The sequence below is a fragment of the Mauremys mutica genome, chromosome 7 (assembly GCF_020497125.1).
Source record: "Mauremys mutica isolate MM-2020 ecotype Southern chromosome 7, ASM2049712v1, whole genome shotgun sequence".
In the NCBI taxonomy this organism is placed as follows: Eukaryota; Metazoa; Chordata; order Testudines; family Geoemydidae; genus Mauremys; species Mauremys mutica.
In genome coordinates, this window is record NC_059078.1 from 59,609,625 (window position 1) to 59,731,520 (window position 121,896).

Below are 121,896 nucleotides of genomic sequence, written 5' to 3' on the forward strand. Positions count from 1 at the left end.
ATCTGAAGTGGGTAGAGTGACTCCAGCGTGCGGTTTATGGGTAGCCCCAGGGCTGTTGCTTGATGCTCAGGTAGCAGAGCAGTTAGGTACACATCCTTTCACCTGCACTTGGTGACATGAGTGTGCCTGGTTCACATGCAGGGACCTTGTTACACTGCCCCACGCCTGTTATCTCAAGACCAGACTAATGTAATGTGCCAAGCAAAGCAAGGGCTGACACTCATCTCAATGGCATTTCTGTCTGTCTGATAGCTCTTGAACGCTGCAGCCAATAGATTCCAGTGTTTCAGGGAATGCTTCCAGGCTTCAATGAGCAGAAGTCTACCGATTTGGGTGAAAACTGGAAAAAAGGAAAGGGCTACACTGGGGACACACAAAGCCCTGGGCATCTGATTGGCAAAGACAACAGCTTCAGCCACCTCTGTAATTCTTCACAGGGCAAAGTACCAGTGGAGGGGGAGCCATTAGCATCTTCCTGCATCACACCCCTAAGCTCAGCTCATCTGATCCTTCCAACACAGATTTCAGATGCTGACACCCTGAAAGAGAAGAAATGAACAAAGAAGGAGAAAGGGGAAAAAAGTAAGAATGGTGGAGGGAAGGGGAATGGGGAGGCCTGGGTGGAAGGGGGCAGTAGGCGTGCACACAGAGACCCTGGCATGGGAGGCAGAAAGGCAAATAATGGTCTGGGGAAATGGGGTAGAGGCAGCACAGAGAGCCCCAGCCATGGTTGGGAAGGGTGAAATGGAGGGTACACAGAACCTCTGGCGGAGGAAGGAATAGGGGACCCTGGATGGTGGGGGAAAGTGCTATGGGGAAAATAGGGGAGGGAGGAGAATGAAGGGGCATACCATACCCCTGGCTTGGGGAGTGATTGAAAAACCATGGTGTGTGGGGGAAGGGGCAATGGGGGATACAAAGAGCCTCTTGCAAGGGGGGGAGGCTTTCAGGGAGTCCCGGAAATAGAGGGGGATGTAAGAAAGGCACACAGGGAGCTGGGAGGTGGTGATGGTGGGAGACCAGAGGAATTCAAGGAGCCCTTGGTGAGTGCCGTACACTCAGCCTATTTCACAAAATGTGAGACTCTGTAGCGTACTGGGGTGTGGCAGGGCGACAACTCACTGGCACGGCACCTCCTGCTATTCGTCCTGGGAATTAGCTCTTCCAGCCCAGAGAGCCCTCTGCAGGCCCATGTCACCTGCCACTGGCCCCCGGGTCCTTCCTCTACGTCAGGGTTCTGCCCCAGCAGTAACCCACAATCTGGGTCTCCCCACCCAGGGGAACCCCAAGCCTCTATCCCCACCTTGCCTCAGTCAGTCACCATCTAGCCCCGCTCCCTGGGGCAGAGTACAGTCTATAAACCACTCACCATCAGCAAGAAGGGTTGGATCAGCTGCCTCTGCCTATCTCTGTGCTGCCCCTTTGCAGCCCCAGTACCCTTTCGAAGGCCTCTAACTAGGCCTGCAGCCTGGGGTTTTGCTAGACTGGAGCTCCCCAGCTCCCTCTGCGCTTCCCCAGAACTGCTCCACTTCAGGTACCCTTCTCAGCTTCCAGGCAGCCAGGCCCTTCTCTCTCAGAAGCTAGAGAGCGACTCCTCCAGCCTCTGGCCCTCAGCCTTCTTATAGGGCCAGCTGTGGCTGCTTTCCCCAATCAGCCTAGCTTTTCCCCACCACAGCCCTCTGCAGGGCCCCTTCAGGACCGGAGCAGGGTGACCACCCCGATACATGGGGCTACACCTTTAAGTCACCCAGAGTCTGAAGCTGGTGTCAAATGCATTAGCCTGATAAATGGGAGAATCTTGATTCTGAGAGCATATTGCACCAGCGCTCCAAGACCGGACTAGCTGTAGTATTTTACTGCCTGGTATCAGGATAAACCCTTTGTTATGAACAGAAGTAGGTACAGAAATGAGGTAGCAAAACTTCCCACTGTTCTGAGTAGCTGCAGCCTGCCCTGCCCGTGGCTGCTCTGTTTCTGGCCCAGCAGGAGACGTGTCACAGGAAAGCAGAGACAGCAGCTAGAGGGCAAAGGGAGTGTGTCACCTGTACACTTCCTGGAGAAATTACTCTACAGCACAGCAGCTGCCTGCACGAGAGCTTCCAGGTGGAATTCAAGGGGCCGGTTTTGGCCTCTAAAGGCTTAGCTGGTCTGAGCCCTGCTTACCCAAGAGTCCTGCCTCCCTCCCTGACCATTCACCTGCAGCTTAGATCAATGGAGGTGCTAAGCCTGAAGTGCCGGTGATATAACTGGGATGGCAGTGCTGACAAGGGCCTTCTCTGTGCAGCTTTTACAGTCCCAAATGAAGAGGCTTCTATCACTTCCCTTGGGAGACAATTCCACTGTCAGTAGAACTCGCTTTTTAGAATTGTTGTATGAGATTCAGCCAAAATGTCTTGGTTTTACTGGGCTGTATCTCTTATCATGGCTCCTAGTTACACCCTGAGCTCTCAGGAGCTGCTCTCCCTCCTTGCTGGTTAAACCCTTCAGTTATTTGCCATGGCTTTCACAGCCCAGTTAGCTGAGTTACAACTATCTAGTGATTTTAATCTCTCCTCCTGTATCAATTCCTCCAGCTACTTCTCTGTTTAGTCTTCTCCCCTCTGAATTGTTGTTGGTTTGGTGATATCTTTCTGGCACTGAACTGTCTCTGCTGGTGGGCAGTGATCTAATTGTGGTCTCACAGAGCCTTCTAGAATTCCCTCTTTGCTAATTCATGAGGTCTCTGTGCACACAGCCCAAAATTACATTGGCTTTATAGCCTCCGCTACCAATTTGTTTCACATAGAAGGTGCTCTGACACTTCAGCGATACGTGGCAGTGCAAAATCCTAAAACAAAGAGATTGCGTAGCCATAGTAATCAAACCTATTATTGATGAGTAGAGCCCAAAACACCATTGTTAATTTCTGCAGGTGGAGAACTGCCTGTTCATGCCAGGCTCACAAAGAATGGGGGCTAGCTACAGCCTGACTCTCCCTGAGCTGCTCTGGTTTTCAGGGATGGGCATTTCCTTCTGGAGGTCACAGAAGGACCTATAAAGAGCTGCTGCAGTAAAATGGGCACCTGTTGCTTCATCGGTCCTGATTCTCCCTTTGAACACGGGATGACAATGTTGTGCTGGGAACTGCAAGTACACCTCAGATGCAGCACAGAGTACATCCCTCCTGGGAATTTCTTCCTGAATCCAAATATGGCGATCAGTTAGACCCTGAGCAGGTGGGCAAGACCCAGCAGCCAGACACATGGGAAAGAATTATCTGTAGTAACTCAAATCCCTCCCCAGCTACTGTCATGTCACTTTCTGTTGGAGATATTTGCTCCTAGCAGTCACAATCAGCTACATGCCATCGTAGGAGCCCCATCATACCATCCCCTCCATAAATTTATCAAGCTCAGTCTCAAAGCCAGTTAGATTTTTTATCCCCATTGCTCCCCTTGGAAGGCTGTTCCAGAACTTCGCTCCTCTGAGTGTTAGAAATCTTTGTCTACTTTCAGCCTAAATTTGTTAATGGCCAGTTTATATGCATTTGTTCCTGTGTCCACATTGGTGCTTAACTTAAGTAAATCCTCTCCCTCCCTGGTATCTATGCCTCTGATGTGTGTATAGAGAGCAATCATATCTCCTCTCAGCCTTCTTTTAGTTAGGCTAAACAAGCTAATCTCTTTGAGTCTCCTGTCATAAACTAGGTTTTCCATTCCTCTGATTCTCCCAGTAGCCCTTCTCTGCACTAGTTCCAGTTTGAATTCATCTTTCTTAAACATGGGAGATCAGAATTGCACACAGTATTCCAGACGAGGTCTCACCCGTGCTTTGTATAATGGTACTAACACTTCCCTCCCTCTACTGGAACTACCGTGCCTGATGCATCCTAGGATTGCTTTTGCTTTTTGCATGGCCACACCACTCTGACGGTTCATAGTCAACCTGTGATCAACCAATACACCCAGGTCTTCCTCCTCCTCTGTCACATCCAACTGACACATCCTTAGTTTATAGCAAAAATTCTTGTTCTTAGTTCCTAAATGCATGACCTTGCACTATTCAATTTCATTCCATTTCTATTACTCCAGTTGTGAAAGTGATCAAAATCTTCTTGTATGATATTCTGGTCCTCCTCTGTATTGGTAATACCTCCCATCTTCATATCATCTGCAAATTTTATTAGCACACTCCCACATTTTGTGCAATGGTCATTAATAAAATGTTAACTAAGATTTTTCCCAAGACCAATCCCTGAGGAACTCCACTAGTATCCTCCCTCCATTCTAGGGTGACCAGATGTCCTGATTTTATAGGGACAGTCCTGATATTCAGGGATTTGTCTTATATAGGGACCTGTTACTCCCCACCCCATCCCGAATTTTCACACTTGCTATCTTGTCGTCCTACTACAGCCTGACATTTCACCTTTCGGTATGACCCATTGTAGTCTCCCTTTTCACCAGTTCCTTATCCACCTTTCATGTCTCATATTAATCCCCATTTTCTCCAATTTAACTAAAAATTTCCCATGTGGAACTGTAGCAAATGCCTTACTGAAATCCAGGTAGATTAGATCTACGGCATTTCCTTTGTAAAAAAATCAATTATCTTCTCAATGAAGGAGATCGGGTTTGCATGGCACCATCTACCTTTGGTAAAACCATGTTGTATTTTATCCCAATTACCATTTACCTCTATTTCCTTAACAACTTTCTCTTTCAAAATTTGTTCCAAGACCTTGTGTACAATTGAGATCAAAGTAACAGGCCTATAGTTTCCCAAATCACTTTTCTTCAAGTTTCTGAAAAATAGGTACTATATTAACAATTGCCCAGTCCTAGGATATGACTTCTGAGTTTACAGAGTCATTAAAAATCCTTGTTATTGGGCTTGCAATTTCATGTGCCAGTGCCTTTAATATTCTTGGATGAAAATTATCTGGGTCCCCTGATTTAGTCCCATTAAGTTGTTTGAGTTTGACTTCCACCTCGGTTGTGGTAATTTCTACTTCCATATCCTCATTCCCATTCGCTACCCTGCCACTACCCCTTAGCTTTTCATTACGCTTATTAAAAACTGAGGCACAATTTAGGACTATGCCTAGAGTATCTTCATTCGCCACCCGATCCTCAGTGCTTAGCGGTCCCGCTCCTTCTTTCCTAATTATTTATATGGATGAAAAAAATGTTTACTATTGGTTTTAATTTTCTTTGCCAGCTACAACACTGATTAGCTTTTGGCAGTTCGCACTTTATCCCTACACTTTCTGACCTCCAAGAGGTAGCGTTCCTTGCTGATCCATCATATCTTTCATTCCTTGCAGGCTTTCTGCTTTCTCTGAATCACCAGTTTGAGATGCTTGTTCATCCAGCTTCGTCTGGAGCCCTTCCCAGCAATTCTTCCCCCCTTGCTTGGGATGCAGACTTCAGATACTTTAAGTAAAAGTTGCAGAAACTAATTCCAAGCTTTCTCCACATTCAAATCCTTGAGTTCTTCAGTACAATCCACCTCCCTAACTAATTCTTTTATGCTTTTAAATATAGCTCTTTTGAAATCAAGGGCCTTAGTTGCAAAGATTTATTTTTGTTTTTCTGCCCATTTAGTTTAAACTGAATTAGCTCATGATCACTTGAACCAAGGTTGTCCCCTACAACCAGTTGTTCCATGAGGTCCTCACTACCATGTCCCGCCCAATAACAAATCTAAAATGGCGCCGTGTCTTGTTGGTTCAATGACTATTTGGTGAAGAAATCTGCACCTCCTGGCTTGGCCCCAGGTCTGGAATATGTATCACAAAACTACATAAATATGTAAATATATAGAAGTGTTGAGGTGAGTTGGAAAATTAACGAGGAGCAACTTTATTAACAGTGCATTTATTTTAAATTGCATGAATGAGCAGGGGAGGGGAAACTCTAGTTCAGCCCAATGCCACAGAAACTCTGCCTATCAAAGTAGGATATTGAGCCAAAAGCATTACATCATCCCAATTTATTCTCATGAGCTCTGACCAGCCAAAGGGCTGGACGCAGTTAGTAACTCCTTGTCAATAAAGAAGTCTTACATCTGCCTAAAGAAGTTTCTATAATTGTCAGCTACACCACAAATGAACTGAAAACATACCCAGCTTCTCTTCACACCTGAGCCTGTCTGAGACCAGTACACAGTTATTCTGCGTGGGTTCTGAGTCAATTTTATGGTTAATTTTTGATACTACATATAATTGTTAAATTGAAGTTACATAAAAAAACTAGTAGTTGATCTTTCTCTCTGAAGACAATGAGTTTATTTCTGTCCCTGTGTTAATGAGTTCAGAATAAAAAACAATCAAACAAATGCACAGGTCTAAGGTATTGAGGTGACTTTTCATTGTCTTTATCGAGGAAGAACACAGAGCTGGAATGATTTTGGTGCATTTGACACAAAACTTGACTCTGGAGTTATATCAATGTCTTTGGGGTCAACAACAGGTTTCAAGGTAAAGTTCTGCAAAATCGTTGTCAGTAACATAAATAGCTCCATCCGAGCCAGACCCTCTCCCACGCAAATCCGCTTCCCTGCAATGAAAAAGGAATTTTGAGTTGATGCTGGAGATCTTTCTTTGCAGCACATTTTAAATACGGTTATTATGGAAGCAAAATCTCAGTATTAAAATTAGATGCACAGAGTAATTCAAGATAAGTGCATGGAGGATAATGGCTGTCTCTCAGAGTTCAGGACACTAAGAAAGTTTGCGGGCATTTAAGAAGCAATTCACAGATCATTTGAAGAACTGAGTTCCTTATATTGCCATTTTAAAGGCAGTTGGGGATGAAGGGTAGGAAGATGTGGGGTTTGATAAACAGATTATCCATTTCCCAAACAAGCTAAACAGTATTCTGGGGGAGTGACATGGTGATGACAGAGTAGCAGGAGAGAAGTAACAGGTAGAGAGGTGTGGGTGTCCTGAATCGCAGGATGGAGGAAGAAGGCTGAAAGGTACTGTTAACAGAGTGGCAGTTGCTTGGAGTCAAGTAGAGAAGTTAAGTAGCCCCTGGATGACATCAAGACGGCTGAGGTATTTAATGCCCATTCTGCTTCAGTCTTCATTGGAAAGGTGAAAGGTGACCAGATACCCAACACAATTAATACTAACAACAAAGGGAAAGAAACACACTCCAAATTAGGGGGAGAACAGGTTAAAGAATATTCAGATCAGTTAGATGTAGTCAAGTCAGCAGGGCCCAATGAACTTAAGGAACTAGGTGAGGCAATCTCAGAACTGTTAGCAATTAACTTCGAGAGCTCATGGAGGATGGGTGAGGTCCCGGAAGACTGGCAATGGAAAAACATAGTACCTAGCTTTAACAAGGGGAACAAAGAGGATCTGAGGAATTGTCAACCAGTCAGCCTGGAAAAATACAGGAACAAATTAAACAATCAATTGGTAAGTACCTAGAAGATAATAGGATTATGAGGAATAGCCAGCATGGATTTGTCAAGAGCAAATCATGCCAAACCATCCTGATTTCCTTTTTTAACAGGGTTACTGGCCTAAAAAACAGAGGGGGAGCAGTAGATGTGATATATTTTGGCTTTTGGCACAGACCCACATGACATTCTCATAAGCAAGCTAGGGAAATGTGGTCTAGATAAATTACTTTAAGGTGGGTTCAGAACTGGTTGAAAAAAAACATACTCAGAGAGTAGCTAGCAGTGGTTTGCTTTCAGACTGTGAGGGTGTATAAAATGGGGTCCCAGAAGGGCCTTTCCTGTGTTTAATACTAGTCAATATTTTGATTAATGACTTGGATAATGGAGTGGAGAGTATGCTTATATTTGCACTATTATAATGCACAACTATAAAATAGGGGATAATTGGCTAAGCAGTAGAACTGCTGAAAACAATCCAGGGAGGTTATAGTAGATCACAAATTCAATACAAGTCAACCAGGTGATGCAGTTGCAAAAAAAAGCTAACAACATTCAGGGCCGGTGCAAGGATATTTTGCGCCCAAGGCAAAACTTCCACCTTGCGCCCTCCGTCCCACTCCATCCCCCTAGAGCACGCTTATTATAAACTTTCAAAAATGAATACAGTGGAGTCACGTCTTACGCGGGGGTTAGGTTCTAAGGTCAGCGCATAAGAGGAAAATCACATATAGTGAAAATTACCATAAAGTACAGTACACACAGTATACAATGTATACACTAGAACAGAGGTCCTCAACCTATGGCAGGTGTGCCAAAGGTGGCACGCGAGCTGATTCTTTTTTAATGGCAGGCTGCGGGTCCCGGCCACCACTGAGCCCGTTGCTGGCTTGGGGTTCCGTTCACTCAGCCAGCAGCGGGCTGAGCAGGGCTGGCAGAGGGCTGAGCGGAGCCGCCTGCTGGGACCCCGGCTGGCAGCGGGCTGAGTGAGCTGAGCGGGGCCAGCGGCTGGGACCCTGGCTGGCAGCGGGCTGAGCAAGGCCAGCAGCTGGGACCCCAGCTGGCAGGAGCTAGCGGATGGATCCCCAGACCCCGCTGCCAGTCTAGGGTTCCCAGCCACAGGCCTGCTCAGCCCACTGCCAGCCCCACTCAGCCTGCTGCCAACTGAGTGAATGGAACACCAGGCCGGCAGTGGGCTCAGTGGCGGCTGGGACCTGCAGCCTGCCATTGAAATAAAAATTGGCACACATGCCGTAGGTTGAGGACCCCTGTTCTAGTGTATACAGTGTATACTGTGTGTACTGTCCTTTATGGTAATTTTCACTATACGTGATTTTCCTCTTATGTGCTGGCCTTAGACCCTAACCCCGTGTAAGATGTGACTCCACTGTAGTGTAAAAAAAATTGTGGGTCACTGCTTTTTGGTGCCCCCAAATCTTGGCGCCCTTGGTGGCTGCCTTGTTACACCAGCCCTGTCTGGGGTGTATTAACAGGAGTGTTATATATAAGACACGGTGGTGATTATCCCACTCTGCTCAGCACTGGTGAGGTCTCAGCTGGAGTATCCTCTCCAATTCTGTGATTCACAGTTTAGGAAACGTGGATAAATTAGACAGTGTCCTGAGGACAGCAACAAAAACAATCAAAGGTTTAGAAAACCTGACCTCTGAGAAATGGTTAACAAAACTGGGAATGTTTAGTTTTGAGAAAGATGTTTGAGGGGGGACCTGATAACAGTCTTCAAATATGTTAAGGGCTGTTCGAAAGAGGACAGGAATCAATTGTTCTCCTTGTCCACTGAAGGTATGACAAGTAATATGCTTAATATGCAGCAAGAGAGATTTAGGTTGCATATTAGCAAAAATTTTCTAACTCTAATGGTAGTTAAACTCTGGAACAGGGTTCCAAGGGAAGTTGTGAAATCCCCATTCTTGGAAGATTTTAAGAACACGCTGGACAAACACCTGTCAAGGATGGTGTAGATTTATGTGATCCTGCATCAGTGCAGGGGGCTGGACTTGATGGCCTCTCGAGGTCCTTCCAGCCCTGCATTTCTACAATATCTCTCCAGCGAAGAGCGGGGATTGTATATCTAGTAAAAAATTTCACTTCAGACAACGAACAGGAAGTGACACTCTTTAAAGACTGATAGATGCTTTGCTAGCATGAGAGACTCTGCTTCATGGGACACCTGAAAACACTCTGCACTAAACAGTCTGAGAGCCGCTAGAAAGTTCAAGGCAAAGCTAGAAGACAGTCTGGGACCTGAAATAAAAACAACTTCTTTTACCTGCAGAAAAAGGCATGAAGAAGTCACTCTTCTTAAAGGCACCATTTTCATCCAAGAAATGTCCTGGGTTAAATTGCTCTGGGTTTGGGAATTCCCTTCTGTCATATAGAACTGACTTCAGTGCAGGGAATATCGTGGTGCCCTGAATTAGCAAATGCAGAAAAAAAAGAGTTAAAGTGGATACTATCCAAAAGAGAGAAGCCCCCAAAATTCACTGAGCTGGACTGTGGGATCCATCTTTGTTTTTCTTTATTTCCTTGCATGCCCTGAATGTCATGCTTTCAACCAGAAGCAGAAATCTTAAAATTTTATGAGCACAGTTATGCCCACTGAACTACAGTCCACCCTTTGTACTACTCACTGGCAGAGCTAGGATACATTGAGTGACTTTAGGAAAGTCACTTTCAGTCTCAGACCCCTTGTTACTGCATCTGTAAATTGGGGATAGTGATACTATCTCCTCTTCGTAAAGAGCCCTGAGATACAGGAGCTAAATTTTATTATTATTCAGTATATTAGACCTTGCAACATACGCCTGCAAGTGAGAGAGAAGCTACATCAAAGGAATTATTTTGGGGAAGTTCTATAGCCTATGTTACACAGGAGGTCAGACTAAATGATCACAGTGGTCCCTTTTGGCCTCATATCTCTGTCCACTAGTATCTTTGGAGGATATTAAGCAGAAGCTACTAAGGTTAGACATTTTGAAACCAGTGGGTTCAGATAACTTGCATTTGAGAGTTTTTAAAGAGTTGGCCGAGGAGCTTGCTGTACCATTAATGTTGATTTTCAATAAGTTTTCAAACAGTGGGGAAGAAAACTAATGCTGTGCCCATTTTAAAAAAGGGTCAACAGGATGACCTGGGTAATCACTGGCTTATCAGCCTCACATTGCTCCCAGGCAAGATAATGGAACGGATTTTATGGGACTAGATTAACAAAGAACTAAAGGAGGGTAATGTTATTAATGCAAATCAACATGGGGTTATGGAAAATAAATTCTGTCATACTAACTTATTATCATTCTTTGATTAAATTAGAAGGGTGGTTAATAAGGGTAGTAGTGACAACCTAATATACTTAGGCTTCTGTAAGGCATGACTTGGTATCACATGACATTTTGATTAAAAAACAGAACAATACAAAATTAATATGGCACAAATTAAATGGATTAAAAACTCTCTAACTGATAGGGATCAACATTTAATTGTCAATAGGAAATTGTCAGTGAGTGGGTCTGTTTTTGGTGGGATCTGCAGGGACTGTTTCTTGGCCCTATGCTATTTTAATATTTTTATCAATGACTTGAAGGAAAACACAAAATTGTCATTGATAAAGTTTGCAGATGACACAGAAATTGGAGGCATGGTACATAATGAAGAGGACAGGTCATTGATTCAGAGCAATATAGCTAGCTTGGTAAAATGGGTGCAAGCACACAATATGTATTTTAAAACAGCTAAATGTAAATGTACACATCTGGGAAAAAAGAAGGTAGGCCAGACTTACAGGATGTGGCCTCTACCCAAGTAGAGTAATGACTCTTAAAAAGAGTTGTGGGTTGTGGTGGATAATCAGCTAAACATGAGCTCCTAGTGTAATGCTGTAGCCAAATAAGCTAACACTATGCTGGGATGCAGAAACAGGGGAATCTTGAGTAGGTGTAGCAAGGTTATTTTACCTCTATATTTGGCACTGGTGAGACCGCTGCCGGAATACTGTGTCCAGTTCTGGTGCCCACAACTCAAATGATTAAAGGATTAGAAAGCATGCCTTATGGTGTGTCAGGGTTCTCTCCCCACTCTGAACTCTGGGGTACAGATGTGGGGACCCGCATGAAAGACCCCCTAAGCTTACTCTACCAGCTTAGGTTAAAAACTTCCCCAAGCACAAATTCTTCCTTGTCCTTGGAACGGTATCGCTGCCACCACCAAGTGAGTTAGACAAATATTTAGGAAAAGGATCACTTGGAATTCCTGTTTCCCCAAAATATCCCCCCAAGCCCCTTCACCCCCTTTCCTGGGGAGGCTTGAGAGCAAACAAGGTGAGCATAGACCAGCCCTTTGGGGTTTTAGGACACTAAAAAACAATCAGGTTCTTAAAAGCAGAACTTTATTATAAAGAAAAAGTAAAAGAACCACCTCTGTAAAATCAGGATGAAAGGTAATTTTACAGGGTAATCAGATTCAAGAACACAGAGGATTCCCCTCTAGGCAAAACTTTAAAGTTACCAAAAAAAAAAAAAAAGGAATAAACTTCCCTCTTAGCATAGGGAAAATTCACAAGCTAAAACATAAAATAATCTAATGCATTTCCTTCCTATTACTTACAATGTGTAATCTTAGATGCTTAGTTCAGGTATGGCTTTACTAAATGTATTTTCCTTGCCCTGGTTCCTTGCTGTCCCGGAAAGAACACACAAAGAGAACACAAAACAAAAACCTTCCCCCACAGATTTGAAAGTATCTTCTCCCCTTATTGGTCCTTTTGGTCAGGTGCCAACCAGGTTATTTGAGCTTCTTAACCCTTTACAGGAAAAGGAGGGATTTTATGCTACCCTTAGCTGTATGTTCATGACATGGTGATACGCTCAAGGAGCTCAATCTATTTAGTTTAACAAAGAGAAGGTTAAGGGGTGACTTGACTGCAATCTATAACTATCTACACGGGGAACAAATATTTAATAATGGGCTCTTCAGCCTAGCAGAGAGAGATGTAACATCATCCACTGGCTGGAAGCCAAAGCTAGACAATTTCATACTAGAAATAAGGTGGAAGTTTTTAACAGTCAGAGTAATTACCCATCAGAACAATTTACCCAGTGACGTGATGGATTCTCCATCACTGACAATTTTTTAAAATCAAGATTGGATTCTTCTTTTTTTTTTAAAAAAAGATGTGCTCTTGAACAAGTTCCATGGCCCGTGTTAAGTAGGAGGTCAGACTAAACTATCAGAATGATCCTTCCGGCCTTAGAACCTGTTAGTCTATTTAATATAAATCTAAGTCTATTTTTCAACATTTAATATACAAAAACCAAGACTTAACTGTATGAGCTTGACTCACTGTTAAAAATGCCTTAATCCTGAAGTGTAGTTTTTGTTTTGTTTCATATTTGTACTGATTGACTTGCATTCAGTTCAGAACTAAGCAGAGGTGAAGAGGGTTCCAAAACTTTTTGAACTTATTCAGTCATTGCTCATTCGCATTTGCTATGTTGTTTTGTTTTTGAACTAACTGTGCCAAGAAATTTCCCCTGAAACAAAATCCCTTTGGCCTCAAAATAGAAAGAAGAATTTTTGCACACACTAGTTTGATATCAAAAGCTTAGCTGAGTACCATTGCTAAAGTTATTCCCTATTTCTCATCTACGATCTGAAACCCTGTCCTGGAATGAAAGCCCAGCCTGCAGATTGCAAACTGCTCTTCTGTTCATGCAGAGGTTTGAAAAGATTCAATAATAACTGGTACATTATTGATAAATCAGCAAAAACAGCCACCACACACAATCTAGTTGAAGCATTTTTATAGTGAATAACAACATTAAAAAGAGAAAAAGGGTAAAAGAACTTGACCCTTCACAGACCCATTGAGAACTGACCTTGGGAATAACATACTGTTTGAGATGAACATCTCTAGTCACGGCATGTGGCAAACCTAATGGGACAAGATTGATGTATCTCTGGATTTCATGTATCACAGCATCTGCATAGGGCATCTGGCTTCGATCCGCCATGCAGGGGCTTCGGCTTCGGCCAATCACACGGTCAATCTCTTCATGAACTTTTTCTGTCATCGGATTAATGAGGTTTAACAATAATGATAAAGAACAGGATTCACAGAGATTTGCTCACCATTGTGTCACACTGTATGCAAATTGGGATTATAACAAAACTGGTCAGTTTGGTGTTACAGAAGCTACTGATCATGGCAGCTATGACAAAATGCAATAATATAATTCCAATGCAGTGATTTTACTCATGCCCAGTTATGATACAAACTAGACATAATGGGATATTACCACAAGTGCATATAACCAACTGCTCAGCAAGAGATTGGTCCTAAACCTTTCCTCACCAAAGTCAATCATCAGTGTGCAGATGGAGGAAGCTCATGAGGTGGGAATTCACCCTGCACCTGACTGCTCTGTACATAGTCTCTAGCACTGGCAGAGCTTTGATTTAGAACCTTACACAATCCTAACACTGACAAACTGACTAAATCTGAAGACACAATGACATTGCCATTTCACATGCCTGGAATGTGAAAGTATCTGTGACTCACAGCACAGGCACCACACGGTCAGTGACAGCAGAGGCTCCCACTGCATTAATTCCTCCCCCTGCGTGGGAGCCTCAGTACTGATCTGGATTTGAGAGATGAATTCAATCAGAATGGCCCATTCAGCCTTTTGGACCCTTTGCTCAGACTATCAATACGGGGACAAGTAATGTCCGTTGTAATGGTGTTACCTTCTATTTCTGGGTATTTCAGAAGAATCAGGAGTCCAAATTTCATGGTGACGCTGGTTGTCCCCGTTCCAGCAATAAATAACTCTACTGTGCTTCGTACCAAACTTCCCACATTAAAGTCTGACTGGCCATTCTTTCGCTCCTGCAAAAAGATTTGGTGAAGATCTTTGATTCTTGACAGTAAAACTGTAGAATATATTCAGATATTCATATATATTTTCTTCTACCCAACAGATGACCCACCTCTGATCATCATAAAAATCCCACACATATGCCAATTGCACTTGAGATTTCAGCATCATTACTGTGGTGCATTGGGCCTTTTCTGTCCAATAAGGTGATTTTTTTTCTTTACATGAAGGAGGAGAGCAGAGCTTAACCATTATAATGTATGTTCCTTGGGCAGAGACCATGTGTCCCCCTCAGGTCTTCTCCAAAGCCATGTACTCTGTTATTGCTTAACAAATTAATCCCAATGATACATATAACCCTCTCCACAGTAAAGAGGAAGGGCTACTTCCCTCACATACCTCTTCCATTTTGATGAGGAAAGCATCGATAAAGTCTCGAGGACAGCTGGGATCCAGAGACTCTTTGTGCATATTGACTCTCTCCAGAACAAATCTGCTGAACTCCTGAGCATTTTTAAATAGCTTATGGTGAGGCCCAGGCATGTAATCCATGAGAGTCGGGAAAAAATTGTACAGCTGTAAAGGGTGAAAGAAAAACACAGCTGGATTTATCTGGACACAACGGATAATCATAGCGTTCACTCAAATGACTCACTACAGCAGCACAATACAATACTTCTGTGGCACCTTTTTATCAAAATGGATGCAACATAACGTTGCAAACTCTACTAAATCAGACTACGCAACATACATAAATTCCTCACAAGCAGTGCAGTGACATTGTGGCACTCTGTACTCCTAAGCAACACCCTGGAACCCCATATTCACCACTCTCATATAATTATAATATGTTTAATGCAAAGCATACTCTGAAAGATATATGAAAAATCATTATCTGCTGAAACACATATTTCTGTCCAAATGTGTATGTCATTACTGTGGATCAAGTTATGAGACTTTGCTGTACGGTTGTGACTGAAATATATACAAAGAAAGCAAACCACTCACAGGAAGGTACTTGAGGACAGAGTGTACCCAGTGACCACTAATAAACAGGAGACTTGTAATCAAGGCATTTACACTTCAAGGACAGTTGCGCAAGCACCACACAACAGGGACTACTGGACCCCATCACCCCATTGCACAATACCACTCCAGCGAGATTCTCAACCAAGGGACTCTGGAAGCTCTCCAGGACATGCTGAGACAAGTGTCTTCTAGGCACAGGGACTAAGGATATAAAAGAGGAAACAGTGGCCACATATTTTGGCCCCTCTCCTCCCACAACTCAACATCTGGAAACACATCTGGAGGACAAAGACTTTGAACTGGGGAGGTGGTCCTGGGCTGGAGGAGAATTCCAGACTGTGTATTGAAGATCTGTAACCTGCTTGGACTATCTATCAGGGTGAGACCCTGCTTAATTCAACTCCTGATTAGTTTCTAGAACTTAGATTGTAAGCTCATTTTTATATTTTTGGTAACCATCTCTATCCTTTATGCCTACCATTTATAATCACTTAAAATCCATCTTTCTGTAGTTAATAAATCTGTTTTATATTTTACCTAAAACAGTGGGTTTTGGTTGAAGTGCTTGAGAAATCTGCTTAGAAACAAAAACTGGTGCATGTCCTCTGCACATTGAGGGAGGGGCAGACTGCGTTATAAACGTATATTGGTCAGGCTTCTGACCAGGGCAGGGAGAAAGGCTGGGGAGCTGGTGGGAATTGGCTGGAGCCTTGCTATTGTTAGTTCATGAGCGGCTGGGAGAAGCATTCATGTAACTCAGCTGGATGTGTCCCTGTCTGTGGATTGCTGTGTAAGTACCTGCCATAGGTTTGCAGCTTCTCATGGCATCACAGGTGACAGGGAGCCCGGGTTGGAGGGACAGAGGTTCGGCAGTACCACAGTTCCAGGTTGCACCCCAGGGACCCCGTCAAAGACATTCAGTTATATCAGCTAAGACACACTTCATTTCTTCCAACATGAAACCATCCCCACTATACACATCCTTTTCTTGGGGAAAAAAAACAAACAAAAAAACCCACTCAAGCAGGACCGGCTCTAGGCACCAGCTTATCAAGCAGGTGCTTGGGGCGGCCATTCCAGAGTGGGGCAGCACTTTCAGCTTTTCAGCGGCAATTCGGTGGAGGGTCCCTCACTCCTGCTCGGAGCGAAGGACCTCCCGCTGAATTGCCGCAGATCGTGATTGTGGCTTTTTTTTTTTTTTTGGCTGCTTGGGGCGGCAAAACCCCTGGAGCTGGCCCTGCACTCAAGTGTCCAACCTTAGCTCTGATCACAGATTTTCTTAGGCAGCAATAAACCATTATAGACTTTAAAAGGAAAATACTTTAGACTTCCTGAAGTGACAGTTAAAGGGTCTCGTGGTGTAACTCCATTTATTTTGACTGAGATATGCCAGCAGAGAGTTTAACCCTTCATTGTGCAATTGGTGAGGTTTTCGGGAAAGGGGTGTGTGTGTGGTGGCTGGCTGTGAACTGGAAGTGAAAGGAAGTTTACTTTGGAGGTGAAGAATGTGATCACATTCACCTATCACATTGCAAAACTGCTAGGGCATGTTTTGATATTGATGTTGATATCAGTGTTTTTATTGGTGATTTCCTTGATTTTTACCAATTGTGTTGATAGAGAATGTCCTCAAGCAAACTTAATTCTGAGCTAATGAAGTGTTTTGTGAGGGAATTTAAACAACCCATGGAAAGAAGCTGGAGGATCAGTTTGGTAGTAGCAGAAGCCTAATGAGGAGAAGGAGACCGTTTTGGGAATCTGAAATCACAATTGTTTAATGAAAATTAATACACCTCTACCCCGATATAACGCAAGCCGATATAACATGAATTCAGATATAACGTGGTAAAGCAGCGCTCCAGGGGGGCGGGGCTGCGTGCTCCGGCGGATCACAGCAAGTTTGATATAACGCGGTAAGACGTTTTGGCTCCCAAGGACAGTGTTATATCGGGGTAGAGGTGTAGTTAAAGAAACAAAATCTCTGCCCCTGCCCAGTATAAAGGAGAAGAATGGAATAAACCCCTGAACATACCGCTGTCCAGGGAGAGCGCTGGAGCTTGCCATTTTCCTCTATGATATTTATTAAAGTCACAAACTTCTTATCTTCATAGTCAAACCGGTCCCCAAAGACGATCGAGCAGATGACATTGGAGACGGCATGGGTGAGGAAGAGGGTGGGGTCAAATGGCCGCCCTGGAGCAAAACAAAACTAAAAAGAGTCAGTTTTAATTCAGTGTCTTCACCCTCCGCATCAGAGTCACTGGCAGCACAGTAATGTTGTGGATCTCCAACCACAGGGAAAGGCTCAAGGTGGGGCTGATAGCAATATTCCCTGGGGAGGATGGGAATCCCTCCTCCTACCTCTCACACACTAAATTAAACACTTGCCACTTTTTCTGCTGCTGATCAGTTTTCACTCTGTCTGCTCTCTGCCTGGCACACTCTGGTCTGACCAGGGGGCATCAGTGACTCTCTGAGTGACACCTGCATGTCTGTCTTGGGGTCCATTTCACAGAAAGGATCCCAACCCTTTCACAACAGGATCCTGCTCAGAGGGCTCTGTCTGAGCCACTGCTTGTCTTGTTGTAGCATCATCACTAACTCCCAGAGCGCAGCAATCTCCCCTTGGCATTGCCAGCCTGGGCCGTGCCGTGTAAATACACTGTTGTTGTGCCAGGGAAGGAATAAAGGCTCCCAGCACAACAGCAGGGGGATGGGTCTGCTTTCCGCCTTCAGAGTGTGCTAAGCAGGCCCCACAGCTCAGCTAACGCAGCTGGAGAGGCTGAATTTCCCACTGGCTCACCAGTGACATTTTAGCTTCCGTTTCAGGTTCTCCTTTCCTCAAAAGCACAAAGAACACACAGGGCTGCTAACTGAGAGCTAATCTGGGGCTGCAGCATCAGAGAGACCAGCACAACATTCCTGGGAATTATGGGCACCCCTCTGACCTGAGAGTACAGTGCTCATGGGGAACATCCAGAAGCAGCATTTCATGCACCAGACCCCTGCTCATGTCCCTCACCCGTCGATTCTCTTTGACTCATTCCCAACAGCAATAGCTGCCCCTTGGCTCAGAGTGCACAAGCAGCAGAAGCAGCAGTAAAGTGGCTCTCTCTTCTGCCTGTACCATGGGCGGGGAAGGGTCTCAGTGCATTCTCCTCTGCCACTCACAATTCTCCCAGATGGGCAGAGCCAACTTTAATTTAGCCCTTAATGTTGCATTAAATATTGCAAGAGGCAGATGATCTTGTGGCTGAGACACCGGCATGGGTCTCAGTTCCCCATCTCTAAAATAGCAGGGAAAATCATTCATTTCTTCCACTGGTTTCATTCATGTCTATTTAAGTTGTATGCTGCTTGGGGCAGGGATTGTCTCAAACCATTTGTTCCAAAAATCCATACGCAAAGATCCCCAATATCAGCTGGGACTGTTAGACATTACTGGAATATAAATAATTATTTAAGAGTGTCACTGGTATTGATACAGAAGAGCTCTGATATTTCATATTTCTCAGCAGAATCTCAAGTACAACTGGTGGAACAGACAAAGACATTAAAGCCAGAATAGCAAAAGCCAGACACGTCCTTGTAACTCTAAATCCAATCTGGAGAAATACAAATCTTATCTCCCCAACTAAACGTCAAATATTTAGCACCATTGTAAAGTCAGTCTTACTACATCGTGCTGAAATGTGGAGACTGTGGCAAAGTACCTGCTTCTCCCCTGCTGGCTCAGTCCCTTTTTGCCTTGGAGACACAGGCTTGGGCAAAGTAAAAGCCTCCCCAGTCACGCAGGGTCTGGCTGATCCTCCTCTCAGTCAGCCCCTTGCTGTTTTGCTCCCCCTCTGGGGACAGAATGCAGTCTTCCTTGCTGGAAGAGGGCAGAGCCTTGCTGCACCTATTTGCTGGCAGCTTCTCTGCTTCTCTCACTCCTCCCTTGTTTCCCTGCCAGGGAGGGTTTAAAAAGGTCACCAGCAATTGGGGCCAGCTGAACCAAATTAGTTCCCTGGTAACCCCTGTTCCAGCTGAACCTAATTTCTCACAGCTGTCTCTCCTCAATGGATAGGGAGAAGCCTTTTTAATCCCCCTGGGACTAATTCCTACCCCCCCCCTTTGTAGCCATTTGGCCTGGGTTTGCCACATATCCGCCCCCCCTGCTCAACACTACGGGGTTGGGCTACTTGGGTCGGAAAACAGTGCACCCTCGACAAGCCATCTGCATTGCCATGTTGGGTTCCAGACCTATGTCGTACTTTGAAGTAGAAGGGTTGAAGCGACAGAAACCATCTTGTTACCCTCGCATTTTTGTCCTTGTTTTGGTGCATCCACTGCAAAGGGGCATGGTCCGTCACCAGGGTAAACCGCCGCCCAAGTAGATAGTAGTGGAGGCTTTCTATGGCCTACTTTACTGCCAGGCATTCCTTCTCCACTATGGCGTATTTCCGTTCCCTAGGTAGGAGCTTCCTACTGAGGAAGAGGATGGGGTGTTCGTCATCTCCAACCATTTGTGAAAGCACCGCCCCCAGCCCTACTTCAGAGGCATCCGTTTGTAGGATAAACTCCTTCCCCCAGTCCGGAGCTACTAATACGGGATCTGTGCAAAGGGCCGTCCTCAGATCTGCAAAAGCAGCTTCGGCTGCAGCAGACCATTTTACTATGTCTGGGCCCCGAGCTTTGGTTAGGTCTGTTAATGGGCATGCCCTGGTGGCGAAGTGGGGAATGAACCATCTATAGTACCCCACTAGTCCCAGGAATGCTCTGACCTGTTTTTTCCGGAGTGGACGGGGCCACTTCTGTATAGCTTCTAACTTGTTGAGTTGGGGCTTCACCACGCCCCTCCCCACTATATACCCAAGGTACTTGGCCTCAGCTAACTCGATTGAACATTTGGACGGATTTGCAGTCAGTCCTGCCTTCCTCAGGGTGTCCAGGACTGCTTCTACCTTCTCCACATGCGTCTCCCAGTTGGGGCTATAGATAATGACGTCGTCGAGATAGGCTGCCGCGTACTTTCCATGGGGTCGTAACAGTTTGTCCATTAGCCGTTGGAAGGTAGCGGGAGCCCCATGCAACCCAAAGGGGAGAACGGTGTACTGATATAGTCCTTCTGGAGTTGCAAAGGCCGTCTTCTCCTTGTCAGCCTTGGCCAGGGGGATCTGCCAATAGCCTTTGGTAAGGTCAAGGGTAGACATAAACCGTGCCTTTCCCAATCGGTCAATCAGCTCATCTATCCTGGGTATAGGGTATGCATCGAATCGGGACACCTCATTCAGCTTGCGGAAGTCATTGCAGAACCTAGTACTGCCATCTGGCTTAGGCACTAAAACCATGGGACTGGACCATTGACTATGCGATTCTTCGATGACTCCTAAGGCCAGCATCTTCCTGACCTCTCTCCTAATCTCTTCTCTTTTGGCTCCGGGATCCGGTATGGCTTGATGTTCACCTTCACTCCGGGCTCTGTGAAGATGTGATGGTGAACCTCAGTCATCCTTCCTGGTTTTTCCGAGAACATGTCCTGGTTGCGTTCTATCAGGCTGATCACTTCTGACCGTTGTTCCGGAGTTAACTCTGGGGATATTCCCACCAGGTCGGGCTGGTTGCTTGTAGGGGATGGTGCCCCCAGCGCAACCACCAGAACTTCTCTATCCTGCCACGGTGTCAACAGATTTACATGGTAGATCTGCTCCAGCTTCCAGCGACCTGGTTGTCGGACCTTATAGTCGACTTCTCCTATAGCTTCTATTACCTCATATGGCCCCTGCCACCTGGCCAGGAGCTTGCTCTCCGCTGTGGGTATGAGCACCATCACCCGGTCCCCTACCTGGAACTTCCGGGTCCTCGCTTGACGATTGTAGTACGTCCGTTGTGTCCCTTGGGCCTTCTCCATGTGTTCGCGCACAAGGGGAGCGACTCGGGCTATTCTGTCTTTCATCTCCAGCACATGTTCCACAACGTTTCTCCCCAGGTTCGGCTGTTCTTCCCAGTCTTCTTTAGCCAGGTCCAGTATGACCCTGGGGTGGTGACGATATAACAGCTCGAAGGGGGAGAATCCAGTGGAAGCCTGAGGAACCGCCCGTACAGCAAACAGTACATAAGGCAGCAGGGCGTCCCAGTCTTTCCTGTCACGACTAATCACTTTCCGTAACATGTTTTTCAATGTCCTATTAAAATGTTCAACAAGGCCGTCGGTCTGGGGATGATAGACCAACGTTCTAAGGGTTCGTATATGGAGCATGGTACATAAGTCCTTCCTCAGTTTAGACACAAAGGGGGTCCCTTGGTCCGTCAGGATCTCCTTAGGTATTCCTACTCTGGAAAAAATTTGGACCAATTCTTTGGCTATGGTCTTGGACATGGTATTCCGTAGGGGTACGGCCTCGGGGTACCGGGTGGCATAATCTAGCACTACCAGAATGTACTGATGGCCCCGGGCTGACTTCTCCAATGGCCATACAATGTCCATAGCTATTCACTCAAATGGAACCTCGATAATTGGCAGAGGTACCAGAGAGGCCCTTAAGTATGGTCGGGGCCCGAGACTCTATTCCGGACAGGTGGTACAATATCGCCGGACGGCCGCATAAATGCCAGGCCAAAAAAACCTCTGTAGGATCCGATCAAGGGTCTTATCTACCCCTAGATGGGCCCCGAACAGATGATTGTGGGCCAGATCCATTACCGCCCTCTGATGCTTTCGGGGGACCAAGAGTTGTTCTATAACTTGCTCTTGGACCCGGACTACTCTATATAGCAGATCTTTCTTAATCACGTAATATGGCCCGGGGCCCTTAACTCTCCCCTCCACTGGGACCCCATTTACCTCGACTACTTCCTTCTGAATATTGTGGTATATGGGATCATTGGCCTGATCCTGCCCAAAATTCCCATGTGCGGTCCCCATTTGACCAAATTCTGGGGGGTCTACCTCCATCTCCCCTTCGGGGACAGCCCCTGGGGAACCAGGTCCAACGATAGGGTTGTTGATGGCCGACCCAGCCCCGCTGTCAGCCGAGCCCTTTCTTTCCCCGGCCAGCGTAGACTTCTGGTACTGGGTCAGGATCCTCGTCCCCCTCCTTTTATCCGCCCTCCGTTCCCTCCGAGTCTTCCTGGGCTTCCCCGGCGGGGAGAACAAATCCTGGCTAAACTCATGGAAGGCTGGGGAAGGGTCATCTATCTGGACCACACCTTGGGTCCCAGGGTCATTATTTTCTTCTACCTCGTCCCCGGGGAGTAGGCCATCAAACCCCGGGAAATCTCGTCCGATCAGGACAGGGTAAGGGAGTTTCGGAACTACTCCCACCGTCAACTTAGTGGGGTTTCCGAGAACTTCTATGCTTACAGGGATGGTTGGATAATAGTTGACATCCCCATGCACACAGGATATTCCCGAGCGTTTGGCCCGGGATAGTTGGTCCTGCCTGACCAGCTTCCCCGAGACTAATGTGACTGCACTTCCCGAGTCAATTAATGCTGTGGTCTCTATACCGTTCATCTTAACAGGTCTAGTGTATCTATGCGGGACCATCGCAACCCCAACCAGACTTATTAGATCACATAGTCCCCCTATATCTCCCAGTTCACACTGCATAGGCTCTCCTAGATTTGGGCACTGGGCAGCAATATGCCCCAATTCACCACAGGCATAGCATCGGTACCCCGCTTGGGGCAGCCCCCTATTTTTCGGGCTGCTCGGATTTATCCCCCGAGTCTTTCTCCCCCAGTCCTCCAGCCTCTCCGGGATTGCCGGCTGCTCTCCCGCCTCCTTCTTCCCCTCCATTGTCCGGCCTGGCGCTCGGGCAAACCGGGGCCTCAGCGCAGAGACTGGTCTCCGATTCTGGCGCCTCCCCTCCTCGGTGGTCCGAGAAAGTTCTTGGGCTGCCAGGTGTCTCTCTACGAGAGCAACTAGTTCATCACAAGAGGAGGGATCATTTTGGCAGACCCACCCTCGTATGTCTGGCGGCAACCCCCTCATGTACCTGTCCAAGACCAGGACTTCCACTACCTTCTCTGGCCCATGGGTCTCGGGGCGAAGCCACTTCCAGGCGAGGTGTATCAAGTCAAATAGCTGGGACCTTGGTGCTTTGTCATCCTGGTATTTCCACTCATGGAAGCGCTGGGCCCTTATGGCTGGCGTCACGCCTGTCCTCGCCAGGATTTCCGCCTTCAGCTGGGGGTAATCCATAGCTGCGTCTGTGGTCAAGTCAAAATAGGCCTTCTGGGCATCCCCACACAGGAATGGGGCCAGGAGGCCTGCCCACTGGTCTTGGGGCCAGGCCTCCCGCAGTGCCATCCTCTCAAATGCGAGGAGATATGCCTCTATATCGTCATCTGTAGTCATCTTCTGTAAATAGTTGGTAGCCCGTAGCAGCCGGGTCCCCTGGGCCCCGTGCGTCAGCGTGGCCAGGGCTTTCAGCTGGCTCACTACTTCATTCAGGGTGGCTCGATCTTGGGCCGCCTGGCTCATCAGCAGCTGGTTGGTCTCCTGTTGGACACGTACTGACTCTTGCTGGGCCACCACCTGTACCCTGGTAGCCTCTTGCTGGGCTGTAGTGGCCTGTAACAGCGCCTTCACTACGTCCTCCATTTTTTTTGTTTTGTTTTGTTTTGTTTGTTTGTGATTTACCTTGCCCTGAGATGGCTTGCCACAGAGCCACACTCGCTATCAAATCCCACTTCTACACCATGTGTGGCAAAGTACCTGCTTCTCCCCTGCTGGCTCAGTCCCTTTTTGCCTTGGAGACACAGGCTTGGGCAAAGTAAAAGCCTCCCCAGTCACGCAGGGTCTGGCTGATCCTCCTCTCAGTCAGCCCCTTGCTGTTTTGCTCCCCCTCTGGGGACAGAATGCAGTCTTCCTTGCTGGAAGAGGGCAGAGCCTTGCTGCACCTATTTGCTGGCAGCTTCTCTGCTTCTCTCACTCCCCCCTTGTTTCCCTGCCAGGGAGGGTTTAAAAAGGTCACCAGCAATTGGGGCCATCTGAACCAAATTAGTTCCCTGGTAACCCCTGTTCCAGCTGAACCTAATTTCTCACAGCTGTCTCTCCTCAATGGATAGGGAGAAGCCTTTTTAATCCCCCTGGGACTAATTCCTACCCCCCCCTTTGTAGCCATTTGGCCTGGGTTTGCCACAAGACGTATTGAGACTTTATTACCTTTACTCCGAGTTCTTATAAACAGCTGCTGTAGACAAGTCCTCAATATCAGAAGGGTAGAAAAAAAATCACAAATGAAGAACTATGGAGAAAGATTAAACAAAAACTGATGGGACAGGAAATTCTGGAATGCAGCTGGCTAGAACATACATGGACAAAAGACTGGAATAATATAATAAGACAGGCGTTGGACCCCCATGGCAAGAAGCAATAAGGTAGACCATGAATAACATGAACATGCACAACATAAGCAGAATTGTTAGTTATCAAATTGACATCGGAAGAAGCTCAGACTGCAGTAGGAGACTGGCAAAGATGGAAGCCCCCAGGGAAGGCCCTATTTTCCGCAAGGAATGAAGAGGAATAACATAAGAAAAAATGAGTGTCATGTAAATGTTCACGGTGATTTCAAACATTCCTATGGAGCCCATCACTATAGAAGGGAGGTGCCAAATGTGTATCAGACGTCTAGCTGAGAAAAAAATGAGAAGCAGCAAACTGTAGGCCTTGGTGTCTTGTTAATCCAACACACTGGGAACCAACCCACTCTAATATGGCTCACTGTGCTGGTCTCTATACACTATAGACAAATACCTTCCCTTTGCTCATTGATCACAGATCACAGGGGAGAAAATGTGAGAAAGAAACAGCCAGAAATGGTCATCTCTGGAACATTTCACCCATCCTTTCCCATTACATTAACACAGGTTGTTATATGTGCAATTAATGGCTTAAGTTATAAGACGTTTGAACTAAATGTCATGAAAAATAGAAAGACAAGAGTCTTTGACTCCTCAAATTCCAACAGACATGAAACAATCCCCACCGTGTGTGTTTCTGAGCCTTTCCACCAAAAAATGGGTTTCCTCCTGGATACGCGCCTCAATGCTTTTCTTCCCCATCCCAAAATTTCTCAGATTAGTGAGGGCAAACCGACGGAGATTCTTCCACCGCTCCCCATTACTGAAAACAATACCTGGAAAAGGGAAGAGAACAGAAATGAAAGGAGGGAGGGCCAGACTCAGTTTGCCTATTTGAAAAATACCCAAACATTGGTGAGTCAAAGGTTCAACTTCAATTTAACTGATATTGTGCCCGTTTTCTACTATGGAGATGACATTACAGCTACATTGTCATTACTGTTCTCAGCATTGCTGTCGCCATGTTGGACCCCGGACATGACATAGACAAGGTAGGTGAGGTAATATCTTTTATTGGATCAACTTATGTTGGTGGAAGGGACAAGCTTTTGTGCTGCACCGAGCTCTTCCTCTGGTCTGCAGCAGTTAATTATAGTGTCCAAGCTAAAAACAAGGTGGCACAGACTACAAAAGAGTTTCACACTTAACAGAGACACTGTTTTTATGGCCCACTGCAACAATTTATAAGACACCCTACTGACTACTAACCCCCCATTATCCCACCACTGCAAAGGTGTTAATTGGCCATTATATCACATCTTTTCATGTATTTATACCTGCTCCTGTATTTTCCACTCCATGCATCTGATGAAGTTGGTTCTAGCCCAAATAAATTTGTTAGTCTCCAAGGTGCCACAAGGACTCCTCGTTGTTTTTGCTGATACAACCTAACACGGCTACCGCTCTGAAATCTTAACTCTAGCATTTCCTAACTTCTGAGTGCTTGACTTTACAACCTTAATAATGTTCCTTTCACATAGTTTTTTTCTGTGTAATCAAATAACTACGCTGAAGTTTTCACAGTCACTGTGATAGTAAGTTAACTATACTTCACTTAATGAATAAAGGAGATAAAGGACTTCCTGAAAAGAACATCTTGGCATTTCCATATTTATTACTCCCTCACTTTTTATCATGAAAGGATAAAAAAAAATCCTTCTCTACTCATGGAATCTACCTAGTTAGTGAGGACAGGGGAGGAAGAGGATAGGAATTCGTGGTTTGTTCTGACCCTTTTTGCCAATCCAGCCCTCCTCTCCTGGTTTTAGTCTGCACTTTGTAAAGTAGATTGGCCTGGTTGTTACCTCTCAAAAACCTGTAGTGATATGCTAAGAACCATTCAGGTCAGTAAACCAGTGGTGCAATGGAGAATGAGCTCTTTCCTGCACCAAGACTATTTATCCAATTTTTACTACTGCATTATTGAAACTTTTCTCTTCTCAATTGTGTTCTCCCCATACAGAGAACATCAGCTCTATATGCTGAAGTTATTCGAAATGTACCTGGTTCCTGGGCCATTTTTTCAAATAATGGCATACTTCCTCTTCCACTGAATTCCTCCCCGAGACCGATCAGAGCTTCCTTCATAATCTCATATCCATACAGCACCACAACCCGTTCTGAGCCTAAGTATATTGTGAAAATCGAGCCGTACTTTTCACTGAGCTGTAAAAGTTTAGCACAAAGACCAATAAATTTTAACTTAGATCCACTTATTTAGGATAAGAATTTGAGAAAATCAAATTATAAATTGATGAATTGCTTTCATGCCACTGAGCTAATACTAGGCAGGTTTTACTACTGATCATCATCCAGAGTTGGCCATTTCAGCCCAGATCCTCCAAGGTATTTAGGAGCCTAACTCCATGGATTTCAATGAGTTACATACCTACATATCTTGGAGGATCTGGGACTTCCTGACTTTTCAGTGCTTCATTTTGTTATCCTCATATTTTAAACATTTTTCCCTATAGATGTGTCTGAGTGCTCCCAAGATAATTCTGTCTGTGTTATACAATTATCTCATTATAAGAGCAGACTGCATTAATACAGGGCCTTTCAATGTTGATCTTGAGCTCTATGTAAAAATGACACTTTTAACTCCACAGAAATGCTGCCTGTGTTTATTCAGTCATGGCAGCTGATTTGACAATAGCAAGAGAGCGTTTCCCTTCATTTTACTTCTGTCAGCCCTGCAGAGCCAAAGACAGACAGAAGTGAGATTCTGTTTCCCCTTTTATATCACCAACAGAATTAGTATTCAATTTCCAATTGATTACACCTGTGCAAATCAACGGACAAACACATCTGTATCTCGGTATGATGTGAAGACAATGAGGGTGAACAGCTGTAACTGGGGGCAGAATTTTCCCTGTACAATCCTCATTATTTGAGATGATGTCTGTCCAATCCCAGGCTGTGTTTGCAGAGCTCGCTAAAATGCCAGAACATGCAACACTACAATATCATTTCTTCAAACCTGAGCTGCAGTTTCTGCCTTACCATCATTTTGTGATGGAGGCAAATATCATTAGAGCAATTTTACAGATGGGAAAATTAAGGCACAGATGGGGTTAAGTGACACGCTCAAGAGCACACCTGGAGTCTGTAGCAGAGGTAAGAATAGAACGCAAGGCACCTGATTGCCAGTTCCTTACGTAACCTACGAGACCACTTTCTGCACCCTGTGATAACTCATACACATTGCAGTGCAGCTGCAGGGGCGGGGAGCACTCTGGATTAGCTGTGAATAAGACCCCCTCTAATATGAGAAATATATTATCACCAACCATTTACATCTAGCATCTAAGATTGATTGTTTTGTGAAATAAGAAGTCAGAAATTTGAGTTGATGTGGAATTGCCACCAGCCTAGGCTTAAGCCAGGCTCTGCTTAATGTCCACCTATAACCCAGCAACTGATACCATGAAAACACCCTTACCTCATCTATATGTTGGGGTAAATTCTTCGTAGTCAGCTGCAGTGTGTTCCCTATGATGGGAAAAGCAACAGGGCCAGGAGGCAGCTTCCCGCTTCCAGACATCTTTCTCCATGCTGAAAGGAAAAGAAGGCAAGAAACACAAATCACCAGGAAAACAGTTGTTACTCCCAGAGGTTCCATTGCAGAGTGCAGCAATTATTCTGGGTTCTAACAGGGAGTTACTTTGTATTTCAGACTCCTCAGTTTTTATATTCTACACAGCAAAAGGGGGTGCAAGCAATTAGCCAATAGGAGCTCTCAGTTCCTCTGAGTTAACAAGATAAACTCTGAACTAACAATGGTGACTGGAGCTGTCACACTAGGAATGAATTCCTTTGAACCTTTATTGGTATATAATCTCTGTTTGCCCTTGTGTACTCACTGACAGAGCATGACAATTAATCATAAACTGAATCCCTGTCAAACTGCCCAAACTGTCATGAAATCATCCTCTCTCTGCACCCATCAGGTTAAATGTTCCTCATCGGCTTGGTACCACCTGGAACATTATATACATATAATGATGATTCCTTTTCATGTTGCTCTCCAGGATTTAGCATATAGATCGATGAGCAGCAGACACTTAAGAAAAACACCAAGCTGAATGTTTGATAAAAATTGAAACTGAATCCTGAACCTCTTTGGAGATTTCACAAAGTCTGGTTAACATTTAAAAAATGGTGTGACCCTCCCCTCCCCCTTATATTGAACCTGTATAATTCTTGGTTTCAAACTGAAACATAAAGTCTCTGAGATGCAAGACTTGACATGACCTGGAAGTCAGTGGAAATATTCCCATTTATTTTAATGGGATTTGATCAGGGTCCATGATGCGAAAGGACCAACTCCTCAGGTCAGGGTGGAGCTTAAAAGAAAACAAGTGGTTTCAAAGTTTTTAAATGCAGAGCTAACATTGAGTCAAAAGGCTTTCAGGCAGAAGAATCTAGATCCTCTACTCTGACATCCTGGGTATAACCAATAGCCAGATCTTCCAGAAAGGCACCAGATCTCAATGTGAAGACCTCAAGAGATGGACAATTCACCACTTGGTAATCTGTTCAGTGGTTAATCACCCTCAGTATTAAAAACATGCCTCATTCTAATTTGAGTTTGTCTGGCTTCCACTCCCTGTCACTGATTCTTGTTCTGCCTTTCCCCTCTATATTAAACAGCCTTTTAATAGCTGCTATTTTCTCCCCTTGAAGGTGTTTATTCCATATAATCAAGTCACCTCTCAGTCTTCATTTTGAGGAGCTAAACAGAATGAGCTTTTCAAGGAGCTCGCTATAATTTTTCAACATCCTTTTAAAAATGTGGCTACCAGACCAGTACACAGAGGCAAAATCATACCCCTATTCCTATTCACTGCTCCCCTGTTTATACACTGGAGGACCACACAAGACCTCTATGCCACAGTGTCACACTGGGTGTCTAATATCACCAAACAACCTTAACTCTGCCTCCATTTCTCTAAGTCTTACGTTTTCTTCACTGTAGCACTCTTTTGTCACATCCTAGCCACAGACTGCTATGTCTGATCTACACTTAAAAATTAGATCACCTTTGCTATGTCACTCAGGGCTATGAAAACTTTCTCTCTGAGCACCGTAGTTAGATAACTTTAACCTCCATTGTATATGTAGCTAGGTTGAGAGGAGAATTTTTCCATTAACCTAGCTACCACCTCTAGGACAGTTGGATTAACATGACAAAGCAACCCCTTCTGTCAATGCAGGAACCATCTACACTGCAGCTCTAGAGTGCCATAGCTGCAGAGCTGTAGCGCTTTTAGGGTAGACATAACTTAGGACAGTGATACTCAATTAGATCTACCCATGGGCTGATTTGAGAATTTTACGACAAGAGATGGGCCATTTGCACAGAAGACTCACAAAATAAAAAAAAATAAAAAATTCAGCTGCCTATAAATAAAGGCCTTGATTGCAACATGAGTATTAGCATTTCTATCTTTTAACAAAATTTATAAATCATAAATTATCACCTTTGCTTTGGTTTCCAAATGGAGCATGAGACACAGGAGAGAGTGCTGCTTCCCCGCACCCGCAGTCACCCCCATCGCTCTCTCAATGCCAGGAAGCGGGGGATAATTTTCTACACCACATGATCCATTGCTCCCATACAAAGGGACTGCTGTCCCCACCACCTGAACCCGGATTGCGCCACTTTCAAATTGGATCAGGGTACGTGCCCAGCTGGAAGAGCATCCCACCCCTTAAGCAAGAAGGTTCAGGATTGGGCCCCATTCTCATCTCCTCCTGGTGGGGGTCCCCCATGTGGGGGAGGCCAGGCAGTGCCCCACGCCAAGCATAGTTGCTGCTGGGGGTTGCGGCAGTTGGGATTGCAAGCACCATGGTCGGGTCAGCAGCCCCCAGCTAGAGTGCAGAGCTGCCTCCCTGCATGGCAGGGCCCTACTCCATCTGCTCCATGTGTCTGCTCTGCCTCCTGCAGCACCAGGGCCACCTCCCGGAGCCTCCTGTGACGCTGCACGCCATACGATTTTATGAAAATATGCTAATGAGTGTGAATATAATGTAACTGGAATATGCTTCATGCAAAAGGTCTCTTGTAAAGTATCATTACAAAGCTTATAATCTACTGAGTGTGGTCATCCTATTTGTATAAATGTATCACTCTTGTATCTGAAACTAGAAATATGAACTATAACTCTGAGGTCCTATTGTAGTTATGCAAAGTGTGGGCCATTAATGGTGGTTTGAAATCTTGATGGCTCCCATCAACCAGGACAATTGACTGTGGATGGCTCTGTTTGCTTGCAGGCCTTCCTATGAGTCAGGCTGGGAAGAATGAGGGTTTGGAGTCTTACAGTGACACGTGATCATGTCACCTGAACTGGAATCCATCTCTAACCTGGTGCTTTTCCATTAAGGGTATGTCCAGACTACCTGCCAGATCAGCGGGTAGTGATCGATTTATCAGGGATCAATATATCGTGTCTCATCTAGACGCAATATATCAATCCCCGAATGCGCTCCTGTCGACTCCGGAACTCCACCAGGGTGAGCAGTGGCAGCGGAGTCGACAGGGGGGAGCCGCGGCCGTCGATCCCGCACCGTGAGGACGGGAGGTAAGTTGAAATAAGATACATCGACTTCAGCTACACTATTCCAGTAGCTGAAGTTGTGTATCTTACATCCACCTCGCCCCCCCAGTGTAGACCAGGCCTTAGAAGGAGCAGTGGGAACGCAGAGAGGCACAAAGGATTCCCGCCCTGTGCAAAAGATATATAAGGGGGTGGAACAGAACAAAGGGGGCTGCAATAATAAGAAATCTCCTAGCTACCTCCTGAGCTGGAACAAGGACTGTACCAGGGGAAGGCTTGGGCCCAGACTAGAAGGGGTCCAGTCTGTGATAGAAGCTTATTGAAACATCTCTGAGGGTGAGATTTTAATCTGTATTCAGTTTTCTTACTGCATTAGATTTAGACTTGCGTGTTTTATTTTATTTTGTTTGGTAATTTACTTCGTTCTCTCTCATTACTTGGAACCACTTAAATCCTACTTTTTATATTTAATAAAATCACTTTTTACTTATTAATTAACCCAGAGTATGTTTTAATACCTGGGGGGGGGGTGCAAACAGCTGTGCATAAGAACTGCCAAGCACTGGCTGGCAGGCCCCAGGAAGCCTTGGCTGGCCATCTATTGAGTATCACTGCCCTAGGATACTGTAAATAAAGTTTATTTCAATGATCTTGGAGAGATCTAGTGCATGACCTAACCTGAGATATTGAATAGATATTCATACCCACATAAGTTTTTCAGAACAAGAGGTGAGATGCTGAGGACTCAATATGGGTGATCATGGCCTTTGAGGGCCCTTCTTATTCTTAATAATGATTTGTATCACAGTAGCCTGTAGAGGCCCCAAGGAAGACAGGGCACAGTTGTGTTAGGGGCTGTACATACACACGAAGTGGGAGGCAGTCCCTGCCTCAAACAGCTCACAGTCTAAACAGGCCAAACATAGAAAGAGTGGGAGAAAGGAGGTATTCTTATCCCTATTTTAGAACTGGGGAAGTGGGCTGGTGCTCCCCCCACCACCCTGTCAAGTCCCCTCTGAGCTGACCTCCCTTGTGCCCTCCACCAGCACCACTGGCCAACCAAAGCCATAGGTGTGAGGACTGAGAGAAGGGCTTGCTCTCAGCAGCTCCCCAGCACTTCCTGCAGCTGAGGAGCAGTAGCCCAGCATGAGGAGAATTCAGCCTAGCATTGCCAAAGGGCATGCAGTAGCCAAGAGGGCAGAGTCCACCAGCAGGCTGGACCAGTGGGGCATTCACTTCTCGGGGTGGGGGATGACCATGTTTCCACTACTACCATCTTTTTGTGGTCTCCACGAAGAAGGGCCCCTTCAATTCCCAGGTAATATGTAATCGGTGAAATTTACCCCTTCTGTCCCGGCTGGGTGTTTAGACTATCCATCGTGGCAGCACCTGCCCCTCACCACTGCGTCTGAGATCCAAAGCAGGTGGACTGACTCCAGAGTGCAGTTTACAGATAGACCATGGGCTGTTGCTCAGTGTTTGTGTAGCAGAGCAAACAGATACACATCCTTCCATGTGTACTTTGTGAGGTGAGTGTGCCTGGTTCACATGCAGGGACCTTCTTACACTGACCCACCCCTTTGTTACTCAAGACCAGACTACCATAATGTGCCAAGTGAAGCAAGGCTGACACTCATCTCAATGGCATTTCTGTATGTGACTGTCTGTCTGTAACATGATAGCTTCTGAATGCTACAGCCGATAGATTCCGACATTTCAGGGAATGTTCTGGGCCTCAGTGAGCAGAAGTCTACTGGTTTGGGTGAAAACTGGCAAAAAGGAAAGGGCTACACTGGGGAGCCACAAAGCCCTTGGGCATCTGGTTTGCAAAGCCAACAGCTTCAGCCACCTCTGTCACTGTCCACAGAGCAATGTACTAATGGATGGCAGCCATTACCACCTTCCAACCAGCACCCCTCATCTCAGCTCTGTTGATCCGTCCAATGCAGATTTCAGATGCTGACACCCTAAAAGAAAAGAAAGGAACGAAGAAGAAAGAAAAAAAAATGTAAGAATGGTGGAGGGAAGGGGAATGGGAAGGCCTGGTGGAAGGGGGCAGTAGGGGTGCACACAGAGACCCTGGCGTGGGAGGCAGAATGGGGACAATGGTCTGGGGAAATGCAGGGGCACAAGAGAGCCCCAACCAATGTTGGGAAGGGTGAAATTGGGGGTACAAAGAACCTCTGGTGGGGGAGAATGAGGGACCCTGGACGGGGGGAAGAATGTATGAGGAAAATAGGGGAGGGAAGAGAATGAGAGGGGCACACAAAGCCCCTGGCTTGGGGAAAGATTGACAGACCATGGTGGGGGTCAGGGGGCAACAGGGGATACAAAGAGCCACTTGCATGAGGGAGGGGGTGGGAGTTTTCGGGAGTCCCTGAAATAGAGGAGGAAGGAAGAATGGCACGCAGGGAGTTGGGAGTATAGAAGAATACAAGGAGCCCTTGGTGAGTGCCGTACACTCAGCCTATAGAAGGAACAAAATGTGCGACCCTGTAGTGTACTGAGGCTACACCTTGAAATCACCCAGTGTCTGAAGCTGGTGTTAAATGTACTAGCCTGATAAACGGGAGGACCTTGATGCTGAGAACATATTGCACCAACCTCCAGGACCGGACCAGCTGTAGGATCTTACTGATGAGCAGACTGGCGTCAGGATAAACCCTTTATTATGGACAGAACTAGGTATAGAAATGAGATAGCGAAACTTTCCACTGTTTTCTGAGTAGCTGCAGCCTGCCCTGCCAGTGGCTGCTCTGTTTCTGGCCCAGCAGGAGATATGTCACTGGAAAGCAGAGACAGCAGCTAGAGGGCAAAGGGAGCATGCCACCTGTACACTTCCTGGAGGAATTATTCTACAGCACAGCAGCTGCCTGCACGAGAGCTTCCAGGTGCAATTCAAGGGGCTGGTTTTGGCCTTTAAAGGCCTAGCTGGTCTGAGCCCTGGTGACCAAGAGTCCTGCCTGCCTTCCTGACCATTCACCTGCAGCTTAGATCAATGGAGGTGCTCAGCCTGAAGTGCCCGTGATACAACTGGGATGGCAGTGCTGACAAGGGCCTTCTCTGTGCAGCTTTTGCTGTCCCAAATGAAGGGGCTTCCATCACTTCTGCCATCCGTAGAATTCACTTTTCAGAATTATGTGAGATTCAGCCAAAATGTCTAGGTTTTACTGGGCTGTATCTCTTCTCGTGGCTCCTAGTTACATCCTGAAATCTCAGGCGCTGCTCTCCCTCCTTGCTGTGTAAACCCCTCAGTTACTTGTCATGGCTTTTACAGCTGAGCTGTACTTATGTAGTGATTTTAATCTCTCCTCTTCTGTCAATGCCTACAGGCCTCTTCCTTGTTTAGTTTTAGTTGAATTCCTGTCAGTTTGGTGATACCTTTCTGGCACTAAAATGCCTCTGCTGGTGGGCAATGACCTAACTGTGATCTCACAGATCCTTCTTAAATTCCCCCTACCACTTTGCTAACTTATAAGGTCTCTGTGCACACAGCCCAAAATTACATTGGCTTCATTTCCTCTGCAGTTGAATTGCAAACTCTTATCCATTTTGCTGCTCTCTCACACACACACACACCCCAAGTCTTTTTTAGTGCAATTGCTTTACTAGTATTTCTCCTGCACAGACTACCTGCTCTGGATTCACTCCCCTGAACTGGTTAGCTTGTATAGGTGGCTTTGTCTACTAATGGAGATGGGGAACCAAGGACAGATGAGGATGGGGATGGAGCTATTTTATGGGCCAGGGGCTAAATTCTGCTCTCATTTACACTCATGAAAATCCAGAATAACTCCACTAACTTTGGTGGGGTGATTCTAGATTTATAACGTGCAATGAGAGCAGACTATTGCCCTAGACATCTAGTAGGTGCAGTGATAAACAGGGTTTTTACAAAGTTGACCAGATTCTTGGTCAGTTAGTGGCAGATCTCAGAACAATGCTTTAGGCACAAGATCATCCTTTTCCACAATCTCAACTGGCTTAATGGCTCAACCTTTCTTGTAATAAAGTGACTGCCTGACGTGCACATAAAACAAGCATCTCATCTCGGGACATCGCAATTGCCAATGAAGAGATTTCCATAAGGGCTACAACCTGACTATCCCTGAGCTGCTCTGGTCTGCAGTGATGGACATTTCCTTCTTGAGGTCACATCAATCTCTGCAGGCCATGTCACTCATACGAAGAGCTGCTGCAGTAAAACGGGCACCTCACACTTCATCAGTGCTGATTCTCCCTTTGAAGACATGACGACAGGAACAGACCCTGTATCTCTAGGTCTCTGACACTGCTGTGCTGGAAACTGCAGGGACCCCTCAGCTATAGCACAGATTACATCCCTCCTGGATGAGCATGGTACTAAAGAAGCACTCAAGGAAGACAAGGCTGTTGTGGAGAAGCTAAAGGAATTCTTTGCATTGGTCTTCAGTGCAGCGGATGTGAGGCAGAGCCATTCCTTTTAGGTGACAAATTTGAGGAACTGTCCCAGACTGAGGTGTCATTAGAGGAGGTTTTGGAACAAATTGATAGATAAACAGTAGTAAGTCACCAGTCCCATATGGTATTCACCCAAGAGTTTTGAAAGAGCTCAAATGTGAAATTGCAGAACTGCTAACTATAGTATGTAACCTATCACTTAAATCAGCGTCTGTACCAGATGACTGGAGGACAGCTAATGTAACACCAATTTTTTAAAAAGGCTCCAGAGGCAATCTTGGCAATTACAGGCCAGTAAGCCTAACTTCAGCACCAGGCAAATTCGTTGAAACTGTAGTAAAAAACAGAATGATCAGGCACATAGATGAACACAATATACTGGGGAAGAGTCAATATGGCTTTTGTAAAGGGAAATCATGCCTCACCAATCTATTAGAATTCTTATATGGGGTCAACAAAACTTGTGAACAAGAGTGATATAGTGGATATAATGTACTTGTACTTTCAGAAAGCCTTTGACAAAGTCTCTCACCAAAAGCTCTTAAGCAAAGTAAGCTGTCATGGGATAAGAAGGAAGGTTCTCTCGTGGGTCAGTAATTGGTTAAAAGATAGGAAACAAAGTGTAGGACTAAAGAATCAGTTTTCATGGTGCAGAGAGGTAAATAGCAGAGCCCTCCAAGGCTCTGTCCTGGGACCAGTACTGTTCAACATATTCATAAACAATCTTGAAAAGGGGGTAAACAAAGAGGTGGCAAAATTTCAGACGATACAAAATTGCTCAAGACAGTTAACTCCACAGCAGACTGTGAAGACTTACGAAGGGATTTCACAAAACTGGGTAACAAAATGGCAGATGAAATTCAATGTTGATAAACGCAAAGCAATGCACATTGGAAAATATAATCCCAACTATATATACAAAATGATGGGGGTCTAAATTACCTTTTTCCACTGAAGAAAGAGATCTTGGAGTCATTGTGGATAGTTCTCTGAAAACATCTGCTCGGTATTCTGTGGCAGTCAAAAAATCTAATAATGTTAGGAACCATTAAGATATGGCTAGATAATAAAGACAGTAAATATCATAATGACGCTACATATATCCATGGTATACTTACACTTTGAATACTGCATGCAGTTCTGGTCGCCCCATCTAAAAAAGATATATCAGAATTGGAAAATGTAGAAAAAGGCAACAAAAATGATATGGGGTATAGAACAGCTTTCATGTCAGAGAAGATTAAAAAGAGTGGGACTGTTCAATTTAGAAAAGAGATGACTAAGAGCAGATATGACAGACATCTATAAAATCGTGACTGGTGTGGAGAAAGTGAAGAAGGAAGTGTTATTTACCCCTTCACATAACACAAGGACCAGTGCTCACCCAACGAACAGGGGTGCTGGGGTGGGATCTGAGTCACTAGACAGAATTCTTTTTTGGGTGCTGGCTGGTAATTGGTTTAATGCTCAGGGTTTAACTGATCGCCATATTTGGGGTCAGGGAGGAATTTTCCTCCAGGGCAGATTGGCAGAGGCCCTGGAGGTTTTTCACCTTCCTCTGCAGCATGGGGCACGGGTCACTTGCTGGAGGATTCTCTGCAAGTTGAGGTCTTTAAACCACAATTTGAGGACTTCAATAACTCAGACATAGGTTAGGGGATTGTTACTGGAGTGGGTGGGTGAGATTCTGTGACCTGCGTTGTGCAGGAGGACAGACTAGATGATCATAATGGTCCCTTCTGACCTTAAAGTCTATGAGTCTATAATTTGTGTAGTGGGGGTGCTGAGAGCCATGGAACCAAACTGTAAACCCTGCAGATAATTAAAACCTTTTCAATCCAGGAGATGCAGTAGCACCCCCCGCACCCATAGTTCCAGCACCTATGCCAATTTAATTAATAAGCAGCAGGTTTCAAACAAACAAAAGGAAGAATTTCTTGACACAATGGACAGTCAACCTGTGGACCTTGTTGCCAGGGAATTTTGTGAAGGCCAAAAGTATAACTGGGTTCAAAAAAAGAATTAGATAGGTTCCTGGAGGATAAGCCCATCAATGGCTATTAGCCAAGATGGTCAGGGACACAACACCATGCTCTAGGTGTCCCTAACCTCTGACTGCCAGATGCTGTGAATGAATGTTAGGAAATGGTTCACTCAATAATTGGCCTGTTCTGTTCACTCCCTCTGAAGCACCTGGCACTGACCACTGTTGGCAGGACACTGGGCTAGATGGACCTTTGGTCTGACCCAGCATGGCTGTGCTTATGTTCCTTTGCTTGCCCTGGTTTCAGAAACCTGCACTCGCCTGCTGTGGGGAGGGGAGGGGTGATGGAAACAACTCCCCTGTTGCAGCAGTTTCAGAAAACTGATGAGGCAGGGAACCCTGCTGAGCCACTTAACCCCAGATGAGCCTACGTAGGACTCCCAAGGGACGGGTGAACTAGGGAAGAGCACTGCATTTAAGTGTAACCCTTCTGCCGGGCCGAAACGATAGCAGCAAGGGCCGGGTTCAATACATAGGGGTCCCTTCCCCACAACATAATGCAAAACCAGCTCGAGCCCCCACCCAGTGACCTGGGAAAATCTTACATTCACCCCTGGGCGCCTCGAGGAGGCAATATTTCCCCTCTCGCAAGCACAGAGTCTTGGTGTAGCAGAAAAGGTTTAATTACATGACAAACAACAAGCATTAAACTGGGAAAATACCTCAGCTAGAGTTCATAGGTCAAACCGTGAGCAAAGACCCACTCCAGCAAATTGGGCCATGTCCTTCTCTCGGGGCCCTTGAGTCCAGCAACCCCCAAATCAGCCAGAGTCCCAAAAGTCCCACAATCCAAAAGTCTCTGTCCCGGGTCAGTGCAGCCCCAGAGTTCAAGAGTCTCTTTGCAGAGGTCCCCCTCCCCAGCCTGGGTAGAAAAGGGGCACCTTACGTGGTTTCGGGGCCAACTGCCCTGCCTCTTCGTGGGGTTCTGCTTCCACTAGTCATCTCCGCAAACAGCTCAGCTCCGCTTGCTCTGTGGGCTGCTCCGCTCTGCCAGCTGCTCTGGTCCACCAGCTGTCCTGTGAGCCACTCCAGCCATCCTCACGAGCTGCTTGGCTCCACTCACCCAGTGGCTGCACAAACTGCTCCACTCCGCTCTGCCAGCTGCTCTGCTCCACAGTATTGCTTCAGGCTCCCCCACTCATAAGCACAGTACTTAGTGCTCTCAGCTCAGCAAGTCCAGCTCTTCAGTGATTTCAGCTCTTAGTGATTCCAGCTCTTAGTAGGGGAGCCCCAGTACCAGTGAATTCAGCTCAGTAACCTGCATTTAGATTCTTAAGGGAACCAAAAATTAACTCTGACATTCCACAGTGGAGAGAGGCACAGGTGAAACTGGTGCTTCTGGCTCACACAAAGAGCCTACACCGCCAAGTACAGATCTCTGTCCCCAGCCTCTCTCTTTTCAATGGGTTTTGGAACCCATGTGCCCCATCTAGCAAGCGCTATCCAGCTGACAATGAAACCCCCCATCACAAGACAATTTTTTAGTTCCCCATTTACCCAATCAGGGTGACAACATTTCATTCCTCCTGCCCCAATAACAACGAAATTGGGGCTCCCACAGCTGCGAAAATAACCATCCTATGCTGCTTTGCGGTATGCTAAGTGGGGTGGGAGTGCCAATGCAAATAACCGAAATACCAATGCAACACTTTCCGCACTCCCCATAATTTACCACCAGATGTCAGGGTGGGGCTCATCCTGACTCTGCTTACATAAGTGTTTTTTAAATCATCTGTACTCTCTGTCTAGTCCTCACACGAGTAAGCAAAAACTGTCGTGTGAGACTTGTGAGTAAAGCCTCCATGTGTGACATGCTTCACCATTATCACGTGCCTCTGAAGAGAGTTAAACTGTCATCCAGAAGGCTCGTACCTTAAGTGCAATTCTGGGAGAGGGTATGTTTAAGCTACACAGTATTGCATAGCACTGGAGCAGGGGCTCCACTTCCATGAAGAAGCAGCAAAAAAAATGTGCCAGAGAGGCCAAGAACGGTGTAGCTGACAGGGTTATTCTGCAGTGCCCCCTTCAGGCCATGCATGGTACTGCAGCTGCTCCTCTCAGTCTGCAAAGTTTGGCCACCTCTTTTCAGTCAGGGTAGCCTGTGCTGTAAGCTTGATGTCAGTCACTAGCCAATCAAGTAGCAAAAACAGCAAATCAGGATTCAGCTGTCTTCCTCTTTCATCACAGAGGAGGTGCTGCAGGGTTGATGCACCTCTTCACAGGCATCACACTGAGAAAGATGAAAAACCAGGGTTACAGCCAGGGCTGGTGGAAGCACTAGGCAAGTTAGGCAGCCGCCTAGGGCGCCGAGATCTGGGAGGCGCTAAAAAGCCAGTGCCTAAAAATAGACGCAGGCTCAGGCTGCAGATCGCAGACTGTAGGGAGGACGTAGATAAGAATCAGGCTCCCAAGGGATTGCTCTCCCACTCCTGCCATTTAGGAAGCCAGCGAAGTCCTTTGATTAGATCGCAGACTATAGGGAGGAGGAGGTGATAAGAACCACGCTCCCAGTGAATTGCTCTCCGAATCCTGTCTCCTGCCGTTTAGAAAACCAGGGAAGTCCCAATTGCTCTCTGACTCCTGCCATGTGAAGTCCTTTGATTGTGAATCAATCATTGTACAGATTGCTGTGTTGGAAGGTACATTATTACAGTACTAGCTCCTCTGTCTTGTAGTAGATTGCACAGCAACAGCTAGAAGGAGAGTGGAGCAGCTGGGGGAGGGGGGTGTAAGATCCCCTGCTGGGGCTAGAGTGACCAGATGTCCCGATTTTATAGGGACAGTCCTGATTTTTGGGTCTCTCGCTTATCTAGGTTCCTATTACCCCCAACCCCTGTCCCAATTTTTCACATTTGCTGTCTGGTCACCCTAGCTGGGTTTGAGCTGTGAGAGCAGGCTGCAGGTTTTCCAAGGCAGAAGCTCTGCTCTCTGGGGAGAGAAGGGAGGGAAGCCACGGCTGGCAGCTCTGTGGGCTCTCTTGCATGGAGAGGCGGCTAAGCCACTTTAACCCACCTCCCTGTGCCCCAGCTTTCTACCCTCCCGACCTTGCTGTGGCATGAGGGCCACGCACTCTCTGCCTCACAGTCCTGCCTGCCCCACGCTCCCCTGCCAGAGCAAGAGCCCAGCATTCAACTCCCCAGCCTGGGCACAGGACGGACTGGCGACACACTCTCATTGCCCTGTTGCAATTGCACTGTGACTCGGCCCACTGCTACATGTCAGGGACTGGAGAGGAGAGCGCCCATTTCACCTTGTGGCTCTTTGAATCCTACCCCGTCCGCCACTCCCCTCCACACCCAAACCCGGTCTGCTCCCCTTGCACTCCCCAGCCAAACCCGATCCCCCACTGACCCGAACCCAGTCTGCTTCCCTTCCCCACCTAACCCAATACCCCAGTATGACGGAGTATCTGCCATTCTACTTTTATAAATTTTATTAATAACAATAATTCAATATTATGGTAGAATAAAAAGTAGTAGATTTTGATATGAAAGAATGAAGGAAGGAAGCATAGGTGACCAAAAAGGGTGTATTTCTGATTACAATCAACATTGCTTAATTTTCAGGAAAAGTCATCCTGATCTCTTAATCAATGTTTACGTCACCTAGGGAAAGACATATAGAATGAGCTTATTCAGCTTCTATCCAATGCTATCAAACAAAAAATCCTAGCATCTGCTTCTGCTGCAAAATACTTTTCGATCATTCTAGATTGTACACCAGATGCAGGCCACATTGAACAAATGACCATAATCATTTGGTTTGTGGATAGGCCTACTTCAGAGACAGAGAATGAGACTGAATCAGTATTCATAAAGGAACACTTCTTGGGATTTGTGTCGCTTATGGAGACAATTGGAGCTAGTATGACAGAAACTATTCTTCACCAGTTAGAAGAGATGTCACTGCCCATAGAAAACTTGTGTGGTCAAAGGTATGATAATGGATGCAATATGAAAAGAAATGGTGTCCAGCGAAGAATTTTGGATATTAATCCACGAGCCTTTTTCGTTCCTTGCAGTGCACATTCATTGAATTTGGTTGTTAATGATGCTGCAAAGTGTTGCTTGGAGGCAACTGCCTTCTTTGATTTAGTTCAACGTGTGTATGTGTATTTCTCAGCTTCTACACATCGCTGGGAAGTTCTACATATCTACATATCCACATATCTAATCTCACAGTTAAACCATTGAGTGAAACAAGATGGGAAAATCGAATTGATGCCTTGAAACCTCTTCGCTATCAGCTTGGTGACATCTATGATGCTCTGATAGACATCTGTGAAGACACTACTCTAACAGGATCATCTGGCAATACGTCACGAGTTGATGCAAAGGAACTTGCAAAAGCTGTTTCAAGTTTCTTGTTTCTCTTGTTGTGTGTAATGACATATTGTTTGAGATCAACATGACTAGCAAACAACTTTAGGCAAAATAATTCAACATAAGTGACGTCATTAATCAACTTGGAGAAACCAAGAAGTTTCTTGGAGGCCGCAGAAGTGATGCAGACTTTGAGAAAACATTGGTAGATGCAGGTGAACTTGCGGAGGAGTTGGATGTACCCGCACTTTTTTAACCAAATCCAATCCGTATTAGAAACAAGAGGAAGCAGTTCACATATGAAGCAGATGACGAACCTATTTATAATCTGAAAGAAAAATTCAAAGTGAACTTTTACTTTGCAGTCATCAACACAGCAATACATTCAGTTGAAGAAAGATTCACATTGATGCAGCAAATTAGTTCAGTATTTGGCTTTCTATATGATGTTTACAGTTTGCAAAATACAACACCAAAGCAAATTATGGAACATTGCTTGAATCTGGAGCAAGCTTTGCAACATGGTGAATCCAAAGATATTGATGCCTTTGACTTCTGCAATGAATTGCAAGCTATTGCACGACGAGTCCAAAAGAGTGCATCACCACAAGATGTATTGAACTTCATATGCACAAATAAACTGACAGATAGTGTCCCCCAACACAGTTATTGCTCTTGGCAACCTCTTGACTCTCCCAGTTTCTGTGGCCAGTGATGAGCGAAGCTTCTCGAAGCTCAAGTTGATAAAAATATACATGCGAACATCAATGTTGCAACAAAGACTTGTTGGGCTATCTACCTTGTCAATAGAACATGACATTGCTCACAGCATTGACTTGGAGGAACTTGTTTCTATATTTGCTAAACTGAAAGCGCAGAAAAATAAATTATAACGTGTTACTTTGTGACAGTGTATTGTGTATAAGGTATGTGATTTATTTTAAGATCCATGCTATGTTGTGCAAAGTGAAAACAATAACGTCAACACGGTCAGGTTATTCATTTATTTTCTTTAAATATGTAGACTAAATAATTAAATTAATACATTTTCAAGCTGAACATGTATTAATTCTAATGAACAGTGCCACATTATGCAGCATTCATTTTAAAAGTTTTTAATAAGCGATGCTCGGGGGGGGGCGGGGCGCAAGGTGGAAGTTTCGCCTAGGGCACAAAATATCCTTGCCCCGGCCCTGGTTACAGCTCAAATGGCCAGAGTATATGAATCTGCCCTTGCCTTCAAGGCAGCATGGCCCAGTGGCCAGAGTCTATGTCGCTGCCCTTGAGCAGTAGAGTGGGGGTATCCACTCAATATCTTAGGTGTCTACACACAAATGCCAGGAGAACTGGGAATGAAAGAAGAACTGAAAGTGTTAGTACAAAAACTAAGTAATGACTTAATTGGCATCACTGAGACTTGGTGGCATAAATCTCATGACAGGAACATTGGTGTATAGGGGTGTGGCTTGTCCAGGAAGGACAGGCAGGGAATAAAGAAGGAGAGGTTGCATTACACACCCAGAATACACACACTTGTTCTGAGATCTAGCAGGAGGTGGGAGGCAGCAGAAAACGTCAATTCATGGAAAATGAAGCATTTCACAGGAACATGTTGATTTCCACATATCTGCCTGGTGAGCTGCCAGGAAACAGGCTTCCTGGAATTCAAGTGTGAGGATCCCTGGGTCTGTAACCCAGGTCTGCTGACTGCTGGGCGGCTTCTGTGTCCACACCGCCACCCACAGCAGCCTGAGAGTCCTACGGGCTCAATCAGCGCTAGGTGTCCGACCCACAGAGGCTCTTACTGGTGCTGCCTACCACAATTCCTGACTGCTCCAGACATGCTATTCAAGGCCTATTCAACATGAGGAAGCCTATAAAAACCTCGTACTGAGTAAGCTGCATCATTTACCCCTTTTTATATTGGGTGCTCCCACCGCCAAACTAGGGTGACCAGATGTCCCGATTTTATAGGGACAGTCCCAATTTTTGGGTCTTTTTCTTATATAGGCTCCTATTACCCCCCACCCCCTGTCCCAATTTTTCACATTTGCTGTCTGGTCACCCTACTCCAAACACCACCCAATGTCTCATCCATGCACATTCACAAAAAGTGAAGCCCTTCACAGGAACGTGTTGTTTTCAGCATATCTGCCTGGTGATCTGCTGGGGATTCGGGGCTTCCTGGGCTCCCGGACTCTTCTGCACACCGGGCCCCTCTATCGCTGGCTGCTCAGCAGCCCACATGGCAGAGAGCAGCACTGATGCAGCTCTGACGCTGTAGCGCTTCTGGCAGGGGTGAAAGTAATGTAAAGGACTTACCGGTATGCCAGAGTCCTGAGCAGGGGTGTGGCCTCAACTGGAAGAGGCATGGCCTCAGCCAGAAGAGGCAGGGCCTTTCAAGATTTAAAGGCCCTGGGACTCCGATTGTGGCTGGGAGCCCCACGGCCTTTAAATCACCCCGGAACTCCCAGCTGCAGAGCCCCGGGGCTTAGGGAAGAATTAAAGAGCCCGGGGCTCCAGCCACCGCGGAGCTCCAGACCCTTTAAATCCCCGTCCGAGCCCGGCTGCTGGAGCTTCAGTGGGGATTTAAAGGGCCTGGGGCTTCTCGCAGAGGCAGGAGCACCGGGCCTTTTAAATCCCCGCTCGAGCCCAGCTGCCAGAGCTCCAGCGGTGGTTTAAAGGGCCCGGGGCTCCCCACAGTGGCTGGAGCTTTGTGACCTTTAAATCACCGCCACGGAAGCCGGTCCAGTCCATCACGGCGTACTGGCTCTTGCCGGTACGCCATACCAGACCTTACCAACTTACTTTCACTTCTGGCTTCTGGTGAAGCTGATGGGAGAGGTCTCTCACATCAGCTTAATAATTCCACCTCTGTGGGAGGCAGAAGCTACGTAGTGCTGTCTACACAAGGGGTTAAGGCGAGGGATCATTGATGACCCAAAGCAGAGAGGAAGGTTGGGTTTCAAGGCGAGATTTGCAGGAGCAAAGAGGGCACTCTATTCGGCATTGGTGAGGCCTCATCTGGAGTACTGTGTCCAGTTTTGGACCTCACACTACAAAGGATGATGTGAAAAAATTGGGAAGAGTCTAGCGGAGGGTAACAAAAATGATTAGGGGGCTGGAGCACATGATTTATGAGGAGAGGCTGAGGGAACTGGGATTCTTTAGTCTGCAGAAGACAAGAATGAGGAGGGATTTGATAGCTGCTTTCAACTACCTGAAAGGGGGTTCCAAAGAGGATGGATCTAGACTGTTCTCAGTGGTAGCAGATGACAGAACAAGGAGTAATGGTCTCAAGTTGCAGTGGGGAAGGTTTAGGTTGGATATTAGGAAAAAATTTTCACTAGGAGGGTGGTGAAGCACTGGAATGGGTTACCTAGGGAGGTGATGGAATCTCCTTCCTTAGAGGTTTTTAAGGTCAGGCTTGACAAAGCCCTGGCTAGGATGATTTAGTTGGGGATTGGTCCTGCTTTGAGCAGGGGGTTGGACTAGTTGGCCTCCTGAGTTCCTTTTCAACCCTGATATTCTATGATTCTAAGACAGGTACAGAGGTAGCAAAGTGGCTGGCATGATGCCAAGAGATGGATAGCAGAGAGGAAAAGAGGAGGAGGGTAGAGGAGAAAGAAGAACATAGGCGGGGATGTTCTAACCTATCTCCTCAGAGTGATGTATATACCATGCTCCTTGGTGTCAAGGCAGTTTAACAGATTGATGATACATGATCATACATCTTCTCTTGCTTTCTGCATCTCCCAGCTCAATCCCAGGCCTGGAATATGTATTATAAAGCTACATAAATATGTACATATATAGGTCTTGCGGTGAGTTAGAAAATTGATGAGAAGCAAAATTATTAACACTGTGCTTAGTTTAAAATGCATGAACAAGCAGGGGAGGGAGAATTCTAGTTCAGTCCGAAGGCACAGAAACTCTGCCTGTCAAAGCAAGATGCCGAGCCAAAAGCATTACATCATCCCAATTTCTGCTCATTGGCTGGTCAGAGAACAAGGGCTGTTACTAACTCCTTGTCAATAAAGAAGCCTTACAGCTGCCTATAGAAGTTTCCATAGCTGTCAGCTACACCACAAATGAAATGAAAACATACCCAGCTTCTCTTCACACCTGAGCCTGTCTGAGAACAGTACATGATTACAGTACATAATTACTGTACATGGCTTTGAGAGTCAATTGTACGGTTAATTTTTGATATTATACTTAATTTTGTTAAATCCAAGTTACATACAAAACTAGTAACTTATCTGTTTCAAGATAATGAGTTCATTTCTGTCACTGTGTAAGTGAGTCCAGAATCAGAGACAATCAAATTCATGCACAGGTCTGGGGCATTGAGGTAATCTCTATCAAGGAAGAGCATAGCGCTGGTATGATTTTGGTGCATTTGACGCAAAAGTATATTTCATTGCAAAATCATTGTCAGTACCAAAGATAGCTCCATCTGAGCCAGACCCTGTCCCATGCAAATCCCTTTCCCTGTAACGAAAAAGGAATTTTCAGTTCATGCTGGAGATCTTTCTCTGCAGCAGATTTTAAATACTGTTATTATGGAAGCAAAATCTCAGGATTAAAATTAGATGCACAGAGTAATTCAGGGCTAGTACATGGAGGATAATGGCTGTCTCTCAGAATTCAGAAAGGTAGGAAAGCAATCTCAGAACCGTTAGCAATTATCTTCAAGAGCTCACCGAGGGTGGGTGAGGTTCCAGAAGATTGGAGATGGAAAAACATAGTACCCAGCTTTAACAAGGGGAACAAAAAGGACCAGGGGAATTGTAGACCTGTCAGCCTGGAAGGAATAGGGTTATGAGGAATTGCCAAGCCAGCATGGATTTCTCAAGAGCATATCAAGCCAAACCATCTTGATTTCCTTCTTCAACAGGGCTACTGGCCTAGAGAAGAGAGGCCCTTAGCAAACTAGGAAAATGTGGTCTAGATGAAATTAATATAAGGTGGGTTGCACAAATGGTTGAAAAATCTTACTCAAAGAGTAGCTATCAATAGTTTGCTTTCAACTGGGAGGGTGTATCTAGTGGTGTCCTGCAAGGTCTTTCCTGAGCCCAGTACTAGTCGATATTTTCATTAAAGACTTGGATAATGGAGTGGAGAGTATGCTTATAATATTTGCGCAACTATAATGCACAACTATAAAATGGAAATAACTGGCTAAACAGGAGTAAAGCTGAAAAGTATTGGGGAGGGGGGTTACGGTGGATCACAAATTAAATGTACATCAACCATGTTATGCAGTTGCAAAAAAAGCTAACAGTGGGGACTCTATTAATTGGAGTGTCGTATGTAAGACATGGGAGGTAATTGTCCTGCTCTGCTCAGAACTGGTCAGGTCTCAGCTGGAGTACCCTGTCCAATTCTGGGCATCACACTTTAGGAAAGATGTGGATAAATTGGCGAGAGTCCTGAGGAGAGCAACAAAAACTATCAAAGATTTAGAAAACCTGACCTATGGGCATGTCTAGTCTTGAGAAAAGATGTCTGAGGGGGGAACCCGATAACAGTCTTCAAATATGTTAAGGACGGTTATAAAGATGACAGGAATCAATTTTTCTCCTTGTCCCCTGAAGGACAAGTAGTGATGGGCTTAATCTGCAGCAAGAGAGACGTAGGTTAGACATTAGGAAAACCTTTTTAACGCTAAGAGTAATTAAGATCTGGAACAGGCTTCCAAGGGAGGTTGTGGAATCCCCATCATTGGAGGGTTTTAAGAACAGGCTGGACAAACATCTGTCAGGGTGGTTTAGATTCATGTGATCCCACATGAGTGCAGTGGGCTGGACTTGATGAACTTTCAAGGTCTCTTCCAGCCCTACATTTCTAGGATCTCTCTCCTGTTGACTATGCAGTTGGCTTTGTCCTACTGTATGTTTGGTACTCCCTTCAATTTTAATGTTGTCAGCACGTTTGATCATGGATTAATTTATACCCAACAGACACCACACAAAGCAAGACACGAAGTTGCCAGGAAGAGAGAAGAGAAAAGTGTGTGCAGTTAGTCAAAAAAATCACTTCAAACCAAGGAGCAGGAAGTGACACTCTTTAAAGACGGATAGATGCTTTGCTAGCGTGAGAGACTCTGCTTCATGGGACACCTGAAAACACTCTGCACTAAACAATCTGAGAGCCACTTGAATAGAGACTTGGAATGGCTGAGCCATTACACAAATTGAATCTATTTCCCCATGTTAAGTATCCTCATACCTTCTTGTCAAACTGTCTGAAATGGGCCATCTTGATTATCACTACAAACGTTTTTTTTTCTCCTGCTGATAATAGCTCATCTTAATTAATTAGCCTCTTAGAGTTGGTAGGGCAACTCCCACCTTTTCATGTTCTCTGTATGTATATATATCTTCTTACTATATGTTCCATTCTATGCATCTGATGAAGTGGGCTGTAGCCCACAAAAGCTTATGCTCAAATAAATTTGTTAGTCTCTAAGGTGCCACAAGTACTCCTGTTCTTTTTGTGGATACAGACTAACGCGGCTGCTACTCTAACACCTCAAGAGAGAGATCTTGAGTCATTGTGAATAGCTCTCTGAAAACATCTGCTCAATGTGCAGCGGCAGTCAAAAATTGAACAGAATGTTAGGAACCATTAGGAAAGGAACAGATAACAAGACAAAAAATACCATAATGCCTCTATATAAATCCATGGTATCTCCACATCTTGAATACTGTGTGCAGATCTGGCCATCTCATCTCAAAAAAGATATATTGGAACCAGAGAAGGTACAACAAAAATGATTAGGGGTTTGGAACAGATTCTGTACGAGGAGAGATTAAAAAGACTAGGACTGTACATCTTGGAAAAGAGATAACTAAGGGGGGATAAGATAGAGGTCTAATAAAATGTTGATTGGTATGGAGAAAGTGAATAAGGAAATGTTATTTACTCCTTCAAATAGCACAAGAACTAGGGACACACAATGAAATTAATAGGCAGCAGGTTTAAAACAAACAAAAGGAAGAACTTCATATAACGCACAGTAAACCTGTGGAACTCATTGCCAGGGGATGGTGTACAGGCCCAAACTATAAGAGGGTTAAAAAAAGAATTAGCTATGTTAATGGAGGATAGGTCCATCCATGGCTATTAGTCAGGATGAGCAGGGATACAACCCCATGCTCTGAGTGTGACAATGTTTCTAGCCTCTGTTTGCCAGAAGCTAGGAGTGGACAACAGAGGCTGGATCACTCGAAGATCACCCACTCTGTTCATTCTCTCCGAAGCACCTGGCATTGGCTACTGTCAGAAGACAGGATACTGAGCTAGATGGACCATTGGTCTAACCCAGGATGGCCGTTCTTATGATCCCTCAAGTCTTGGGATTGGGAATATCTTGCTGTATTATCTCCTGATTTTTCTAAATTTACATATAAAATTAAAATGTGGCTTCAAATGGTGTTTGTGTGTGCATGTATATATTTTTCTTTATATAGGAATTAGATATAGTGCTCCTCTCATCTAATTTCTAGAGTTATTATCTGCCAAAAACCCTAAGAGTTTCCATGTGTCTAAATAGCTCTTAGAATCATGGTTAAAGTTGCCCCCTGTACATATCTGAAATGGCACCCCTGTCCCCAGGACCTAACATTTTGTGAGTGTGTGTGTATATGTTTGTGTGAGAGACTGTTACCTTCTAATTCTGGGTGTAACCCCCTTGGGGTTTAGAGAGCATGGCCCCTTTAGAACTTTTTCCTAGGGGGGAGGAAAAAGAAGGGAAACTCCAGGGGTGACTCTAGAACTTGGAGGGAGGGCTAGGCAGCAGCCCGCAGGCCCTCGCAAAGGAAGCAGAGAGAACCCGCCTAAAGCCTGGGAAGGACAGGGCGGCTGATTGGGGACACCCCAGACAGGAGCCAGGAGCAGCACTGGGCCAGGGAGGAATCGCTTGAGAAGGACAGGCCGGAGCTGGACCCAGTATCACGGCTGCCCACAGCTGTGAGTACTGGGGCTTGTGACTCTGCATTGGGAACAAGGAGGGAGGTTACTAGATAGTTAAGTGGTGGTCGCTCTGTGTGGCTTTGCAGAGAGCGGCAGAAGAGGGCACCGGAGGGGTTTTTTGGGGGAAAGTTCACTGGCGCCGAAGACAACTAGGAGCACCCAAGACCCAACACCAGACTGGAACTTTGCTCAGGATTCCTGAACTCTGTGTGCTGACACATTGCTCAGTGTCTGCCCTTTCAGACTGTGCTACCGCTGGGCCTGGGGGGCCTTGGTTTGGATGTAACCCTGTTTGACTGGTCCCCCTATATTTCCCCTTGTTGTATTTCTCCTCTCATCCCTCTGTAAATAAATATTTCCCTTTCTTATATCCATTATACTTTTCCTGTGTGTGTGTGTGTTCACTCTGGGGGGCTTGGAACAGGCTCCCCTGGGGTAGAAGGGATTTCTCCTGCTGCATTCCTGCGCACACCTTCTCTTGGCCAGAGCTGCCTGCAGAGCAGACTCCATCTTGGCCACAAGGGCGCTAAAGTTACATGGGTATTTCAGAAGAATCAGGACTCTGAATTTTACGGTGGTGCTGGCTGTCCTTGTTCCAGCAACAAATAAGTCTACTGTGCTTCATACCGAACTTTCCACATTAAATTCTGACTGGACATTCTTGTGTTCCTGAAAAAAGATTTGGTGATGATCTTTCAGTTTTGACTGTTAAGCTGCAGGATATATTCTTATAGGCCAAAAAAGTGTCATCTTCTATCCAATAGGTGACCCACCTGTCATCATTATAAAAATCTGACACAAATGGCCCATAGCATCTGAGATAACAGCAGCATTACTGCAGTGCCTTGGGCCTGTTCTGTGCAATACAGGGATTTTTACTTTACACGAAGCAGGAGAGCAGAGCTTGACCATTATAATGTACATTCCTTGGGCACAGACCAGATCTCTCCTTCAGGCCTTCTCCAGGGCCATGTCCTCTGTTTTGCCCCCACCACAGCAAAGGGGAGGGGCTGCTGCCCTCACATACCTCTCCCATTTTGATGAGGAAAGCATCAATGAAGTCTCAAGGGTAGTTGAGATCCAAAGACTCTTTGTGCATCAATCTCTCCAGAGCAAATCTTCTGAACTCCCCAAAAATTTTAAATACCCCCCAGGGAGGCTCAGGCATGTAATCCATGAGAGTTGGGAAAAAATTGTACACCTATAAAGGTTGAAAGAAAAACACAGGTTGATTTATCTGGACACAACAGATAATCATAGTGTTCATTCAGATGACTCAACTACAGTAGTACAATACAAAACTTCTGTGGCACTTTCTTATCAAAATGGCTTCAACAGAACGTTGCAAACTCTGTTAAGTCAGACTATCGAACATACACAAATTCCTCACAAAAACCGCACTGACATTCAGTTATATCAGCTAAAATACGTGCCATTTTTTCCAACATAACACACATCCTTTTCTTGAAAAACAACACTCAAGTCCCCAACCTTAGCTCTAACTACAGATTTTCTTAGGCAACAATAAACCATAATAGTTTTTTAATGGAAAATACACCTTAGACTTCCTGAGGTGGCAAGTAAAGAGTCAAATTATCTGCTGGTATAACTCCATTTATTTTGGCTGAACTATGCCAGCAGAGAGTTTGGCCCTTCATTGTGCATTTCATGAGGTTTTCAGGAACGGGGTGCATGTGTGGTGGCTGGCTGTGAACTGGAAGTGAAAGGAAGTTTGCTTTGGAGGTGAGGAATGTGATCACATTCATCTATCACTTTGCAAAAGTGCTAGGGCATGTTTTGATGTTGATGTTGATAGTGTTTTTATGTTGATTTCCTTGATTTTTACCAATTGTGTTGATAGAGAATGTCCTAGGGCAAACTTAATACTGAGCTAATGAAGTGTTTTGTGTGGGAATATAAAAAATACATAGAAACAAGTTTGAGGCTGGGTTTGGTAGCAGCAGCAGCTTAACGAGGAGAATGAGACCATTATGGGAATCTGAAATAACACTTGGTTAGGGAAAATTAATAGTTAAAGAAAGAAATCTCTGTCCCCTCCCCCAGTACAAAGGAGAAGAATGGAATAAACCCCTGAACATACCGCTGTCCAGGGAGAGCGCTAGAGCTTGCCATTTTCCTCTATGAGATTAATTAAAGTCACAAAACTTCTTATCTGCATAGTCAAACCAGTCCCCAAAGACAATGGCAGAGATGACATTGGAGAGTGCGTGGGTGAGGAAGAGGGTGGGGTCAAAGAGCCACCCTAGAGCAAAACAAAACTAAAAAGAGTCAGTTTTAATACAGGGTCTTCACCGTCAGCATCCGAGTCATTGGCAGCACGGGGATGTTGTGGGTTTCCCACCCCGGGCAAGGTGGGGCTCATTGTAATATTCTCTGGGGAGGGTGGGTTAGGCCTGCCCCAATCCCCCCTCTTACCTCTCACACGCTAAATTAAACACTTGCCACTTTTTCTGCTGGCGATCAGTTTTCACTCTGCTCTGCTGTTCTCTGCCTGGCACACTCTGGTCTGGCCGTGGTCCATCAGGGTCTCTCTGAGTGACACCTGCCTGTCTGACTTTGAGCCCATTTCACAGAAAGGATCCCAACCTTTTCACAACAGGATGCCACTCAAAGGGCTCTGCCTGAGTCATCGCTTGTGTTTTTTAGCATCATTACTATTTAGCACCATTATAAAGTCAGTCTTACTATATCGTGCTGAAACTTAGAGACATATTGAAACCTCATTATCTATACTCTAAGTTCTTATAAACAGTTGCCTTAGACAAATCCTCAGTATCAGATGGGTAAAAAAAATCACAAACGAAGAACTCTGGAGGAAGATGAAACAAAAACTGATGGGACAGGAATGAAACTGGAGATGACTACAACATACATGGACTGTGTTAGGGTCTACAAACTCTAGACAAACATTTTCTATTTGCTCATTGGTCACAGATCAGAGAGGAGACTAATGACCCACCAGAGTTTGGCAGAAAGCAGCACATTTATTATTCTGATAGCTAACCTCAAAAGAAGGCGGGGGAGAGTGTCACACTCGCATATTCACGCTCCCAGGACAGGCATGGCACTGGAGATGTCAGGATCCTTCAAGGTAAGTGTCCCACAGCACAGCAATGGACAGTGTGATGAAGGTAAGTCTTCCCAAGCCACGATGGAATGCAACGTGGTGAACCACTGGCCATGCGATCTGGGCAAAGGGCCTTCATGGGAAGTACAAGCTTGTGAGTGCACTGCTGAGCACATGGCCCCTTCCCCTTTTAAGGACCTGCTCCTCGTGGCCTGTGACTAGGGATGACTTGGCTGCGTCTGGTTGGTCACACTCCACCTCTGGCAGCGTCCATGCACTGGTGTGTGAGTGCTGCCTAATTAGAGTCCAAGACACCTTGTCTACCTGGAAGCTCTTCCGATCTTCCAGCTGTTCAACCAGCCCATTCATCCCACAAGCATTCCAGGAGGGAGGGGGAGGGGAAAAGTCACTTCACAGGTATTCAGAGAGGGAGAGGAGACAAAAGGGGGTAGGGAAGGGTAACAGACCTTTTGATCATACAGGTTTTACATAGCATACAGATCACTGGTGCTCCTACAACATGTACAAGCTTCATTATTTGTGATGATTTGCCAGAAGAAAATAATCCAACCTATCTGTCCAATCCCAGGTTGTTGCAGAGCTAGCTAAAATGCCAGAACATGCAGCACTACAAGGTCATTCCTTCAAAGCTGAGCTGCAGTTTCTGTCTTAACATCATTTTGTGATGCAGGCAAATATCATTAGAGCAATTTTACAGATAGGAAAATTAAGGAACAGAGGGATTAAGTGACGTGGCCAAGAGCACACCTGGAGTCTGTAGCAGAGGTAGGAACAGAACCCAAGGCTCTCGACTGCCATTTCCTTACACAACCCACTAGAGCGCTGTCCCTTTCCTGTAATAACTCATACTCATTGCAGTGCAGCATTCTGGATTAGCTGTGAATAAGACCCCCCTCTAATACGAGCAGTATATTATCCCAAAAAGTTTACATCTAGCATCCAAGATGTTTTGTAGAAGTAGTAGTCAGAAATTTGAGATGAGTGACATGGAATTGCTGCCAGGCTCTGCTTAATGCCTGCCTACAACCTAACAACTGGTACCGAGAAAACAGCCTTATCTCCTCTACATGTTGGGGCAAGTTCTTTGTATTCAGCTGCAGCGTGTTCCCTACAATGGGAAAAGCAACAGGACCAGGAGGCAGCTTCCCGCTTTCAGACATCTTTCTCCATGCTGAAACAGGACCGCCCAGAGAATTCAGGGGGCCTGGGGCAAAGAAATTTTGGGGGCCCCTTCTATAAAATCTTGCAATACTATATTCTCCTGGGGGCCCTTGCGGGGTCCAGGGCAAATTGCCCCACTTGCTCCCCTCCACAGGCGCCCCAGGGAAAAATAAACCTTCCGCATTTCAGCACAAACCCAGTTTTGAGAAAACTTCTTTACAAGGTATCACTGGTTCTCAGCATCAGCTAGTGCTAAAAGGCACTAAAGCTCATTAAAAGGGTTGGACAAATATTTTCCATCAAAACTTTTTCTGGATCGAAAACTAGGGCTTTTTAAAAAGCAGAAAAAAAATCACGGACAATGTCTGCTTTCCTTCAAAATTTGTTGTGGTTTTTTTAATTGAAAAGCTGAAATTAGTCTGCCAAAACCTGAATATGGTTTGAGGTTTCAGAAGTGTGTGGCCAAATATTTGCTGCTTGCTGTATTTGATTGTTTCTTTAAACAATAAAAAAATTCTGCTTAAAAAAAGAAACCAAAACTTTTGAACCACCTCAGCTTGTAACCAAACACCTGAGCCCATCCAGACAGAGATTTTTCCAGGTTTCTGATACTCTGCTGGCTTCCTTGACACATATCTGTCTCCATAACTTTGGGTTCATTTAGGTTAGAACATAAGAACAGCCATACTGGGTCAAACCAAAGGCCATCCTGCCCAGTATCCTGTCTACTGACAATGGCCAATGCCAAGTGCCCCAGAGGGAGTGAACCTATCAGGTAATGATCAAGTGATCTCGCTCCTGCCATCCATCTCCACGCTCTGAGAAACAGAGGCTAGGGACACCATTCCTTACCCATCCTGGCTAATAGCCATTAATGGACTTAATCTCCATGCATTTATCTGTTTCCTAGAGACTGGCTCCATGGGGTCCCTCACAAACTGGAGACAGTTACTGTGGGTTTTTCTTTACTATAGCTTATGTACATACTCCACAAGTGAGCATTTGAGCTTGTTCCAGAATCTGGGATGAGCCTATGTTGTCAAAACTGAAATGCTCAAAATAGCACATGCATGTGAATGGACACAGGGTGCTAAAATTAAATTAATACAGCGGTTCTCAAACTGGAGGTCAGGACCCATCAGGGGGTCATGAGGTTATTACTGGGGGTAGTGAGCTGTCAGCTCAAACCCCGCTTTGCCTCCAGCATTTATAATAGTGTTAAATATATAAAAAAGAGTTTTCAATTTATAAAGGGGGGGTCGCATCAGAGGTTTGCTATGTGAAAGGGTCACCAGGACAAAAGTTTGAGAACCACTGAATTAACCCCTCTGAAGCCTCAGGGAATGCAGGGGAGGGGGGGTCTCCCTTGGTAGGGTTGGGAAGGAGGTAGGTGGTGTAGGATATTGCTCTTCTCATGTGATCCTTCCCCCCAGTGGCTAATTTGAAATGAAGCTACCCTCCCCTGACATGAATCTCCGTATGACACTGAAATTAAATACAGACTATAATTTGGCATTTGAGAAGTGAAAGGGATGGTAGCCCTAGTGGAAAACCTAACAGCTTGGCTCTTCTGCAAGCCTCAAACTGCTGAATGAGCTTTAGGGTAGGGAAGGCTGTGCCTCCCAGACAGCCTGGCCCTGCCCCCTATCCGACCCCCAACCACTTCCTGCCCCCCGACTGCCCGCCCCCATCAGAATCCCCGACCCATCCTGTTCCTTGTCCCCTCACCGTTCCCCAGAGACTCCCGCCACCACCACCCCGGGACCCCACCCCTGCTCTCAGTCTGCCCCAACCCCTATCCACCCCCCCCAGAACGCCCACAATCCAACCCCCCCCATTCCCTGCCCCCTGACCGCCCTGTGCCCTGACTGTCCCCGGGACTCCCTGCCCCTTATCCAACCCCCCTGGCCCCAGCCTCTTACCCCCGGCTCCCTCCTTACCTGGAGCCTCAGCGCCTCGCTGAACAGCTGCAGCGTGTCTCTGGTGGGGCCTGAGCTCCGCCCCGCTCAGAGCCGCATGGTGAGGGGGCGGGGCTGGGAGCTCCACGCCGAGCGGAGGCAGCTGAGCTCAGTCCGGAGCTCCCAGCCCCGCCCCCTCACCACGCGGCTCGGAGCGGGGCGGGGCTCAGGGGCCCTGCCAGAGACACGCTGCGGCGCTGTCTGAGGACGCCGCTTGATGCGCTAAGGCTCCAGGAGAGGGGCAGAGGCGGGAGCCTCAGCTGTTCTCTTGGGGGCCCCTGCAGAGCCCGGGGCCCGGGCAAATTGCCCCCTTTGCCCCCACCTCTTTGCAGCCCTGTGCTGAAAAGAAAAGAAGGGAAGAGACACAAATCACCAGGAAAACAGTTGTTGCTCCCAGAAGTTCCATTGCAGAATGTAGCAATTATTCTGGGTTCTAACAGGGGGTTACTTTGTATTTCAGACACCTCAGTTTTTATACTGTACACAGCAAAAGGGGATGCAAGCAATTAACCAATAGGAGCTCTCAGTTCCTCTGAGTTAACAAGATTAACTATGAACTAATAAAGGTGATTGGAATTGTCAAACTAGGAATGAATTCCTTTGAACCTTCATTAATATATTTCCATTTGCCCTTATTTACTCACTGACAGAGCATGACAATTACGGCTAAAACTGCCGTAAAACTGCCAAAACGATCATCAAATCATCCTCTCTCTGCAACCATGTGGTTAAATATTCCTCATTGGCTGGGTGATAGCTGGAACATTGTACACATATAATGATATTTCCTTTTCATGTTGCTCTCCAGGATTTAGCATATGGATCGATGGCCAGAAGACACTTTAGAAAAACACCAAGCTGAATGTTTGATAAAAATTGAAACTGAATCCTGAACCTTTTTGGAGATTTCACAAAGTCTGGTTAACCTTTAAAAAATGGTGTGACCCTCCCCTCTCCCTTATATTGAACCTGTACCATTCTTGATTTCAGACTGAAACATTAAGACCCTGAGATGCATGACACGACGTGACCTGGAAGCAGAGGCGGCTCTAGACATTTTGCCGCGGGACCAGTGGACCCTCCACAGGCAAGCCGCCGAAGGCAGCCTGCCTGCCGCTCTCGCGGCGACCGGCAGAGCGCCCCCAGTGGCTTGTCACCCCAAGCACGTGCTTGACGTGCTGGTGCCTGGAGCCGCCCCTGCCTGGAAGTCAGTGGAAATATTCCCATTTATTTCAGTGGGATTTGGATCAGGGTCCATGAGAAATTATTGAAACAAGATGTGAAGGGACAGTGCGGCTTAAAAGAAAACCAGTGATTTCAAAGTTTGGAAATGCAGAGCTAACATTGAGTCATAGGTTTTAAGGCAGAAGAGTCTAGATCCTCTAGTCTGACGTCCTGTATAGAACAGGCCATTCACCCAGTTAACCATGTTTTGAGCCCAATAACTTGTGTTTGACGACCAGATCTTCCAGAAAGGCACAAAATCTCGAAGTGAAGACCTCTAGAGATGGACAATTCACCACTTGGTAGTCTGTTCAGTGGTTAATCATCCTCATTCTAATTTGGGTTTGTCTGGCTTCAGTTCCCAGTCATTGGTTCTTGTTCTGCCTTTCTCCTCTACATTAAACAGCCTTTTAATAGCTGCTATTTTCTCCCCTGGAAGATACAGCAGAACCCCGTTTATCTGATCTAATAGGGACTGGGGCCAGATCAGATAATCTGGAGAATGGGACAGTGCAAGGCTGTAGTTCCATCTAGTGCCCACAGGATAGATCACCCACTTTTGGACCTGTGTGTGTTTGTTGTTCAGTTCATATGGAGAGCCGGATAATGGAAGGTCGGAGAAACACACACACACAACCAATTTCTTTCACATAGAAGGTGCTCTGACACTACAGTGATACGTGGCAGTGCAAAATCCTAAAACAAAGAGATTGCCGTAGCCATAGTTACCAAATCTCTTATTGAGGAGCACAGCCCAAAACACCATTGTTAATTTCTGCAAGTGGAGAGCTGCCTATTCACACCAGGCTCACAAAGAATAGAGGCTACAACCTGACTCTCCCTGAGCTGCTCTGGTCTGCAGGGATGGGTGTTTCCTTCTTGAGCTTCATCAGTGCTCATTCTCCCTTTGAAGACAGGATGACTGTATCTCTAGGTCTCTGTCACTGCTGTACTGGGAACTGCCAGGATACCTGAGCTACAGCACAGATTATGTCCCTCCTGGATGAGCAAGGTACTAAAGGAGCACTCGAAGACAAGTCCGTGTGGAGAAGCTAAAGGAATTCTTTGCATCAGTCTTCACTGCAGAGGATCTAAGAGAGATTCTCGCACCCGAGCCCATTCTTTTTAGGTGACAAATCTGAGGAACTATCCTTGATTGAGGTGTCAGTAAAGGAGGTTTAGGATCAAACTAGTAGATTACACAGTAATAAGTCACCCATACCAGATGCTGTTCACCCAAGAGTTTTGAAGGAACCCAAATATGAAATTGCAGAGCTGCTAACTGTGGTATGTAACCAATCACTTAAATCAGTCTCTGTAGCAGATGACTGGCAGACAGCTAATGTCACACCAATTTTTTTTAAAAGGCTCTAGATGCAATTCTGGAAATTACAGGCCAGTAAGCCTAACTTCACTACCAAGCAAATTGGCTGAAACTATAGTAAAGAACAGAACTGTCAAGTGCATAGATGAATATGATATATTGGGACTTTTGTAAAGGGAATTCAATGCTTCACCAATCTATTAGAATTTTTTTGCGGGGTCAACAAGAATGTGGACAAGGATGATTCAGTGGATATAGTGTAATTGGACTTTCAGAAACACTTTAACAAGGTCCTTCATCAAAGGCTCTTAAGCAAAGTAGGCAGTCCTAGGATAAGAGGGAAGGTCCTCTCATAGATCTGTAACTAGTTATAAGATAGGACAGGAATAAATGGTCAGTTTTCATGGTGCAGAGAGGTAATGGCAGGCTCCCTCATGAATCTGTACTGGGACCAGTGCTATTCAACATATTCATTAATGATCTTGAAAAGGGGATAAACAGCGAGGTGGCAAAATTTCCAATACAAAGATACTGAAGATATCAGCAGACTTTGAAGAGTTCCAAGAGGATCTCACAAAACTGGGTAACTGAGCAACAAAATGGCAGATGAAATTCAATGTTGATAACTGCAAAGTAATGCACACTGGAAAACTTAATTCCAATTATACATACCATTAGCTGTTACCACTCAAGAAAGAGATCTTGGAGTCATTGTGGATAGGTCTCTGAAAACATCTACTCAATGTTCAGCGGTAGTCAAAAAAGGTAGCAATGTTAGGAACCATTAGGAAAAGGGCTAGATAATAAAACAGAAAATATCATAGCACTATATACATCCATGCTATGCCCACACCTTGAATACTGCCTGCAGTTCTGGTCACCCCATCTCAAAAAATAGATTAGATTTGGAAAAAATACAGAGAAAGGTAACAAAAATGATTAGGTATGAGGCGAGACGAAGCCTGTTCAGCTTAGGAAAGAGACGACTGAGAGGGGATATGACAGATCTATGAAATCATGAATGGTGTAGAGAACGTGAATAAAGAAGATTTATTTACCCCTTCACATAACACAAGTGTGACGGGTTCAGTCACAGAGACTCCCTTGGGACTGTTACCTGATGTGCTGAAACCACCTCTGAGCCCGTTTTCTTTGCCAGTTTGGGACTCCAGAACCCTGTTTTGTTGAGCCAGACATGCTAGCCTGCTGCAACACAGATCCAGGGTCTGAACCATGCCCCCAGAGCTGCAAACTTAACTGAAAACAGCTCAGAAAGTACTCCTGTCTTCAGCACCCAGACACCCAGTTCCCAATGGGATCTAAACCTGAAATACTTCTCTTTTTCTCTGTATAAAGCTTATACAGGGTAAACTCAGAAATTGTCCACCTGCTATAATACTGAGAGAGATATGCACAGCTGTTTGCTCCCCCAGGAATTAATCACTTACTCTGGGTTTGTTAATAAACAAAAGTGATTTTATTAAGTATAAAAAGTAGGATTTAAGTGGTTTCAAGTAATAACAGAGAGAACAAAATAAGTTACCAAGCAAAATAAAACAAAACACGCAAGTCTAAGACTAATATATTAAGAAATTGAGTACAGGTAAATCTTAGCCTCAGAGATGTTCCAATAAGCTTCTTTCAGAGACTAGACTCCTTCTTAGTCTGGGCCCAATCCTTTCCCCTGGTACAGTCCTTGTTAGTTCCAGCTCAGGTGGCAACTAGGGGATTTCTCATGACTGGCAGCCCCCTTTGTTCTGTTCCACCCCCTTTTATATCTTTGGCACAAGGCAGGAATCTTTTGTCTCTCTGGATTCCCACCCCTCCTTCTAAATGGTAAAGCACCAGGTTTAAGATGGATTCCAGTACCAGGTGACATGGTCACATGTCCTGTGAGACCCCAAGCCTCCATTCTTCCTCGGCTGACTCACAGGAACACAGGAAAACTTGCAAGTAAACAGCCATTTACAACCAATTGTCCTAGTCAATGGGAGCCATCAAGAGTCCAAGCCACCATTAAAGGCCTTCACTTTGCATAATTACAGTAGGACTTGAGAGTAATACTTCATATTTCTAGCTTCAGATACAAGAATGATACATTCATACAAATGGGATGACCACACTCAGTAGATTATAAGCTTTGTAATGATACCTTACAAGAGACCTTTTGCATAAAGCACATTCTAGTTACATTATATTCACATTCATAAGCATATTTCCATAAGCATATGGAGTGCAACATCACAACAAGGACCAGGGCTCACCTAATTAAATTAACAGGCAGGAGGTTTAAAGCAAACAAAAGGAAGTTCTTCTTCACACAACACACAGTCAACCTGTGGAACTCACTGCCAGGTGATTTTGTGAAGGCCAAAAGTGTAACTGGATTCAAAAAAGAATTAGATAAGTTCATGGAGAATAGGTCCATCAATGGCTATTAGCCAAGATGATCAGGGACGCAACCCCATCCTCTTGGTGTCCATAAACCCATGACTGCCAGAACTTGGGAGTGGATGACGGGGGATGGATCACTTGGTAAATTGCCCTGTTCTGTTCATTCCCTCAGAAGCACCAGGCACTGACCACTGTTGGCAGGACACTGGGCTAGATGGACCTTTGGTCTGACCCAGCATGGCAGTTCTTATGTTCCTTTGCTTGCCCTTGTCAAAGAAAAACTAAGTTCTCGCTTTTTGTTTGGGTGCAGCAAAATTAAATACTTTATTTATTTCTCTAGTGAACACAAGAGGGAGAGAGTGTCAGGAACTGGGTTGCCCCTTGTCCCGGACGGATCTCTCTCAATTAGTAAACAATCATAGCAATTTTTATACCTTTGTTACAGACAGTGGCTAGCAAACCTGGAGACAGTAAAAGTAAACATTTGCATTTGTTTATACATAAGCCTATTCGCTATCTTATTTGTCTTCAATACTAGAACAGAAAACAAAACTGCAGTTTACAAGGTCGTAATGACTCTTCACACAATTCTCTCTGTACCACATTAAGATCCCTTCAAACCTTCATTAATTAATTCTTGGCCTCCACACTCCCCCCTTTTGTACTTCTAGTACAACAAATACCTCAAATCTCAATTTGCATTAAATCATGGATTTCAGAGTCTACAGGAGACATGTCAACCTTAGGGGTTTTCATGGGATGTAACGACAATGCATGATTAGCATGAACATGAAAAGTAGTATTATTATCAGTACGTCCTTTACAACAACAACAACAATAACATAATCCCACCCCAACTAACAACACTACAAACAATAACATCCCCATAGGAATAAAATAATGGGGTTGTCGTACAGTTTTGGTAACAAAGCACAATACATCAAACTTAGTACATAAAGTAGACACTCTATAAGCTGTATGAAAGGCATTCTGTTCAGCATGATATATATTCTGAAGCATGTGAACTAGCCCTTGCAACTCAGAGATTCTGCGAACCTCTGGCAACAATGAAAGCAAATTCTGAAACCGATCAGGTACTATTCTAGTCCAATTAAAATATACCTGAAATCTAAGAGCCACATGTAACATTCTATCTGCAGGCCAGTAAATGATATGATTGCCTGCAGCAGTGGTAAGATTAATATGTATATCTTGTAATGTGGTGGTATTAACGTACACACAGCTATCATTAGCCTGAACCCCCCTACAGCTCCAGCTCCAGGCAAGTCTCTTAAAGGAGCCTGGAGTGCCTGTGTCGTGCTTCTAAGAAAGTAGCCGGCATTATTAGCAGCAGAAGCAGGGTTAACCGGACTACTGGTGTCAGTCAGTAGGGAAGAAGATAATTCTTCCGAAGAAGGAGAATGAACAACTTGTGCAGTTGATACTCGCGGCGGCGATACAACCACTGCCTGCATATTCCGAGAAGGGGGGGCCGGGGGAGGAACTGGCTGCGGCTGTGGAATGCTGCTAAAAAAAATCCACTATGTCTTCAGCAGTCTCCTCCTCACTATCAGGCTTAACTAATTGAGGATAAAGAGAAGCAGAGGGCTGCACTGGGGCAGGAAGACATTTGGATGTCTTACATTTAAGTTTTAAATCCTGTACTTCAGTTTTTAATTTTTCTTGCGAGTCCTTCAGACTCCGCACCCGAGACTCATGGAGTCTCTTTGTTGCTTCCTCCCACCAAGACAGAAACTGCTCGCACTGCGCAGCAGAGGCGTGTGATTTAAGGGTTTCTCTGAGGTATGTAAGTTTATCTAAGTCAAAGGTACCTTCTAATGGGCATTGTTTAAATGAATTTTCACGCGTGTACAGATTCCAATCATTTAAATACCTGCAGGTTTTAGGATCATAATGTACGTACATGTAATATGCTGGGGTACCCTTAGGGGGTAAGGTGGAAAGTTTAGACTGTCCCCCCCCCCATTGTCCAGTCACACCAACTGAGGGGGTCCCTGTCCGCGCTAACGGATCAGAATCTAAGAATCCCTCCCTACAGGGTACTCACATACAGGAGAGACTCACAAGAAAGACTACGACCCTCGTACACCTCCTTTCAGCAAAGAGCGTCGGCTAGTCTCTGGGAGATAAAGCCGCGTACTCTAATTGCTTCCAGGGAGACGATCAGATTGTCAGTAGCCCACACAGAAGGGAAAGGGGAGGGAAGATGGGTTCACACACTCCTAGACCCAGGCAGCCTCCTCGCCGGACTATGCCAAGCTGAGTCAGCCCACCGTGGGTCGGATCTCCTAAAGATCCACTAGTTACCGGGCTTGCGTTAGAGCAGTCCTGATCATTAGCTTCCGCTTCACAGGGTACTCTGGGCGTCTTCCGATAACGATCACTCACACTGGTGTACACACACACACACACACACCAAGGCCTCTTTTCCTCTTTTTTAACCCTTTTTTAACCTTTTTATCTCTTTTTAATTTTTTTTTTTTTTTTTTAACCAAGATGCATCGTTACCTGGTCCGGACCAATACCATGAGGCGGTATGACAACCCCTCTTGAGGCGGTAAAAACCCCTCAGCACCGGTGCATTCTAATGCATTTACCTATGCATTACCTTATGCATTACCTTATGCATTACCTGTTGGCCAACTCAGCAGTTCCCAGTACTGCTATAAACTAACCTTATTGGGGCCTCTCCCCAATACCACTCTGCATTTGATCCTGCTGCACAGTCAATAAGTTCAGATGGCGTGAGCCCAGCAGAAACAGACGTCCCCCACAGACAGTCCTCCTCCGACACCCCAATAGAGATTTCAAAAGGTCTCTTACCTCTATTGTGGCGCCATGGGGTTCGAAGGGGAACGATCTGTAGCAGCCGTCTGTGTGTCCGTGGGCGTTGCCATCCTGGACAAGCCCCCAAATTGTCGAAGAAAAACTAAGTTCTCGCTTTTTGTTTGGGTGCAGCAAAATTAAATACTTTATTTATTTCTCTAGTGAACACAAGAGGGAGAGAGTGTCAGGAACTGGGTTGCCCCTTGTCCCGGACGGATCTCTCTCAATTAGTAAACAATCATAGCAATTTTTATACCTTTGTTACAGACAGTGGCTAGCAAACCTGGAGACAGTAAAAGTAAACATTTGCATTTGTTTATACATAAGCCTATTCGCTATCTTATTTGTCTTGAATACAAGAACAGAAAACAAAACTGCAGTTTACAAGGTCGTAATGACTCTTCACACAATTCTCTCTGTACCACATTAAGATCCCTTCAAACCTTCATTAATTAATTCTTGGCCTCCACACCCTGGTTTCAGAAACCTGCACCAGTCTGCTGGGGGTGGGGGGTTGATGGAAACAACTCCCCTGTTGCAGCAGTTGCACAAGCCTGATGAGGCAGAGAAACCTGCTGAGATACTTAATCCCGGATGAGCCTACCAAGGATTCACTCAAGGGACGGGTGAACTAGGGAGGAGCACTGCATTTTAGGGTGTTTTTTAAATCTCCTGTACTCTCTGTCTACTCCTCACACGAGTAAGCAAAAACAGTTGTGTGAGACTTCTGAGTAAGGTCTCCATATGTGACATGCTTCACCACTATCACATGCCTCTGGAGAGAGTTAAACTGCCACCCAGATGGGCTTGTACCTTCAGTCCAATTCTGGGAGAGGGTGTGTTTAAGCTACACAGTATTGCACAGCACTGGACCTAGGAGCCTAGGCAGGTGGGCTTAGGGACTCCACTTCCATGAAGGGGAAGCAAAATGAGAAGTTGGAGCACAAGAAATGTGCCAGAGAGGCCAAGGGTGGTGTGGCTGAGAGGACTACTCTGCAGTGCCCCCTTCAGGCCATGCCAGTACTACAGCCACTCCCCTCCTTAGGCCTGGTCTACACTAAGGGGGCGGGGGTCGAACTAAGGTACGCAACTTCAGCTACGCGAATAGCGTAGGTGAAGTCGAACTACCTTAGTTCGAGCTACTCACCCGTCCAGACGCCGCGGGATCGAAGTCTGCGGCTCCCCCGTCAACTCCGCCACCACCATTCGCGGTGGTGGAGTTCCGGAGTCGACGGGAGCGCGTTCGGAGTTCGAACTATCGCGTCTAGATTAGACGCGATAGTTCGAACTCCGAGAAGTCGAACTCTACGCGTCGACCCGGCGGGTAAGTATAGACCTACCCTTAGTCTGCAAAATATGGCCACCTGCTTGGAGCAGGGTAGCCTGCGCCATAAGTTTGACATCTGTCACTAACCAGTCAAGTATCAAAAACAGCAACTCAGGCCTCACATGTCTACAGCTTTCCACAAAAAGGGGTGGGGAAAGCCTTCAAAATATAAACACTTAGTTGCAGTGCTTAGGGAAGGCCTTAACCTGGCTCTGGGTTAGTCCTGTGGAGTTCCTTTGTGTTATATCCTTGGGGGCAGCCGATTTAGGAAGAAATCACTTGAGGCCAGACAGCAGACAGCTAACAAAACCACCATTTTATTTACAGACTCAGAGAACTCATCCAGCCGGCTGAAGCTGGCTGAGCTATCCCCTAATAATCTAACTCAGTTACCATAGGAACCAAAAACCATGACAACCAAATACACAACATATTCCTCTCCCCCTAATAAGAACATCCCCTAAATAAAACACACACTAGACTAGAGAAGGAGGGTAGACTGCCTCCATTCCCGGCTAAACCCTGGGGATTATTTTGCCCCATAACCATGGGTTCGCCCTAGCTAAAGATCCAGCCAATGAGGAGGCCTTCTGTCTCTAGGTGGATTACGGCGAACTTCTGGTGTTGTTGCACCCGAAAGTACCATGGGCTCAGGGTCCGCAGCACGAACGGGTGAGGAGGTGGTATCAGCTCGTGCTGGGCAAAGGGGCATCTCAGCCGCCGGCAGTAATGGAGGAGGACAGTCAGGAATAGGTGATTCGTGATTCGGTGTCTCACCAGAAGAGGTGAAGTCAGACCCCTCAATTGCAGATGTGTCCTGAGGACTGGCATGACCTGGCAACAGCTGATCTACATGTCGCCGCCAGGTAAGATTCTCTGCAGTCCGGACTGTGTAGGAAACAGGTCCTGTTTGAGTGATGACTGTGGCCGGGACCCATTTAGCTCTGGAAGTATAATTCCGAGCCAAAACTGGCTGTCCTGGGCTAAAGGTTCGGTCTTTTGCTCTGGGTGCCCGTCTGATGACTTGATATTGCTGCTGATGTTGCACAGTTTGTCTGGGTTCAGAAGGTTTCAGCAGATCAAAGCAAGTGCGCAGCTGTAGTCCCAACATTAGAAAGGCTGGGGATGCCTGGGTCGTAGCATGAGGTGTGTTTCGGTAGGAAAGTAAGAAGGTATCCAGACGCTTTTGAATGGAGTGTTGTCCCCTTGCTGATTTCAAAGCGTTTTTCATTGTCTGCACAAATCTTTCAGCTACTCCATTGGTGGATGGATGATATGGTGCTGACGTGATGTGGTGTATCCCATTTGCCTTCATAAAATTTTGAAACTCCTGAGAGACAAACTGTGGTCCGTTGTCGCTCACAAGTTGTTCTGGCAGACCAAAACGACTAAAGAATCCTCGTAGTTTTTGGATAGTACTCTCTGCAGTAGTGGACTGCATTATAGAGACTTCTGGCCATTTAGAATGGGCATCTATTGCCACCAAGAACATGCTTCCTTCAAGGGGGCCAGCAAAGTCAACATGAATACGTTGCCACGGGTTTTCAGGCCAGTCCCATGGGTGTAGGGGTGCCCACTGGGGTGCATTCCTCACACCCTGACATGACATACAAGCTTTTGCCTTCTCTTCAATAGCACTGTCCAATCCAGGCCACCAAAAATAGCTTCGTGCAATTTCCTTCATGCGCACTATTCCACAGTGACCAGAATGTAGCTGTTCTAACAGCTGTGATCTCAGTGGTGGTGGAATAATGACACGTCTCCCCCACAACAAACAACCAGATTGGACCGATAACTCCATCCTTCTGGACATGTAGGGAACAAGGTCAGATGAGACCGGAGAGGTTTGTCGAGATTTTCCATGCATCACCAGGTCCATAACTTGGGACAATACTGGGTCAACGCGGGTTGCCTTCTTTATCTGAGTAGCAGTGATGGGTGTATTCTCTACCTGTTCAAAGTAGAAGATTTCCTTTTGGGCACTATCTTGATGTTTGACCGGCAAAGGCAACCTTGAGAGGCCATCTGCATTGCCGTGCAGAGTGGATTTCCGATATTTGATTTCATATGTGTGCGCTGAAAGTAACAATGCCCAACGTTGCATACGACTAGCAGCTAATGGGGGAATGCCTGTGTAGGGTCCAAAAATTGACGTCAGAGGTCGATGGTCTGTGAGAAGAGTAAACTTTCGCCCAAACAGGTACTGATGAAACTTCCGAATTCCAAAAACAATTCCTAATGCCTCACGATCGATTTCTGCTTTGCTTAGAGTGCGTGAAGCAAAAGCAATAGGTCTCTCTTCTCCCGAAGGCATAATGTGTGACACGACTGCTCCCACTCCATAAGGGGAGGCATTGCAGGCCAATTGTAGGGGTAAGGATGGATCAAAGTGCGTTAGAACTTCAGAATTTAGCAATGCATCCTTAGCTTTGTTAAATGCAACATCACAGGCTTCAGTCCACTTCCAGGCCTTGTTCTGCCCAAGGAGCTCATGAAGTGGTTTTAGCAGTGTGGCTAACTGTGAGATGAACTTTCCATAGTAGTTCAGTAGTCCTAGAAATGAGCGCAGCTGGCTTACATTTCGAGGTTGGGGAGCCTCCACAATAGCTTTAACTTTTGCAGGGGCCTTATGAAGACCTGCAGAATCAATGATGTGTCCCAAATATTCAACAGAGGGCTTGAAGAATTCACACTTGTCTTTGCGAACTCGTAGGCCATACTCTTCCAGTCTTTGTAGGGTAGCCTCTAAATTCTTTAAGTGATCCTCTTCATTTCTTCCAGTGACCAGGATATCATCCAGATAGCACTGAACTCCTGACAAGCCACACAAGATCTGGTCCATAGCCCTCTGGAACAGGGAGGGAGCAAATGTTATTCCGAAGGGTAGGCGGCAGTATCGATAAAGCCCCTTATGAGTCACAATAGTCAACAGCTCTTGGGACTTTTCATCGACGTGCATCTGTAAATATGCTTGACTCAGATCAATCTTACTGAACTTTTGTCCCCCAGCCAGGCCTGCGAAGAGGTCATCGATGCGGGGAAGCGGGTATTGCTCTGCACACAACACTGGGTTGACAGTGACTTTAAAATCACCGCAAATCCGGAAAGAGCCATCTTTCTTCACTATTGGAACGATAGACGTGACCCATGAGCTATGGGTAACTGGTATTAGGACTCCATTGGTGATCAGGCGCTCCAGGTCTGCTTCAACTTTTGGCCTGATGGCATATGGCACAGTTCGGGCTTTCAGATATTTTGGTGGACTGTCAGGTTTAATGTTCAATGTCACAGTGATTCCCTTCATACTTCCCAAATCATCTCCAAAAACAGCAGCATGTTTCCTTAGTATAGGGGTTAGACTGGTTTCTTCTTTAGTCATCCGGTGCACTTCTGCCCAGTTCAGTTGAATCTTCCCAAGCCAAGACCTACCCATTAAGGCTGGGTAGTTACCTCTCACCACAAACAGTGGCAATTTAGCCACCTGTCCATTGAGCTCCACCTTAACATCAATAGTGCCCAGCATAGGCACAGCTTCTCCCGTATACATCTTCAGAACAGTTTTTGTTGCCTTAAGCGGAAGATGCTGTAGCTTTTCTTTATACACCGTCTCGGAGATCAGTGAGACGGCTGCACTGGTGTCCAGTTCCATGCGTATACGTTTGCCATCCAATAACAGGGTTACCCAGTATTCATGTGAGCCCACTGCCAAAGACAAAACATGCAGTGGCACTTTCTCTTGCGCTGAGGTGTCACCTTGATCATCCTGGGTCTGCTCTAGGGTATGCAAGGTTCCTCTTTTTGTCGGCCAGACCACAGGCCTCCTTTTCTTTTGTTTACAGGCACACTCAATGTGTCCCTTTTTGCCACAGTGTCGACACACCAGGTCCTTACACCAGCATTCCGACGCCTGGTGACCCGGCTTACCACAGCGGTAACATTCATTCTTGACTCTGCACCGTTTTGTGGGCCAGTTCTTGTGACACTTTTTTCACCCTAGGGGATGCACCGATGTATTGCGCCTCCCTTGTAGCCAGTTCCATGGAGACAGCAATATCAACAGCCTTCTGTAAGGTAAGCTGAGCCTCTGTCAGTAGGCGCTTCCATATAGCTTCACTGTACAGGCCACACACTAACCTGTCACGCAGGGCATCATTTAACATCTCTTTAAATTCACAGTGTTCTGCTAGCTTTTTTAAAATGGCTACAAATTGTACAACTGTTTCATCTTCCTTTTGGTCTCTTTTGTGGAACCTATATCTTTCAGCAATTACCAGTGGTTTTGGGGAGAAATGGGACCCCAGGATTTCCACAATGTCACTGTAAGATTTAGTCTCAGGCTTAACAGGGTGTAGTAAGCTGCGTAGCAGGGAGTAGGTTTTAGCCCCTACAACACTTAAGAATATTGGCACCTTCTTTGTTTCTGTAATGTCATTTGCAATACCAAAAAGCTCAAAACGCTCAGTATACACATGCCACTGCTCTGTATTCTCATCAAAAGGTTCCAGTGGCCTGGTCAGAGTAGCCATGATTTTAGTTTCACTTTCACAGTCAGTGCAAACAAGCAGTATTTTTATTTGTTTGTTTTGTACCTTGACTTCTACTTCCTTCTGTTACTGGAGCAGCACCAGGATCCCATCCATCGTCGCCACTTGTTATATCCTTGGGGGCAGCCGTTTTAGGAAGAAATCACTTGAGGCCAGACAGCAGACAGCTAACAAAACCACCATTTTATTTACAGACTCAGAGAACTCACCCAGCCGGCTGAAGCTGGCTGAGCTATCCCCTAATAATCTAACTCAGTTACCATAGGAACCAAAAACCATGACAACCAAATACACAACACTTTGTCCTAGTCTCACCCAGTTCTGCCTCTGAACAAAAGCAGATAAGCTTTGTTAACGGGCCTGATGGTTCCCAATTTGTCAGTATTTCCTCCTGGTCCTTCTAGGTCTCTGGAGGACTGTCTTGCTGGTTGCCCCATCTGAGTGGATTTTCCTGCAAAGAGTCTGTTCTAGTTCCAGCATTTTTTAACCTCAGAAAGCAGGTTTCCAGCATCCCAATTTTTTCTGGGATTAGCAGTAAGCCTTGCCTTTTTCAGTGATTGCAACAAAGAATCCATGTGACTGCCAAAATGTACTAAAAATAACCACATCATGTAAATAGGCTGCTACAAACTCACTATGGTGGTGTAGGACTTGGTCCCTAAGCCTCTGGAATCTGGACAGGGACCAGTGCAGTCCAAAGGGCATAGTCATAAATTGAAAAAGCCCAAGATGTGTGGCAAATGCTGTCTTTTCTTTGGAATCAGAAGCCAGGAGTATCTGCCAGTAACCTTTTATTAAGTCAAGGGTGATTATGTATTTAGTCTTTTCAAGGTGTGCAAGGAATTTGTTGACACATGGCATGAGGTAGCCATCAAATTGTGATACTGAGTTAAGCTTCATGAAGTCCATGCAAACATGAGTGATCCCATCGGATTTGGAAACCTGACCCCCTGGGCTACACCACAGGGTTGTGGACTCCCCTGTGATGCAAAGGTCTAACAAGACATGTATCTCCTGCTTCATGGGTTTTGTGGAGCTGCTCAGGAGCGCAAGAAATCACGTTTCAGTTTTACCTTTGAGCTGGTTTGGATTGGGTGTTTGTAAACTAAAGACTTTATAATAATTTAATTTTAAAAAACTGTTTTCAGAATTCTAAATTTTAACTGTAAAAAACAGGATGGACTTTTTGAAAATAGAATTTCATTTCTGGCAGAATTCTAATAAAATTGAAGGAATAGTGCAGAAAACAGGCTGAATAAAAAGAAGAATTAAAACTCTAACCTTAAAGATGTTCTGAGCATCTCCCAGCACAATGACAAAGGAAATATAATTGTGGAGAAAGAATTACAACTCTAATGCATATATGCCTTAACAAACAACATAGTCAAAAGTTGGAGAAACTTCTAAGGAAAACCTGGGAAGGTACTGAGCCAATGAAAAGGTGACAGCAACCAACTTTGAATCTAAACACGCTTGAAAGAGATGCATTTTCCTGTAACTGAATGGAAACAGGAAGAAGAGTCAAACTCCAAAGTAAGCATCTCCTAAACCCTCCGCACACATCCTTTCTGCTCCCTGCTTTACACAGCAAGCACTTCACAACTCATTTGAAAGTCTTACTGCTAATTCCACGCCAGTGATTCAGGCCTAGTATCTATGAAAGGAGGATCCATGTGGCCTGCTCAACCATCTCAGTGTGGACCTTGCCCAGCTGCTGACCAGAAGTTGGCTCTGCTCCAGCCTGCTCAACTGTCTTGGTGTGGACGTTGCCCACAAGCTGGCTAGAAACTGAGTTTCTGCAGCCTGAGTCTGCCATTTCTGAGGGAAGTGGGGCGCAGAGGTACTGTCCTTCAGACTTGCCTCAGAAAGTCAAAATAGGTAGGTTTCAGTTTTTTTTAGTTGAGCAGTTCTGAGGAGAAAAACTTCCAAGCCAATGAGATGGCTGAAGATAGTTAAAAATCTGTTAAAAATCTTGTGAAAGCTCTGGAGTCTATCAGGGCTGCCCGGGGGGGGGGGGGGGGGCAAGTGGGGCAATTTGCCCCAGGACCCCGGCTCCACAGGGGCCCCACGAGAACGGCTGAGGCTCCCTGCCGTGGCCTGACCCTTCCTCCGCCCCTGTCCCGGAGCCTCACTGCATCAAGGAGTGTCCCTGAACAGCTGCAGCTTGTCTCCAGCGGGGCCTGAGCTCACAGCCCCACCCCCTTACCACGTGGCTCTGAGCGGGAAGGAGCTCAGGCCCCGCCGGAGGCACGCTGCGGCTGTTCAGGGACACTCCTGGATGCGACACGCTGAGGCTCCGGGTGAGGGGGGAGCCAGAGGTAAGAGGCTGGGGCCGGGGTCAAGGGGGTAGGATAAGGGGCAGGGAGTCCCGGGGATAGGGAGGGGGCAGAGGTTGGGGAGGTGGTCAGGGGACAGGGAACGGCGGGGTTGGATTGTGGGCATTCCGTGGGTCTGTCAGGATTCAGTGGGGGGATGGATAGGGGTCGGGGCAGTCAGGGGACAGGGAGCAGGGGTGGGGTCCCAGGGTGGTGGTGGGGAGGGGTCTCTGGGGGACGGTGAGGGGGCAAGGAGCAGGATGGGTCAGGGATTCTGAGGAGGGAGGGCAGTTTGGGGGCAGGAAGTGGGTGGGGGTCAGTTAGGGGGCAGGGCCAGGCTGTCTGGGAGGCACAGCCTTCCCTACCCTAAAGCTCATTCAGCAGTTTGAGGCTTGCAGAAGAGCCAAGCTGTTAGCTTTTCCATTAGGGCTACCATCCCTTTCACTTCTCAAATGCCAAATTATAGTCTATATTTAATTTCAGTGCCATAGGGAGATTCATGTCAGGGGAGGGTAGCTTCATTTCAAATTAGCCACTGGGGGAGAGATCACATGAGAAGAGCAATATCCTACACCACCTACCTCCTTCCCAACCCTACCAAGGGAGACACCCCCCCCCTCCCCTGCATTCCCTGAGGCTTCAGAGGGGTTAATTCAGTGGTTCTCAAACTTTTGTCCTGGTGACCCCTTTCACATAGGAAACCCCTTATAAATTGAAAACACTTTTTTATATATTTAACATTATTATAAATGCTGGAGGCAAAGCGGGGTTTGAGGTGGAGGCTGACAGCTCGCGGCCCCCAGTAATAACCTCATGACCCCCTGAGAGGTCCTGACCCCCAGTTTGAGAATCCCTGGGTTAATTTAATTTTAGCACCCTGTGTCCATTCACATGCATGTGCTATTTTGAGCATTTCAGTTTTCACAACATAGGCTCATCCCAGATTCTGGAACACGCTCAAATGCTCAGTTCGTGGAGTATGTACATAAGCTATACTAAAGACAAACCCACAATAACCATCTCCAGTTTGTGAGGGACCCCATGGAGCCAGTCTCTAGGAAACAGATAAATGCATGGAGGTTAAGTCCATTAATGGCTATTAGCCAGGATGGGTAAGGAATGGTGTCCCTAGCCTCAGTTTGTCAGAGGGTAGAGATGGATGGCAGGAGAGAGATCTCTTGATCATTACGTGTTAGGTTCACTCCCTCTGGGGCACTTGGCATTGGCCATTATCAGTAGACAGGATACTGGGCTGGATGGACCTTTGGTTTGACCCAGTGTGGCTGTTCTTATGTTCTAACCTAAATGAACCCAAAGTTATGGAGACAGATAGGAGTCAAGGAAGCCAGCAGAGTATCAGAAACCTGGAAAAATCTCTGACTGGATGGGCTCAGGCGTTTGGTCACAAGCTGAGGTGGTTCAAAAGTTTTGGGTTTTTTTTAAGCAGAATTTTGTTTATTGTTTCTTTAAACAATCAAACACAGCAAGGGGCAAATATTTGGCCACACACTTCTGAAACCCCAAGCCATATTCAGATTTTGGCAGACTAATTTCAGCTTTTCAATAAAAAAAAAACCAACAAAAAATTTTGAAAGAAAGCAAACATTGTCCATGGGTTTTTTTCTGCTTTTTAAAAACCCCTAGTTTTTGAGCCAAATAAAGTTTTAACGGAAAATATTTGTGCAACCCTTTTAATGAGCATTAGTGCCTTTTAGCACTAGCTGATGCTGAGAACCAGTGATACCTTGTAAAGAAGTTTTCTTAAAACTCAGTTTGTGCTGAGATGCGGAAGGTTTATTTTTCCCAGGGCCGCCCGTGGCGGGGGAGCAAGTGGGGCAATTTGCCCAGGCTCCACAGAGGCCCTCACAAGAATATAGTATTGCAATTTTTTTTATGGAAGGGGCCCCCAAAATTGCTTTGTCCCAGGCCCCCTGAATCCTCTGAGCAGCCCTGGAGTCTACTGCATATGCCGCTTGGAGGCAGAGAATTCTGTGGAACTCTTCCTAGGTGACAGCCCTAAGCTGCTGCTCACATTAAAGATCTGGTCTGCCCCCTGTTCACAAGGAGATGGGGAACACCCTGTGGTGAAGACTCTCTGACCCAGAGAATCTCAAGTAGGAATAGAGAGTGTATGTTACATCTGTATTTGGCACTGGTGTAACTGGTGCTGGAATACTATGTCCAATTCCAGTGCTCTAAATGCTCTGCTGTAGGAATTATTTCTAGGAGAGTTGTCTGGGCTGTGTTATAATATAAGATGTTAGACCAGAATCACAAAGGCCCCTTCTGGCCATGGAATCTATGAATCTGTACCATGGGAGGCAGGGGTGTGTGAAAAAAAGTGAATCATTCAGGAACAATAGACGGAATGGGAATAAAGGCATTGCAGCTACAGGACACCAAGGAGGAAATCAGCCACACCAAGGAGGAAATCAGCCACACCAAGGAGTACAAGGATGTTCAGAAAAGAGGCAGAACAAAGACAACAAGACAGACATAAAGCAAATGGAATGGTTCAGAGACAGAAAAACAATTAGAGTATGAGTGAAAGCATTTTCCTAAATAATGGATATCATATTCAGATATGATGATGATGATGATGACGACAAATGTAGTGGAGAGAAAGAGCCTGGAGCACTGGGCATGGTGCAAGACTCGCTGCGAACCAGAGCAGGCCTGGTCTTGCCACAATTACACCAAACTAGATATTTACATAAATACTTTTGAGAAGGCTAGTACAGATACACCCCAATCTAGTAGAGGATCAGGTGGTCTGACAGAACAATGAAGAAGGATGTTTTGTCCAAAATATCAGGAACAAACAGATGTCATGAAATACATAAGGTGGTACATAAGTTATGTATCCCAGTTGTTTGTCTCAGTCTGTAAATGTTGAGGTACCTCACCTTGACCTTGTGTGCGGCCTGGGGGACAGGAGAAAGTCCCACTGCTGACTGAACCACTCCTTGCCTCTGGACACTCATGTGTTTGTGAACCTGTAACCACGGAGCCAGAGTGCTAGGACTGTGCTTTCAGGGCGATAAACCTGGCCAAGGGCCTTTGGCACCAAACAGTGCCTGAGGTCTTTCTTTATGAGCAACATGCTGCACTACCTGCTAATACTAGTAACATTGATGCTTCATGAACAGAAACATGGAGCAGCCTGAATAGCGTTACCGAGGCAACGGCATTCCAGCCTTCAGCACTTAATAACAACAGGGTACAGTTAAACAGAGATGGGGGTCATGCAGCACCCACAACAATTCACATGGAAACAGTATATTTTATGGCTATAATGACATATATAATGGGGTATACTCACTGAAGTGTGCCTCCGTTTGGCTTTGTGTGGGAATTAGCCAGTGCTTACTTTGTGCCAGGGCTTGCCAGGGCTGAGCTCTGACAGATGTAGGCTTGGCAGTTCATAGCCCTGGCACCTTTGGCCTTGCTGTGTCAGTTATGAAAGTAAAAAAATTGCTTGAACTCTGGCACCTATTTCATTACAAATTAAGCATCGCAATTAGCTCTCACCCTGTCTGGCACTGCCTTCTGTCAATTGCTCATGCTTTGGACCCCATCCCCCTCCATCTCTCTGACTCAGGTACTCCCTCATCGTGACTCCGCCCTCCAAGTAGGTCTCTATATTGTCCTCCTCTTCCAGCATGACAAAATCCCACCAGACAAGCTGTCCCTATGCCATCTCGGGCAGTCTTCTGTTCCAATTCCAGGTCCTGTGCCACTTTGCCAGTGGCTGGTAGGGGAACCCAAGGCCTGCCGAGGGCCGGCTCCAGGTACCAGCATTCCAAGCTGGTGCTTGGAGCGGCATTCTGCAAGGGGCGGCAGTCCCCCTTATTTTGCCCCCAAGTAGCGCGCCGAATTGCCGCCGCAGGCGGGGGGGACAGTCTATGTGCCCTTAGGGTGGCAGGCGCGTTTCCGCGGCAGCGGCAATTCGGCGGCAGCTTCTACTGGGCTGCCCAGAAGATTCCGGGGGCCCGGGGTCTTCAGCGGTGGGGGGCCCTTCCGTTCCGAGACCCGCCGCCGAAGTGGCCCGAAGACCCGTGGCAGGGGGCACCCCCCCGCCGCCGAATTACCGCCGAAGCGAGACCCGCCACCGAAGTGCAGCCCGGTCTTCGGCGGTAATTCAGCATCGGGGGGCCCCCCGCCGCGGGTCTTCGGGGCACTTCGGCGGCGGGTCCCGGAACGGAAGGGCCCCCTGCCGCCGAATTACCGCTGAAGACCGAGCTGAACTTCGGCAGCGGGTCCCGCTCCATCTTCGGTGGTAATTCGCCAGCGGGGGGGTCCTTCCGCCCCAGAGCAGAAGGACCCCCCCGCTGACGAAGACCGGGAGCGAAGAAGCTCCTGCGCCCGGCCCCGCAAGAGTTTTCCGGGCCCCCCGGAGCAAGTGAGGGACCCCGCTCCAGGGGCCCCAAAAAACTCTCGTGGGGGCCCCTGTGGGGCTCGGGGCCTGAGGCAAATTGCCCCTCTTGCCCCCCCCTTGGGCGGCCCTGAGCCTCTATGTTTAGCTGTCCGGTGCGGCTTCAGCTAAACATAGAAGCTGCCGCCGAATTGCGCCGCCACAGAAACGCTCCTGCCGCCCTAAGGGCACACGGACCACACACCCCCCAGCCCAGGGCGGCAATTCGGCGCGCTGCTTGGGGCGGCAAAAACTGTAGAGCCGGTCCTGGGCCTGCCTACTAAACCAAGTTCCAGCCCCGGCACCCTATGACTAGCAAGCCAGGGAGGCTGATCTCCGGTTATTGTTTCCTTGTGTGCCTCCCTCCCCATTGCCTATTTCTGAGTTTACCACCAGAGTTTCCTCCATGTCCTGTAGCTACTTCACTGCTCTAGGTCTCTTGTCAGACTCCCCAGTCCAAGGCAGGACCCAGGGATTACTGCCCCCACCCCAGTTTTCCTCCTTGGACCTGCCAACTCCCTTTCCCTCTAGGGCATGACTGCAGCCCTCCTCCCTGCAGCCTATTTGTGCTTTCACTGGTTTTACACTCCTAGGCCAGCTCCTCTCCCAGCCGAGATTCACCTGCCATTGGGCCCTATCATTTCCTGGTTCCTCTCCAGGTGCAGCATCTAAGGTTAATAGGCCTCTCCTGGTCCATAGATCCCTGCTCAAAGCTCATGTGGGGTGGCCAATTAATTGAAAATGCCAATTAATCAACAGTGAAACATTTTATGGGAACATGTCAGTTGTGACATCTCTGCCTAGCTCCCTGCCAATTCACCCACCCACCTGGCTCCTTGGCAACCTGACTGGCAAGGAGCTTGGCAGCCAGGGTTTCCAGCTCCTTGTCAGTCCACTTGGAGAATTGCTGCAGCGCCAGGGCTCTTAGGGTCATGGCACCATGGAAACCAGGTTCCCAAATTCCCTGGCTCCCCAGCATCTTCTGAGCAGCCCGCAAGCCAGGGGAGCATATTTCATGTCAGAAATACTAAAATGTTTCCATTGCAGAAATATTTTGGTGTTTCCAAAATGAAAAATTGTGTAATTTTATGTCTATGAATTTTGCCAAACTTTTGCCTTTTTGTACCAATTCAGGATGAGAAAATTTCCCCAAACCTTGAAATTTTTCACAAAAGTGAAATTCACTTTCCTATCCATCTTTAGTTACAGTTAATTTAATGTTATAGTTCCTGGTATATAATAAACAAAGCTGTAAATGCTAGAGCAGGGGACGCAGCTTGCCTCTAGCCAAGTCTGCTTGATTACAGAGTTAAATATATTAGAATGTTTATAACATTCCAATGAGAATGGTCTGTAAAAAGATTAAATTAAGATTATACAACAATGGTAATAATACTATATGTTATAATATGGATATTCTACAAGGCTTGGGTTGCATTCACTTTTTTTTCCTTTTAACTTGCTAATTATATACGTATCAGAGGGGTAGCCGTGTTAGTCTGGTTCTGTAGAAGCAGCAAAGAATCCTGTGGCACCTTATAGACTAACAGACGTTTTGCAGCATGAGCTTTCGTGGGTGAATACCCACTTCTTCAGATGCATTGACTTGCATCTGAAGAAGTGGGTATTCACCCACGAAAGCTCATGCTGCAAAACGTCTGTTAGTCTATAAGGTGCCACAGGATTCTTTGCTGCTTAATTATATACGAACGCACCCCTCTCCTTCTGAGAGCTGGCACACCCCTGGAGAGTAAGACGACCCCAAGGTCTCAGCGATAGCAGAAATCAAACAAAGTAGGGGAATGGACAGAATCATAGATTTTAAGGAAAGGATCCATGCCTGACTCCCAACTACTGTTCCCACTATTTGGGAGATTTCATGTCACCAGGGTGAAATGTCACACAAGGAGCTACACAAACCTGGCAGCTACCAGGACATGGAGGATGACTGATGAGGCAAAGCAAAGGGGAGGACTGGTTTTCAAGGAGAGATTTGCTGGAGGAGAGAAGTCCCTTGGTGAATGAAGACAGGGAGGGGGTCCCTCCAGGTACAGAGGCAGTGGAGTACATGACTTGATACTGAGCGATGGAAGGAGAAAAGAAGGGAGAGGAGAAGGAAGCACACAGATTGGGGGTGTCTAATGCTGTCTCCTAAGGGTGATGTATATGTGACGCCTGTAGGTGTAAGGGTCCCTAGCATAGGGTGTCTGATCAACAGGCTAAAGATGGGCAAGAGAAGTTGTGCTATTGTCTTAGGCACCATCAACCCAGCTCAATCCCTGACCTGCAATGTGTCGGATAGCTGCAATAAATAAGTTAATTAAACAAATATGTAGAAGCATGGAGGTGAGCTGGAGAAATAAGAAGAATCTTTATTAAGTGAAAGTTTAATTCCACTGAGCTAAATTGAAATTACATGAATGAGCAGGGGAGGGAGAACTCTAGTTCAGTCCAATGCCACAGAAACTCCCCGCATCAAAGCAGGCTGTCCAATCATAAGCATTACATGACCACAATTTACTCTGATTGGCTGATCAGACCTCAAGAGTGGAAACTGTTACTAGCCCCTTGTAAATAAAGGAGCATTTATGGCTGTCAAAAGTACTTTCCATTGTTGTCAACGGCACCACAAATGAACTGAAAACATACCCAGCTTATGTCAGGAACAGATTCACACCTGAGACAGTCTGAGAACATTGCTGGGTTATTGTACATGCCTACGTTATTTTTTTTGGTATTGCACTTAATTTTGTTAAATCACAGTTACTTAAAAAGCCAGATTATTTAACTTTCTGTTTTGAGACAGGGAGTTCATTTCTGTCACTGTACTAATGAGTCCAGGATCATAGACAATCAAATTCACTACTGGTGTAGGACACCGAGATGACTTTTCATGGTCTTTATCGAGGCAAAACACAGAGCTGGTATGGTTTTGGTGCATTTACCACTAAACTTGGTAGCGGAGCTATATCAATGTCCTTGGGGTCAATGGGAGATTTCAAGGTAAAATTCTGCAAAATCATTGTCAGTAGCAAAAATATCTCCATCCGAGCCAGACCCTCTCCCACGCAAATCCGTCTCCCTGCAATAAAAAAGGAATATCAAGGAGATGCAGGAGATCTTTCTTTGCAAAATATGTTAAATACTGTTACAATGGAAGTAAACCTCCAGATTAAAATTAGATGCACAGAGTGATTCGGGGTCACTACATGGAGGATAATGGCCATCTCTCAGAGTTCAGGAAGGTATAAAAGCATCTCATAGAATCATAGAACTGGAAAGGACCTTGAGAGGTCATCTAGTCCAGTCCCCTGCATTCAAGGCAGGATTAAGTTTTATATTATTTGGGGGCTTAAGGAGCCACTCACAGATCATTTTAAAGGCTGGTTCCATAGGGTAAGTAGCTTTTTAAATACCAATATGTGGAGACGGGTGGGCAGATGTGGGGTTTGATAATAGTTAATGCAGGTCCCGAGCCAGTTAATATGTTTAAGGGAGGAATGACACAGTGGTTCTTGAGTGGAAGGCAGAATTAACAGATAGCAAGGTGCAGGCATGCTGGGTAGCAGAATGGAGGAGAACAGCATTCAGGGTTTGTTAACAGAGTGTAGGGATCTTCACTGATTGGAGTAAAATTGAGAAGCTAAGCAACCCATACTGATCTCTCTCCAGGTGACTATACAGATGGCTTCTGCCCTGTTGCATGTTACTCCCTTCTATTTTACTTTTGCATGCACATTCAATCACAATTCATCCACAATTGGTTGACACAGACAGACAAAGGAAGATGTGAAGTTGCCAGGCAGAATTGAGAATAGTGCATGTTCAATTAGTTAAAAAAGAGACTGGAGACCGACAGATGCTTCACTGTTGTGAGAGGCTCTGCTTCAGGGATGGCCCAAAAAGGCTCTGCAGACTACAGTTTGAGAACTCTTTGTATACTCGAGACAAAGCTAAGAGAGAATGGTCTGGGACCTGAAACAAACATGGCTTTTTTTACCTGCAGAAAAAGGAATGAAGAAGTCACTCTTCCTAAAGGCACCATTTTCATCCAAGAAATGTCCCGGGTTAAATTGCTCTGGCTTTGGAAATTCTCTGCTGTCACCTAGGACCGATTGCAGAGCAGGGAATATAGTGGTGCCCTGATTTAGTAAACACAGATAAAGAACGTTTAAATGGATACTGTTGAAACTGAAAAGTCTCCAGAATTCACTGAGCTGGTTAGTGGGACACATTTTTCTTTCCTTCATTTCCTTGCATCCCCTGGAAATTCATGCCTTCAACCAGATCTAGAAATACTCAGATTCCATGAGAAAAGGTAACCGCACCAAACTGCAGCCCACCTGGAACAACTAGATCCTGGAATTTCATAAGAAAAGCTGCTCCCATTAGATTACAACCTTGGTTTCTACATCAAAGAGGTTTGGAAATGTCTGGCTAAAATCCAGAAGTGTTAGGTGTTAGTCTTAGATGCTATTTGGAAGCATTTGAGTTTCCCTTGTCTTTATAGTTTAGTCATCACACCAATAGTTTCCCCATAACTAACTAATTAACAACATGGTTATGCTAAAAATCCCTATACAACTCAAAGTGAAATTCAGTTAGCAACCTAGGATGTGGTCACTGTGGGTTGTGGTGTATATTAACATCTCAGCACATCTAAAGATTGGTGGAGATGGAACCGTCTCAGAAATTGACCTCCCAAAAGAGGCTCCCAAAAAGAGGGAAACTAATGCACACTTAGAGGCAAACATTTCTATTGTGAATAATTCAAAACTGAAAAAAGGAAAAGGTAGAAGAACTGGATTTTTCAGAGAAACATTGAGAACTAACCTTTGGGATAACATATTGTCTGAAATGAGTGTCTCTAGTCACTGCATGTGGGACGTTCAATGGGACAAGGTTAATGAATCTCTGGATCTCATGTATCACAGCATCTGTGTAGGGCATCTGGCTTCGGTCTGCCATGCAGGGGCTTCGGCTTCGGCCAATCACACGGTCAATCTCTTCATGAACTTTCTCTGTCATCAAATGAACAAGGTTAACAATAAAGCTAAAGAACAGGATTCCCATAATTTTGCCTCATGCTGTCACATAGTAAGAAATACACACGTCTCAGCAGATGCACGCTGGGAATATAACAAGTTATAACAGGGGTCAGCAACCTCTGGCACGCGGCTCGCTTGGCGGGCCAGGCCAGTTTGTCTACCTGCCACGTAGGCAGGTTTGGCCGACCGCAGATCCCACTGGCCGCGGTTCACTGCTCCAGGCCAATGGGGGCGGCAGGAAGCCATGGCCAGAACATCCCTCGGCCCATGGTGCTTCCTGCCACCCCCATTAGCCTGGACAGCGAATCGCAGCCAGTGGCAGCCGCGATCAGCCGAACCTGCCAATGCAGAAGGTAAACAAACTGGCCCAGCCCGCCAGGGTGCTTACCCTGGTGAGCCGCGTGCCAGAGGTTGCCGACCCCTGAGTTATAATAATATAACGGTTAGTTTTGGGTTACAGAAAATACTGTACATGGTATCCAGGACAAAATGCCTATAATATAATTATTAGGGCAGTGATATGGCTCATGCCTGGTTATGTTATAAAAGAAAGCACAATGTGATGTTATCACCAGAGCATAACAACTAACTGTTGTGCAAGAGACTGAAGCCTAAAATTTCCCCCCACCAAAGTCAATCATACCCGTGAGCATGGAGGAAGCCGATGAGGTGGAAATTAGCGCTGTATATTAGCTGGGTTTTGATAAATCTCTAGCACTGACAGAGTTTTGATTTAAGCCCTTACTCAATCCTGACACCTACAAGATTATTAAATCCTAAAATGAAATGTCTTTGCTTTTATTTGAGTGGAGGGTGCCCGTCTGAAAGCCCTGGAATCCAAAGGTACCTGTTACCCACAGACCAAGCACCATCTGACCAACGGCAGCGCAGGCTTCCCCCACACACACATTTCCCCCTGGCCCATGAGCCTCAACATGAACCACGAGGTGAGACAGGAATCCAGTCACAATGGCCTACTCAGTCTGAAGGCCCCATGCTGAGACTGGCCATAAGGAGGCCAAGTAATGGTAGTTGTGATGGTGCTTTTCAAATGCAGACACGTGTCTACACAAACTGAACTAAAACACCCATCCCCAAACACCTCTCACATATATCAGCCTGCACACAGTGGTGACACAGCTCACTTCCAGCCCAAGCCAGATTTGATCTGGTGACTTCAAGAACAGGGGTCTGTATCCATTAGAGATCCCTTGAGCCATGTAATCCCCTCAGCTTCCCAAGACTTAAAATTGTGTGCATGTCTGTATGGTACCTTCTATATCTGGGTATTTCAGAAGAATCAGGAGTCCATGTCTCAAGGTGGTGCTGGTTGTCCCCGTTCCAGCAAGGAATAAGTCTATTGTGCTTCTCACCAAGTTTTCAGTATTAAATTCCAACTGGTCATTCTGTTGCTCCTGTAGAGAGACTTCTTACAGTTGTTTGATCATTGACTGTAAGAGTGTGGGATTGATTCATACAGGCCCAAATCCTCTCATATTCTACCTGCTCCGTGACCCACTCAGCATCTTTATAAAAATCCTTACAAAAAATGGGCCACAGCCCTAGAGATTGCAGTAGAACTGTGGAGTACTTTAGGCTATTGCTGTGGAAACCTGTGGTCTTTTGTAAAGAGGAGAACTGGAGCATTACAGTAACCAAGTTAGTTTTCATCTGTATTTCTAACTGTTAACATTGAACTTGTTGTTGATTCCTTTGCTTTCCTATTTTGTTTGTCTGGGCAGCACTAATTGCCTTGATAACCCTGAATTAGAAACAAAACCAAATGTTTCTAACCAATTTTTAATCTTGGAGCCAGATGGATTGAGTCTGATGCTCCAACAGAAGCGAAAATCCACTGAAAACACAAATGCCTGGCTACCTGTTGAACAAGGAGTGCACTGACAGAACTCGTAATAGGCTGTTGTTGCAAAATATTACATGAGATTAGCAAGAGGGGTTTCTAAAAAAGCAGGTAGTAGGTTAAGTCTGTAGGTGTGGGCATAGGCAGCCATTTGAAACTGCTTTCTCCTGCTAATTCCACGGGTGCTAACACAGAGCAGTAAAAGTGCCTCTCTCCACTCACTTAATAAAAACTCTTTCAATGACTAAATTACAAACAGAGTCAATCTACCTGTTTCTATGTGCTTTTGAGACCTAGTTTGGGTGCTCTGTCCTTTTAAAACATCTACACTGCAATAAAAAATCCACGGCTGGCCTGGGTCAGCTGACTCGGGCTCGTGAGAATCAGGTTGAGGGGCTATAATATTGCAATGTGGACAAATGGGCTCAGGATGGAGCCCAGACTCTGAAGCCCAGAAAGAGGGAAGAGGCCCAGAACCTGGGCTGCAGCCCAAGCACCGATGTTTATACTGCAGTTTTATAACCCTGCGGACCGAGCCCTTCAAGCCCAAGTCAGCTGACTCGGGCCAGCCGTGGCTGTGCTGTGGGTCTTTCATTACAGTGTGCACATACCCTTAGAAACAAATCCTGTTTGTCTTACTCACTGTTGTAGTCCCACTGGCATCACCGGCACTATTCACACAAATGAGGTGAGCAGGGCATGGCTTTTAGAATGTAAGTTCCAGGGGCAGAGACCAGGTCTGCTTTTGGGTCTTGTACAGAGTGATAAATACCCATGATAAGTATAACCCACTCCACAGCAAAGGGAAGGGCTGCTGCCCTCACTTACCTGTTCCATTTTGATGAGGAAAGCATCAATGAAGTCTCGAGGGCAGCTAAGATCCAGAGACTCTTTGTGCATCTTCACCCTCTCCAGAACAAAGATTCTCAACTCCTCTGAATTTTTAAGTAACTCCTGGTGAGGCCCAGGTATATAATCCATGAGAGTTGGGAAAAAATTGTACAGCTAGAATAATGGAAGGAAAAGTACATCTTGGTTTATCTCGACACAACAAATAATCAGTTGACTCAATTGGCCCAACTGACTCAGTTACAGCAGCACAATACAATATTTCTGTGGCACGTTCCTGTGCAAATAGATTCTAAAGAACTTCCCCAGCTTCACTAACTCATTCTACTCAATACACACCTATTCTTCACATAAACTGCAGTGACATTCAGTTCTATTCACTACAATAATCTCCATTATTTCCAACATAAAACCATCCCCAATATTCACATGCTGTTCTTGAAAATCACACTCAAGTTGCCAAACCTAACTTGGAATACAGATTTTCTTAGGCAGTAATAAAACATTATAGACTATACAAGTAAAAGATATCTTAGTCTTCCTCTGGTTGGAGTGAAGGGGCCAAATTCTCTGCTGCTGTAACTCCGTTGATTTCCACTGAATTTGACTGTTGTGCATTTGGTGAGGTTTTCAGCAATGGGATGTGCGAGTGGCTGTGTACCGGAAATGAAAAGGAGTTTGCTTTGCAGGTGAGGTATGCGACCATATTCAGGTATCCCATTGTGAATATACTAAGGCATGTGAACTGCAATAGTTTGGATGCTAATGTTTTAATTGCTAATGTTTTAATTCTGAGCAAATTACGGTAAGTGTTTTGTGTGGGAATTTAAATTATTCTCAGAAACAAGTTTGAGGCTGGGACTGGTAATAGCTGCAGCCTAATGAGGAGAATGGGAACATTATGGGAATCTGAAATAACAATTGTTTAAGGAGAATGAATGGTAAAAGAAAGAAATCTCTGTCCCTTCCTCCTTTATAAAGGAGAAGAGTGGGAAAAACCACTGAACACACCTGTCCCAGGAAAGAGCGAAGGAGTTCATTGTTTTCCTCTGTGAGTTTAATTAATGTCAGAAACTTCTGATCTTCATAGTCAAACCGGTCCCCAAAGACAATGGAACAGATGATATTGGAGACAGCGTGGGTGAGAGGGAGGGTGGGGTCAAAGGGTCGCTCTGCAATAAAACCAAACCAGAGTCCAGTTTTTAATTCAGTATTTCCACCTATAGCATCACATTCATTGATGTTACTGGGACGTTCTGGATGTCCTGGCCCCGGGCCAAGAGGGAAGTCCCTAATATTCATTGGGGAGGGTGAATTATGGTGTCACAGTTCCAAGGTAAGCTGGGCTTTAGACTCCTTTCAGTCCCTCTCAAGAGCCCCCCTCAGGTGACAGGCCTGAGTTCCTGCCCCTCTCTGAATGGTAGGAACCCCTCAGTCCAACCACCCTTGGACTGGCTAGCTGGGCAGCAGACTCACTACATCCCAACTATGGTAGCATGACAGGCTGCTCTGTGCTGGGCACCCATGAGCCCTTTCCCTCCAGGGACCTGTGACCAGCAGGGGATCAAAGTGACTCAAAAACAGCTTCTCCAAAACAAAGGGTTATTTATCCTCCCAAAGGTATGAAGCACACAGAGCAAAAACTAGAAACAATAAAGGCTTCTACACACATTCCTTTTACCTAAACAATCTTTCCTTGCAAGCTTTGGTAAGTTCCATTCAGCCCAGTTACCTCCATCTCACTCAACCCCCTTCCTGCTTGGGTGAAAATCCTGAAGGTTTTAGTATCCCTGTTGGATGCTAGTTTCTGTCCGGGAAGAGAATACTTTCCAAATAGCTGAAGGTACGCTGGGGGTGTTCTCAAATTAACAGCTTCTCCATGATTACCCTTGGCATTCTCTCTGACCATACTTACCTTTGCCATTATTTCATTTCCTCTTACTGTCCCCCTTTAAGCCTCCTTTTATTTAATTCAGTACAGCCAGGCAGGATAATATCACACAGCTAAACTGAGGTGCACATGAAAAATAACACCGATATTTCCCTCATTCTCCACATAGGGCTTCCCCAATGCTATCTCTGTAAATTTATATTAAATAATTATACCCATTTTGCTAGGAATCAGTTTTCACACTGTCTCCTTTGCAGCTGTCTGCTGGACACAGCCTGGCCTGAATAGGGATCATCGGTCCCTCTATAGGTCCCTCTCTGAGTGAGACCTGCCTGTCTGCCATGGGCTCTTTACACAGGCCTAACAGATGGTATTCCTTTCAAAAGAGGATCCTGCATTCAGAAGATTCTACCTGAGCCATTGCTTGTAGCATCATCACAAACTCCTACAATGCAGCGGGACCTATACAATATTCAAAGCAATGGTCTACAAGACTTCACCCCTCTGACTTGAGACCACATTGCACAGGGAGAACATCCAGAAGCAGCATTTTCTCCATGCAGTGTGTTCTTGCCTCATGTCCCTCACCAGGGGTGAAAGTAACTTAAAGGACTTACCGGTACGCCGGACCCTGAGCTGGGCAGGGGGAACCAGAAGAGACGTGGCCTCAACAGGAAGAGGCGGGCCTTTAAATACCTGGGCCCTTTCAATCAAGATTTAAGTGGCCTAGGGCTCCGGCTGCAGTAGCAGCGACTGGGAGCCCCACGCCCTTTAAATCACCACTGGAGCTACCAGCTGCAGAGGTAGCTGGGAGCCCCAGGGCTCAGGGGCGATTTAAAGGGCCAGGGGCTCCAGCCGCTGCTACCGCAGTGGCTTACTTTCACCTCTGTCCCTCACCCAGGCAGATTCCTTTTGAGTCATTATCTACAGGAGCAGCTGCCCTTGGCTCAGGATACACAAGTGGCAACAGCAGTAAAGTGGCTCTCTTGTGTTTGTATCATGGGTGGGGAAGGTTCTCCATGCATTCTCCTCTCACACACACAATTCACCCAGATGGAGAGTCAACTTCATTTTAGCCCTTAATGTTGCACTGTATATTGCAAGAGGCGGGATGGTCTTGTGGTTAAGGCAGTGGCCGGGGTCTCAGGAAATCTGGAGACAATTCCCAGCTCTGCCACAAACTTCCAGGTGTGACCTCAAGCAAGTCACTTAATCTCTCTCTGTCTCAGTTCCCCATCTCTAAAAGAGAGAAAAGAATTCTTCCTTTCTTCACTTTTTCTTCTTCATGTGTATTTAATATGTACGTTGCTTGGGGCAGGGACAGTCTCCAGCTGTTTGTTAACACAACCTACTGGCAAAGGAGCCCCAGTCTTGGCTGGGACTTCTAGAAACTAATAGAACACAAATTAACTAACTAACTAACTAAATAATATTCATCACTTAGAAAGCACTGTAAATTTACACAGTGATTTATTTGGGAGGCCATCCCCATACAACGTAGGTGCCAGGCTTATATCAGACATCTAGCAGAGAAGAAAATCGGAATAAGGAAGCTGTAGGCCTGGGTGTCTTATTAGCCCAACACACTGAAGATAAACTAATCCACTCTAACATGCTTCACTGTGTTTGTTTGTCCAGAGTAGGCAGAAGCTTTTTCCATTTGCCCATTGGCCACAGATCAGAGGGTAGAAAACATGAGAAATAACAGACAGGAAAGGTCATCTTGAGAACTTTTCTCACATATTTTTCCTTTACATTATATGTGCAGGTAACGGCTTGAGCAGGGATGGCCAACCTGTGGCTCCGGAGCCGCATGCGGCTCTTCAGAAGTTAATATGCGGCTCCTTGCATAGGCACTGGCTCCAGGGCTGGAGCTACAGGTGCCAACTTTCCAATATGCCAGGGGGTGCTCACTGCTCAAGCCCCCGCTCTGCCCCACACCACACCTTCCCCTAAAGGCCCCTGCCCCTTCCCCCAAGCCTGCCATGCCCTTGTTCTTCCCCCTCCCCCACAGAGCCTCCTGAGCATGCAAAACATCTGATTGCAGGAGGCAGGAGGTGCTGACTGGCAGGGCTGCTGGCAGGTGCGAAGCGCTGGGGGCTGGAGCTGATGGGATGCTGCTGATGTACTACTGTGGCTCTTTGGCAATGTACATTGGTAAATTCTGGCTCCTTCTCTGGTTCCTTCTCAGGTTGGCCACCCCCGGGCTTGAATTATAAGGTGTTTGAACCAAAGTTAATATCACAAAATAAAGGAAGAAAAGAGTCTTTAGCTGACTCAGTTTCCGAATTACATGCAGCAATTCCCCACCGTGTGTGTTTCTGAGCCTTTCAACCAGAAAACGGGCTTCCTCTTGGATTCGTTCCTCAACACTTTTCTTCCCCATCCCAAAGTTTCTGAGGGTGGTGAGGGCAAATCGGCGAAGCTGCTTCCACCGCTCCCCACTGCTGAATATAATGCCTGGAAAAGGGAGGACAGGAATGAAAGGGGGGGGCAGACTAAATTTGCTAAATTTCTAACCTAAGGAAATATTGGTCATTGAAAGTTTCAATGTGAACACAAACATTATTGTACGTGTGTTCTACTGGAGAAACTACATTACATTGATATGTATATGTAACTCAAAATCCCACTGTAGTGAGTCGGTGTGGCTCCCCTCCTGTCCAGCAGAGGGAGCTCCCTCCCAGACACCCAAGTGGGCGGAGCTACTGCCACCTGTCCCCGCCCCCCCGGAAGTCAAGGGGCGGGACAGGAAGTAGAAAAGCCGGCAGCCAGAGCTCAATCAGAGGCCAGCCACCACCGAGAGCAGACGTGCTGGCGGGAGCTCCTGACTGGGAACCCTCCCGGGCCCGAGGCAGCTGCCCTGACTGGCCGGAGCTCCCTCGCACCCGGTACGACGAGGAACCCCCGGAGCTTCCCCGTGACCGGTACCCAGATAGGCTGCTGGAACTCCCCCGCGCCCGGTACGAAGAGGAGCCGCCGGAGCTTCCCCGTCCCTGCTGCTACCCGGAGGAGCCGCCTGACCACGCCGGGTCGGACTTCCCGGAGGAGCTGCCGGACCTGCCACCAAGCCCTGGTCCTGAGGAGCCTATGCAGGTAGACTGGCCTGCATCTGCTGCGACCCACGAGGTAGGCCCTGAGGGGGATATGGACAGTAGCCCGGGGGTAGCCGACCCCTGTCCGGCTACAGAAGCCGAGGTCCCAATGTCAGTGTGTTGCGGTCAGGACCCCACTGACCAGCGGCAGTGATAGCCGCTGCTAGGGCCCTGGGCTGGGACACAGTGGAGTGGGTGGGCCTGTGTCCCCCCTGCCACCCACTCACGGGTGGCAGTCTTCCCCCTCACCCAGGTACAAGGACCTGGGCCTATACGCCTACTATTGAACTGTTTTGGCTGCTCAGCCCCTGCTTCCTAGGGCCTGAGCCTATGAACTGTTTTGCTGCTCAGCCCCTGCTTCCTAGGGCCTGAGCCTATGAACTGTTTTGCTGCTCAGCCCCTGCTTCCTAGGGCCTGAGCCTATTGAACTGTTTTGCTGCTCAGCCCCTGCTTCCTAGGGCCTGAGCCTATTGAACTGTTTTGGCTGCTCAGCCCCTGCTTCCTAGGGCCTGAGCCTATTGAACTGTTTTGGCTGCTCAGCCCCTGCTCCCAAGGGCCTGAGCTTATTGAACTATTGTACTGCTCAGCCCCTGCTTCAGAGGGCCTGAGCTTCTTGAACTATTGTACTGCTCAGCCCCTGCTTCACAGGGCCTGAACTTGTTATACCGTTCTCTGCTACACTGCCCACAGTAACAGCAAACGCGTAAGGAGTCGGTGTGGCTCCCCTCCTGCCCCAGGAGGGTCGAGCCCCGGCGCAACCGACTACACCCACACATTAATCTCATTCCTGTTTATAGCAATTATGAACAAGAAAAATAATTTCATTGGGGGCCATGCCCAATGGCCGTATTTTGTTCTCTAACACAGTGTATACTGTCACAGTAATTAGAGCAAAGTACATATACTGGTACCATGTAAAAATAAGAAATACACTGGCACATAAATAGGTGGGTGAAGTTAGTATCCTTCAAAGAACAGGGCTAAGTGAAACAAGAGCTTTCTTCTCAGTCATGTTCTCCACATACAGAGAACATCAGCGCTACATGCTGAAGTTGTTAGAAATGTACCTGTTCCCTTGGCAAGCTTGTCAGCCAGTGCCAGTTTTCCTCTTCCACTGAACTCGTCCCCTTGATCAATCAGAGCTTCCTTCACAGCCTCCTGTCCATACAGCACCACAACCCGTAGTGAGCCCAAGTATATTGTGAAAACCGGGCCATACTTCGCACTGAGCTATGAAAGATTAGCACAAAAGACCAATACATTTTTACTAAATCCACTTAAGAATAAGAATGAGAGTGGATCAAATTACAAACTGATGAGAGAGCTCTCCTGCCACTAAGGATTACACCCAAAAAGGGATATAGGCATCTAAATGCAAAATGTAGATCCTGAAAACCCCCAGCTAACCCTCTAGGTACCTTAACTCCCTCAGTGCCTAAGTTTCCACCCCTGAATTCCCTGAGGCACTTATAACATCTGTTGCTGGACATGCACATGGCTACCTCAGCCCTTATGGCCAGTGCCTAACACATGCCCGAACTCTGGCAGGATCCTCAAATGCAGTGTTCCCTCCCTAGCTCATCTGGTCTTAAATCACATAACAGATTAGACCCCATACACCAGGTGCCAGAAGAGGAGGAGGAGGTCGTCCCACCCCCCAAGCCCTCCGCATCACTGTTAGTTTAGTGGGAATGGCAGTCACCTGGGATGTGGGAGAGCCAGGTTTAATTCCCCCTCATACCTGATGTGAAGAAGGGATCTGAAACCAGGTCTCCCCTCTCTCTGGAGTGTGCCCAGGCCTAAACCACCACACTATGGGTCATTCTGGAGAAGGACTTTCCTGTTGAAGCCGTTCCATTGTGTATCAATAAGTGAATAGTAATTGGAAAAGGAACATGGGTCTCCCACATCCTGGGCGAGCAGCCTAGGCCTAACCACTAGGATACAGAGTCAGTCTCACTCTCTCTCTGGAGCAGCTGCCAAGGAAAGGTAAGTCCACCAGAACACTGGGCCTGAGTCCTCCCATCAGGCAATTTCACCCCTGGATGTGTGTGGGAAGGAGTGCCCTTCTTCTATCACTGTCCTTTCTGGATCTCCACCCAGGAGGATATGTCAACTTTACAGAGTAGAGGAACAACCTAAGCCTTACCCTTGTCCTGTGAAGAAGGCAAGAATCATTAGATCAATTTTACAAGTGGGAAACACACAAAGAACTTCAGTTGTTTCCCCAGGCACATACATGGCATCAATTGCAGAGCTGGGACCAGAACCCAAGGCTGCTGTCTGACATTTCCCTGCTTAACCCACCAGCCACACTCCCCACTGCAGGATAACCTACATAGGTGGCAGGTTATATACATTTGCGGTGCTCAGGCTCCAGGAATATTCAGGGCCAGTGCCCTGCTCCAGCAATATTTGGAGCTGGGTCTCTCCCCCGGCCCTGCCTGGACCGGGCCCTGGCCCCCGTGGGCCTCCGCCCCCGCCGCAACCCTGCCTGGAGCAGGTCCCAGCCCCCGCCTGCCACCTCTCCCCCTGTGTGTCGCCCCCCCCGGCTGCACCGCACCCCTGCCTGACAAAAAGCAGCGCGCGCCTCTCCCCTGCCTGCTCTGTGCTGCCGGAGTAGAGCGGCTCCCGGCAGAACTGCTGTCTGCTGCCCCAGGGTCTTTGTGCCTGCCCTCAAGTAATGGCAAGGCAGGCTGCCCTTACCCTGCCCTAGCCCTGAGCCTGTCCAATGCCCCAAACCCTCAGCCCCAGCCAGAGCCCTCATCCCCCCACACCCTAATCCTCAGCCCCAGCCAGAGCCCTCATCCCCCCGCACCCTAATCCTCTGCCCCAGCCAGAGCTCTCATCCCCCCGCACCCTAATCCTCTGCCCCAGCCAGAGTCCTCATCCCCCCACACCCTAATCCTCTGCCCCAGCCCTGAGCCCCCCCACAGCATGAACCCCTCATCCTCAGCCCCACAGCCCTCACCCCACACCCCAACCCTCTGCCCTAGCCCTCAGCCCCCTCCTGCATCATGAACCCCTCATCCCCCAGCCAGAACCCTCATCCCCTCGCACCCTAATCCTCTGCCCGAGCCCTGAGCCCCCCCACATCATGAACCCCTCAGCCCCACAGCTCTCACCCCACACCCCAACCCTCTGCCCTAGCCCTGAGCCCCCTCCTGCATCATGAATCCCTCATCCTCAGCCCCACAGCCCTCACCCCACCCCTCTGCCCTGAGCCCCCTCCTGCATCATGAACCCCTCATCCTCAGCCTCACAGCCCTCACCCCTGCACTCCCTCCTATCCCCAAACTCCCTCCCAGAGGGTACACCCCTTCCCCCTTCCCACACACCCCTTCCCACCCCCAAACTCCATCCCAAAGCCTGCACCCTGCACCCCTCCTGCACCCTAATCCCCAGCCCAGGATCTGCACCCCAGACCTCCCCGCACAAGCCCCCTTCCAGAGCCTTAGGCAGGTGGGGGCGGAGTTTGGGGGGGAGGAGTTGGGGGGCGGGTTCTGGGCACCACCAAAATTTCTACAAACTTTCCACCCATGAACCTGTACAGGCTGCAGCACAACTGAGAGGGCGTATTCTGGTTTACCTGTGAATAAGACACATTATCATAAAAATAACATATTGCCAGAAACAGGTTGTATCTAGCATTCAAGACTAAATATTTCTGTGGAAAAAATATTCAGCCTTAAACATGAGGAGTTGAGCCACTGCGCAAACCCCAGAAATTTCAGAGTTCTCTTTCCCCAGGCTCTGCTTAACACCCACCTGAGCCAAAGCCCTGCATAAGGAGAAAGCCCCCTTACCTCATGTATAGATTGGGGCAAGTTCCTTGTATTCAGCTGTAGCGTGTTCCCTATGATGGGAAAAGCAACAGGGCCAGGTGGCAGCTTCCCACTTTCAGACATCTTTCTCCATGCTGAAAGGAAAAGAAGGCAAGAGATACAAATCACCAAGAAAACAGTTGTTGCTCCCAGAGGTTCCATTGCAAAATTATTCTGGGTTCTAACAGGGGGTTACTTTGTCTTTCAGAACCCACCTTTTATATATTGTGTGGTGCAAAAGTAAAATGGCAAGTGAAAGCAATTAGCCAATTGCAGCTCTCAATTCTTCTGGGTCAACAAGATTATCTAGGGCTAACAAAGGTTACTGAATATTGACAAACTAGGAATGAACTCCTTCGAACCTTTGTTTGCAGATCATCTGTGTTTGCCTCTCCTGTACTCAGTGACAGAGCACAAAAATTAATCATCCCTTGAAGGCTCTCCAAACTGCCTGAGTCAGGCACTAAGTGTGTCTGCAACTAGCAGAGGAAAGGGCAGGAGGGTCCTCACCAGGGCATCACCAGGGTCTTTTTCCGAGGGGAGTGCCAGGAGCAGCCCCACAGAGCCCCTTGCAGGGGCATCTAAAAATTCCTTCTGAGAGTCAGAGATCTGTGGCAGAGACCATCTACCAAAAAAAGATATCTAAGGCCTCTTTACTGATTTCTTCTTCAGCTAAATATAGTTTAGATAAAACTGTAGAAATTGTTCATTAATATCTGACTGTGTTGAATATAAATTATTGCTACTATCGTGAACAGCAGCAATCTTATTTCTGAAAGCCTTTTGCTTAAGTCCGTATGCCAACAGCTTGCCAGCCCTCTTGACAGATTCCCAGTAGTTTTGCTTCAAAGAGAATAAAGCAAAACTCAGCCTTTTGGCACAGAAGTTTGTTGATTTCATAGCTTAGGTTGATGGGGGTTCTGAGTTTCTCTGGGGAAGGGGTAGAAACATAGTCTACATCCAAGGTCTTCGTTTCCTTCACAAGGCTATCAAGTCTATATTCTCTCCATTTCTTTTTAAATGTGGCGTAAGAGATGAGGCAGCCTCTGATGAAGGCTTTAAAGGTTTCCCAAAGTGCAGCAGCTGATGATGGTATTTGTTTTTAGAAAAAGGTCTAACTCCTGCTGGATGGAGTTAACAAAAGTTGTATCAAACAGCAGAGAGGTATTTCAACTCCACATTTTAGTTGCAGATGCATCTCCTGGGGGCCTAAAAGACATACGTTTAGGAGCATGGTCAGATACAATAGTATCAATGTCACAATTAGTCACTGAATTGATCAAGTCTTGTGACACAAAGAAATAGTCCAATCTTGAGTATTTTAAATGAGCCGCAGGAAAAAAAAATACTATAGCCTCTCGCCATAGGATTACCCACTCTCCACATATCTTGTGAAGCTAAATCAACCATGCATGCATGAAGTACCTAATGAGTATTCCTTTTTAACATTGCATGCATTTTTTTCTTTTAATAGGGTTATTAAAACCTTATATATTCTAGGAGACTTATTTAATTATCAGAGCCAATGTTGTTAAAATATACCAGAGAAAATATAAAGCCGCTTTGTGAAAAAATAAAAAATCGCAAGTTTTCTAGGGCAGCATACAGTTCTTGTGTATCTGAACAGAAAAGTTAAATCATCCAGGGACAGGGTGTCACTTCCTAGTACATATTCTAAAAGGGTGAGAAGGAAATTCCAAGCAATCAGAGTGTACTGGGAGGGGGGCAAAAAAGGGAATTAAATAAATTGGAAAACAAAACAGAAAAGAAGGAGAATGGAGAGAGATCTACACATTAGTACCATGCAATCAAAAAGAAGAATCTGTTTAGACAGGCCAAAAACACACACTTCACACCCAGAGGAGGTGCAACCAGATCAGACAAAACTTGGAGATCCTCACAGCCAAATGTTACAACGACAGCATAGTAATCATCTATTATGAATAGAATCTTGATACATTACTCCATATGGAAGCACCATCTAAGAAAAAATTATATACGTATAATCACTAATCAAATGAGGGATTTTACATCGATGCTTCTTTCCCATGAATTAAGGCAATAGGAAATAAATTGATAATAGCCCTTTAAGTCTTCAACCCCAATGAGAGAAAGAAAAAAAGAAAAGGAACTATCATATCAACTAGCACCCATCAACATCTTTAGAGCAGCCATATCAGATCTCAAAAAGCAGTACATAAATTCCATATGGCTGGATTATTCCATAGGGATCTCCTCTTGCAAGGGAGGAGTGTGCAGATTTGAGGTATTTTTCTGTTTGAAGGGAACTGAATGACACCATCATAGAAGATTAGGGTTGGAAGAGACCTCAGGAGGTCATCTAGTCCAACCCCCTGCTCAAAGCAGGACCAACCCTAATTAAATCATCCCAACAAGGGCTTTGTCAAGCCAGGCCTTAAAAACCTCTAAGGATGGAGATTCCACCACCTCCCTAGGTAACCCATTCCAGTGCTTCACCATCCTCCTAGTGAAACCGTTTTTCCTAATATCCAACCTAGACCTCCCCCACTGCTACGTGAGACCATTGCTCCTTGTTCTGTCATCTGCCACCACTAAGAACAGCAGAGCTCCATCCTCAGGTAGTTGAAGGCTGCTATCAAATCCCCCCTCACTCTTCTCTTCTGTAGACTAAACAAGCCCAGTCCCCTCAGCCTCTCCTCGTAAGTCATGGGCCCCAGCCCCCTAATCATTTTTGTTGCCCTCCACTGGACTCTCTCCAATTTGTCCACATCCTTTCTGTAGTGGGGTGCCCAAAACTGGACGCAGTACTCCAGATGCGGCCTCATCAGTGCCGAATAGAGGGGAATAATCACCTCCCTCAATCTGCTGGCAATGCTCTTACTAATGCAGCCCAATATGCTGTTAGCCTGCTTGGCAACAAGGGCACATTCATATCCAGCTTCTCATCCGCTGTAATCCCCAGGTCCTTTTCTGCAGAACTGCTGCTTAGCCAGTTGGTCCCCAGCCTGTAGCAGTGCTTGGGATTCTTTTGTCCTAAGTGTAGGCCTCTGCACTGGTCCTTGTTGAACCTCATCAGATTTCTTTTGGCCCAATCCTCCAATTTGTCTAGGTCACTCTGGACGTTATCCCTACTCTCCAGCATCTCTACCTTCCTCCTCAGCATAGTATCATCTGCAAACTTGTTGAGGGTGCAATCCATGCCATCATCTAGATCATTAATGAAGATGTTGAACAAAACTGGCCCCAGGATTGACCTCAGGGGCACTCTGCTTGATACCGGCTGCCAACTAGACATCGAGCTGTCGATCACTACCCACTGAGCCCAACGATCTAGCCAACTTTCTATCCACCTGTAGACGGGTCGGGACTCACCCCCGCGGCGCCTCCTGCTGGTGACTCCGGGAATTAGCTCTGTCCAGCGCGGGAGCGCCCTCTGCAGGCTGGTGACCTGCCTGTCCTCTGGCCCCCGTGTCCCTCCCTTGACCCGGTGCCCTTTCACATGGGGTGCTGCCCCGGCAGTAACCCCTTTCTCTCTGGGTCTCCCCTCCTTGGGGAACCCCCACCCTCTATCCCCACCTTGCCTCAGTATTGGCTACTGCCAGTCATTGTCTAGCCCCACACTCTGGGGCAGACTGCAGTATCAGCCTACTCATCACAGGCAAAGGGGTTTGGACCTGCTGCTTTGGCCTACCCCTGGGCTGCCTCTGCAACCCCTAGTACCTGTTGGCCCACTGCTAGGCCGCAGCCTGGGCTTTCTAGGCTGGAGCTCCCCAGCTCCTCAGCCTTTCCCCAGCCCTGCTTCACTCAGGTACCCAGTCTCTAGCTCCCTGCAGCCAGGCCCATCTCCCTCTGAATGCAGAGTGAGACTGTCTGGGCTTCTGGCCTCCAGCCTTTTATAGGGGCCAGCTGTGGCCTGATTGGGGTGTGGCCCAGCTGCAGCCACTTCCCCAATCAGCCCAGCTTTTAGAGCCACAGCTCTCAAGCCCTGCCAGGCCCCTTTTAAACCCCTCAGGGCAGGAGCAGGGTCCACCCTGCTACACCACCTTATAGTTCATTCATCCAATCCATACTTTTTTAACATGCTGGCAAGAACACTGTGGAAGACCATATCAGAAGCTTTGCTAAAGTCAAGATATAGCACGTCCACCACTTTCCATATCCACTGAGCTAGTTATCTCATTATACCTCTGAACTATCTTCTTGCCATTCTCAACATGGAGCATTGCTGGGTATTTAAAAAAATATTTCAAGTCCACCTTTCTGGCCAATTGTTCACTTGGTTAAAAGCAGCCTTCATTGCTACCACGTCATGGGCATAATTTTGAAAGCGTAGTACTCTCATTGCTTGCTCTCCTGATAGCAGCTCCTTTTTTCCTCTGGATTTCTGTAATGTAAGCTCCTTAGTAGCAAACTTCATGAACTTCACAATCAGTGCTCTTGGGCAACCTCCTGGCGCTGGCTTGGGGGCAAGGGCCTGTGTGCCTATTCTATATCAAAACAAAAATCTACTGGCAGATCCAACAACTTACCTAACAGTGTAGGGACAAATTCAGAGGGTTTCTCTATTCCCTCAGGGACACCCACAACTCTGATATTACATTGTCGTGAGTGAATTTCTAGGTCAATTAGCTTGGTCTCCACGTTCTTGATATCATTACAGTTCTTCATAATCTGTAATGTGTTCTCTTTAAAATCATCTTCCACTCCAGAAATTCTGGGTTCTGCTTCACCCATTGATGTGGACAGAGCTTGTCGTGCACTCTGAATCTCAGTCATGATGGCCTGGAGCGTGGAAACTGTAGATTTAATCTGAAGAGTATTTGTGGCCACTAGCTGTAGTACAGCCATCAGTTCTGCTCCATCAGGCTCACACACCATTTTGTCTATAGTTGGGAGGGAGGCAGATTTTTTTTTTTTGTGCTTTCGGAGAGGAAGATGAAGAGCTAGAGGGCAGGATGGGCGGTTCTCTAGTCAGGCACAATATTTCTTGGGGCTGGGTGATGGAGATTAGGGGACAAAGTTTAGGGATTCCCTGTGGGCTGCTTTGGAGCTGAAGCAACCTTCATCCACCTTGTTCACAACACCCTCTGGTGTCCAGTTTTCTCTTCTCTGAATACCCATCCATTTGCTGATATCATCCATCACTGAAATGTGGCTGATTGTGGGCAGTGATCTAAACATAGGCTCACAGCGCCATCTAGAGTTCCCTCTCTTACCACCTCCCTACCTCATGTCGTCTCCGGACACAGAGCCCCCAATTACACCAGCTTTTTTGCCTCTGCATCCATACTGCAGACTCAGATCCATTTTGCTATTTCCAGCTTTTTTGGTATAATAGAATCATAAGACTAGAGGAGACCTTGAGCGGAAGGGCTAGCTCAGTGGTTTGAATATTGACCTGCTAAACGCAGGGTTGTGAGTTCAATCCTTAAAAGGGCCATTTAGGGATCTGGGGCAAAAATCTGTTTGGGGGTTAGAGTAGATAACCTCCTGAGGTCTCTTCCAACCAAGAGGTTATCTAGTCCAGTCCCCAGCACTCATGATAGGGCTAAGCATTATCTAGACCATCCCTGACAGGTGTTTGTCTAATCTGCTCTTAAAAATCTCCAGTGATGGGGATTCCACAACCTCCCTAGGAAATTTATTCCAGTGCTTAACTACCCTGATAGGAAGATTTTCCTAATGTCCAACCTAAACCTCCCTTGCTGCAATTTAAGCCCATTGCTTTTTGTCCTATCCTCAGATATTAAGAAAAACATTTTTTCTCCCTCCTTGAAACAACCTTTTATGTACATGAAAACCTCTTATATCCCCCATCAGTCTTCTCTTTTCCAGACTAAACAAACCCATTTTTTTCAATCTTCCCTCATAGGTCATGTTTTCTAGACCTTTAATCAGTTATGTCGCTCTTCTCTGGATTCTCTCCAATTTGTCCACATCCTTCCTGAAATGTGGCACTCAGAACTGGACACGGTATTCCAGTTGAGCCCTAATCAGCGCAGAGTAGAGCAGAAGAATTACTTCTTGTGTCTTGCTTGCAACACTCCTGCTAATACATCCCAGAATGATGTTTGCTTTTTTTGCAACAGCATTACGCTGTTGACTCATATTTAGCTTGTGGTCCACTATGATCCCCAGATCCCTTTCCATGGTACTCCTTCCTAGGCAGTCATTTCCTATTTTGTTTGTGTGCAACTGATTGTTCCTTCCTAAGGGGAGTACTTTGCATTGTCCTTATTGAATTTCATCTTATTTACTTCAGATCATTTCTCCAGTTTGTCCAGATCATTTTGAATTTTAATCTTATCCTCCAAAGCCCTTTGCAACCCCTCCCAGCTTGGTATTGTCTGCCAACTTTATAAGTGTTCTCTCTAAGCCAGTGGTGGGCAACCTGCGGCCCATCAGGATAATCCCGGTGGCCCGTCGCTTCCTGCAGATCCCAATGGCCGGGAATGGTGAACTGCGGCCATTGGGAGCTGCGGGGCAGCTCAACATCAGCAAAATGTCTTGTGGCCCACAATCAGATTACCCTGATGGGATGCATGCGGCCTGTGGGCTGCAGGTTGCCCACCACTGCTCTATGCCATTATCTAAATCATTGATGAAGATATTGAACAGAGCCGGACCCAGAACTGATCCCTGTGGGACCCCACTCGTTATGTCCTTACAGCATGACTGTGAACCACTGATAACTACTCTCTGGGAATGGTTTTCCAACAAGTTTTACACCTACCTTATAGTAGTTCCATCTAGGTTGCATTTCCCTAGTTTGTTTATGAGAAGGTCATGCGGGACAGTATCAAAAGCTTTACTAAAGTCAAGATATACCACATCTACTGCTACCCCCATCCACAAGGCTTGTTCCTCACTGAGCGTCTCCAACCACTACCTGTATTTTGGAGTCTTTCCTCCCAGGTGTGTTAGTCTGTAACTGTGCTCAAATGAAAAGGGAACTGGCCACTAAGGGGTAGAGCTCAGAACAGAACATTTCTGGTGTGGCCCCTCTCCCGAGATATGGCTTAACCTTCCTCCCTCCCTTTTCTCTCCCTCCTCCTTGCTTTCACCAATATCTGACGTGGCTTCTCCCCTCTCCTGACGTAGGTTAGCTGCTGGATCCTTTGCTGCTGCCACTGCCTGTTGCCTCCTCTCAAGTGACTTTGCACTGTGCCAGGGTGGTGTCCCTTGACAAGCTCAGCGACCACACTAACAGCTGGCAAAGCATGTAATGGCCGGTACACGAGGAACAATAAGGTAAATAGCACAAACCCCAGTGATGGGATGACACACCAGGAATAGCAACGAACGGAGGAGGGTATTACTGGGAACAGGAAAATAGGATCTGGGGAAGGCCGAGGTTCAGGTTAACTGAAAAGTAATAAACATTTATAAATAGGCCCCACCCCTCACACTCACAGACTCCTCCAATCCCACCTCTCTCCCTGGCACTTTCCCCAAGCAGGTAGCATGGCTGGGGTGGCATGTCCCGAGACAGAGAGGTGCAGCTCCGTGGCAGTGGCCAGCTTAAACAAAAGTCCCCTTACTTCCTCTTCACTGCTGGGTGAGCAGGGTTGTAGTGAGGCGGCCTGGATCCCGGCCGCACCTGAGAGAGAGGAACCAGAACAGCCACCTCAGTGGGCGGAGCCACCACCACCTGTCCCCGCCCCCTGGAAGTCAAGGGGCGGGACAGGAAGTATAAAGGCCCGGCCCCAACGCTCAGTTGTAACCTGGCGGCCGGAGAGGACAGACGCTCCGGACCGCGCTCCTGCTGGACCGAGCCTTCCCCAAGCCAGGTATCCGGAGGAGGACTGGCCGAGCCTGCCCCGAGCCAGATACCCCAAGGTGGACGTACCGAGCCTGCCCCGAGCCAGGTACCCCGAGGTGGACGTACCGAGCCTTCCCCGAGCCAGATATCCGGAGGAGGACTGGCCAAGCCTGCCCCGAGCCCGGTACCCTGAGGAGCCGTTCGAACGCTACCCCGACCCGAGTCCTGAGGAGCAGCCCGAGCTAGCCAGCCCTCCACCCGGCGAGGAGCCCTGAACTCGTATTGTTGCTCAGCTCCTGATGCAAGGACCTGAGCCCTGAACTCTTATTGTTGCTCAGCTCCTGATGCATGGACCTGAGCCCTGAACTATTATTGCTGCTCAGTTCCTCCTGTAAGGATCTGAGCCTAGAACTGCTGTGTTGCTGCCCCGCCCTGACTGAGGGCCTGGGCTTACTAGTTACTCTGTGTGCTCAGCTCCTGCTGCAAGGACCTGAGCCCCTTGAACTATTGTTTGTTGCCCCACCCTGACTGAGGGCCTGGGCTTCCTGACTTTGTTATTGCTCAGCTCCTGCTGCAAGGACCTGAGCCCCTTGAACTATTGTTTGCTGCCCCGCCCTGACTGAGGGCCTGGGTTTATCTCATTGACTCTGTGCCGCTCAGCCCCTGACTGAGGGTCTGAGCTTAGAACTGTTATTTGCTGCCCCGCCCTGACTGAGGGCATGGGCTTTATTGACTGCTTGCCTTTTGTTCAGCCCCTGCCTGAGGGGCGGAACCCCTGGACCTTCGGAGACTGATCATGAACTTAGGCCGTGTAGTGAGGCGGCCTGGCTCCCGGCCGCACCTGAGAGGGCCGAGCCCCCGCACCGGACTGTTACACGGGTCCTCTCCCGACTCAGCCAGCCTGTCTGGCCTAGAACCCTCCTGCGGACTGGCTCAGATCTTTCGCCTCTGGTCCCTGGGCATGCAGAGCTGGAAGCTGCCTGATCCCCGCAGCTAAACTCTTAGAGTGGGGCAAAACTTCCTCCACAGGGAGGAGGAATTCAGCAGGGACTCCCTGAGCCACTCTGATTCTCCTCCAGCTTCAGAGCTGACACTCCATCCTGTTTTCTGTGTCTGTAAAATTAGGCTGTCCCCTGCACAGCTAAGTGCCTGGGGGCTGTGCAGCCCTGGCTTTGCATTGGTCCAGTGGGCTGCTTCAGCAGCTCACCCCAAGCAGAAGTCCACCTATAGTCCCAAGCATGGGTTTCTACCATCTAGTTCCTTCTACCTCCACCCTGATCTTCAAGCATGCTTAGCATGGGGTCAAAGGACATCAGTAGCTATCTTATTTATAGCAGCATTGCCCATCTCAAGAGATCAAACACCATGCATATTTGGGATTGGGAAGGAATTTTCCTCCAGGGCAGATTGACAGAGGCCCTGGAGGTTTTTCGCCTTCCTCTGCAGCATGGGGCACGGGTCACTTGCTGGAGGATTCTCTGCAGCTTGAGGTCTTTAAACCACAATTTGAGGACTTCAATAACTCAGACGTAGGTTAGGGGTTTGTTACAGGAGTGGGTGGGTGAGATTCTGTGGCCTGAATTGTGCAGGAGGTCAGACTAGATGATCATAATGGTCCCTTCTGACCTTAAAGTCTATGAGTCAGACACCCAAAAACAATTAAACTGGCCCTAAGAATTATGAGGTTTTTAAGTTTATATTGGGGGATGGGTTGTTTTTTCCTATCCATTGATAGTTTAATTCCCCCCGTCCCTCCCAGGTGAGTGTGTCTGTCACAATCACTGTTGTTTGGATGTGGTGTTTTGAACCCCTCCAGCAGGAGCGCTCACCCCATATCTGCCCTGCCGCTGTCCAGCAATGAATTCTGCCTCAGCCTCTCAGCACAGCCCTCTCTCTCCCCCACCCCCGCCCCATCTCCCTCAGTCCTGACCTGGTGGGGGCAGGGAGGGAAATGTAGAGAACAAGTTGTGTCACCTTCAAAATTCCATCCCATGGTTACTCCTGGAGTGTTACTGCAGCCTCCTGCCCTTTACAGGCTCAGTCAAACTCCTTGTGAATTGCCCCGTCTCTACAACGTGCTGAAGCAAAGCCCTGAATCAAAACTCCAGGAATGTTTGGCTCCAGGCCTGGATCCAAAGTTGGCAGCTCAGGCCCATCTCTACGGAACAGAGGGCACCATGTTGTGATGGTGGCAGTTTGTTTTTAAATTTCTCCCCCGCTGAAGGATTAGTTAAATATTCAGAGGGGTTTAATATTTGAAGATGATCTTTAAAGAATACACGTTTATAACATTAACCTAATATGTTTGTGATCCTGCCGCCATATTGGACATGATGCCGCAGGGAGATTTTCCTTGGTGTAGCCTGACATTTTCTGGACAGGACTTTGTAAGACATTGGAAAGGGAGCCTGGTGGGGGGGCTTTCCACTCAATTATAATTCAGAGTGTTTCTGATGTGCAGGAAGAAATCAGCGCACTAGTATATGGATAGTCGATGGATAACGCGGTGGTAGTTAAATTAAGCATATGTTCTCTTTGACTTCAATTCTGCTCACTTGAAGCTCCACAGCCCCGTTCAGTGGGGTGCACAAGAGAAGAGAAGCCAGAATTCCACACTAGTTTTGCTGATCATTTGGAAGCATGTCATATAAGAGGAGCTTGGAATGTGTGTTTTGATGGTGAATGGTGATTATCATAATCCAATCTACGTAGAATGACTGGACTTATTAGAACCAGGGTAAAAGCCTTGCAGAGGTTGGGAAGAGCAGCTGGACAGCTGCAGCAGATCAACAGAACTTCTTTACTAAGGGTGATAAAGCATCATTTAGACTTGCTTATACCATCAGATGGCACTGTGGTAAAGAAGGAAAATTAAGTTTAGGGCTCAGTGGGAAAGAATCAACATGAGAAACAACTCAGGATGGGTGAAAAAAAAGTAAGATACAAAAATAAAAGCCCAATTCTGCAGCCTTTATTCTCATCAGCAGTCCTATTGACTTAAATAATTCTCGGGTGTAATCCCATTGAACATAAGAACAGCCATACTGGGTCAGAGCAAAGGTCCATCTAGCTCAGTATCCTGTCTTCCAACAGTGGCAATGCCAGGTGCCCCAAAGGGAATAAACAGAACAGGTAATCAGCAAATAATAAAATAAACAGAACAGGTTTGGCGTCCCTATTCTCCATGAATTTATCTAGTTCTTTTTTCTACCCTGTTATAGTCTTGGCCTTCACAACATCCTCTGGCAAGGAGTTCCACAGGTTGACTGTGCGTTATGTGAATAATTATTTCCTTTTGTTTGTTTTAAACCTGCTGTCTATTAATTTCATTTGGTGACCCCTAGTTCTTGTGTTATGCAAAGGAGTAAATAACACTTCCTTATTTACTTTCTCCACACCAGTCATGATTTTATAGACCTCTATCATATCTCCCCTTAGTCTCTTTTCCAAGATGAAAAATCCCAATCTTATTAATCTCTCCTTATACGGAAGCTGTTCCATACCTCTAATCAGGCCCAAATTCTGCTCACAAAAGAGGTATTGGGGAAAGGTAGTGGATGCCAATGAGATGGATAAAATAGTCTCCCATGCAATTCTTTTTCAGCCTATTTCAATTAGAGCATATTTATTTGTAAGACAAAGTGTGCAGCCTCCTCAGCGTATTGTACAGTAGCTAGCACATGCCAACCTAAGCTTCCAAAATGCTATACCAGAAATGAACTACCACAAAAATCAACTGAAAACATACCCAGCTTTTGTCAAGAATAGAGTCACATCTGAGAACACTGGAGGGTTACTACACCTGGCTGAGGTGGGAGCCATTATATATTTATTTTTTTGGTATTACAATTAATTTTGTTAAATCCCAGTTAACCCAGCTTTGTAAGTATTTATCTGTCTCTATTACAATACAGTGAGTTAATTTCTGTATTAATTAATCCAGGACCAGAGACAACAAAATTCATGCACTACTCTAGCACACTGTGGTGGCTTTTCATGGTCTTTATCGAGGCAAAACACAGAGCTGGTATGGTTTTGGTGCATTTGACACAAAACTCGTCACTAGAGTTATATCAATGTCCTTGGGGTCAACGAGAGGCTTCAAGGTAAAATTCTGCAAAATCGTTGTCAGTATCAAAAATAGCTCCATCCGAGCCAGACCCTCTCCCACGCAAATCCGCTTCCCTGCAATGAAAAAGGAATATTGAGGAGATGCAGGAGATCTTTCTTTGCAACACATGTTAAATATTGTTACAATGAAATTAAACCTCGGGATTAAAGTTAGATGCACAGAGTGATTCAGGGTAACGGCATGGAGGATAATGGCCATTTCTCAGAGTTCAGGAAGGTATGAAAGTGATTGGGGGCTTTAGAAGCCTTTCACAGATTGTTTTAAAGGCTGAGCTCCACATAATAAGTGGCCTTTTAAAAACCAGTATGTGGAGACCAGTGGGCAGATGTGGGGTTTGATAATAGTTAATGCAGGTCCTGAGCCCGTTAATATGTTTAAGGGAGGAATGACACAGTGGTTCTTGAGTGGAAGGCATTAACAGAAAGCGTGGTGCAGGCATGCTGAGTAGCAGAATGGAGGAGAACAGCATACAGGGTTTATTAACAGAGTGTTGGGATTTTTATTGACTGGAGTAAAGTTGAAAAGTTAAGCAGCTCCTACTGATCTCTCTCCAGGTGACTCTGCAGACAGCTTCTGCCCTGTTGCACGTTGCTCCCTTCAATTTTACTTTTGTATGCACATTCAATCACAATTCATCCATGGTGGGCTGACACAGACAGACAAAGGAAGATGTGAAGTTGCCAGGCAGAGTAGAAAGTAGTGCATGTTCAATTAGTTAAAAAAAAAAAAAGAGACTGGAGACGGACAGATACTTCGCTGTTGTGAGAGGCTCTGCTTCAGGGATGGCCCGAAAAGGCTCTGCAGACTACAGTTTGAGAATTCTTTGTATACTCAAGCAGGGCTCCCCAGAGGATTCAGGGGGCCTGTGACAAAGCAATTTTAGGGGCCCCTTCCATTAAAAAAAAGTTGCAATACTATAGAATACTATAGTCTCGTGGGGGCCCCTGTGGGGCCCAGGGCAAATTGCCCCACTTGCCCTCCTCTCTGGGCAGCCCTGTACTCAAGACAAAGCTAAGAGAGAATGGTCTGGAACCTGAAACAAACATGGCTTCTTTTACCTGCAGAAAAAGGAATGAAGAAGTCACTCTTCTTAAAGGCACCATTTTCATCTAAGAAATGTCCCGGGTTAAATTGCTCTGGCTTTGGAAATTCCCTGCTGTCATATAGAACCGACTGCAGGGCGGGGAATATAGTGGTGCCCTGAAGTAGCAAAAACAGACAAAGAGAATTAAAGTGGACACTGTCCAAAGCAGAGAAGCCTCCAGAATTCACTGGGCTGGGCGGTGGGACATGTTTTCCTTTCATTCATTATCCTGCATCCCCAAGAACCAGAACCAGAAATATTAAAATTCCATGAAAAAAGGGAAGCCCACCAAATGGGAGCCCACCTTCAACAAGGAGATCCTGGAATCTCATGAGAAAGGCTCCTCACATTAGATTGCCAGCCTGGTTTCTCCCTCAAAGAGGTTTGGAAAAGTCTGGCTAAGGTCCAGAAGTGTTAGGTGTGTCTCTCAGCTGCTATTTGGGAGTATTTGACATTCCTTTGTCTTTATAATTTAGCCATTGCACCAATGGTTTCCCCTCACTATTTATAAAAAATAAAATATAATAAATAAAAATAATAATAATAATAAAGCTAAAAAGACCAATACAATTCACAGAGTGACTCAGTTAGCAACCTAGGACATGGTCACTGTGAGTTGTGGTTAACACATATTAACACATCATTAGGACTAAATCTTGGTGGAGAGATGGACCCAGCTCAGAAACTGACCTCCCAAAAGAGGTTCAAAAAAAGAGGGAAAGCTTTGCACAGCCTGCTTGGTATCTATTCTATATCTAAAAGTTTGAACTGGGCTCTAAGCCTATCTTCTGTAAGGAGAGCTGAGCCTGCAGAATGCAGGGTTCTGTTCTTCATGCCAATAACAACTGGAACGGTTGTTGGTAACTGTGAAAAACATCTGTCATGCTAAAGTCAGGGCAAACATTTCTATTGTGAATTATTCAAAACTGTATAGTGGAAAAGGCAGAAGATCAGGCCCTTTCACAGAAACATTGAGAACTAACCTTGGGGATAATATATTGTCTGAAATGAGTGTCTCTGGTCACTGCATGTGGGACACCCATCGGGACAATGTTAGCAGTTCTCTGCACCTCATGTATCACAGCATCTGTGTAGGGCATCTGGCTTCGGTCTGCCATGCAGGGGCTTCGGGTTCGGCCAACCACACGGTCAATCTCTTCATGAACTTTCTCTGTCATCAAATGAACAAGGTTAACAATAAAGCTAAAGAACAGGATTCCCATAATTCCCACCCCCCCATTCTGTCACATAGTCAGAAATACACACGATTCAGCAGATACCTGTTGGGAATATAACAAGTTATAACAATATAACAGTTAGTTTTGGGTTACAGAAACTATTGTACATGGTATCGAGGATAAAATGCCAATAATGTAATTATTAGGGCAGTGATATGGCTCATGCCTGGTTATGTTATAAAAGAGAGCACAGTGTGATGTTATCACCAGAGCATATAACTAACTGCTGTGCAAGAGATTGAGGCCTAAAATCCCCCACACACCCCAGTCAATCATCCACATGATCTTGAAGGAAGCCCATGAGATGGGAATTAGCACTGGATATTAGCTGGGTGTTGATAAATCTCTAACACTTGCCTTTATTTGAGGGGAGGGTCTGGCACTCTGTATCTGTATGAAGTTAGGAGATTTTGCTCTATGGTTGTTACTGAAATAGGTTGTACACTTGAGAGTCGTCCACTGCCAGTTCTCCAGTGACAACAAAGGAGGGGATCCACTCCCAGAAGGGTGTTAAATTACCATTACTCAGCGGGGGACTTTTAAACAAGGGATTTACAGTGCTGTAAGAGAGCTGCACAAGCATCACACAATGGGGGATTGCTCTACTCTGTGACTCAGCAAAGCCCACCAGGACATATCTGAGCTAGTGTTTTCCAGGCACACAGACTGCGGATACAAAATAGGGGACAGTGGCATCATGCCTTTGCCTTTCTTCTCCCCTACCTAGACTGGAAGCAACAAGAATACTGGGAAGACCAAGCCTTGAACTGAGGAGACTGGTCCCAGGCTTAAAAGGGAAGGTTGTGAATTAAGGATTCTAACCTACCTGCAACATCCAGTGGGGTGAGAAAAATGGCTTGATCCAAACACAGCATAGTCTAAAAAGGGTTCAAGATTTAGACTGTGTGCTTAACTTTTATTTCCTTTGGTAACTCTCTCTGACCTTTTGTGCCTATCACTTATAGTCACTTAAAATCTATCTTTCTGTAGTTAATAAACCTCTTTTATATTTTACCTAAAACAGTTTGTTTTGGTTGAAGTGCTTGGGAAATCTCAGCTCAGTTTACAAAGACTAGTGCATGTCCTCTCCACATCCAGGAAGGGGTGGGCTGGGTAATGAACTTACATTGGTCAGGCTTCTGACCATGGCAAGATGGTACAGCTCTGGGGTACAAGGCTGGGGGCTTGGGAGATTTGCTGGTGCCTTTCTCTGTGCGATTCGTGAATGGTTTAGGGAGCATTCATGCAATTTACTTGGGTGTGGGGTTCCACATGCTGTTGTACTCAGTGATAACAGCTCACGAAGGTCACTAGCAAAGCATGATGAAAGACAGCCCAGGCTGGAACGTTAAGGGGGGGGAACAATGGTAACTCCAGTTCCAGGTTGTACCGCAGGGATTCTGTCACAGAGGAGGCCACCTGACAGCCCTGGAATACGAAGGCTCCTGTTACTCATAATCCAGGCACCTTCTTGTTAGCAGCAGCACAGGTTTCTCATGCACAAACACATACACTTTCCCCCAGCCCAAAAGCCTTAAGTTGGACTGGGAGGTGAGAAAGGAATCCAGTCACAATGGCTTACTCAGGCTGACGACCCTGTGCTGAGACCACCCATGAGGAGGTTGAGTAATGACAGTTGTGATGGTGCTTTTCAAATGTGGACACCTGTCTATGCAAATTGAACTAAAACACCCATCCCTAAACACATCTCAGTTTCACACAAACCAGCGAACAGCTTGCACACAGCGGTAATGTCAGTTACTTCCAGCCCAAGCCAGATTTGATCTGATGATTTAAGGGGCAGGGGTCTGTATCCATTAGAGATCCCTTGAGCCATGTAATCCCCTCAAAATTGTGTGTGTCTGTATAGTACCTTCTATTTCTGGGTATTTCAGAAGAATCAGGAGTGCATATCTCAGGGTGGTGCTGGATGTCCCCGTTCCAGCAAAGAATAAATCCAATGTGCTTCTTACCAAGTTATCAGTGTTAAATTCCGACTGGCTGTTCTGTCGTTCCTGCAGAGAGACTTGTTATGGTTGTTTGATCATTGACTGTAAGATTGTGGGATCAATTCATACAGGCACAAAGTCTCAACTTCTACCTGCTCTGTCCCCCACCTGGCATTTTTATAAAAATCCTTATAAAAAAATGGGCCACAGCCCTGAAGATTGCAGTACCACTGCAGGGGTGTTTTGGGTTATTGCTGTGGAAACATATGGTCTTTTCTATTAGAGGAGACTTGGAGCTTTACTTTTACCTGGGTAGTTTTCATCTGTATTTTTAACTGTTCTTGTTGATTCCCTTTGCTTTCATATTTTGTTTGGATGGGCAGCACTAATGGCCTTGAAAACTTTGAACCAGAAAGGAAACCAAATGTCTCTAACCAATTTTTAGCCTTGGAGCCAGAAGGACTGAGTCTGATGCTCCAAAGGAAGTGAGATTCCCACTGAAAATGCAGATGCCTGGCTACCTGCTGACCAAGGGTTGCAGCAGTAGAACACCTAATAGACTGTTCCTGTAAAATATTGCAGGAGATTAGCAGGAGGGGTTTCCAAAGAAGCTGGTAATAGGTTAGGTCTGTGGGTGTGGGCATAGGAAGCCATTAGAAACTGCTTTCTTCTGCTAATCCCACTGATGTTAACACATACCAGTAAAAGGGCCTCTGTCCACCTTGTAAATAAAACCCTTTCAATGGCTAACCTCCAACAGAGCTAATCTATACATTGCCAAGTGCTGTTGATACCTCCTTTGGGTGCTCTGTCCTTTTAAGACATATCTACACTGCAATTAAAAATCCACGGCTGGCCTGGGTCAGTTGACTCGGGCTCGTGGGGGATCAGGTTGAGGGGCTATAAAATTGCAGTGTAGATGTTGGAGCTTGGGCTGCAGCCCAGGCTCTGAGGCCCAGAAAGTGGGAAGAGGCCCAGAACCTGGGCTGCAGCCCAAGCTCCAACATCTACACTGCAATTTTATAGCCCTTCAGCCTGAGCGTTGCAAGCCCAAGTCAGCTGACCCGGGCCAGCCGTGGCTGTGCTGTGGGTCTTTCATTGCAGTGAGCACATATCTTTAGATTTGTCTTACTCACTGGTGTAGTCCCACTAGCATCACCGGCACTATTCACACAAATGAGGTGAGCAGGGCTTGGCTTTTAGAATGTAAATCCCAGGGGCAGAGACCTGATCTAAATTTGGGTCTCGTACAGAGTGATAAATACCCATGATAGGTATAACCCAATTCACAGCAAAGGGAAGGGCTGCTGCCCTCACTTACCTGTTCCATTTTGATGAGGAAAGCATCAATGAAGTCTCGAGGGCAGCTAAGATCCAGAGACTCTTTGTGCATCTTGACCTTCTCCAGAACAAACCTTTTCAACTCCTCCGAATTTTTAATTAACAGCTGGTGTGGCCCAGGTATATAATCCATGAGAGTTGGGAAAAAATTGTACAGCTAGAATGATGGAAGGAAAAGCACATCCTGGTTTATCTCGACACAACAAATAATCAACTGACTCAGTTACAGCAGCACAATACAATATTTCTGTGGCACGTTCCTGTGCAAATAGATTCTAAAGAACTTCCCCAGCTTCACTAACTCATTCTACTCAATACACACCTATTCCTCACATAAACTGCAATGACACTCAGTTCTATTCACTACAATAATCTCCACTACTTCCAACATAAAACCATCCCCAATATTCACATGCTGTTCTTGAAAATCACACTCAAGTTGCCAAACCTAACTTGGAATACAGATTTTCTTAGGCAGTAATAAAACATTATAGACTATACAAGTAAAAGATACCTTAGTCTTCCTCTGGTTGGAGTGAAGGGGCCAAATTCTCTGCTGCTGTAACTCCGTTGATTTCCACTGAATTTGACTGTTGTGCATTTGGTGAGGTTTTCAGCAATGGGATGTGTGAGTGGCTGTGTACCGGAAATGAAAAGGAGTTTGCTTTGCGGGTGAGGAATGTGACCACATTCAGGTATCCCATTGTGAATATACTAAGGCATGTGAATTGCAATGGTTTGGATGCTAATGTTTTAATTAGCAATTTCCTTGATTTTTACCAATAGTGTTGAAAGGGAATGTCCTTAAGCAGACATAATTCTGAGCAAATGAAGTGTTTGTGTGGGAATTTAAATTATCCTCAGAAACAAGTTTGAGGCTGGGACTAGTAATAGCTGCAGCCTAATGAGGAGAATGGGAACATTACGGGAATCTGAAACAACAATTGTTTAAGGAGAATGAACAGTAAAAGAAAGAAATCTCTGTCCCTTCTCTCATTACAAAGGAGAAGAGTGGAAAAAAACGACTGAACACACCTGTCCCAGGAGAGAGCGAAAGAGTTCATTATTTTCTTCTGTGAGATTAATTATTGTCAGAAACTTCTGATCTTCATAGTCAAACCGGTCCCCAAAGACAATGGAACAGATGATGTTGGAGACAGCGTGGGTGAGAGGGAGGGTGAGGTCAAAGGGTCGCTCTGCAATAAAACCAAACCAGAGTCCAGTTTTTAATTCAGTATTTCCACCTATAGCATCACATCCATTTATGTTACTGGGACGTACTGGATGTCCTGGCCCCAGGCCAAGAGGGCAGTCCCTAATATTCATTGGGGAGGGAGAGTTATGGTGTCACAGTTCCAGGGTAAGCTGGGCTTTAGACCCCTTTCAGTCCCTCTCAAGAGCCCCCCTCAGGTGACAGGTCTGAGTTCCTGCCCCTCTCTGAATGGGAGGAACCCCTCAGTCCAACCACCCTTGGACTGGATATCTGGGCTGCAGACTCACTACATCCCAACTATGGTAGCATGACAGGTTGCTCTGTGCTGGGCACCCGTGAGCCCTTTCCCTCCAGGGACCTGTGACCAACAGGGGATCAAAGTGACTCAAACAGTTTCTCCAAAACAAAGTGTTATTTATCCTCCCAAAGGTATGACGCACACAGAGCAAAAACTAGAAACAATAAAGGCTTCTACACACATTCCTTTTACCTAAACAATCTTTCCTTGGAAGCTTTGGTAAGTTCCATTCAGCCCAGTTACCTCCATCCCACTCAACCCCCTTCCTGCTTGGGTGAAAATCCTGAAGGTTTTAGAAACTAGCATCCAACAGGGATACTGTCTGGGAAGAGAATACTTTCCAAATAGCTGAAGCTACTCTGGGGGTGTTCTCAAATTAACAGCTTCTCCATTATTACCCTTGGCATTCTCTCTGACCGTACTTATCCTTGCCATTATTTCATTTCCTCTTAGTGTCCTCCTTTCAGCCTCCTTTTATTTAATTCAGTACAGCCAGGCAGGATAATATCACACAGTTAAACTGAGGTGCACATGAAAAATAACACCGATATTTCCCTCATTCTCCACATAGGGCTTCCCCAATGCTATCTCTGTAAATTTATATTAACTAATTATCCCCATTTTGCTGGGAATCAGTTTTCACTCTGTCTCCTCTGCTGCTCTCTGCTTGACACACACTGATCTACCAGGGACCATGGGTCCCTCTCTGAATGACACCTGCCTGTCTGCCATGGGCTTCTTACACAGGCCTGACAGACAGTATTCCTTTCAGAACAGGATCCTGCATTCAGAAGATTCTGCCTGAGCCATTGCTTATCACATCACAAACTCCTACAATGCAGTGGGACCTATACAATATTCAAGGGAATTGTCTACAAGACTTCACCCATCTGACTTGAGACCACATTGCACAGGAAGAACATCCAGAAGCAGCATTTTCTCCATGCAGTGTGTTCTCGCCTCACAGCAGACTCCTGCTCATGTCCCTCACCCAGGCAGATTTCTTTTAGATCATTATCTACAGGAGTAGCTGCCCTTGGCTCAGGATACACAAGTGGCAACAGCAGTAAAGTGGCTCTCTCTTGTGTTTGTATCATGGGTGGGGAAGGTTCTCCATGCATTCTCCTCTCACACACACAATTCACCCAGATGGAGAGTCAACTTCATTTTAACTGTTGCACTGTATATTGCAAGAGGTGGGATGGTCTTGTGGTTACGGCAGTGGCCTGGGTCTTAGGAAATCTGGAGACAATTCCCAGCTCTGCTACAAACTTCCAGGTGTGACCTCGAGCAAATCACTTAATCTCTCTGTATCTCTGTTCCCCATCTCTAAAAGAGAGAAAATAATTCTTCCTTTCTCCACTTTTTCATTTTCATGTGTATTTAATATGTACGTTGCTTGGCGCAGGGACTGTCTCCAGCTGTTTGTTAACACAACCTACTGGCAAAGGAGCCCCAGTCTTGGCTGGGACCTCTAGAAACTAATAGAGCACAAATAAATAAATAATAAAATAATATTCATCACTTAGAAAACACTGTAAATTTACACAGTGATTTCAAACTTTCCTCAGGAGGCCATCCCCATACAATGTAGGTGCCAGATTTGTATTAGACATCTAGCAGAGAAGAAAATCAGAATAAGGAAGCTGTAGGCCTGGGTTTCTTATTAGCCCAACACACTGAAGATAAACTAATCCACTCTAACATGCTTCACTGTGTTAGCTTCTGCCTACTCTGGACAAACATTTTCCATTTGCCCATTGGCCACAGATCAGAGGGTAGAAAACATGGGAAATAACAGCCAGGAAAGGTCATCTCGGGAACTTTTCTCACATATTTTTCCTTTACATTAACACAGACTGTTATATGTGCAGGTAACGGCTTGAGTTTTAAGGTGTTTGAACCAAAGTTAGTATCACAAAATAAAGGAAGACAAAAGTCTTTAGCTGACTCCTCAATTCCTGATATACATGCAGCAAATCCCCACCGTGTGTGTTTCTGAGCCTTTCAACCAGAAAACGGGCTTCCTCTTGGATTCGTTCCTCAATGCTTTTCTTCCCCATCCCAAAGTTTCTGAGGGTGGTGAGGGCAAATCGTCGAAGCTGCTTCCACCGCTCCCCATTGCTGAAAATAATGCCTGGAAGAGGGAGGAGAACAGGAATGAAAGGAGGGTGTGGGGTGGGGGAGAAGACTCAGTTTGCTAAATTTCTAACCTAAGGAAACATTTGTTATTGAAAGGTTCAACGTGAACACAAATATTATTGTATGCGTGTTCCACTGGAGACACTACATTACATTGATATGTGGATGTAACTCAAAATCCCCACATTAATCTCATTGCTATTTATAGCAATTATGAACAAGAGAAATAATTCCATTGGTTGCCATGCCCAATGGCTGTATTTTGTTCTCTAACACAGTGTAAACTGACACAGTAATTAGAGCAAAGTACATATACTGACACCATGTAAAAATAAGAAATACACTGGGACATAAATAGGTGGGTAAAGTTAGTATCCTTCAAAGAACAGAGCTAAGTGAAACACGAGCTGTCTTCTCAGTCATGTTCTCCACTTACAGAGAACAACAGTGCTACATGCTGAAGTTGTTAGAAATGTACCTTCTCCTTTGATAAGCTTGTCAGCCAGTGGCAGTTTTCCTCTTCCACTGAACTCATCCGCTTGATCAATCAGAGCTTCCTTCACAGCCTCCTGTCCATACAGCACCACAACCCGCAGTGAGCCCAAGTATATTGTGAAAACTGGGCCATACTTTGCACTGAGCTGTAAAAGATTAACACAAAGGGCCAATACATTTTACTATAGCCTCTTCAGAATAAGAAGGAGTGTGAATCTAATTACAAACTGATGAAAGAGCTCTCCTGCCACTTAGCGTTACACCCAGAAAGGGATATAGGCACCTATATCCAAAATGTTGATCCTCAAAACCCCCAGCTAACCCTCTAGGCCAGCAGTTCTCAAAGTTAATTGATCTTGTCCCCCCCCCTTCTTTGTGTCTGTAGTCATTTATGACCACTCCCACCCCAGAAGTACATATACCGCCCCCTAGCTCTGAAGGCAGAGCAGAGCAGCAGAAGCTGCTGGCTCAGTGCCCACCTCTGAAGGCAGCACCACGCCAGCAGCAGTACAGAAGTAAGGGTGGCAATGTGAAGGGATATTCATCAATACAGTCAATAAGACTTAGCGCCGCATTGGCACCCTTACTTCTGCGCTGCTACTGCCACCCCGGAGCTAACAGCCAGAACCCCACCGCTTCCCGGTGAGGGATTGGCGGGGGGGCGGGGGCAGGAAGGAGAGTCCAATCCTGGTGGCAGCGCTCTGGCTGTGAGCCCCGGTGACAGAGTTCTGTCTGTCCCTTGTATCCCCGCCTCCAGGATGTGCAGGGCTTGTTGGCACGAGCCCAGCCACTCAAGACTGACAGCCAGAGCACACAGCTCACGCCTCCCTTGACCCATTCCCATGCTTCCCTTGCAAGGTCTGCCACATACAGTAACTCCTCACTTAATGCTGTAGTTATGTTCCTGAAAAATGCAACTTTAAGTTAAACCATGTTAAACGAATCCAATTTTCCCAAAAAATGTAATGTAAATATGGGGGTTTAGGGTCCAAGGAAAATTTTTTGGGGCAGACAAAAGGCATTATATATGGTACTGTACTATTCTGTGGTTGGGAAGTGCCCCTTTGCAGCAGCAGCGGCAGTTTCTCTGGAGAAGAACAGGCACCGACTTTGCCGGGGGATGCTCCAGGCCCGCCTCTTCCTTTCCCCACTCCACTCCAGGCCCACCTCTTCCCACCCCAACTCACCTCCTCTCCGGAGCAGCAGCATCCCCTCTCCTTTCCCCCTCACCCCTCCCTCCCCGTTTGGCGGCACTTAGGATTTTCTGGGAGGGAGGGGGAAGAGCGAAGATGCAGCGCTTCCCTGCTCTTCCCTCCCAGAAATTCCTAAGTGCTGCCAAACAGCTGTTTAGCAGTGGGGGAAGCGCTGGGAGGGAGGGGGAGAGGGGGAGAAGAGGAACTTGTACAATCCTCCTGTGTAAAGTCGCTGCTCTTCCACAGAATCTTACAAGCAGTGGACAGAGCAGGCAGCCAAATGACGTTATAAGGGAGCATTGCGCAACTTTAAACGAGCATGTTCCCTAACTGAGCAGTGACCTAACTTTGAAACAACGTTAAGCAGGAGGACATTAAGTGAGGAGTTACTGTAGTTTGAGAACTGCACCTTAGCGGGAATGGTACTCACCTAGGATATGGGAGAGCTGAGTTTAACTCCCCCCCGCCCATACCTGATGTAAAGAAGGGATCTGAAACTGGGTCTCTCTTCTCTTTAGAGAGCACCCTAAACCACCCACGGTGGGTCATTCTGGAGCAGGGCTCTCAGTCTTTCCTGTTGAAGCCGTTCCATTGCATATCAATAGCTGAATAGTCACTGGAAAACAAACTTGGGTCTCCCACATCCTGGGTGAGCAACCTAACCACTAGGATACAGAGTCAGTCTCACTCTCTCTGTAGCCCAGTGGCTATGTTTACTTGATAGAATACAGCAACAGTGTAGGCCTTACCCTTGCCCTGTGAAGAAGGCAAGTATCATTAGATTAATTTTACAAGTGGGAAACACACAAAGAACTTCAGTCCTTTCCCCAGGCATATACGTGGCATCAATTGCAGAGCTGGGACCAGAACCCAAGGCTGCTGTCTGCCATTTCCCTGCTTAACCCACCAGACCACACTCCCCACTGCAGGATAAACTGTACAGGCTGCAGCACAACTGAGAGGGCGTATTCTGGTTTACCTGTGAATAAGACACATTATCATAACATATTGCCAGGAACAGGTTGTATCTAGCATTCAAGATTAACTATTTCTGTGGAAAAAACATTCAGCCTTAAACGTGAGGAGTTGAGCCACTGTGCAAACCCCAGAAATGTCAGAGTTCTCTTTCCCCAGGCTCTGCTTAACGCCCACCTGAGCCAAAGCCCTGCATAAGGAGAAAGCCCCCTTACCTCATGTATAGATTGGGGCAAGTTCCTCGTATTCAGCTGCAGTGTGTTCCCTATGATGGGAAAAGCAACAGGGCCAGGCGGCAGCTTCCCACTTCCAGACATCTTTCTCCATGCGGAAAGGAAAAGAAGGCAAGAGACACAAACCGCCAGGAAAACAGTTGTTGCTCCCAGAGGTTCCATTGCAGAGTGTAGCGATTATTCTGGTTCTAACGGGGTTACTTTGTACTTAAGAACCTACCTTTTATATATTGTATGGTGGAAAAGTACAGTTGCAAGTGCAAGCAATTAGCCAACAGACTCTCAGTTCTTCTGGGTCAACAACCCTAAATATGGTCTAAAAAAGGTTACTGAATAACTCCTTTGAATCTTTGTTTGCGTATCATCTGTGTTTGCCCCTTGTGTACACACTGACAGAACACAAAAATGAATCATGAAGTGAATGCCTCTAAGGTTGCCCAAGCTTCCATGAAATCACTGTCCTGTGACTGTTGTACCAGTCCCTGAAAGGCTTGGTGCCAGCTGGAACACTATATACATATGGTGGGGATTGCCTTTCATGCTGTTATACGGGTGTTAGACTAAGGCTGGATGAATAGTATACAGCTGAGATAAGCGGGGCTGGTTTGCACCTCCCCTCTTCCCTGCCAGCCCCTCTATGAGCTGGCCTTTGCCCTTGTTGCCCCCCACCCCTGCCCCCATGCCCACTGGACAACCTGAGGCACGAGTGTGAAGACTGAAGAGTCTAAAGTGCCACTGTATGAGACAGGTGCTAAGTGCCCAGGCGAAGGAACCTGCAACCGCCAGGTGGAGGGACAGGAGCCATCACCACCAGGGTCCTTCTCCTGGGGGAGGGCCAGGAGCAGCCCCACAGCACCCTTTGCAGCCCAGGACAGAGAGAATAAAGCCCAGGATTCCTACATTCATAGACTTAAGGTCAGAAGGGACCATTATGATCGTCTAGTCTGACCTCCTGCACAATGCAGGCCACAGAATCTCACCCATCCACTCCTGGAACAAACCCCTAACCTATGTCTAGTTATTGAAGTCCTCAAATCGTGGTTTAAATACCTCAAGGTGCAGAGAATCCTCCAGCAAGTGACCTGTGCCCCATGCTGCAGAGGAAGGCGAAAAACCTCCAGGGCCTCTGCCAATCTTCCTTGGAGGAAAATTCCTTCCCAACCCCAAATATGGTGATCAGTTAAACCCTGAGCATGTGGGCAAGACTCACCAGCCAGCACTCAGGAAAGAATTCTCTGTAGTAACTCAGATCCCATCCCATCTAACATACCCTCCCCTTTACTTGCTAATAATCAAAGATCAATTAATTGCCAAAATTAGGCTATCCCATCATACCATCCCCTCCATAAACTTATCAAGCTTAGTCTTGAAGCCAGATATGTCTTTTGCCCCCACTACTCCCCTTGGAAGGCTGTTCCAGAACTTCACTCCTCTGATGGTTAGAAACCTTCGTCTAATTTCAAGTCTAAAACTTCCTGATGACCAGTTTACATCCATTTGTTCTTGTGTCCACATTGGTACTAAGCTTAAATAATTCCTCTCCCTCCCTGATATTTATCCCTCTGATATATTTATAAAGAGCAATCATATCTCCCCTCAGCCTTCTTTTGGTTAGGCTAAACAAGCCAAGCTCTTTCAGTCTCCTTTCATAAGACAGGGTTTCCATTCCTCGGATCATCCTAGTAGCCTTTCTCTGTACCTGTCCAGTTTGAATTCATCCTTCTTAAACATGGGAGACCAGAACTGCACACAGTATTCCAGATGAGGTCTCACCAGTGCCTTGTATAATGGTACTAACACCACCTTATCTTTACTGGAAATACCTCACCTAATGCATCCTAAAACCGCATTAGCTTTTTTCATGGCCATATCACATTGGTGGCTCATAGTCATCCTGTGATCAACCAATACTAAAGTCCTTCTCCTCCTCTGTTACTTTCAACTAGGGTGACCAGACAGCAAGTGTGAAAAATCGGGACAGGGGTGCGGGTAATAGGAGCCTATATAAGAAAAAGACCCAAAAATGGGGACTGTCCCTATAAAATCGGGACATCTAGTCACCCTACTTCCAACTGATGTGTGCCCAATTTATAACCAAAATTCTTGTTATTAATCCTTAAATGCATGACCTTGCACTTTTCACTATTAAATTTCATCCTATTACTATTACTTCAGTTTACAAGGTCATCCAGATCTTCCTGTATGATAGCCCGGTCCTTCTCTGTGTTAGCAATACCTCCCACCTTTGTGTCATCCGCAAACTTTATTAGCACATTCCCACTTTTTGTGCCAAGGTCAGTAATAAAAAGATTAAATAAGATTGGTTCCAAAACCGATCCCTGAGGAACTCCACTAGTAACCTCCCTCCAGCCTGACAGTTCACCTTTCAGTATGACCCGTTGTAGTCTCCCCTTTAACCAGTTCCTTATCCACCTTTCAATTTTCATACTGATCCCCATCTTTTCCAATTTAACTAATAATTCCCCATGTGGAACCATATCAAATGCCTTACTGAAATTGGGGTAAATTAGATCCACTGCGTTTCCTTTGTCTAAAAAATCTGTTACCTCTCAAAGAAGGAGATCAGGTTGGTTTGGCATGATCTACCTTTTATAAATCATGTTGTATTTTGTCCCAATTACCGTTGATCTCAATGTCCTCGATTTCCTTAAGCGTCTTCCGCAGTCTGGCATAGTCTCCCTTGATACGTTTCAGCGAGAATCTAGCCGTATCATTTGTTCCCACATGAAAGACAATAAGCAGATTCTTTCCTACTCCCCTTAGGATCCTTTTCAGCCTCAGGTCCACATCCCATATCTTAGCACCAGGCAGACAGCACACCCTTCTCTTCTCCGGCATTGCCACAGGGACTGCATCAGCAGCCAAGGAAAGTTGAGGCCATCAGAACACTGGATGTGAGACCCCCCGACTCCATCAGGCAATTCACCCCTAGCTCCATGGGAGGGGATATTTTCTCACTATCACTCTCCTTTCTGGGTCTCTACCAGCAAGGGTTGCTTTAATTTGCTAAGTAATCTCTCCTGGGTGAAATTCACCCCTACTCCAGCTGGCTAGGTGTTCAGGTGTGCCCACCATGGTTATGTTGAGTGCAGAGGAAGGTGGGGTGACTCCAGTGGTGGACAGAACTCGAGAGAAACCCTTTTCCCAGGAATTCAAGGGGATGTTTTTGGCCTCTAAAGGCCCAGGTGGTCTGGCCCCTGGTAACACAAGAGTCCCGCCTTCCTCCCTCACTATTCACCTGTGGCTTAGGTCAATGGAGGCTCTGTCTGAAATGCCGTGATATAACTGGGATGGCAATGTTGACAAGGGCCTTCTCTGAGCAGCTTTTACTGTGCCAAATGAAGGAACTTCCCTTGGGAGACAATTCCACCGTCTGCAGAACTCACTTTTCAGAATTGTTGCATGAGATTCAACCAAAATTTTACTAGGCTGTATTTCTTCTCATGACTAATCAAGAGCTGTGCTCTCTCCTTGATGGTTAAACCCTTCAGTTATTTGTAAATCAACATACCAGTTTCATCATAACACACAACGCAAATGAAGATGGTTACAATAAAGGGAGGGGAGGGGAAGCAATATATGTACGTTAATCACAGACCTGTAAAATGTCAGCCCAAATTGCTTTGAGTTTTTCAGGCGTTCCATTCCTGCCCCACGCCAGTCATTTGTTAGCTGCGAGGTCTACCATATCACCAAGTCAGACACCAATATTTGACCAGGATCAATCTTTCCATTTTTGCAGGATTAATTTTTTTAACAAGCAAAGCTGCACAATGGAACCGTGCCAGGTATCAGGAATATATTCAAAAATGACACTTAAGGGGGTGGCCTCCAGTTTAGCATCCAATATCAAATTGGTCTTTTGACCCACCTCATACCAGAAATGCTTGATACAGGGGCACTCCCAAAACATGAGCTAACACCAAGGGAGTAAATTGAGGAAGTTTCCTCCAAAACAACAAAAAATTTGGATGTTCTAGAGCTCCCAAGGCATCCAATCCAAACACATTTGCAAGTAAATGCTTTAACTGGAGCTCTTTCCATGCTACGGAGCTGGGCAAGCCAAATTGTTGATGAAGAGCTATACATGGTTTAAACTTATCATTGTCAATTAGCATCTTTAGAGCAGCCATATCAGATCTCAGACAGCAGTACATAAATTCCATATGGCTGGATCATTCCATAGGGATCTCCTCCTGCGAGGGAAGTGGGCAGATTTTTGAGGTATTTTTCTGTTTGAAGGGAACTGAATGACACTATCTTCTTGCCATTCTTAACAGGGAGCATTGCTGAAATATTTTATTAAATACCCAAGTCCATCTTTCTGGCCAATTGTTTGCTTGGTTAAAAGCAGCCTTCATTGCAACCACGTCATGGACATCATTTTGAGAGTCGTACTCTCATTGCTGATTCTCCTGATAGCAGCTCCTTTTCTATCCATCTCTATTCCCTCAGGGACACCCACAATTCTGATATGACAGCGTCATGAGTGGATTTCTAGGTCAATTAGCTTGGTCTTCATGTTCTTGATAACTTGTAATGTGTTCTCTTTAAAATCATCTTCCACTCCAGAAATTCTGGGTTCTGCTTCACCCATTGATGTGGACAGAGCTTGTTGTGCACTCTGAATCTCAGTCGT

At 46.2% G+C, this 121,896-nt stretch overlaps 3 protein-coding genes across 3 annotated transcripts; all 3 read right to left on the reverse strand.

Annotated features, from left to right (window-relative positions):
* Positions 1-5,842: 5,842 nt before the first annotated feature.
* On the reverse strand, positions 5,843-28,335 carry LOC123373821 (cytochrome P450 2H2-like). Its single transcript, XM_045022982.1, has 9 exons — positions 28,108-28,335; positions 26,669-26,831; positions 25,292-25,441; positions 17,347-17,507; positions 14,685-14,861; positions 14,155-14,296; positions 13,284-13,471; positions 9,683-9,824; positions 5,843-6,539 (listed from the first exon to the last, which is right to left on the reverse strand). Exons 1-9 carry the CDS (start codon positions 28,285-28,287, stop codon positions 6,358-6,360), a joined length of 1,485 nt encoding a protein of 494 aa, XP_044878917.1. The 5' UTR covers positions 28,288-28,335; the 3' UTR covers positions 5,843-6,357.
* A 50,643-nt stretch (positions 28,336-78,978) lies between these two features.
* On the reverse strand, positions 78,979-93,402 carry LOC123374882 (cytochrome P450 2H2-like). Its single transcript, XM_045025266.1, has 9 exons — positions 93,182-93,402; positions 90,443-90,605; positions 88,591-88,740; positions 85,401-85,561; positions 84,369-84,545; positions 82,953-83,094; positions 81,465-81,652; positions 80,632-80,773; positions 78,979-79,713 (listed from the first exon to the last, which is right to left on the reverse strand). The coding sequence occupies exons 1-9, from the start codon at positions 93,359-93,361 to the stop codon at positions 79,532-79,534; spliced, it is 1,485 nt and encodes a 494-aa protein (XP_044881201.1). The 5' UTR covers positions 93,362-93,402; the 3' UTR covers positions 78,979-79,531.
* An 11,134-nt stretch (positions 93,403-104,536) lies between these two features.
* LOC123374881 (cytochrome P450 2H2-like) lies at positions 104,537-117,470 on the reverse strand. The gene is made up of 9 exons (XM_045025265.1): positions 117,219-117,470; positions 114,819-114,981; positions 114,186-114,335; positions 111,723-111,883; positions 110,668-110,844; positions 109,271-109,412; positions 107,143-107,330; positions 106,134-106,275; positions 104,537-105,128 (listed from the first exon to the last, which is right to left on the reverse strand). Exons 1-9 carry the CDS (start codon positions 117,396-117,398, stop codon positions 104,947-104,949), a joined length of 1,485 nt encoding a protein of 494 aa, XP_044881200.1. The 5' UTR covers positions 117,399-117,470; the 3' UTR covers positions 104,537-104,946.
* Between the last annotated feature and the right edge of the window lie 4,426 nt (positions 117,471-121,896).

Bases quoted from the DNA above. Each gene is read 5' to 3' on its own strand.
- LOC123373821 (XM_045022982.1), bottom strand. From the start codon at position 28,287: ATGGAACCTCTGGGAGTAACAACTGTTTTCCTGGTGATTTGTGTTTCT. The intron at 26,832-28,107 runs GTAAGGGTGTTT...AAACTTTTACAG, and splicing joins TACCCCAACATATAGATGAG to CTCAGTGAAAAGTACGGCTC. The intron at 14,297-14,684 runs GTATGTGAGGGA...ATCTTTTTGCAG, and splicing joins TCCTCATCAAAATGGAAGAG to GAGCGAAAGAATGGCCAGTC.
- LOC123374882 (XM_045025266.1), bottom strand. From the start codon at position 93,361: ATGGAACCTCTGGGAGCAACAACTGTTTTCTTGGTGATTTGTATCTCT. The intron at 84,546-85,400 runs GTGTGTTCAGTG...CCATTATTCTAG, and splicing joins TTCGCTCTTTCCTGGGACAG to CTGTACAATTTTTTCCCAAC. The intron at 81,653-82,952 runs GTACCATACAGA...ATTTGATGACAG, and splicing joins GAAATACCCAGATATAGAAG to AGAAAGTTCATGAAGAGATT.
- LOC123374881 (XM_045025265.1), bottom strand. From the start codon at position 117,398: ATGGAACCTCTGGGAGCAACAACTGTTTTCCTGGCGGTTTGTGTCTCT. The intron at 114,336-114,818 runs GTACATTTCTAA...TCCCTCTTCCAG, and splicing joins CAAGCTTATCAAAGGAGAAG to GCATTATTTTCAGCAATGGG. The intron at 109,413-110,667 runs GTAAGTGAGGGC...GTCTCTCTGCAG, and splicing joins TCCTCATCAAAATGGAACAG to GAACGACAGAACAGCCAGTC.